At 45.2% G+C, this 144,179-nt stretch overlaps 2 protein-coding genes across 2 annotated transcripts; one reads left to right on the top strand and one right to left on the bottom strand.

Annotated features, from left to right (window-relative positions):
- The first annotated feature begins 48,716 nt into the window (after positions 1-48,716).
- ATP7A (ATPase copper transporting alpha) lies at positions 48,717-116,410 on the top strand. Its single transcript, XM_077285030.1, has 23 exons — positions 48,717-48,854; positions 64,744-64,870; positions 80,809-81,280; positions 82,185-82,916; positions 87,062-87,262; positions 88,755-88,918; positions 91,066-91,227; positions 91,338-91,414; positions 93,436-93,655; positions 94,021-94,254; positions 98,602-98,693; positions 98,982-99,109; positions 100,560-100,714; positions 101,744-101,878; positions 106,171-106,365; positions 106,867-107,049; positions 108,565-108,775; positions 109,221-109,361; positions 109,463-109,605; positions 110,502-110,705; positions 111,014-111,131; positions 111,418-111,520; positions 112,331-116,410. The coding sequence occupies exons 2-23, from the start codon at positions 64,751-64,753 to the stop codon at positions 112,605-112,607; spliced, it is 4,467 nt and encodes a 1,488-aa protein (XP_077141145.1). The 5' UTR covers positions 48,717-48,854; positions 64,744-64,750; the 3' UTR covers positions 112,608-116,410.
- A 6,149-nt stretch (positions 116,411-122,559) lies between these two features.
- Positions 122,560-128,024, bottom strand: LOC143805545 (cis-aconitate decarboxylase-like). The gene is made up of 6 exons (XM_077285029.1): positions 127,906-128,024; positions 126,230-126,284; positions 125,839-126,026; positions 125,284-125,388; positions 124,207-124,412; positions 122,560-124,116 (listed from the first exon to the last, which is right to left on the bottom strand). The coding sequence occupies exons 1-6, from the start codon at positions 127,924-127,926 to the stop codon at positions 123,195-123,197; spliced, it is 1,497 nt and encodes a 498-aa protein (XP_077141144.1). The 5' UTR covers positions 127,927-128,024; the 3' UTR covers positions 122,560-123,194.
- Positions 128,025-144,179: the final 16,155 nt, after the last annotated feature.

Here is a 144,179-nt window from a genome sequence, read left to right as displayed (position 1 = left end):
ATAAGGTGGCTGAAATCAGGAACTTCAACCCAGGAGACAGAGTCTTGGTCTTAGTGCTTGGTGCATATGAGGTTGTAGAGAAGGTTGGAGAAGTAAGATTATAAGGTACATCAAATGGGAAGACGTAAAACGTATCAGCTGTAACATGTGGAACTACTTAAAGGGGCTGTCCACTACTAGGACAGCCCCTTCTTGATCTAAATGTTTGGCTCTGATAAAATAAAAAAGGTTTATACTCGCCTCCCATGCCGGCGCCATTCCAGCAGTGTCAGCACTCGTGGTCCGGAGCTCTCGTGCGGGTGTTATGACACTTGAGCCCAGCGCCCCATCAGCACTGGCGTCACTGTCCCCACTTTCAAAAGAATTGAACATGAAGAGGAAGTGAGAGCAGCCGCAGAAAAACTTAAAAAAGACCCTCCTACTATTTACAACAACTTTAATACATTTTAAAAAGGGGGGGACTTTACCGAGCAGGGGTAGGTCACATATATGAGGGATAGGGATTCTGTCATGATTAAGGGAGCTTAGTCTCCAGAAACGCGTTGAGATTCTTACCCATATGGTTTGTGCTGAAGTCTGTATCCTCCATGTTTAAAGTTTGTGAATAAAGAAAACTCTTTTTTACGGATTCGGTGAAGCTGGACATTCTCTTATTTTTTGGACTTTACACGCTTGGACACAGCGGGTCCGTGCTCCCGTAGATTGGTTTATGCATCATGGGTGAGCTGGTTTATATTCCTTCTTTATAGGGATTCTGGCCCTAGTTTGGCCTAATGGTTTCCCACCTTGCCGTGGAGGATGGCACCCTAAAAAGCAATATGGCGCCACCACTCATTGACTTGCCCTCAGTGATCTTGTTATACCCTGCAAAGAGGTAACACCACTGTGAACAGTCAAATACCAGAGAACCGGTATATGTGACCTAAATGGTAACATTAAAAAATACATACAGGGAGATAATCCTATGCAAGATTGTGAGTATATCACCTATGTCTTAACTGGTCAAACAATTGTAAGTATATCACATACACCTTATTAACCTAAGTTAGTATTGTGAGCACTGTTCAATATACACAGACTAGAAAATGTCTGGGTTTTGATCGTGTGTTATCCTTAGGCAACATAAAAAGGTATATTGCACATGCCCAATGGCATAAAACAGTTATTGATCAAGCCCTAGAACATAGACTGATCTCTAAAAGTGAGTTTGATTTCCTATTGCCGAAAAGACCAACAATAGCAACATTCTATGCCCTGCCCAAGGTCCATAAGGGACTAAACCCCCTTAAGGGACTACTCCCACTAGTGTTGCGTGTAGAAGCACTCGGTCAGAACGCAAGTATATATCTTGATCATATACGATACCCGCTTGTCACGGCTCTACCCTCCTATTTGAGGGACATGACAGACCTTCTGATTAAACTTGAAGGTATAACAGTGGATGAGAATACTATATTGGTATCAATAGATGTGGAGTGATTGTACTCCAGCCTCCTATAACCTTGCACCAAAATCAGAAGCCATGGGTTCTTCTAAGCAGATGCCTATCACTCTGAAAATGGTGGAGGCCTACAAAGCAGGAGAAGGCCATAAGAAGATAGAAAAGCATTTTCAAGTTGCTTTTTCCTCATTTTGAATTGTAACTAAGAAATGGCAGGAACAGTTGTAGTGAAGATAAGGTCTGGAAGACCAAGCAAAATTTCAGTGAGCTGCTCGTGGGATTGCTAGAGAGGCAAATCAGAGCCCCCGCTTGACTGCAAAACAACTTCAGAAAGATTTAGCAGACTCTGGAATTGTGATACATTGTTCTACTGTTCAGAGACCCATGCACAAATATAGCCTTCATGGAAGATTCATCAAGAAAACCTCTCCTGCATCCTCACCATAAAATTCAGCGTCAGAAGTATGCAAAAGGACATCTAAACATGCCTGATGCATTTTGGAAACAAGTCAATTGGACAGATGAGGTTAAAATAGAACTCTTTGGCCACAATGAACAACAGGTTTGTTTGGAAAAAAATGGGCCCAGAATTTCAGGAAAAGAACATCTCGCCAACCATTAAACATGGGGGTTGATCAATCATGCTTTTGGGTTGTGTTGCAGTCTATGGCCCGGGCAACATTTCACGGGTAGAGGGAAGAATGGATTCAATTAAATTGTAACAAATTGTAGATGCAAACATAACACCACCTGTAAAAAAGGATGGCTTCTACAAATGGATAATGATCCTAAACAAATGTCAAAATCCACAATAGACTAAGTCAAAAGACACAAGCTGAAGGTTTTACAACAGCCTTCACAGTCCTCTGATCTGAACATCATTGAAAATCTGTGGCTAGACCTCAAAATTGCAGTGCATGCAAGACGACCCAGGAATCTCACAGAACTGGAAGAATGCTCCAAGGAAGAATTGATGAAAATCTTATACAAGAATTGAAAGACTCATGGCTGGCCAGAAAAAGCGTTTACAAGCTGTGATACTTTCAAAAGGAGGTGCTACTAGGTACTAACCATGCAGGGTGACCAAAACATTTGCATCAGACCATTTTCCTTTTTGTTGTTTTTAAAATGTATGAAAATATATATATTTTTGGTCTAAAATACAAAGGAAATGTGTGATCTTTCACTTTAGGCCTTTTAGAGATCATTTCATCTTCAACTTGCTTAACTGTTCACAATAACAGTAATTTTGACCAGGGGTGCCCAAACTTGTAAATGCAGCTATAAATGGTTGGGGGATGGGTCAAACGTACTGACAAATTTACTTTACCGTTTTGTTTATCCATTTTGTCAGTTTATCAATGCATTTGTATTTGGTTATGCAAACTCTACATAAGGAAAATCGGTATCTCACAGTGTGTTACACTTTTTAAATTATGTTCACATGGATTAAACACAAAGTATAATTAAAATAATATGAAATGCATTTCCTCCTCAATAATGGGAAGAAATTTGAGGCAGAATCTTTGGCTGATCAGCTGCTTTATAGCTCATCTATTAGGGTAAAGTTAAGACATGCCTTTACAATTTAACTAAAATGCCCACAAGGAATTTAAGGTGGTCTGAGACACGCCTCTTGTCTCATCATTGGTACAGGTAGCTCTTCTCTCCCTCTTCTCTGTAATGTTATGCCTGGCGCCTCTGCATAGTGTCCCATTCTGCCTCCATGCAGGGACGCTGGCTAGCTCACCGCCCTAGCACATGGCGTGAGTCCTGGCATGCTCCTGCCTCCCTTGTGCACTCTGCATTGTGTTTCGACCGCGTACCCCTGTTCTCAAAGGTCCAGCATGCGCACATGATAAATGTTACCACTGCAGCCTTGCATTTATGGAGTCCTGGGTTCAAATCCCACCAAAGACAACATCTGCAAGGAGTTTGTATGTTCGCCCCGTGTTTGTGTGGGTTTCCTCCGGGTACTCCGGTTTCCTCCCACATTCCAAAGACTTACTGATAGGGAATTTAGATTGTGAGCCCCATCGGGGACAGGGATGATAATGTGTACAAAACTGTAAGTGCTGCGGAATATGTTAGCGCTATATAAAAATAAAGATGATTATTATTATTAACCGCTGGGAGGCATTTAGCTTAATGTGCATACACCTGTAAGGTGTTTCCCAGCCAATAGCTCGGAGACATCTTGAATAAAAAAGACACCCTCCCCTACTGGGAGGTGCCTGAGCAACCCCTACTGTTCTGTTAGGAGGTTTGGTGTGTAACTGTATATTACCAGATCCCCCTTCCCTAGTCTGTTATGTTCCCATATCCCGTGTTCCGTTAGTCTGCCATAGTTAGTCATTGTTTCATGCGACCGCTTTGGTGGTGGTGGTGTGCAAATCCCTGAAACCGCGTCTGTGGTACCTATACCCTGTGGTCACATCGGAGGTACCTGTGTCACCCTGGAGGTTAACTACCCAAGCCAGAACTGTGAACTTATCCCTGTGGCCGTCCAGTTTGCACCGTGTGAATCTATACCTGTGGCCGTCCTGTCCATAATTGTCATAAGTGGCTGTCCTGCTTTGCCTGTGAATCTGAAGTAACATATCTGCCTTTTTGAGGTGGGCAGCTACTTCCAGACGTTGCCCTGGAGTGGCACCTGGCAGCTACCTGCCGCACAACTCTGACCTCATCACGAGAGGCTCCAGCAAGCTGCAAGGTCACGCCCCTCCCGGGTAAGTCCAGTTTGTGTCACAGTGGGTCCATGAACTACGAGTGACACCTAGGAGCGTAAGGCTGTGTGCACACTTCGCGCTTTTTCCGCGGTTTTTCGCTATAAAAACTGCAAAAAAAACCGCTCACATTAAGCATTCTATTAATTAGAATGCAATCCGCAAATCTTGTGCACATACTGAGTATTTTTCAGCAGTGGAAACGATTTGCGGTAAAATACGCAGCATGTTCATTATATTTGCGGAATCGCGGCGATTCTGCGTCCATAGACTTCTATTGGAGCGCTTGAATTCCTCAAATCTAAAAAATGTAAGCTTTAAGATGATGGCTGCCAACAGGGACTGGTATGACCGGATGGAGCTGGATGTGTCTTTAATGATTAGTGTGGTAAATGTCTATGTGTGTGTCCGTGTGTGTTTCTGTGTGTGGTGTATATTGTGTATGTGTGTTGTCAGACATAGGCCGATGAGACTACTACAACTCCCATCGGCCTATGTCTGTTCCCTATAGTCGCAGCAGGCTCAGCTCGATGGGAGCAGTATTTCCCATCGAACTGTTCCTGCTTCCAGAAAAAAAAAAAAAACGCTGTTTTTTTATTTATTTTTTTAAATCGTCCCTGCCCCGATATATTTTCACCCCCACTCATTCCCATATTAATTTTGTTTAGGTCAATTTCATTGGTGGCCAGTGGATAGGGTCCCGTATTTCCCCCCCCAAAATAAAGTTTAATTGGACAGTGGATAGTGTCCCTTATTTTTCACTTCCCCCAAAAAAATGTATCATTGGTGGCCAGTGGTTACCTGTGAAATTAATTATACATACCTGTCCCCGACGATCACCACCTAAAATAAAAGTAAAAAAAAAAATCCGTACTCACCTACACACCCAATTCCACGAAGCCCTCGTCCAAAAAAAAGTAAAATAACAAACCACAATGTATACCTACCCTCCGCAGCATCCAATTAAACGAGTGTCCCACGATGATCTACAGTTTAGAGCAGCCACATAACATGTGGCTGCTCTAAACCGTGGCCGCCGATACAATGAACGGGATCATAAAGCGATCCCGTTCACTGTATACCGTGTTCTCCCGAAGGCAGCTCGCGCTGCTCGGGTGAACTCGTTCGGTAGTCACTGCGGCTGCGCGGACTCCCCAGCTGACCGGAGGTGAACTCGGTAGCGTGGGAAAATTTCCCATGCTTATCAGTTCATCTCCGGTCAGCCATGGGAGTGGTTTACAGCGGGGCTGGTTGCACTAGCACCGGTCCCGTTGTAAACTTGTTAACCCTTGCTGTGCAATAAAAAATGTGGTCAAAAACCTGTTGTCATTATTTAATTAAAATACTTTTTCCAGAATGTGTGTGGTTTATTAACCCTTTATTACTATAGGATTAATAATGGATAGGTGTCTTATTGACGCTTCTCCATTATTAAACCGGCTTAATGTCACCTTTCAATAGCAAGGTGACATTAACCCTTTATTACCCCATATCCCACCGCTACACGGGAGTGGGAAGAGAGAGGCTAAGTGCTAGAATAGGCGCATCTTACAGATGTGCCTATTCTGGGGTGGCTGGGGCAGATGTTTTTAGCCGGGAGGGGGCCAATAACCATGGTCCCTCTCTAGACTATTAATATCTGCCCTCAGTCACTGGCTTTCCCACTATGGCGGAGAAAATTGCGTGGGAGCCCGCGCCAATTTTTTCAGCGATGTAACCCTTTATTTTCACACCTAGAGCTCCCAAGCTTTAGGGTTAGGATTAGGGTTGTGGCTAGGGGTAGGGTTAGGATTAGGGTTGTGGCTAGGAGTAGGGTTAGGGGTTGGCATAGGGTTAGGGCTAGGGTTAGGCTTAGGGGTAGGTCCTCGTCTGTTCACTCCTCACTCCACCGCACTCCCCCGTGCCGTGAAGATTTATGTCTACATGAGCTTTAATAAAGACAAGCTTTGCATCACAGGACCGGTGAGTGTTGCCGTGTTTTGCTCTTATCTCTCGGATGTTTTCACTGTTGGTTTACACGCGAGCACCTCCCGTGAGTGCCAGATTCCTGACACACTGATTGATGTGGTCTTCTATAGGCTGTGCTGCTTGCTTTTTTTCTTTTTTTGAAGATAAAATATTTAGATTTCATCCAAATAATAATTTGAAAAAATGTATTGACTGGTTCTCTTGTAGATAGAAAAACACCCGGAGGTATAGGACCGTGCAAGTGAAGAGTATAAAGCATCCTCTTCAAAACGTGATGCCTGGCGAGCCATTGTCACGGAAATTTATCCTCAGTGGCCTCAACTGTAAAAAAAAGGTGGAGATCTGTGACCGACAGGCTGGTGCACAGAGGACAGAAAGCGGCAGATCGCCATCAAAGAAGAGGCTGCCATTCGCAGAACAGCTGCAGTTTATTTTAACAAGCAGAAATTTGCGGCGGTAAGTTATATATATATATTGGTTTATCTTCAATGTTTCACAATACTCTTTTATTAAACATGTTTTTTTTATTCCTTGTACAGAACTGAAGGCAATGTAAGGGCCCAATCACCACCGGTCCATGAAGGCAACAGCCCGGAGCATGGTGTTGGAGAGGAGGTGGAGGACTTTCCAATGTGCTCCTCACCAAGTTCGTCCTCTGCGGTGGATGCGGCGTTGGTGTCTTCTGCTGTTGCTCCTGCCTCTGGCGCTGCGTCAAGCTCGGCTGTTGGCGGTTCAAGGACCACTGGGATGGGGGATGGTTCTGCCCGTCCCATGCCATTGGTTAGGGCAGCACCCAAGAAGGGCAAAAAAAAGGAGACTTCGACTAGTGTCATTGAAGCTATCACTAGTCGAACCCTCAATATCATGGACAATTCTCCGACACAAGATGAGATGGACAAATATGGATCAGTGATAGCCAGCCGCCTAAGGTCCATGCCATGGGACAGGCAGAGCCTCTGTATGACAGCAGTCAATGCTGTTCTAATGGCTGCTGCTGTCCCATCACCGATACCCCCATCACAAGACATAGTTGTGGTGATTATGAAGGCATTTAATTACCCAAGTGGTCCTCCACCATCACCAGCAGCTGCTTCGCAGCGTTTTTTCCATGCAGCAGCACACAGGCCCGACGTTGCAGAAGCCTACACTTCCAGCCACTGTACAGTAACTCGTCCAAGTACTGGGCATAATGTCTTCCAAAATACTAGCATTTCATCACAAGAAATGTCTCCGGGATATGGGTACGAGCCGGAGTACCAGCAGTTTTGAGGATTTCTGTCCCAAACCCCCCTGTCCTGTTGACAGGTTGTGATAAGGTCCACTGTTGATGCACTTTTTTGTCCTGTTGACAGGTTGTGATAACGTCCATTGTTGAAGGACTTTTTTGGACAATGTTTGTCCTTGTGTTGTTATATGTACGTCAGTTAACGACGTTTGGTTTTTATGTGTAGTACAAATTTTTATTTTTCAATAAAAACTACATTTGCATTTGAAAAAATGTGTGGCCGGAGTACCAGCAGTTTTGATGATTTCTGTCCCATACCCCCCGGTCCTGTTGACAGGTTGTGATAACGTCCATTGTTGATGGACTTTTTTGGACAATGTTTGTCCTTGTGTTGTTATATGTACGTCACTTTACGACGTTTGGTTTTTATGTGTAGTACATATTTAATTTTGAATAAAACCTAAATTTGTATTTGAAAAAATGTGTGGTCATTTTTTATTTTAAAAAACGATATGCTTATTTACAGTATGCGAACTGTGGGTAATGGGTTCAGTAAAAGTGTCAGTCACTAATAAAGAGTAAGTCGTGGACACAAGGTTTGAAATTTCAAACAAAGTTCTTTTTTATTAATTTCTTTTTTTTTTGTGGTTAAATGCTGAAGAACACAAGGTCCTTGATTGCATGGGGTTAGCCATCCGATCTGCTCTGCTGTACTGCTGAAGAACACAACGGCCTTGATTGCTTTGGGGTTAGCCATCCAATCTGCTCTGCTGTACTGCTGAAGAACACAAGGGCCTTGATTGCTTTGGGGTTAGCCATCCAATCTGCTCTGCTGTACAAGCTGGCAACTTGATTGGGGTTAGGTGTCCGATCTTCTCTGCAGTTCAGGCTGCTCAACACCGGCACAGGAGTATTGCCAGTGCACGGCACCTTCAGGACTCATGAAGTAGTCAGTGAAGGTTTCTTGCACACGCACCTCCGAGCTGGATTGCCTTCCTTGGCCCAAGTTGTCCACTGCAATTAGTTCAGACAGCTGTGACTCCTCAACTACCTCTGTGCGGTAGTCACGAACGTAGTTGTGGAGAACACAGCATGTCGTTATGACAGTGTCAACGGTCTCCGTTTCTAACTGGATGGCAGTGTGAAAGATCCTCCACTGACTACACATGATCCCAAAGGTGGATTCCACATATTTTCGTGCACGGCTCAGCCTATAGTTGAAAATCCTCCGCCGGTCATCCAGTACCCTTCGTGGGTATGGGCGCAGCAGGTTGGTTTTTAAGGGAAATGCCTCATCCGATACCATCACAAAGGGTACTGGATGTGTGGAACCGGGCAAAGGTCTTGGGGCTGGGAGCGTTCCGCCATCTCGAAGAATTTGAAGTCCAATCTGTGATTGCAGCACCCGAGAGTCCCCAGAACTGCCATAAGCACTGACGTCGATGGCAACAAACTTGTAATGTGCGTCAGCCACCGCCATCAGGACCACAGAAAAATACTTCTTATAATTAAAGAAGTGTGATCCTGATCGTGGTGGCTTCAGCACTCTCACATGTTTGCCATCGACAGCACCTACGCAGTTGGGGAAATTGGCCACAGTTTGAAAGCCTGCTGCAACCTGCAGCCAAGTCTCCTCGGTTGGGCAAGGCATCACGATGGGCTGCAACTTCTGCCAGATGACGGTACATGTGCACCACGCAGAGCCGTGAAAATAAAAAATCCTTTTTTTTCCACAAAAATTATTTTTTAGCCCCCAGTTTTGTATTTTTCCAAGGGTAACAGGAGAAATTGGACGCTAAAAGTTGTTGTCCAATGTGTCCTGAGTACGCTGATACCCCATATGTTGGGGTAAACCCCTGTTTGGGCGCATGGGAGAGCTCGGAAGGAAAGGAGCACTGTTTTACTTTTTCAACGCAGAATTGGCTGGAATTGAGATCGGACGCCATGTCGTGTTTGGAGAGCCCCTGATGTGCCTAAACAGTAGAAACCCCCCAATTATAACTGAAACCCTAATCCAAACACATCCCTAACCCTAATCCCAACGGTAACCCTAACCACACCCCTAACACATCCCTAACCCTAATCCCAACCCTATTCCCAACCGTAAATGTAATCCAAACCCTAACCCTAACTTTAGCCCCAACCCTTACTGCAGCCTTAACCCTAGCCCCAACCCTAACCCTAGCCCTAACCCTTGCCCTAACCTTAACCCTAGCCCTAACACTATCCCTAACCCGAACCCTAATGGGAAAATGGAAATGAATACATTTTTTTAATTTTTCCCTAAGGGGGTGATGAAGGGGGGTTTGATTTACTTTTATAGCGGGTTTTTTAGCGGATTTTTATGACTGGCAGCCGTCACACGCTGAGACGCTTTTTATTGCAAAAAATATTTTTTGCGTTACCACATTTTGAGAGCTATCATTTTTCCATATTTTGGTCCACAGAGTCATGTGAGGTCTCATTTTTTGCGGGACGAGTTGACTTTTTTATTGGTAACATCTCTGGGCATATGACATTTTTTGATCGCTTTTTATTCCGATTTTTGTGAGGCAGAATGACCAAAAACCAGCTATTCATGAATTTCTTTTGGGGTAGGCGTTTATACCGTTCCGCGTTTGGTAAAATGGGTAAAGCAGTTTTATTCTTCGGGTCAGTACGATTACAGCGATACCTCATTTATATCATTTTTTTATGGTGCTTTTATACGATAAAAACTATTTTATAGAAAAAATAATTATTTTTGCATCGCTTTATTCTGAGGACTCTGAGGACTAAAACTTTTTTCTTTTTTCTTTGATGATGCTGTATGGCGGCTCATTTTTTGCGGGACAAGATGACCTTTTCAGCGGTACAATGGTTATTTATATCCGTCTTTTTGATCGCGTGTTATTCCACTTTTTGTTTGGCGGTATGATAATAAAGCGTTGTTTTTTGCCTCTTTTTTTTTTTTTACAGTGTTCACTGAAGGGGTTAACTAGTGGGACAGTTTTATAGGTCGGGTCGTTACGGATGCAGTGATACTAAATATGTGTACTTTTATTGTTTTTTTATTTAAAGAAATGTATTTAGGCGCTGTGAAGTCACCTCCCTGCAGGACCCGGATGCAGTGGCCATTTTGGATCCGGGCCTGCTGCAGGGAGGAGGAGGTAAGAGACCCTCGGAGCAACGCGATCACATCGCGTTGCTGCGGGGGTCTCAGGGAAGCCCGCAGGGAGCCCCCTCACTGCGCGATGCTTCCCTATACCGCCGGAACACTGCGATCATGTTTGATCGCAGTGTGCCGGGGGTTAATGTGCCGGGGGCGGTCCGAGACCGCTCCTGGCACATAGTGCTGGATGTCAGCTGCGATAGTCAACTGACACCCGGCCGCGATCGGCCGCGCTCCCCCTGTGAGCGCGGCTGATCGCATATGACGTACTATCCCGTCGGTGGTCATACGGGCCCACCCCACCTCGACAGGATAGTACGTCTAATGTCAGAAAGGGATTAACTTGAGTTGGTACACATGCTGAAATTAAATGCATGTTCACATTGGCCACAAAATATTAAAACCTCCAAGAGAAGAAGTAAGCAAAAACCCTGATGTAACTAAGTAAAAAAGCAATAGTGCATTTAAATACCTGTCAGGACTCTGAACATTTTTTTATTACCTTTTTGTGCATTACTGCCCTTTTCCAAGATGGCGTCCTTGGTCTCATGTGCACTGTGTCTTCCTGCTATAAAACTCCACCCCAGCCTTCAGTCTGTGCTAGAGTATTCTGCCTTGCATCCAGCTCCTGACCTCTGGTGACTCCCTGGCTATATACCTGCTCCTGTGAACCTGTGGGGGGTTATCCTGCTACTCTGCTCTGAGTTCCTGCTGCATACACCAGTTCCAGTAATCCTCCTTCATCTGCTGCTCGTGTTTACTTCCATCTGCATTTGCTGGTCATGTAAGCTGTAGCTGCTCTGCAAGAACCTGAGACTATTACCCAGACCTCCCTGGTTGAGCTAAGATATTATTTGAACTGCCATATAAGCATATCTGTCTGTGTTTTGGACTAAGCAAGGACTTATTCGTGTCAAGTATCCTCAAGAATAACTGTGCTTCATAGACTTTCTGCGTGATTGCATTTTTCTCTGAAGTTTCCTATAGACTGCTGAGCTGCATTTGATATTTGCACCAAGTGTTGTGGACTTGAGTTTCTCTCTGCATCTGTTTGAATCACCGTGTGATAATATAGACTTTACCACTTATAAAACTGTGTCCTGTAGTTGTCTTGTTCCACGCAAACAGTCTCCCGAGTTATCCCCTATAATTATTACAATACCACATAGTTTTTAGTAATACTGTTTTTTGATAAAAAAAAAAAATAGCACAAAAGCCATCCCACCGCGTCAAGGTAACTCTGATCGGGACAGCCCTACACTGTCTAATATTAAAACCTTACCATGTGTCAATGTGACCTCAGTGTGAATAAGGGCAGACAAAATGACTGGGCCCAACCAGTGAAACACCAGACTGGGGAAGCCTTATATATAGTCTCTAGCCAGGGGCGGATTACAAGAGGGTCAATCTGGGCGGTAGCCCAGGGCCCAGTCGTGTGGGGGGGCCCTGGGCTACCGCACAGATTGCCCGCCGGCCGCCGCCATCAAGGCATTACTGCACGGACGTGCCTCTATCATTTATGTGCCCCCGGACCCTGTGGGCAGAGAGAGGGGGCCCGCATCGGGCCCCGTCTCATCTGCTCACCGGGCCCCTACCGGCGCTGCGGCGGTTTCCTATTGACGTGCGGGCGCGCGCCCGCACGTCAATAGTTAACAACAGCCGCCAGCCAATTGGAGGCTGGCAGCTGAAGTCGGCCAGGCGCAGCGCACACGTCGCCGGCGTCTGACGTCATTGTCAGTCGCCGGCGAGTCCACGCTGCTGGAGGGAGCTCGCCGCTGGAGCGCCGGTCAGGTGAGGAGAACTCCGTTTTTTTTTGTTTGTTTGGTTTTTTTTAGATAACTTAACGGTGGAGACACTGGGGGCAATGCTGGAGGACACACTGAGTGGGGCAATGCTGGAAACACTGAGTGGGGCAATGCTGGACACACTGGGGCAATGCTGGACACACTGGGGGCAATGCTGGACACACTGAGTGGGGCAATGCTGGAAACACTGAGTGGGGCAATGCTGGACACACTGGGGGCAATGCTGGACAATTGGACATACTGGGGCATATTGCTGGACAGGAGACACTGGGGGCAATGCTGGACATACTGGGGCAGATTGCTGGACACACTGGGGGTAATATGCTGGACACACTGGGGCAGATTGCTGGACACACTGGGGGCAGGACTGGAGGCATGGGCAGAATGAAAGACATGGGGCAGGATTGGATCATGGGGTAGAATGGATACTCATGAGGGCAGGATGCAAGAGCATATGGCTGGAGCCAGGAATGAGATAAACGGGGCCAGGATGGGGAATATTATTACCATAGGGGCTAAAGGGATATTATTACTGCAGTGACGTATTTATTTTATTTTTTGAGGACACTGTTTTAAATGGGGGTCGGTCCTGTTACTGTGTAGAGTGACACTATATGGCCTTTTTTTCTTCATGTGGTGTAATGTAGAATTTGTGAAAAATTAAGTAATGTGTTCTGCGAGCGGAGCTCGAGATAACTGTGTTATTTCCTGCAGAAACGAGTCCTGGCTGGAAGAAATGATGGCGGTCTGTGCTGGATGAAAGATGAAGGACTTCACCTAGAGACGTCACTGGTGAGTCAGTGTGTTACCTATACACTGACACTATACACTGTATACTATATACAGAGCTCCTGTGTATAATGTTACCAGTGATCTCTGTATTACCTCTACACAGACACTGCATACTAAGTACAGATCTCCTGTGTGTAATGGCACTTATGGTGATAGTATTGTGTTTTTTGGGGTTTTTTTTTTTTTTATTACTGATCAGTATTGTAGTATTCAGTCACTATGTTGTGGTAATATGTGGTCTGGAAACGGTGTTGTGGTATTTGTCCCTTCTATGTGCTATTTGGTCACCAAGTGGTGGTAATATGTGGTCTTGACATGGTGCAGTGGTATTTGTTCCTTGTATGTGATATTATTCGATCACTGTGGTTGTAATTTGTGGTCTGGTCATGGTGCGGTGGTATTTGTTCCTTGTATGTGATATTGGTCAAAATATACCTTAATTGTATTGCATATTTTAACAAATATTTAATAGGTTACAGTAGAGTAGGGCCCGGCCAATTTTCTGGAATAATCTGGTTCAGGTATCACATGACCCCCCCCCCGTCACATGACCCCCCCCCTCCCGTCACATGACCCCGTCACATGACCGGGGGGGCCCACAGTGCCTGAACAGCCCAGGGCCCTGGCTACCCTTAATCCACCCTTGTCTCTAGCTCAGAAACAGGGAGGCCACACCCCGACTGGCACAGAATGCAACAATACAAGTTGCTGATATACTGAGAGGAGAGTGCCTTAGTAAGAAGATGACAGGAGAGTGGCTTTAAAGGAGGGTTCTCTAGTTTTATGGAAATAAAGGTCAGTCTTTATAAAGTGAAATGTTATGCAACTATGTTTTTTGTTTCAGTTCCTCAACATTTTCAAGATTTCTCCTTGCTTATCCTGTATCTACACTACACAGTAAGAAAGGCCCAAACATATGATTTGCGAGATGGCTCTGTGTACACAGATACAGGAATCAAAAGAGAGTACACAGACAGGACTGCACGGGACCACAGATTATTCTTTCTGTGAGGTAAAACATTTCGCTGCCTGTTAAAAAACAGACAGTGAAATGTTTTATCTCACAAAAATCAGCATCTGCAATCCCCTGCTGTCCTGTCTGTATACTCTCTTTTTCCCACTCCCCTGCCCAGGAGCTGTGGCATGATCAGACCATGTCCCTGTACGGTCAGACACAGCCATTACACAGTACACAGCAGGGGCACATATATAAGATTATCTCAGCACGGGAACATTTTTAAAAAGCATCCAATTGAGGATTTCATCTTTATTCCAAGATCTATTTATTAAAATGTACTTTGTTCGTGGGATAACCACTTTAATTTCACCAACAATCAGGTGTCTGGGGTCCCTACACACATTAGACAGTTGACCAAACCTGACGATATTGGTAGGTTCAGCCGACATTACTCGATTGAGTACGAAGGGCTTTAGGCTGGATTTACACCTGCGCAGTGATCTACTTATATATGCATGTCCAACTTACAAAGCTACATCACAGAAAAAGTTACATTAAAAAGAGTTACAATAAAAATATTAAGAAAAGAGCATGTGGCACGCCAGTCTTTGCTTGATCATGGGTTTTGCGTTACAGTACTTTCAAGGGGGAACTGAGTTTGCCCCAGGAAAAGACCGCACGGCAAAACCCAGGGTCGGGTAAGACTAAAAACACAAACCTGTGCTTTTAGTTTTCTTAATGCTTTATCATAACACAATTATGGGAGTATAAAAAAACTTCTCTTGTATAAATATACTTGGCTGCCAAATATACAGCTTAAGTTTTTTTTTTTTTAAACAACAAAGAGAAATGTTATTAATAACAAGTGAAATATAAAAAGCAATAAAGAAATATAGACCATAAACTACAATAACTATTGTATATGAAGTAATTACTCCAGGCAATGCCGAAGTTGGCAACCGGAACGCGACACACGTTCAGGCACAAGAAACTGCAGGAGACTACAATTGGGCGTACAAATGATCCAAAATAAAAGAAAAAGACTGAGAGGGACTAACTAAAAGCCATAAAAAAAAGCAAAATAACCAGGTAAAATTGAGTAAGAACAAAAAATAGTTCTTACCGATAACGGTATTTCTCTGAGCCCATGACGGCACCACGGAGAGAGGGGATCCGCCCACCAAGGACAGGAAACCTACAGATAAAAAGGCGGTACCACTCTCCCGCATCAGTTGTTTACTAGAGAATGATGGGAGACTATGGATAGCGTATTAGTTTTAACATTACTTAACTTAATTGAGATATCGCGTGACTTAATCAGATAATTAGCATATGGCACAATCTCAGTGTGCACACCCATAAGTGAAGGGAGGGAAATGTACGGGTGCCGTCATGGGCTCAGAGAAATACCGTTATCGGTAAGAACTATATTTTTCTCTGACGCCCATGACGGCACCACGGAGAGATTTGCAGAGATTGTACATTCAGGGAGGGACCACCACTTCCAGAACCATTTTACCGAAGGTAAGGTCTGAAGAGGAGATAAGGTCCAATCTATAGTGCCTATAGAATGTGGATGGTGAGGATCAGGTAGCAGCTCTACATATCTGGTCAATTGAAGCTCCGGCCTTCTCCGCCCAAGAAGTTGCTACTGCTCTCATTGAGTGAGCCTTGACATCCCCCGGTATGGACATTCCACTTGAAGAGTATGACAGGCTGATGGCATCCGTGATCCATCTTGCCAAAGTGGCTTTGGAGGCTTTTTTCCCCTTCCGGGGACCCTGAAAACACACAAAAAGGGAGGCATCCTCCCTACTCTCTCTGGTGGCTTCTATGTACTGCATGAGACATCTCCTGACATCTAGTGTATGTAATGATTCTTCCTCCTTATTTTTAGGGTTGGGACAAAAGAGGGAAGAGATATCTCTTGAGTTCTGTGGAACCGGGATGCCACCTTCGGGAGGTATGCTGGGTCTATTTTGAGAACGACCCTATCCTCTAAAAACTGTGTGTAAGGAGGGTTAGCTGATAGAGCCTGTATGTCGCTAACTCTACGAGCAGAGGTGAGGGCGACAAGCAGGGATGTCTTAAGGGACAGGAATTTCAATGTGATATCCCCTAAGGGCTCGAAGGGAGGTTTAGTCAGGGCTTTAAGGACCAAGTTTAAATCCCATTGAGAGGTAACTTTTACTGGAAGCGGTCTCGATCTACCCGCTGCCCTGATGAACCTGGAAACCCATCGGTTCCCTGCCAAGTCATAGTTAAATAGAGCTCCCAATGCTGCCACATGGACTTTCAGGGTACTCGTGGCTAGACCGATCTCCAAGCCGTTTTGTAGGAATTATAATATGGATTTAAGAGGGACTTCTTCACCTATTTTAGCGCCTGATGATGAAAGGAATTTTTTCCATATCTTTCCATACTGTTTTATTGTAGTTGATTTTCTACTTTGCAATAGAGTAGATACCAGACCTGGAGAGAACCCTCTGCTTTCTAGTAGCTTCCTCTCAAATGCCAGGCTGTCAAGTGTAAGCTTGCAACTTGCGGATGATGAACTGGGCCCTGGGAGGAGGTTTGGAAGGTCTGGAAGTACCCACGGGTCGGAGATTGACATTCTCATCATCCAAGAGAACCAAGGCCTCTTCGGCCAGAACGGGGCTATTAAGATCACATGAGCCCCGTCCTCCCGAATCTTCCTCAGCACTGCCAGAATCAGAGCAATTGGGGGACATGCATAAGCTAGCTGATGGAGCCACGGAATCAGGAACGCATCCAACGCTACTGGGTTCCCCAATGGAGTTATGGAGCAAAAAGAGCCTTTTTTGTTCAGGTTGTTAGCAAATAGGTCTATGCTTGGTACCCCCCATTTTTCTGTAATCTGGGTGAATACTGCTTCATTTAGCTCCCATTCTCCCTGCATTAGTTGGGAACGACTCAGAAAGTCCGCTCTGTAATTGTCCACCCCTTTTACGTGCAGGCCCGGCAGGGATAGAAGGTTGCTTTCGGCTATGTGGAATATTGACTTGGCTACCTCCATCAGTTTTTGAGAGCGAGTACCCCCTTGATGATTCAGGTACGCTACTACTACCCTGTTGTCTGACATAACCCTGATATGGTGAGAGTGAAAGGGCCCCAACCAAGAATTCCAGTAGAGCGAACTTGACCGCCAGTAGTTCCTTCATGTTGGAGGATTCTTTTGCGAGAGACGGTGTCCAAGTGCCTTGGGCTAATAGGTCGTTCAAATGAGCCCCCCACCCGCTGGGGCTTGCGTCTGTGGTTACTATTTTTGAAATTGGAGTTACCCACGGGACCCCTTGGGAAAGATTGTTTTGCGATGTCCACCAGGTTAGTGACCGAGTTGTGCGTGAGCGGAGATAAACTGTACCGACCTTCTAAATGCCCTCTTAGAGAGACTTCCTCTGACAAAATTTGCCATTGAAGGTCTCTCGAGTGAAGCTGAGCCCATTGGACCGCAGGGATGCATGAAGTCATGGATCCCAAGAGGGACATAGCCTGAAAGTGGTGTAACACCCCCCCCCCCATGTGAACTGCTGTCCTGAGAAACTTCTGGTGATCTTTGTGGATAGGGACATGATAGTAGGCATCCCTCAAGTCCAGGACTACCATGAAACACAGAGTAAACAGCATTTTTATAGATGTCTTTATTGTTTCCATCTTGAACGGTTGTACCTCTAGGTATTTGTTTAGGTTTTTCAAGTTTATGATAGTCCTGTATGACCCTTCCGGTTTTTTTCTCAGGAACAGAGGGGAATAGTATCCTTGCCCTCTTTCTTGTGGGGGAACTTCCAGAAGAACCCCCTTGTCTATTAGACCAATGATCTCGTTTTCCAATGCCAATTGCTCTTCTACTGAAGACCTTGGTGATGTTATCATATTGGAGAGGCAAGGGGTTTTGAGAAATGTCAGTTTCAGTCCCGATTTTATTATGCCCAGAATCCATGGACTGTGGGTAATTTTCTCCCAGGCCGAGAGAAAGAGAGACAATCTCCCCCCCCACCCGGGGCAAACCTTCATTGGGACGGTTTCTTGTTGTCACTGGGGCTCTTATTAAACAAGAATCCTTTATTTTTGTTTCTCTTATCCTCCCATTTTTCCTGTTTTTTTCCCGGCTTCCTTCGGAAAAACCTCTTGCTCCAAAAGGGCCTTCTGTAGGAGGGGAAACTCAGGGAGGGAAAAGATTTCTTTTTGTCCCCCGCCTTCTCTAGGATGTCATCTAAGGTGGGACCAAACAGGAATTCCCCCTCGCAGGGGATGGTAAATAATTTTGATTTTGTCTGTAGGTCCCCTGGCCAGCACTTAAGCCAGAGGGCGCGCCTAGCCGCGTTAGAAAAAACTGCCGACCTGGCGGCTAACCTAATTGAATCAGCAGAAGCATCTGCCGAAAATGCGGCTGCCCCCCTCATTACCGGCAAGGTGTTTAGTATGGAGTCTCGGGATGTTTTCCCTTTTAGCTGGCCTTCCAGTTGGTTTAACCAAACCATTAATGAACGGGATGTGCATGCGGCGGCGAATGCCGGCTTTAGACCTCCGCAGCTGCTTCCCAGGAACTTTTGAGAAAGGCGTCCGCCTTTTTGTCCATGGGGTCCTTCAAGACCCCCATGTCCTCAAATGGGAGGGCGAATTTCTTTGATGCCTTAGCTATGGTGACATCTAGTTTGGGGGCTTTTTCCCAGAAGAAGCAAGATTCATCCTCAAAAGGGTACTTTCTCTTTGGTGTTAATAACGCCTTCCTTATGGGTTTTTTCCACTCTTTTTTGATTAGTGCGGATATTGTTTCGTTAAGGGGAAAAGCTCTCTCTTTTTGCTCAAGACCCCCGAACATGATGTCCTGTACTGATCTTTTGGGGTGAGAATCCACTAACCCCATAGTGCTTCTAACTGCTTTAATGAGGCCATCTGTGTCTTCTAAGGGAAAACAACTGTGACCCCCAGAGGAAGAGGATGATGAAGAAGAAGAGTAGGAGTTAGACGTATCTGAGTCCACGTCCTCACTATCCGTAGTATTAGACCCAGGGGATGGGGACCTGTGTTTAGTCTTCCTTCGTTTTTTACCGCCTTTTAGGGACCTGAAGGTGTCTTCCACCTGATTTTTTTATCAGGGTTTTGAGGTCGGCTGCGAACCCAGGAAGCCCTTCGGATGTTTGCTGTATACACATGCTACACAGTCTTTTCTCCCAGGGAGTCGGAAGGTCTTCTTTACAAAGGGCACAAATCCTGTGCTTAGACTTGCCTAAACTTTTCTTCCCCTAAAGCAGAAAAAAAAATAAAATAAAATGTCAATGTGAAGGAAACTCAGTTCCTCCCACGTCACCAATCCGTGACGTCACTACACAGGCACAGCTTTCCGGTGCCCCCTTTGTCTCTCAGGTCAGTAAGGGAACTGCACCCGGAGTAAATGACCGCCGGTGAGACTGCCCTGCTACTCACGCTGGGTATTCTAAGATTCGCAATCAGAGTAAAAGGATCAGCCCAAAATTTATTTATGATTTAATTGCCTTAAGGGTGCACTAAGTAATACAAGAAATATACAGTCAAAATATATCAAGAGTTACAGTCAGAGTAAAATATAACAATAATAATACAAGGCTTAAAGGTATAAAGCTGGAGGTCAATTTACCAGGTTGAAGGTCGCTTGTGGAAGCCGGGGGGCTCTGCAATCCACAGGTAGACAGCTTAGTCGCCAGGCAGCCCCCAGAAAGCGTGTGCTTGCCCCCTTCATCTTCTGTGTTCTCTGAGTCACTCTCCAAGCGTCCTCAGCTCTTAAACCTTCCGTGTCCCTCCCCCCTGTAACTGGGTGGGCTAGCAATCTCCACCCCTCAGCTTCCCTGCAAGATTTATTCCAATATCTAATAAATGGAATATCTGCTCTCAGGGTGATCAGATCAATACACGGGCGGTATCAGCGCATGAGGTATGTTCAGCCTGCCGTATAGGGATCAAACCTGGACCCATTCGGTGGCTGTGGGAGGCTGATCTCTATATCTCAGGTTCCAGAACTCCCACGGACCCGGGAGTTGCACTGTCAGATGCGCAATTTCTTTAGGGCGAGGGGGATATTTTTTATGAGCCTGTACCTCGGACGATGCGACCATAATTCATGATTCCATGTTGGAGACGGTTCGACTGGAAGGCGACAATAGATGTGTATCCTGTGGCCACTTGACATGCGTGCTTTAATTGAGCCCCCCAGGCACCTCTATGTCCCCTGCTGGCGTGGCTTCCTCACTCAGGCTTTGAAATGCCATCTGCCTGCTACACTGCGCTCAGCCCATTACCATACTAAAGGAACTTTATTTAGGTAAGGGGAAAGGTGGGGGCCAGGAGCATCCCTGCAGATGTGTGACCAGGTGAATTGATAGGAGACAAAATGGAGTCACGCCAATCTCTGTTAGTATGCCCCGTATCCAAGATGGCAGCTCATCACAGTCCTCACTAAACTGACTTTTACGGAGGTCACTTACCAGTTGCGGACCCATAAATACCGGTTGGGAATGCTCTGCATCTGTTCTTTTCCCGGACACCGTACTGGACTCCTTGCTGTGCAGGGACCTCTGGCATTCTTTACCGGTAACATCTTGGTGTCCTTTTTGCTGTTGTCACTTTTGCTGCTGCTGCGGCGCGATGCTGGTGGTGGTGGTGATTTTGATAGGGGTGATGCCTCTAAGTCGCTCATGATGCCTGGTACGGCTCAACAGAAGCGCCTGACCTGGCAACCTTCCCCCTTTTTATGTGGCGGTGATTCCCTCCATCATTTCAAGCCCGCGCCTGCGCAGTAGCGCTTTTCCTGCCGGCGCATGCGCAATGGCCCGCATCGCGAAAATCGCAAGAATTGTGGCTAAATCCCGCGCACGCACAGTTCGATCAAGATGGCGCCACGCATGACGCGCGGGACTCTGCGTGCCTGTACCCCCGGCTTTTGCAGCGTGCAGGCTAACCGCATGACGCACGGGACTCTGCGTGCCGGAACCCCCGGATTTTGCAGTGTGCAGGCTAATGCTCCGAAGGGAGAGCGGCGCTGCTCCCCCCACAACCACAGAGGGACCCCCTGGATGTTGTCGCTGCTGCTTCTTACCTGGGGAGGTGGCCGCGAACTCCATGCCACCTCCCCCGCACACCCTAGAGGCCCACTAGCCCCAGCGGTGGCGCCTCGGGTCACCACACCAGCCAAGGAAGGGGGACCCCCGCTGCCTTAGTCGGACTGATTGGCCCCGGAATCCCACGAAGATCTTCCTGTTGGTAAGTCTGTAGGTCTCCCATCAAGGACAGGAAACCAACTGATGCAGGAGAGTGGTACCGCCTTTTTATGTGTAGGTTTCCTGTCCTTGTTGGACAGATCCCCGCTCTCCGTGGTGCCTGTCATGGGCGTCAGAGAAAATAGCTTACTAATGTAAAGCTCCTGTGCAAAGAAAGAAAAACACGAACATAAGAGATGCTTTGTGGAAAAAGAAAAAAAAGAGCATGAACCGCACATCCCAAAATCATACGTTGATCTAAAGCCGCTAGGCAAAAATTTAAATACTGAACATGAGGTTTTCAGTTTAACATTCTGATCAGACTGTATGAAGCCCACTGCCCCTTCACGGCAAACCTCGTAGTGGGTCCTAACGCCCTAACGGAGCGGAGCCGTGCGGCGACCACCGCCGCAGCGGCCATGCACCAGCAGGGCGGACGGCCTGTTGCCCCACAGCACCCATGCTGCGAGACTGAGCCCCCATGACTCCAGACCGCGCCGCCCCACCAGCACAAAGCCACAGCAACAATGGCCGCCACACAGCACCAGCACCAAAATGAAGGGAGCATTTAAACTCACCTTCCTCCAGCTCTTCAGTGAGAGCCAAAATGGGCTAGACCCCTTACTTTGCAGTCTCCTGCTAATTAAAATCACCTGTGCCAAATGGGAGGAGTGCTGGTCCAAAAAAAGAGACAAGTACATGCTTTGTGGAAAAAGAAAAAAAAGAGCATGAACCGCACATCCCAAAATCATACGTTGATCTAAAGCCGCTAGGCAAAAATTTAAATACTGAACATGAGGTTTTGGGATGTGCGGTTCATGCTCTTTTTTTTTCTTTTTGCACATAGCACGAACATAAGAGAGCTCAGCAAAAAGAACAAGACCATAAAGAAAAATCTGAACAACTAAAAATCAGGCAGCAAAAGAAAAATAGTTAATTGAGATAATGCTCCCATAGACTAACATGACAACTCAGCGGTTATAGGGGGAATTGCTTCTGTTGATAGACGGCAGAATTTCTTTCCCAATACTTCTGAGATGCTTATGTTTTGAGATAATCCATTTCGAAAACTTGAAAGGATGAAGTTCTAATTCCAACAATGCCGGTATTGTTTTTTCCATCCATATACAAAGACGGCACATGTGATGAAGGAGGAAAATCAGGAAAATATTCTGATGTGCCCAAAAGACTGCACATATGATAATGTACATTATTATTGTGTTTTAGTCATTGTGAAAAAAATGGACTGCTGCTATCAACTTTTCCTACCGCGATTCAGATGAAAACAGTGAGGAAGTCCTTCATTTCAGATCAATGACTCTTTGGCTAGCACTGTAGCATTGCAGTATTAGGCCCCTTTCACACATCACGTTTTTGCCATCAGTCACAATCCGTCGAATTTAAAAAAAAAAAAAAAAAAAGAATCTGGCGACTGATGCCACCGGATCAGTTTTTTTCTCATAGACTTGTATTAGCGACGGATTGCAACGGATGGCCTCACGTTTCATCCGTCGTTCGCCGGATCCGTTGAAAATGGTTTGTCCGGCGGCCGGAGACGAAGGACAAAGTAACATTTTTTGTGTACGTCCAAAAATTGGACAGTGACGAATTTGTCGCCGTCCGTCGTTTGCTCGCATGAAAGCCTATGGCGCCAGATCCGACAAATGACGGAATCCGGCTACGGATTCTGTTTTTTTTTTAAACTGAGCATGCTCCGATTTATTTAGGATCCAATTAGCCAGATCCGCTAGTCGGATCCGTAAAAAAAAACTAGTCCGTCCCATCAGTTTTTCACAATCTGCGACATATCTGTCGAGCCAACGGATTGTGACTGACGGCAAAATACTGATGTGTGAGAGGGTTCAAATGCCACCAAAGACAATATCTGCGTAATTATGTATGTCCTCCACGTTTCTGCATTGGTTTCCCCCGCGTTCTACAGCTGCCTCCTAAAGTCATACGATAATGTCTATAAAGCGCTGTGGAATAAATGCCGTTATATGAGTAATATAAATGAATAATTCATATATAGAACATATACAGAGGCAGTGTCACGACATAGATGTCGGGTAACCCCGGGACCAGGGGCTCCTTCCCTGTCCCTAAAACTAGGGGGTGCCCTATATCGCCCTATTACCCGGGATACTTCTGAAGGTGAAGATGGCTGGGCCTCCACCCTTGCCTTATCTCCTGAGTTAGCCCTCCATCTGTTCTCTTCCCCCACCCAGGGAAGAGGGGCGCTACTGTGCATCGTAGTACACCAACCAGACAAACAAGACAACACAAAGAAGGGTTTAACAGAAAATTCAAAGCATAAAAAATATTCACTCACATATAACAGAGGAATGCACCAGGCTGTGCAGGTAGAGGAATAAACCAAAATAGAGAAGGATAGGGAATTACCACACATACAAACCAAGCAACAGTCATTGATAACTCCTCCAACTCTCCTTCTCATATGAACTCCTCTCCCTCCGTTAGCCATGCAGCAAATGCTAGCTCTGATGAGGATTAGTAACAGAGCCCAGAATATAAAGGGGAAAGGAGTGGCTAAACAAGCACAGCTGTGAGCACAGGGATTTCCACCATGGCCAATTACCGTATATACTCAAGTATAAGCCGACCCAAGTATCAGCCGAGGCACCTAATTTTGCCATGGAAATCCGGGTAAGCTTATTGACTCGAGTATAAGCCAGGTATGCATTGTCCCCTCTTCCCTGTCCTGGTATGCATGGCTCCCTCGTCCCTGTCCTGGTATGCATGGCTCCCCCATTGCTGTCCTGGTATGCATGGCTCCCCCGTCCCTGTCCTGGTATGCATGGCTCCCCCACTGCAGTCCTGGTATGCATGGCTCCCTGGTCCCTGTCATTGTATGCATAGCTCCCTGGTCCCTATCCTGCTATGCATGGTTCCCCCATCCCATCCTGGCATGCATGGCTCCTTATCCCCTATCCTACTCCCTTGCAGCATCTCAGTGGTCCTGGCGCCTTCGCAGCATCTCGATTGTTCCAGCTTCCTGCAGCTCTTCCTGTGCTGAGAGATCATGTGGCGCAGTTCATTAAGGTAATGAATATGCGCGCCACGCTACGGGAGTGGAGACGTGTGCATATTCATTACCTTAATGAGCGGCGCCAAGTGATCGCGCCGGAAGAGCAGCTGGAAGCTGGAACCATCGAGATGCTGCGAAAGCGACGGGACCATCGAGATGCTGCGAAGGCAACGGGACCATCGAGATGCTGCGAAGGTGCCGGGACCACCAAGATGCTGCGAAGGCACACTGATGGGTGAGTAGGATGTCTTCTGGAAGTCGCCGGCTGTCACTGTGCGCTGCAATAAGAGAAATCAATATTCATTTCTCTTTAGCAATGGGCACAGTAACAGCTGCAGCCGCAGGCTTCTGCCTCCTGTGACCTGCTGTTCCGCGCGCTCCCCCGCCGGCTTTCTGAACAATTGAATCGTGTATAAGCCGAGGGGGGCATTTTCAGCACAAAAAAATGTGCTGAAAAACTCGGCTTATACACGAGTACATACGGTAACCCCTGTTCTGTCAGAAGGAATAAACACATTTAAAATGAAGGCGAAGTGCTTCTTCTCAGCGCTGGAGTAGGAGAAATCAGACGCTGCGGTCTTCTGGCTCCACACTGTCGCAGTAACCCCAGCAGAGTCACTTTGGACTCTAGTATTTTTATCTGGACTTCATTGTGCTCAACATATGGAATGTCATGCTGAAACTGGGCACTCCAACACGAGGTATCCGTAGAAGGTCTCAATTTGCACAAAAAAAAACAACATTATAGACCTGCGAATTATATAGCACAATATCAGATAAATCTGAAGCTGATATTTTAATATTGCTACTATTATTATTAGTTTTAATTTTACATATTAAATTATTTTTTTTTTTACAAAACATACACACTTGGATTTCTTGAACAGCATCTGGTGAATGAACATTCTTGTCCACCACTAGATGACAACTTTCCCTGCCATGACAATGGAGTAGAACGGTCATGACATATAATAACTGAGCAGCACCACCGTGAAGTTAGTAATTATCCAGATGTCGCTGCCCACTTCACACTTTCCAACAAGCTTTATTATGAGCAAACATAAGAACATAATTATAGCACTCAGTAGGGTGTGAAAGTGTAGACAAAAGCCAGCAGATCATGGTATCTTTCCTGAGTCATGCCACTAGATAAGTAGGCATATCAGAGCAGAGTTTGTGCTTTCTGAGCCATAGATTAGAACAACTGCTTCAAGGGTTCCAGCAACTGGCAAAAAGCAAATTGTATTCAGTAAAGCATAGAAAGCAATTTGCTGATGGTGCAACCGACAGACAGTGGGAACAGAAATATAAGGCAAAGTTCATCAGCTCACCCATGAATTGTCCACAGCAGGTGCATGGAATAGCGTTCAAGCCCGCATGCAAAATTAATCCATGATAATCCAGCACACCTTCTTGTTTATAAAAAACTTTATCTTTATTCAAATCCTCTTAAAAACATTGTTAGAGATGAAGACAGAAAGGGATAGCTAGTCCCACATGAGAATAACATTTACGCGTTTCGACCCATGTGTGGGTCTTAATCATAATGAGTAAAAAACAAAGTTCCTGACTTGATATCCTGCTCAAGAGAGGAAATGACATTTGTGAAGCAGCTGATGAGTAGTCAATGTTAGAACACATACCATCAATAAGGTACATTCTACACATAAGAAACCACATATCACATGTAAATCAAAAGCTATGGAGCAACATCCCAAAGATTATTTCTGTATAAAAAATATATACATATATTTTTATTTTTTTTAATACAGAAATAATCTTTGGGATGTTGCTCCATTGCTCCATAGCTTTAATAGTAATAAAAAATAAAAAATCTATGAAAATGAACAAATAAAAGTCAGACATTGCTTTTCAACCATGCTTCCACAGAATTAAAAAAAAACAAAAAACTCATGAAATAGGCCTGGAGAGCAATGATGGTACCCCTGAAAATAATATGACAAAAGGAACATGTTATTTTTTCATGCAGATTTGCAGCAGATTAAAATCTGCATAATGTCAATTCTTGCAGCGTAATTCACCCGTACTAATGGGGGGAAAACACGTAACAAAAGCACGGCAAAAATATGGAAAAAAATTAATGTATTTTACGCCACGTTCTTCTTGTCAACACAATAGGATATGCAGTATTTTCCTGTCCTGTGTCCCCATAATTCACTATAAGTACTTGATAGCATCATAATGAATTTGGGGGTGGGAGAATATGCCATCAGGTACTGAGCATCCTCCGCCACCTTCCAATTCCTTACAAGTACCTGACAGCATATTCCCCCATCTTTCAGTTCATTATAAAGGGTCCTATGCACCTTATCGCCTCCTCTCCCAATACCCAATACATTTTAAGTCCCCAATAGCATCACAATGAATTGTGAGATGGAGGAGGACACTATCAGGGGCTTAGCACCCTCTCTACCACCCAATTCATTCATTTTACATTCATAGCTAACATCCACCTCCCCCTGTTAAAAAGTCCATTATATGTCCCCCTTACTCCCATCCTCCACACCCCTCATTGTCCTGCCCCTCTGAATCCCATCATTGTCAACCCCCCATCCCATCTTGCCCTCTCCACTACCTCCATCACTGTCCTCTCCACCACCAACTTATTGTTCTCCTCCACCACGTCATCATTGCCCTCTCAACCACTTACATCATTGCCCTCTCCACGACCCCAATCATTGCTCTCCTCCACCGTCTCCATCATTGCCCTCTCCACGACCCCAATCATTGTTCTCCTTCACCACCTCCATCATTGCCCTCTCCCCCACCACCTCCATCATTGGCCTCTCCATCTCCATCATTGCCTTCTCCCCATCACCTCCATCATTGCCCTCTCCCCAATCATCTCCATCATTGCCATCTCCACGACCCCAATCATTGTTCTCCTTCACCACCTCCATCATTGCCCTCTCCCCCACCACCTCCATCATTGGCCTCTCCATCTCCATCATTGCCTTCTCCCCCATCACCTCCATCATTGGCCTCTCCATCTCCATGATTGCCTTCTCCCCAACCACCTCCATCATTGCCCTCGCCACCAACCCCCAATGTATTGTTAAAAGAAACAAACAATCCACTCAACCCTCTGCACATTCCCCCACAGCCGCAACATCATCGTCGCCGTGAGCTCTCTCTCTGACATGTAGGTGCACGCTGAATGGTGACATCACCCAGCCGTGCATCAGTGTCAGACAGGAATAGCCGGGCAGGAAGCACTCTGCAGCTACGCTGTCATTTTCACCTGTAGACAGCAGAGCTTCAGGGATCGCTCCCTGCCTGCCGCACAAGGGCAATCTAGCCATGGGGCCCCCAGGGCCTCGGGGCCGGAGAAATAGGCCAGATTGCCCTTATCATAAGCCGCCCTGCAGGGGCCCGCCTGCACCTCCGGGCCCCAATACAACTGCATCAGCTGTATCAGCAATATCTCCACCCCTAATTGTTATATTTCACTGAAGGATGGAGGATATCCTTGCACCTCCGAGTGCTCCTCTGTGTACGGCTATGCTCACAAGTTGCATATTTGCTGCCTTTTTGATGTCTCTTGTGCATGCTGATAAAGTTTAGTGGCCCCCCAAAAAATATCATGATGCAACTTCGTTAAGGTTTTTGCACCAAAATAGTAGCAAAACCTAATACCTGCTATTTGCACTTACTCATTGCTTTCAATGGGTGAAGAAGCGCTGCAAAAATGCTGAAAGAAGTGCCATGCTACAGTTTTCAAAAACACAGCAGTTTGCCAAATCCAAATCAGTCAGGAAAAAAACATACAAATCTGTGTGCAGGAGATTCCTGAAATCTCATAGTCTTTGCAGGTACTGTAAAACGCAGCTTAAAATTTGCACTAAAAAAGCAGCAAAAATGGAATGTGTGAACATAGCTTAACAAGTCTGTGCGACCAGGGACCTCGTCACGCAGCTGGATTAGCGTCTGAGGTCACAATAAGAATATAAGAAATCCTGTGGTGTCCACAACCTACGCGTTTCGAGGAAATGTTGGTTCCCCTTTGTCAGGGTAACCAGTTTGCAGTATATAACAGCACTATACAGTGCACATTCCCCGCATATAACAGCCCTATATACCGCACATTCCCCATATATAACAGCGCTATATACTGCACATTCCCCGCATATAACAGCGCTATATACCGTACATTCTCCATATATAACAGCCCTATATACCGCACATTCCCCGTATCTAACAGCGCAATATACCGCACATTCCCCATATATAACAGCGCTATATACCGCACATTCTCCATATATAACAGCACTATATACCGCACATTCCCCGTGTATAACAGCGCTATATACCGGATATTCCCCGTATATAACAGCGCTATATACCGCACATTCTCCATATATAACAGCACTATATACCGCACATTCCCCATATATAACAGCGCATTATACCGCACATTCCCCGTATATAACAGTGCTATATACCGCACATTCCCCGCATATAACAGTGCTATATACCGCACATTCCCCGCATATAACAGCACTATATACCGCACATTCCCCGCATATAACAGCGCTATATACCGCACATTCCCCATATATAACAGTGCTATATACCGCACATTCCCTGTATATAACAGTGCTATATACCGCACATTCCCCGCATATAACAGCACTATAGACCGCACATTACCCTATATAACAGCCCTATATACCGCACATTCCCCGCATACAATAGCGCTATATACCGCACATTCCCCGTATATAACAGCCCTATATACCGCACATTCCCCGCATATAACAGCGCAATATACAGCACATTCCCCGCATATAACAGCGCTATATACCGCACATTCCCCGCATATAACAGCGCTATATACCGCACATTCCCCATATATAACAGCGCTATATACCGCACATTCCCCGTATATAACAGCACTATATACCGCACATTCCCCGTATATAAGAGCCCTATATACCGCACATTCCCCGTATATAACAGCGCTATATACCGCACATTCCCCGCATATAACAGCCTATATACCGCACATTCCCCGTATATAACAGCGCTATATACCGCACATTCCCCGCATATAACAGCGCTATATACCTCACATTCCCCGTATATAACAGCGCTATATACAGCACATTCCCCGCATATAACAGAGCTATATACCGCACATTCCCCACCTATAACAGAGCTATATACTGCACATTCCCCGTGTATAACAGTGTTATATACCGCACATTCCCCGCATATAACAGTGCTATATACCGCACATTCCCGTATATAACAGCGCTATATACAGCACATTCCCCGCATATAACAGCGCTATATACCGCACATTCCCTGCATATAACAGCGCTATATACCGCACATTCCCAGTATATAACAGAGCTATATACCGCACATTCCCCGCATATAACAGCACTATATACCGCACATTCCCCACATATAACAGCCCTATATACCGCACATTCCCCGCATATAACAGCCCTATATACCGCACATTCCCCGCATATAACAGCCCTATATACCGCACATTTCCCGCATATAACAGCGCTATATACCGCACATTCCCCGTATACAACAGCCCTATAGACCGCACATTCCCCGCATATAACAGCCCTATATACCGCACATTTCCCGCATATAACAGCGCTATATACCGCACATTCCCCGTATATAACAGCCCTATAGACCGCACATTCCCCGCATATAACAGCCCTATATACCGCACATTTCCCGCATATAACAGCGCTATATACCGCACATTCCCCACATACAACAGCCTTATATACCGCACATTTTCCGCATATAACAGCACTATATACCGCACATTCCCCGTATATAACAGCCCTATAGACCGCACATTCCCCGCATATAACAGCCCTATATACCGCACATTCCCCGTATATAACAGCCCTATAGACCGCACATTCCCCGTATATAACAGCCCTACAGACCGCACATTCCCCGTATATAACAGCGCTATATACCACACATTCCCCGAATATAACAGCGCTATAGACCGCACATTCCCCGTATATAACAGCCCTATATACCGCACATTCCCCGTATATAACAGCCCTATATACCGCACATTCCCCGTATATAACAGCCCTATATACCGCACATTCCCCGCATATAACAGCCCTATAGACCGCACATTCCCCGTATATAACAGCCCTATAGACCGCACATTCCCCGTATATAACAGCCCTATAGACCGCACATTCCCCGCATATAACAGCCCTATATACCGCACATTCCCCGTATATAACAGCCCTATAGACCGCACATTCCCCGTATATAACAGCACTATATACCGCACATTCCCCGTATATAACAGCACTATATACCGCACATTCCCCGTATATAACAGCACTATATACCGCACATTCCCCGTATATAACAGCCCTATAGACCGCACATTCCACGCATATAACAGCCCTATATACCGCACATTCCCCGTATATAACAGCGCTATATACCACACATTTCCCGCATATAACAGCGCTATAGACCGCACATTCCCCGTATATAACAGCCCTATAGACCGCACATTCCCCGCATATAACAGCGCTATAGACCGCACATTCCCCGCATATAACAGCGCTATATACCGCACATTCCCCGTATATAACAGCCCTATATACCGCACATTCCCCGCGTATAACAGCCCTATATACCGCACATTCCCCGCATATAACAGCCCTATATACCGCACATTCCCCGCGTATAACAGCCCTATATACCGCACATTCCCCGTATATAACAGCGCTATATACCACACATTCCCCGCATATAACAGCGCTATATACCGCACATTCCCCGCATATAACAGCGCTATAGACCGCACATTCCCCGTATATAACAGCCCTATAGACCGCACATTCCCCGCATATAACAGCGCTATAGACCGCACATTCCCCGCATATAACAGCGCTATATACCGCACATTCCCCGCATATAACAGCCCTATATACCGCACATTCCCCGCATATAACAGCCCTATATACCGCACATTTCCCGCATATAACAGCGCTATAGACCGCACATTCCCCGTATATAACAGCCCTATAGACCGCACATTCCCCGCATATAACAGCCCTATATACCGCACATTCCCCGAATATAACAGCGCTATAGACCGCACATTCCCCGTATATAACAGCCCTATAGACCGCACATTCCCCGCATATAACAGCGCTATAGACCGCACATTCCCCGCATATAACAGCCCTATATACCGCACATTCCCCGTATATAACAGCCCTATAGACCGCACATTCCCCGTATATAACAGCCCTATAGACCGCACATTCCCCGCATATAACAGCCCTATATACCGCACATTCCCCGTATATAACAGCCCTATAGACCGCACATTCCCTGTATATAACAGCACTATATACCGCACATTCCCCGTATATAACAGCACTATATACCGCACATTCCCTGTATATAACAGCACTATATACCGCACATTCCCTGTATATAACAGCACTATATACCGCACATTCCCCATATATAACAGCCCTATATACCGCAAATTCCCCGCATATAACAGCCCTATATACCGCACATTCAACGTATATAACAGCGCTATATACCACACATTTCCCGCATATAACAGCGCTATAGACCGCACATTCCCCGCATATAACACCCCTATATACCGCACATTCCCCGCATATAACAGCCCTATGTACCGCACATTCCCCGTATATAACAGCGCTATATACCACCACACATTCCCCGCATATAACAGCGCTATATTCCGCACATTCCCCGCATATAACAGCCCTATATTCCGCACATTCCCCGTATATAACAGCGCTATATACCACACATTTCCCGCATATAACAGCGCTAAAGACCGCACATTCCCCGTATATAACAGCCCTATAGACCGCACATTCCCCGCATATAACAGCACTATATACCGCACATTCCCCGCATATAACAGCGCTATATACCGCACATTCCCCGCATATAACAGCCCTATATACCGCACATTCCCCGCGTATAACAGCCCTATATACCGCACATTCCCCGCATATAACAGCCCTATATACCGCACATTCCCCGCGTATAACAGCCCTATATACCGCACATTCCCCGTATATAACAGCGCTATATACCACACATTCCCCGCATATAACAGCGCTATATACCGCACATTCCCCGCATATAACAGCGCTATAGACCGCACATTCCCCGTATATAACAGCCCTATATACCGCACATTCCCCGTATATAACAGCGCTATATACCACACATTCCCCGCATATAACAGCGCTATATACCGCACATTCCCCGCATATAACAGCGCTATAGACCGCACATTCCCCGTATATAACAGCCCTATAGACCGCACATTCCCCGCATATAACAGCGCTATAGACCGCACATTCCCCGCATATAACAGCGCTATATACCGCACATTCCCCGCATATAACAGCCCTATATACCGCACATTCCCCGCATATAACAGCCCTATATACCGCACATTCCCCGCATATAACAGCCCTATATACCGCACATTCCCCGCATATAACAGCCCTATATACCGCACATTTCCCGCATATAACAGCGCTATAGACCGCACATTCCCCGTATATAACAGCCCTATAGACCGCACATTCCCCGCATATAACAGCCCTATATACCGCACATTCCCCGAATATAACAGCGCTATAGACCGCACATTCCCCGTATATAACAGCCCTATAGACCGCACATTCCCCGCATATAACAGCGCTATAGACCGCACATTCCCCGCATATAACAGCCCTATATACCGCACATTCCCCGTATATAACAGCCCTATAGACCGCACATTCCCCGTATATAACAGCCCTATAGACCGCACATTCACCGCATATAACAGCCCTATATACCGCACATTCCCCGTATATAACAGCCCTATAGACCGCACATTCCCTGTATATAACAGCACTATATACCGCACATTCCCCGTATATAACAGCACTATATACCGCACATTCCCCGTATATAACAGCCCTATATACCGCAAATTCCCCGCATATAACAGCCCTATATACCGCAAATTCCCCGCATATAACAGCCCTATATACCACACATTTCCCGCATATAACAGCGCTATAGACCGCACATTCCCCGCATATAACACCCCTATATACCGCACATTCCCCGCATATAACAGCCCTATATACCGAACATTCCCCGTATATAACAGCCCTATAGACCGCACATTCCCCGCATATAACAGCCCTATATACCGCACATTCCCCGTATATAACAGCCCTATAGACCGCACATTCCCCGTATATAACAGCACTATATACCGCACATTCCCCGTATATAACAGCACTATATACCGCACATTCCCCGTATATAACAGCCCTATAGACCGCACATTCCCCGTATATAACAGCACTATATACCGCACATTCCCCGTATATAACAGCACTATATACCGCACATTCCCCGTATATAACAGCCCTATATACCGCACATTCCCCGTATATAACAGCCCTATAGACCGCACATTCCCCGTATATAACAGCACTATATACCCCACATTCCCCGTATATAACAGCACTATATACCGCACATTCCCCGCATATAACAGCCCTATATACCGCACATTCCCCGTATATAACAGCGCTATATACCACACATTTCCCGCATATAACAGCGCTATAGACCGCACATTTCCCGTATATAACAGCCCTATAGACCGCACATTCCCCGCATATAACAGCGCTATAGACCGCACATTCCCCGCATATAACAGCGCTATATACCGCACATTCCCCGCATATAACAGCCCTATATACCGCACATTCCCCGCATACAACAGCCCTATATACCGCACATTCCCCGTATATAACAGCGCTATATACCACACATTCCCCGCATATAACAGCGCTATATACCGCACATTCCCCGCATATAACAGCGCTATATACCGCACATTCCCCGCATATAACAGCCCTATAGACCGCACATTCCCCGTATATAACAGCGCTATAGACCGCACATTCCCCGTATATAACAGCACTATATACCGCACATTCCCCGTATATAACAGCACTATATACCGCACATTCCCCGTATATAACAGCACTATATACCGCACATTCCCCGTATATAACAGCCCTATATACCGCACATTCCCCGCATATAACAGCCCTATAGACCGCACATTCCCCGCATATAACAGCCCTATATACCGCACATTCCCCGCATATAACAACGCTATATACCACACATTTCCCGCATATAACAGCCCTATATACCGCACATTCCCCGCATATAACAGCCCTATATACCGCACATTCCCCGCATATAACAGCCCTATATACCGCACATTTCCCGCATATAACAGCGCTATATACCGCACATTCCCCGTATATAACAGCCCTATAGACCGCACATTCCCCGCATATAACAGCCCTATAGACCGCACATTCCCCGTATATAACAGCCCTATAGACCGCACATTCCCCGTATATAACAGCGCTATATACCACACATTCCCCGCATATAACAGCGCTATAGACCGCACATTCCCCGTATATAACAGCCCTATATACCGCACATTCCCCGTAAATAACAGCCCTATATACCGCACATTCCCCGTATATAACAGCGCTATATACCGCACATTCCCCGCATATAACAGCCCTATAGACCGCACATTCCCCGTATATAACAGCCCTATAGACCGCACATTCCCCGTATATAACAGCCCTATAGACAGCACATTCCCCGCATATAACAGCCCTATATACCGCACATTCCCCGTATATAACAGCCCTATAGACCGCACATTCCCCGTATATAACAGCACTATATACCGCACATTCCCCGTATATAACAGCACTATATACCGCACATTCCCCGTATATAACAGCACTATATACCGCACATTCCCCGTATATAACAGCCCTAAAGACCGCACATTCCCCGCATATAACAGCCCTATATACCGCACATTCCCCGTATATAACAGCGCTATATACCACACATTTCCCGCATATAACAGCGCTATAGACCGCACATTCCCCGTATATAACAGCCCTATAGATCGAACATTCCCCGCATATAACAGCGCTATAGACCGCACATTCCCCGCATATAACAGCGCTATAGACCGCACATTCCCCGCATATAACAGCGCTATATACCGCACATTCCCCGCATATAACAGCCCTATATACCGCACATTCCCCGCATATAACAGCCCTATATACCGCACATTGCCCGTATATAACAGCGCTATATACCACACATTCCCCGCATATAACAGCGCTATATACCGCACATTCCCCGCATATAACAGCGCTATAGACCGCACATTCCCCGTATATAACAGCCCTATAGACCGCACATTCCCCGCATATAACAGCGCTATAGACCGCACATTCCCCGCATATAACAGCGCTATATACCGCACATTCCCCGCATATAACAGCCCTATATACCGCACATTCCCCGCATATAACAGCCCTATATACCGCACATTCCCCGCATATAACAGCCCTATATACCGCACATTCCCCGCATATAACAGCCCTATATACCGCACATTCCCCATATATAACAGCGCTATAGACCGCACATTCCCCGCATATAACAGCGCTATAGACCGCACATTCCCCGCATATAACAGCCCTATATACCGCACATTCCCCGCATATAACAGCCCTATATACCGCACATTCCCCGTATATAACAGCGCTATATACCGCACATTCCCCGCATATAACAGCACTATAGACCGCACATTCCCCGCATATAACAGCACTATATACCGCACATTCCCCGCATATAACAGCCCTATATACCGCACATTCCCCGCATATAACAGCACTATAGACCGCACATTCCCCGCATATAACAGCGATATATACCGCACATTCCCCGCATATAACAGCCCTATATACCGCACATTCCCCGCATATAACAGCGCTATATACCGCACATTCCCCGTATATAACAGCACTATAGACCGCACATTCCCCGTACATAACAGCACTATATACCGCACATTCCCCGCATATAACAGCCCTATATACCGCACATTCCCCGCATATAACAGCGCTATATACCGCACATTCCCCGTATATAACAGCACTATATACCGCACATTCCCCGCATATAACAGCCCTATATACCGCACATTCCCCGCATATAACAGCCCTATATACCGCACATTCCCCGCATATAACAGCCCTATAGACCGCACATTCCCCGTATATAACAGCGCTATATACCACACATTTCCCGCATATAACAGCGCTATAGACCGCACATTCCCCGCATATAACAGCGCTATATACCGCACATTCCCCGCATATAACAGCGCTATAGACGGCACATTCCCCGCATATAACAGCGCTATATACCGCACATTCCCCGCATATAACAGCGCTATAGACCGCACATTCCCCGCATATAACAGCGCTATATACCACACATTTCCCGCATATAACAGCGCTATATACCGCACATTCCCCGTATATAACAGCGCTATATACCGCACATTCCTGTATATAACAGCGCTATAGACCGCACATTCCCCGCATATAACAGCGCTATAGACCGCACATTCCCCGTATATAACAGCCCTATATGCCGCACATTCCCCGTATATAACAGCGCTATATACCGCACATTCCCCGCATATAACAGCCCTATATACCGCACATTCCCCGCATATAACAGCGCTATATACCGCACATTCCCCGTATATAACAGCCCTATATACCGCACATTCCCCGCATATAACAGCCCTATATACCGCACATTCCCCGCATATAACAGCGCTATATACCGCACATTCCCCGTATATAACAGCGCTATACACCGCACATTCCCCGCATATAACAGCCCTATAGACCGCACATTCCCCGTATATAACAGCGCTATATACCACACATTTCCCGCATATAACAGCGCTATAGACCGCACATTCCCCGCATATAACAGCGCTATATACCGCACATTCCCCGCATATAACAGCCCTATATACCGCACATTTCCCGCATATAACAGCGCTATATACCGCACATTCCCCGCATATAACAGCGCTATATACCGCACATTCTCCGTATATAACAGCCCTATATACCGCACATTCCCCGCATATAACAGCCCTATATACCGCACATTTCCCGCATATAAGAGCCCTATAGACCGCACATTCCCCGCATATAACAGCCCTATAGACCGCACATTCCCCGCATATAACAGCGCTATAGACCGCACATTCCCCGCATATAACAGCCCTATATACCGCACATTCCCCGCATATAACAGGCCTATATACCGCACATTCCCCGTATATAACAGCCCTATAGACCGCACATTCCCCGTATATAACAGCGCTATATACCACACATTCCCCGCATATAACAGCGCTATAGACCGCACATTCCCCGTATATAACAGGCCTATATACCGCACATTCCCCGTATATAACAGCGCTATATACCGCACATTCCCCGTATATAACAGCACTATAGACCGCACATTCCCCGTATATAACAGCACTATATACCGCACATTCCCCGCATATAACAGCCCTATATACCGCACATTCCCCGCATATAACAGCGCTATATACCACACATTCCCCGCATATAACAGCGCTATATACCACACATTCCCCGCATATAACAGCACTATATACCGCACATTCCCCGCATATAACAGCCCTATATACCGCACATTCCCCGTATATAACAGCGATATATACCGCACATTCCCCGCATATAACAGCCCTATATACCGCACATTCCCCGCATATAATAGCGCTATATACCACACATTCCCCGCATATAACAGCACTATATACCGCACATTCCCCGTATATAACAGCACTATATACTGCACATTCCCCGCATATAACAGCCCTATATACCGCACATTCCCCGCATATAACAGCCCTATATACCGCACATTCCCCGCATATAACAGCCCTATATACCGCACATTCCCCGTATATAACAGCGATATATACCGCACATTCCTCGCATATAACAGCCCTATATACCGCACATTCCCCGCATATAACAGCGCTATATACCGCACATTCCCCGTATATAACAGCACTATAGACCGCACATTCCCCGTATATAACAGCACTATATACCGCACATTCCCCGCATATAACAGCCCTATATACCGCACATTCCCCGCATATAACAGCGCTATATACCACACATTCCCCGCATATAACAGCGCTATATACCACACATTCCCCGCATATAACAGCACTATATACCGCACATTCCCCGCATATAACAGCCCTATATACCGCACATTCCCCGTATATAACAGCCCTATATACCGCACATTCCCCGTATATAACAGCCCTATATACCGCACATTCCCCGTATATAACAGCGCTATATACCGCACATTCCCCGCATATAACAGCACTATAGACCGCACATTCCCCGCATATAACAGCACTATATACCGCACATTCCCCGCATATAACAGCCCTAAATACCGCACATTCCCCGTATATAACAGCGCTATATACCGCACATTCCCCGTATATAACAGCGCTATATACCACACATTTCCCGCATATAACAGCGCTATAGACGGCACATTCCCCGCATATAACAGCGCTATATACCGCACATTCCCCGCATATAACAGCGCTATAGACCGCACATTCCCCGCATATAACAGCGCTATATACCACACATTTCCGCATATAACAGCGCTATATACCGCACATTCCCCGTATATAACAACGCTATATACCGCACATTCCCGTATATAACAGCGCTATAGACCGCACATTCCCCGCATATAACAGCGCTATAGACCGCACATTCCCCGTATATAACAGCCCTATATGCCGCACATTCCCCGTATATAACAGCGCTATATACCGCACATTCCCCGCATATAACAGCCCTATATACCGCACATTCCCCGCATATAACAGCGCTATATACCGCACATTCCCCGTATATAACAGCGCTATATACCGCACATTCCCCGCATATAACAGCCCTATAGACCGCACATTCCCCGTATATAACAGCGCTATATACCACACATTTCCCGCATATAACAGCGCTATAGACCGCACATTCCCCGCATATAACAGCGCTATATACCGCACATTCCCCGCATATAAAAGCGCTATAGACCGCACATTCCCCGTATATAACAGCGCTATATACCGCACATTCCCCGCATATAACAGCCCTATAGACCGCACATTCCCCGTATATAACAGCGCTATATACCGCACATTCCCCGCATATAACAGCGCTATATACCGCACATTCCCCGCATATAACAGCGCTATAGACCGCACATTCCCCGCATATAACAGCGCTATATACCACACATTTCCCGCATATAACAGCGCTATATACCGCACATTCCCCGTATATAACAGCGCTATATACCGCACATTCCCGTATATAACAGCGCTATAGACCGCACATTCCCCGCATATAACAGCGCTATAGACCGCACATTCCCCGTATATAACAGCACTATATACCGCACATTCCCCGCATATAACAGCGCTATATACCGCACATTTCCCGCATATAACAGCGCTATAGACCGCACATTCCCCGCATATAACAGCGCTATAGACCGCACATTCCCCGCATATAACAGCGCTATAGACCGCACATTCCCCGTATATAACAGCCCTATATACCGCACATTTCCCGCATATAACAGCGCTATAGACCGCACATTCCCCGTATATAACAGCCCTATATACCGCACATTCCCCGCATATAACAGCGCTATAGACCGCACATTCCCCGCATATAACAGCGCTATAGACCGCACATTCCCCGTATATAACAGCCCTATAGACCGCACATTCCCTGTATATAACAGCCCTATATACCGCACATTCCCCGCATATAACAGCGCTATAGACCGCACATTCCCCGCATATAACAGCGCTATATACCGCACATTCCCCGCATATAACAGCCCTATATACCGCACATTCCCCGTATATAACAGCCCAATATACCGCACATTCCCCGCATATAACAGCGCTATATACCGCACATTCCCCGCATATAACAGCCCTATATACCGCACATTCCCCGTATATAACAGCCCTATAGACCGCACATTCCCCGTATATAACAGCCCTATATACCGCACATTCCCCGCATATAACAGCGCTATATACCGCACATTCCCCGCATATAACAGCCCTATATACCGCACATTCCCCGTATATAACAGCACTATATACCGCACATTCCCGTATATAACAGCGCTATATACCGCACATTCCCCGTATATAACAGCACTATATACCGCACATTCCCCGCATATAACAGCGCTATATACCGCACATTTCCCGCATATAACAGCGCTATAGACCGCACATTCCCCGCATATAACAGCGCTATAGACCGCACATTCCCCGCATATAACAGCGCTATAGACCGCACATTCCCCGTATATAACAGCCCTATATACCGCACATTTCCCGCATATAACAGCGCTATAGACCGCACATTCCCCGTATATAACAGCCCTATATACCGCACATTCCCCGCATATAACAGCGCTATAGACCGCACATTCCCCGTATATAACAGCCCTATAGACCGCACATTCCCTGTATATAACAGCCCTATATACCGCACATTCCCCGCATATAACAGCGCTATATACCGCACATTCCCCGCATATAACAGCCCTATATACCGCACATTCCCCGTATATAACAGCACTATATACCGCACATTCCCCGTATATAACAGCGCTATAGACCGCACATTCCCCGTATATAACAGTGCTATATACCGCACATTCCCCGCATATAACAGCGCTATATACCGCACATTCCCCGCATATAACAGCGCTATATACCACACATTCCCCGCATATAACAGCGCTATAGACCGCACATTCCCCGCATATAACAGCCTATATACCGCACATTCCCCGCATATAACAGCCCTATAGACCGCACATTCCCCGCATATAACAGCACTATATACCGCACATTCCCCGCATTTAACAGCCCTATAGACCGCACATTCCCCGCATATAACAGCACTATATACCGCACATTCCCCGCATATAACAGCGCTATATACCGCACATTCCCCGTATATAACAGCCCTATATACCGCACATTCCCCGTATATAACAGCGCTATATACCGCACACTCCCCAAATATAACAGCCCTATAGACCGCACATTCCCTGTATATAACAGCACTATATACCGCACATTCCCGTATATAACAGCGCTATATACCGCACATTCTCCGTATATAACAGCACTATATACCGCACATTCCCGTATATAACAGCGCTATATACCGCACATTCCCCGTATATAACAGCACTATATACCGCACATTCCCCGCATATAACAGCGCTATATACCGCACATTTCCCGCATATAACAGCGCTATAGACCGCACATTCCCCGCATATAACAGCGCTATAGACCGCACATTCCCCGCATATAACAGCGCTATAGACCGCACATTCCCCGTATATAACAGCCCTATATACCGCACATTTCCCGCATATAACAGCGCTATAGACCGCACATTCCCCGTATATAACAGCCCTATATACCGCACATTCCCCGCATATAACAGCGCTATAGACCGCACATTCCCCGTATATAACAGCCCTATAGACCGCACATTCCCCGTATATAACAGCCCTATATGCCGCACATTCCCCGCATATAACAGCGCTATATACCGCACATTCCCCGCATATAACAGCCCTATATACCGCACATTCCCCGTATATAACAGCACTATATACCGCACATTCCCCGTATATAACAGCGCTATAGACCGCACATTCCCCGTATATAACAGCGCTATATACCGCACATTCCCCGCATATAACAGCGCTATATACCGCACATTCCCCGCATATAACAGCGCTATATACCGCACATTCCCCGCATATAACAGCGCTATATACCGCACATTCCCCGCATATAACAGCGCTATATACCGCACATTCCCCGTATATAACAGCCCTATATACCGCACATTCCCCGTATATAACAGCGCTATATACCGCACATTCCCCGTATATAACAGCCCTATATACCGCACATTCCCCGCATATAACAGCGCTATATACCGCACATTCCCCGCATATAACAGCCCTATATACCGCACATTCCCCGTATATAACAGCACTATATACCGCACATTCCCGTATATAACAGCGCTATATACCGCACATTCCCCGTATATAACAGCACTATATACCGCACATTCCCCGCATATAACAGCGCTATATACCGCACATTTCCCGCATATAACAGCGCTATAGACCGCACATTCCCCGCATATAACAGCGCTATAGACCGCACATTCCCCGCATATAACAGCGCTATAGACCGCACATTCCCCGTATATAACAGCCCTATATACCGCACATTTCCCGCATATAACAGCGCTATAGACCGCACATTCCCCGTATATAACAGCCCTATATACCGCACATTCCCCGCATATAACAGCGCTATAGACCGCACATTCCCCGTATATAACAGCCCTATAGACCGCACATTCCCTGTATATAACAGCCCTATATACCGCACATTCCCCGCATATAACAGCGCTATATACCGCACATTCCCCGCATATAACAGCCCTATATACCGCACATTCCCCGCATATAACAGCCCTATATACCGCACATTCCCCGCATATAACAGCGCTATATACCGCACATTCCCCGCATATAACAGCGCTATATACCGCACATTCCCCGCATATAACAGCCCTATATACCGCACATTCCCCGTATATAACAGCACTATATACCGCACATTCCCCGTATATAACAGCGCTATAGACCGCACATTCCCCGTATATAACAGTGCTATATACCGCACATTCCCCGTATATAACAGCCCTATATACCGCACATTCCCCGCATATAACAGCACTATATACCGCACATTCCCCGCATATAACAGCCCTATATACCGCACATTCCCCGTATATAACAGCCCTATATACCGCACATTCCCCGCATATAACAGCCCTATATACCGCACATTCCCCGTATATAACAGCGCTATATACCACACATTCCCCGCATATAACAGCGCTATATACCGCACATTCCCCGCATATAACAGCGCTATATACCGCACATTCCCTGCATATAACAGCGCTATATACCACACATTCCCCGCATATAACAGCGCTATAGACCGCACATTCCCCGCATATAACAGCGCTATATACCGCACATTCCCCGCATATAACAGCCCTATAGACCGCACATTCCCCGCATATAACAGCGCTATAGACCGCACATTCCCCGCATATAACAGCGCTATAGACCGCACATTCCCCGTATATAACAGCCCTATATACCGCACATTCCCCGCATATAACAGCACTATATACCGCACATTCCCCGCATATAACAGCGCTATATACCACACATTCCCCGCATATAACAGCGCTATAGACCGCACATTCCCCGCATATAACAGCGCTATAGACCGCACATTCCCCGCATATAACAGCGCTATATACCGCACATTCCCCGTATATAACAGCCCTATATACCGCACATTCCCCGCATATAACAGCACTATATACCGCACATTCCCCGCATATAACAGCGCTATAGACCGCACATTTCCCGCATATAACAGCGCTATAGACCGCACATTCCCCGCATATAACAGCGCTATATACCGCACATTCCCCGCATATAACAGCGCTATATACCGCACATTCCCCGCATATAACAGCCCTATATACAGCACATTCCCCGCATATAACAGCACTATATACCGCACATTCCCCGCATATAACAGCGCTATATACCACACATTTCCCGCATATAACAGCCCTATAGACCGCACATTCCCCGCATATAACAGCACTATATACCGCACATTCCCCGCATATAACAGCGCTATATACCGCACATTCCCCGTATATAACAGCCCTATATACCGCACATTCCCCGCATATAACAGCCCTATATACCGCACATTCCCCGTATATAACAGCACTATATACCGCACATTCCCCGTATATAACAGCGCTATAGACCGCACATTCCCCGTATATAACAGAGCTATATACCGCACATTCCCCGTATATAACAGCCCTATATACCGCACATTCCCCGCATATAACAGCGCTATATACCACACATTCCCCGCATATAACAGCGCTATATACCACACATTCCCCGCATATAACAGCGCTATAGACCGCACATTCCCCGTATATAACAGCCCTATATACCGCACATTCCCCGCATATAACAGCCCTATATACCGCACATTCCCCGTATATAACAGCCCTATAGACCGCACATTCCCCGTATATAACAGCCCTATATACCGCACATTCCCCGCATATAACAGCGCTATATACCGCACATTCCCCGCATATAACAGCACTATATACCGCACATTCCCCGTATATAACAGCCCTATATACCGCACATTCCCCGCATATAACAGCCCTATATACCGCACATTCCCCGTATATAACAGCCCTATAGACCGCACATTCCCAGTATATAACAGCCCTATATACCGCACATTCCCCGCATATAACAGCGCTATATACCGCACATTCCCCGCATATAACAGCACTATATACCGCACATTCCCCGCATATAACAGCCCTATATACCGCACATTCCCCGCATATAACAGCGCTATATACCGCACATTCCCCGCATATAACAGCGCTATATACCACACATTCCCCGCATATAACAGCGCTATATACCACACATTCCCCGCATATAACAGCGCTATAGACCGCACATTCCCCGCATATAACAGCCCTATAGACCGCACATTCCCCGCATATAACAGCCCTATATACCGCACATTCCCCGCATATAACAGCCCTATAGACCGCACATTCCCCGCATATAACAGCCCTATAGACCGCACATTCCCCGCATATAACAGCGCTATATACCGCACATTCCCCGTATATAACAGCCCTATATACCGCACATTCCCCGCATATAACAGCGCTATATACCGCACATTCCCCGCATATAACAGCACTATATACCGCACATTCCCCGCATATAACAGCCCTATATACCGCACATTCCCCGTATATAACAGCCCTATATACCGCACATTCCCCGCATATAACAGCCCTATATACCGCACATTCCCCGTATATAACAGCGCTATATACCACACATTCCCCGCATATAACAGCGCTATATACCGCACATTCCCCGCATATAACAGCGCTATATACCGCACATTCCCTGCATATAACAGCGCTATATACCACACATTCCCCGCATATAACAGCTCTATAGACCGCACATTCCCCGCATATAACAGCGCTATATACCGCACATTCCCCGCATATAACAGCCCTATAGACCGCACATTCCCCGCATATAACAGCGCTATAGACCGCACATTCCCCGCATATAACAGCGCTATAGACCGCACATTCCCCGTATATAACAGCCCTATATACCGCACATTCCCCGCATATAACAGCACTATATACCGCACATTCCCCGCATATAACAGCGCTATAGACCACACATTCCCCGCATATAACAGCGCTATAGACCGCACATTCCCCGCATATAACAGCGCTATAGACCGCACATTCCCCGCATATAACAGCGCTATATACCGCACATTCCCCGTATATAACAGCCCTATATACCGCACATTCCCCGCATATAACAGCCCTATATACCGAACATTCCCCGCATATAACAGCGCTATAGACCGCACATTTCCCGCATATAACAGCACTATATACCGCACATTCCCCGCATATAACAGCCCTATATACCGCACATTCCCCGTATAACAGCCCTATATACCGAACATTCCCCGCATATAACAGAGCTATATACCGCACATTCCCCGTATATAACAGCCCTATATACCGCACATTCCCCGCATATAACAGCCCTATATACCGAACATTCCCCGCATATAACAGCCCTATAGACCGCACATTCCCCGCATATAACAGCACTATATACCGCACATTTCCCGCATATAACAGCCCTATATACCGCACATTCCCCGCATATAACAGCCCTATATACCGAACATTCCCCGCATATAACAGCCCTATAGACCGCACATTCCCCGCATATAACAGCGCTATATACCGCACATTCCCCGCATATAACAGCGCTATATACCGCACATTCCCCGCATATAACAGCGCTATATACAGCACATTCCCCGCATATAACAGCACTATATACCGCACATTCCCCGCATATAACAGCACTATATACCGCACATTCCCCGCATATAACAGCGCTATATACCACACATTCCCCGCATATAACAGCGCTATATACCACACATTCCCCGCATATAACAGCGCTATAGACCGCACATTCCCCGCATATAACAGCCCTATAGACCACACATTCCCCGCATATAACAGCCCTATATACCGCACATTCCCCGCATATAACAGCCCTATAGACCGCACATTCCCCGCATATAACAGCCCTATAGACCGCACATTCCCCGTATATAACAGCCCTATAGACCGCACATTCCCCGCATATAACAGCGCTATATACCGCACATTCCCCGTATATAACAGCCCTATATACCGCACATTCCCCGCATATAACAGCGCTATATACCGCACATTCCCCGCATATAACAGCACTATATACCGCACATTCCCCGCATATAACAGCCCTATATACCGCACATTCCCCGTATATAACAGCCCTATATACCGCACATTCCCCGCATATAACAGCCCTATATACCGCACATTCCCCGTATATAACAGCGCTATATACCACACATTCCCCGCATATAACAGCGCTATATACCGCACATTCCCCGCATATAACAGCGCTATATACCGCACATTCCCTGCATATAACAGCGCTATATACCACACATTCCCCGCATATAACAGCGCTATAGACCGCACATTCCCCGCATATAACAGCGCTATATACCGCACATTCCCCGCATATAACAGCCCTATAGACCGCACATTCCCCGCATATAACAGCGCTATAGACCGCACATTCCCCGCATATAACAGCGCTATAGACCGCACATTCCCCGTATATAACAGCCCTATATACCGCACATTCCCCGCATATAACAGCACTATATACCGCACATTCCCCGCATATAACAGCGCTATAGACCACACATTCCCCGCATATAACAGCGCTATAGACCGCACATTCCCCGCATATAACAGCGCTATAGACCGCACATTCCCCGCATATAACAGCGCTATATACCGCACATTCCCCGTATATAACAGCCCTATATACCGCACATTCCCCGCATATAACAGCCCTATATACCGAACATTCCCCGCATATAACAGCGCTATAGACCGCACATTTCCCGCATATAACAGCACTATATACCGCACATTCCCCGCATATAACAGCCCTATATACCGCACATTCCCCGTATATAACAGCCCTATATACCGAACATTCCCCGCATATAACAGAGCTATATACCGCACATTCCCCGTATATAACAGCCCTATATACCGCACATTCCCCGCATATAACAGCGCTATAGACCGCACATTTCCCGCATATAACAGCACTATATACCGCACATTCCCTGCATATAACAGCCCTATATACCGCACATTCCCCGCATATAACAGCGCTATATACCGAACATTCCCCGCATATAACAGAGCTATATACCGCACATTCCCCGTATATAACAGCCCTATATACCGCACATTCCCCGCATATAACAGCCCTATAGACCGCACATTCCCCGCATATAACAGCGCTATATACCGCACATTCCCCGCATATAACAGCGCTATATACAGCACATTCCCCGCATATAACAGCACTATATACCGCACATTCCCCGCATATAACAGCGCTATATACCACACATTTCCCGCATATAACAGCCCTATAGACCGCACATTCCCCGCATATAACAGCGCTATATACCGCACATTCCCCGCATATAACAGCGCTATATACAGCACATTCCCCGCATATAACAGCACTATATACCGCACATTCCCCGCATATAACAGCGCTATATACCACACATTTCCCGCATATAACAGCCCTATAGACCGCACATTCCCCGCATATAACAGCACTATATACCGCACATTCCCCGCATATAACAGCGCTATATACCGCACATTCCCCGTATATAACAGCCCTATATACCGCACATTCCCCGCATATAACAGCGCTATAGACCGCACATGACCAGCACAGTACCACAAGTCACGAAGATTCCGCTGTCATGTGGTGATGACTTTTGCTCCTCCTTTTTTGGCCTCTGGTTACCAGGGAGACGGGAAGCTCAGTCATGTGATCTCTGATTCTCGCGAGATTACTCAGGTCCCGGATCTCAGTGTGGCACTGGTGACTGCCGGGCACAAAGTGACAGCGCGGCTGGAGGGGAGAATGTGAGGAGCGACCGCGGACACAGGGATGGCGCCCCGGCTCCGGGCTGTGAGACAGGTGGGTGTCGCGGCCGGTCCTCCCGGTGCTATCACGGTGGCGCCGCTCTGACTGCTGGCGGTGCAGGTAGTGAGGGTCCTGGGACCGGGGCCCGGGCTATAGTGATCTCCTCCGACCGACACTGCAGCCTGTGCGCACATGGCCTCCCTGGCATCTATTACCTGTGTGTCATTCATCTCTATCATTACTGCGCCGCCCTAGGAGCTTCCCGTACACAATGCGAGACGTGGGGCAGAATGGTGACTGCTACATACCGGGAGTTCTGTTAGGGTGTATCTATCTATCTATCTGCCTGTATCTATGTATCTGCCTGGCTGCCTATCTGCCTGCCTCTATCTATCTGCTTCTATCTGCCCGCCTGGCTGCCTGTCTATTTGCTTGCCCGACTGTCTGTATCTGCCTGCCTGGCTGTCTCTGTCTTTGCCTGCCTGGCTGTCTCTGTCTTTGCCTGCCTGGCTGTCTCTGTCTTTGCCTGCCTGGCTGTCTTTGCCTGCCTGGCTGTCTCTGCCTGCCTGGCTGTCTCTGCCTGCCTGGCTGTCGCTGTCACTGTCTCTGCCTGCCTGGCTGTCTCTGTCTGTGCCTGGCTGTCGCTGTCTCTGCCTGGCTGTCGCTGTCTCTGCCTGGCTGTCTCTGTCTCTGCCTGGCTGTCTCTGTCTCTGCCTGGCTGTCTCTGTCTCTGCCTGGCTGTCTCTGCCTGGCTGTCTCTGTCTCTGCCTGGCTGTCTCTGTCTCTGCCTGGCTGTCTCTGCCTGGCTGTCTCTGTCTCTGCCTGGCTGTCTCTGTCTCTGCCTGGCTGTCTCTGTCTCTGCCTGGCTGTCTCTGTCTCTGCCTGGCTGTCTCTGTCTCTGCCTGCCTGGCTGTCTCTGCCTGCCTGGCTGTCTCTGCCTGCCTGTCTCTGTATCTGTCTCTGCCTGCCTGGCTGTCTCTGCCTGCCTGGCTGTCTCTGTCTCTGCCTGCCTGGCTGTCTCTGCCTGCCTGGCTGTCTCTGTCTCTGCCTGCCTGGCTGTCTCTGTCTCTGCCTGGCTGTCTGTCTCTGCCTGCCTGTCTCTGTATCTGTCTCTGCCTGCCTGGCTGTCTCTGCCTACCTGGCTGTCTGTCGCTGTCTCTGCCTGGCTGTCTGTATCTGTCTCTGCCTGTCTGTCTCTGTATCTCTCTGCTTGGCTGTCTCTGCCCTGGCTGTCTCTGCCTACCTGGCTGTCTGTCGCTGTCTCTGCCTGGCTGTCTGTATCTGTCTCTGCCTGTCTGTCTCTGTATCTCTCTGCTTGGCTGTCTCTGCCTGGCTGTCTCTGTCTCTGCCCTGGCTGTCTCTGTATCTGCCTGCCTGGCTGTCTATCACACACACTGGCTTCTGTTCCCAGTCCTTGGTGTCAGGCATGGCTAATATTGCGGTTTTCCAGCCTGTTAATATTAGTGGCTTCTTGTTAGTCTGGGCTGTCAGTATTAACTCCTTGGTGTTTTTTCGCCTCCCTCCGATCAGCCGTGTGACCAATCTGCGGCCTCTCCAATCAGCTTATCGGCCTGTTCCTAGTTGCTGTTTTATTTCCTGCGGTGATGCAGCATTCAGGGGCGACACAGACAGACGAGACCCCTGTGCCCGGACAATAGATGGGCAGTAACTCCTCATAATGCACAATTCCACCTGCCTCTGACGTGGTAGTGGCCCCTGGCATCCTGGGCCCCTGTAGCTGCACCAATGATATGTTCATCCCTGCTTGTATTGTCCCTTTCATTTTAATGGAACACTGCTATAATGTCTTGATTAAAAAAAAATAAAAATTGTACTCTGATATTGGTGAGGCCGCAGTGCTCCCAGAAACACCGCAGCTTCTGTGCACCTGATGAGGGGAGAGGGGGTGCTGATAGTTGGTCCCTCAGCTGTCTAATATTGGGGGCCCACCCTAGCGAGACGTTATCAGTATGTGTCTGTGGACAGTACATGTGGGTTGCCTGATCTTGTATCTTCAGGGTCTCACTGCTCCTCTGCCTCCTCATAGCCTCGGGTCCATGCGCTCCTCAGGCCCGCTGCATAGTTGAGCTGCTGGTGTGAATAGCGCGCTCTATGTTGCTATCAGAGGCTTTCTGCAGCAAAGGAGAAGCACAGGTGCACTATAGCTGGCGGGTCCAGCGATCAGGCCGGCTTCAGAACAGTGCTTACAAGCTCCATAGCAAGAGATTGTAAGCGCAGTGCTCATCGCCTAGGATACCGGCCACCTCTGCACTGTATTGCAGCAACAAGCAGTAAGCTTTGGAACAGGTACGGACTGGGGATGAAATTCAGCCCTGGCATTTGAAATCACAGAGGCCCATGGTGTCCCCGTCCTTAATAACCAGATGGGGTATATTACTAATATTACCCTGGATGGAGGAAAGGAAGATTTACTACAAGACCAATATTTCTAATTATACCCACGGCATGCTGAGGTAAGTGATGGAGTGACCGGCTTTGTACTCTGTCACAAATGATAACAGTATGGGTGCATTGAGAACATTGATTCTGTTAACAATGTAGCACACAAGGCAGCCCACAACCAGACCAGCCCTTCTGGCATTTGCCAGAATTGCCAAATGGCCAGTCCGGCCCTGCTTTGGAATTAAGAATCCAAAGATGATTTTTAACAGGCGAATTAAAACAAAATAATAGTTTTTACTTGCACTTTCAAATTTTACCCATTTATCATTTTGAGACACCCCCCCCCCCCCCCCCCCCCTGATCCAGGTAGATACCTATTGAGTGGCCTGAAAATATCTGACGTATGATCACAGGCCAAGACTTCCGGGCGCTAGAGAAATATGTACATGTATGTTAGCTATCCATTGTCCTTCATCTGTAAAGATCATCACTGACCCTATAAAGGGCCCCTTCTTCTGGACGGCCTCTCCAACACTGCTCTGGTCTTTAAATAATTGGCTTGTAGCTGTGGCGTCATAAAAACAGCACCCATGACCGCTGCAAGGCAATCATTGAGCCTTTGTGAAAAAAAAAAAAAAATTGAAAAAAATTGTGATCAATGAAAATATTTACAGTGTAAGATTCCAATCCTTTCTTCCCATGTATTTGTGTGGCCGGCTGTAGCTGCCGTCTGACTGCCACTGTGGACACCATGGCTGACAGCACCTTTCGTGGCACTTTATTGTCTTGCTTGTTTTTGTTACCCGGTTTTCAAATCACTTTGTATCTCGGGCCAATATGGTTCCTGCTCTGTCTGTGCTTCTCTACAGCCTATGTGTTCATCATGTATTTGGCCACAGTCTTGGTGAATGACGTGACGTCTGTCCACCAGATCAGTCCATATGTGATCTATTTCCTGCAGATATGACAGCCGGTCATTATCAGTGTTTGTGGAATACGTCCATATCTGATTTTCCTCTTGCGTGAGCGTCATCCATCCATCTTCCCCTCCACACCCTTTCAGGTTCTGAGCTTCTTCCTTGTTCTCCGCTCTTCAGCTTCACACCCATCATTTATGTCTTCTGAGTTTAGTTGATATTTCCTGTCGGATAGGTTTTGGATGTCACCTCTGTTGTTGTTGTTATTATTATTATTATTTATTTATCTTGGTTGAACTTTTACTATTTTATGTAACTTTTCATCCTTGTCTTCCTTGTATATTTCGAGACTTAATTTATGTAACTACATCTGGTTTGTGTTGTACACTTCTTTCTGCCTCATCTGTTTTTACATGTAATTATTTACTAGCGGTCATGTTAAATTCCCATTGGCACAAGGGAAAACTTGTCTTTATTGGCCACCGTGAACCCTACTTTTTTTGTCGACAACCTTTAAATCAATGGTGCGTGGACACGGCATGGTTTAGTGAGATTGCTCTCATCATTAATATGATGCTTGAATCTTCACAGGCCTGACAACGGTCCATAAGGTGGGTTCACAGTCCGTGCGCGGACCTTGGCTTTTGGACTGGCCGGTGGTCTCCTGATATATGCTTACAGTCTTCTTGAGATCTGGTGGGAGACTTGCGGGCAGTCCAGAACCATGGGAATTGGGATGGTGAATAATAGAGGAGGCACTTTACTTGGTGATCGTAGTGACAGGCATGTACTATTTATCAAAGATTCTGCCTTTTTCTTGAAGGGGTTTTCCCATGAGCAAAGTACATTTTAATCAATGGATCTCGGAATAATAATAATAATAATAATAATTTCCACCGTTGAATGTATTTACCGATACATAAAATGTTCCTGTGCTGAGATAATCTTACAACTGTGCCCCTGCTGTGTACTGTGTAATGGCTGTGTCTGACCTACAGGGACATGGTCTGTATATACCACAGCTCCTGGGCGGGGGATGATGAAAAGTGAGTATACAGACAGGACACAGAATCAGAAATGATTTTTTCTGTGAGACAGAACATTTCACTGCCTGTTTTTAAACATGTTTTACATCACAGAAAGAATCAGCTGTGATCCCCTGTTGTCATGTCTGTATACTCTCTTTTGTGTCCTCCCCTGGCCAGGAGCTGTGGTATGACCCGACCGTGTTCCTGAAATTTTTTTTTAAACACATCCAATTGTGGGAACTATTCCAAGATCTATTAATTAAAATGTGTGTTGTTTGTGGGAAAACCCCTTTAAAGAGAACCTGTCATTCTTCCTGGCATTAGTGAGTATTACACAGGATTAGGTAGGACCTATAAACCCTTTCTTGGTTCCTCACCTTCCAGCACCCTGGAATGCTGTGTAATATATCTTCAGTGCTTATTTAGGCTGCACACTCCAGCTGGCAGGACCTGTGGACCCAGGACTTGTGACCCAGATGACATCATCACAGTTCCTTCTGCACCTCTATGTTGCTGCCTGCTTATGATTGGTCAGCATCATACTGGGAGACAGAAGTACACGCCCCCAGTAAAAACTATCTGGTAACACCCACTTGGACATAACTAATGTTAACTCCTTAGGGGCCAAATATTTGATTGCTAAAATCTTCACACCGAAGAGGCGAAATAAATAAAAAACAAAAGCGTTTTATTCCAGTTTGCAGCCACTATCACATGGTGTGTCTGGGTTTGGCACAGAAGATTTGATGAAATAACATTTTTAGTTTACTCAAATCAATATTTAGGTAAAATACAAAGGAAAGTCCTTTAAGAAATCTGTGAAACTGGTTATTCTGCAGATCACTGCACCATCTCCTCAAATTCACATGTTCTCTCATCACGATTGAGATTTTTTTCAAGCTTCTTTTACTTGTTTTAGATTTTTTTTTATGTACCATCTGCAACAAATTCTGCAAGAAACCAGTCATGTGTGAACTTGGGCAGATGTGTTGGATGCAGAGATAGCTTGTTTTTCTCCAAGATGGTATGCCGTGAGAGGGATTCGAGGTGGTTAGCCATCCGGCCTGGGGGATTAACTTATAACTCAATTTGCTTATAATTTCATTAACATATAAATATTTTATAATGTTATTGACTTGTGGATATATTATAAACACCCTGTGTAATGTGTCCTGAGTCCATTACTTGGCCGTGCTATGGAGAAGGAAGGACGCACAGCTAGAGGCATCATAGTGTTACTGGCATACACTGAGCACCACAAGCCAAAATATATTGTACAGTGCCTTGCAAAAGTATTCGGCCCCCTGGAACTTTTCAACCTTTTCCCAGATATCATGCTTCAAACATACCAAATGTAAATTTTCGGTGAAGAATCAACAACAAGTGGAACACAATTGTGAAATTGAACGAAATTTATTGGTTATTTTAAATTTTTGTGGAAACTCAAAAACTGAATAGTGGGGCGTGCAATATTATTCGGCCCCTTTAACTTAATACTTTGTTGCGCCACCTTTTGCTGCGATTACAGCTGCAATTCCCTTGGGGTTTGTCTCTATCAGCTTTGTACATTGAGAGACTGAAATTCTTGCCCATTCTTCCTTGCCAAACAGCTCGAGCTCAGTGAGGTTTGATGGAGATCGTTTGTGAACAGCAGTTTTCAGCTCTTTCCACAGATTCTCGATTGGATTGAGGTCTGGACTTTGACTTTGCCATTCTAACACCTGGATACATTTATTTGTGAACCTTTCCATTGTAGATTTTGCTTTATGTTTTGGATCATTGTCTTGTTGGAAGACAAATCTCCGTCCCAGTCTCAGGTTTTTTGCAGATTCCAACAGGTTTTCTTCAAGAATGGTCCTGTATTTGGCTCCATCCATCTTCCCATCAATTTTAACCATCTTTCCTGTCTCTACTGAAGAAAAGCAGGCGCAAACCATGATGCTGCCACCACCATGTTTGACAGTGGGGATGATGTGTTCAGGGTGATGAGCTGTGTTGCCTTTACGCCAAACATATTGTTTGGCATTGTTGCCAAAAAGTTCGATTTTGGTTTCATCTGACCAGAGCACCTTCTTCCACATGTTTGGTGTGTCTCCCAGGTGACTTGTTGCAAACCTTAAACAACACTTTTTATGGATACCTTTGAGAAATGGCTTTCTTCTTGCCACTCTTCCATAAAGGCCAGATTAGTGCATTGTACGACTGATTGTTGTCCTATGGATAGACTGTCCCACCTCAGCTGTAGATCTCTGGAGTTCATCCAGAGTGATCATGGGCCTCTTGGCTGCATCTCTGATGAGTGTTCTCCTTGTTTGTGATGAAAGTTTAGAGGGACGGCCGGGTCTTGGTAGATTTGCAGTGGTATGATACTCCTTCCATTTCAATATGATCGCTTGCACAGTACTCCTTGGGATGTTTAAAGTTTTGGAAATCATTTTGTATCCAAATCCGGCTTTAAACTACAACAGAATCACGGACCTGCCTGTTGAGTCCCTTGGTCTTCATGATGCTCTCTGTGCTTCAAACAGAACCCTGAGACTATCACAGAGCAGGTGCATTTATATGGAGACTTGATTACACACAGGTGGATTATATTTATCATCATTAGGCATTTAGGACAACATTGGATCATTCAGAGATCCACAATGAACTTCTGGAGTGAGTTTGCTGCACTGAAAGTAAAGGGGCCGAATAATATTGCACGCCCCACTTTTCAGTTTTTGAATTGCCACAAAAATTTAAAATGACCAATAAATTTTGTTCAGCTTCACAATTGTGTTCCACTTATTGATTCTTCACCAAAAAATTACATTTGGTGTCTTTATGTTTGAAGCATGATATGTGGGAAAAGGTTGAAAAGTTCCAGGGGGGCGAATACTTTTGCAAGGCACTGTACCTGTACGTTACTGTATGAGACCAGGGTCACATCCATGCTTCATGGGTCAGTGCAGAGATTTAGGAAAAGACGCACAAGAATTGTTATTTTGTAGGAAATAACAGTATCCGACATCTCAGGAGAGCAGACTGCTGTTTATCTAGGATGGATTGTTGAAGGGATTTCAGACAGTACCCGTCGTTTTAATTCTTATTTAATAAATCAATATTACACATGACAATAAGCAACGTTCAGTTGTTTTTCTATCAGAGAAATCTGCTTGTTCCTCCTCCTGGACTGATCTTTTACTCCCAAGTCATCGTAGAAATCTGTAATACAGTGCCTACAAGTAGTATTCAACCCCCTGCAGATTTAGCAGGTTTAATAAGATGCAAATAAGTTAGAGCCTTCAAACTTCAAACAAGAGCAGGATTTATTAACAGATGCATAAATCTTACAAACCAAAAAGTTTTGTTGCTCAGTTAAATTTTTATAAATTTTAAACATGAAAGTGTGGGTCAATTATTATTCAACCCCTAGGTTTAATATTTTGTGGAATAACCTTTGTTTGCAATTACAGCTAATAATCGTCTTTTATAAGACCTGATCAGACCGGCACAGGTCTCTGGAGTTATCTTGGCCCACTCCTCCATGCAGATCTTCTCCAAGTTATCTAGGTTCTTTGGGTGTCTCATGTGGACTTTAATCTTGAGCTCCTTCCACAAGTTTTCAATTGGGTTAAGGTCAGGAGACTGACTAGGCCACTGCAACACCTTGATTTTTTGCCTCTTGAACCAGGCCTTGGTTTTCTTGGCTGTGTGCTTTGGGTCGTTGTCTTGTTGGAAGATGAAATGACGATCCATCTTAAGATCCTTGATGGAGGAGCGGAGGTTCTTGGCCAAAATCTCCAGGTAGGCCTTGCTATCCATCTTCCCATGGATGCGGACCAGATGGCCAGGCCCCTTGGCTGAGAAACAGCCCCACAGCATGATGCTGCCACCACCATGCTTGACTGTAGGGATGGTATTCTTGGGGTCGTATGCAGTGCCATCCAGTCTCCAAACGTCACGTGTGTGGTTGGCACCAAAGATCTCGATCTTGGTCTCATCAGACCAGAGAACCTTGAACCAGTCAGTCTCAGAGTCCTCCAAGTGATCATGAGCAAACTGTAGACGAGCCTTGACATGACGCTTTGAAAGTAAAGGTACCTTACGGGCTCGTCTGGAACGGAGACCATTGCGGTGGAGTACGTTACTTATGGTATTGACTGAAACCAATCTCCCCACTGCCATGAGATCTTCCCGGAGCTCCTTCCTTGTTGTCCTTGGGTTAGCCTTGACTCTTCAGACAAGCCTGGCCTCGGCACGGGAGGAAACTTTCAAAGGCTGTCCAGGCCGTGGAAGGCTAACAGTAGTTCCATAAGCCTTCCACTTCCGGATGATGCTCCCAACAGTGGAGACAGGTAGGCCCAACTCCTTGGAAAGGGTTTTGTACCCCTTGCCAGCCTTGTGACCCTCCACGATCTTGTCTCTGATGGCCTTGGAATGCTCCTTTGTCTTTCCCATGTTGACCATGTATGAGTGCTGTTCACAAGTTTGGGGAAGGTCTTAAATAGTCAGAAAAGGCTGGAAAAAGAGATAATTAATCCAGACATGTGAAGCTCATTGTTCTTTGTGCCTGAACTACTTTTTAATACTTTAGGGGAACCAAACAGAATTCTGGTGGGTTGAGGGGTTGAATAATAAATGACCCTCTGAAAAGACTTTTCACAATTTAAAAAGAAAAATAAACAAAGAAATAACATTCTTTTTTGCTGCAGTGCATTTTACACTTCCAGGCTGATCTACAGTCCAAATGTCACAATGCCAAGTTAATTCCAAATGTGTAAACCTGCTAAATCTGCAGGGGGTTGAATACTACTTGTAGGCACTGTATATGAATTCAATGAAGACAGATTTCCACATTACTGAGATAACTGTTGGTGCTTTTAAAATTCTATGGCGGAATGCACTAGAGGCATGCAGACATTCTGCTGTAAGTTCTCCTTGAGCGGGAGTTACAGTTCTCCATAGAACTTCATGGGCACCAACTGTCACCTCCCATCTCAGTAATGGGAAAGTCTGTATTCACTGAAGATATATTGTACACTTGAAAATTTTGAGAATGAAATGTCAGTCCAGGAGGAGAAACTAGTGGATTTCTCGAATATATTACAAAGTTTCTTATTTTCACATTTACTTTTGATGTATGAAATAAAACAACAACTCTGTGGTTACTCTTTAAAGCAGCACCCCAGCATATGTTGTTGTTGTTTTTGTCTGGAGTGTTCCATAAACTAATTACTAAGGATTACTGTAAAAGCTCTTGGATATTCCTTGCAAATACCTGTGGTAGGTACCATTTCTTAATTATTTGACAACTTAATTCCTGTTAAGTCCCGTAATGCACACTAGATTTGCCATGGTGCCTATGGCTTTGTATAGGGGTCTAAATCTCCTGTCTAATGGTTTCCAGTATACATGAGTGAGTAACATTGAACTGCTGTTGACTAATGTTTAATATCAGCATCAGTGTATCTTATGTGATGTATACAGCAGTCTCAGTATCTCTCCTATTGGATGTATGTACAGCACAGTGTCTTTGTATCCTATGTGATCTGCAGACAGCAGTCTTGGTGTATTTTATGATGTGTATACAGCACAGTTTTTTCCTTTTTGTGTGTATACAGCAGTTAGTGTATCCTATGTGATGTACAGTATATACAGTAGTCTCTGCGCCTCCTATGTGATGCGTGCACGGCGCAGTCTGCACCTTCTATGTGATGTTAGCATCCTGGTCTCTCCTGCCTGTGTGAATTCACCTACTATATTACTTTGGTTTGGTTGCCATCAGCAGCCAAGACTTGTTTTCCTTTAGATGGTTTTATGTCTCTCCCAGTATCTTTCACATGGCTTTCATAGGTGATGTCAGTCTGACTCCTTGGCCACAGGAAGCAGCATGTATGGGTCAGACTGGTGATGGCAATCTGAGCTGGGGTGATGCAAGTTATACTGCTGACAGTCTGTGATAAGTGCAAATAAATATTACTGCAGTGCTACTTTACCCTTTTCAGTAGAGACTGTTTACTTCATCTGCAATTTGCCATTCAGCTTTTTTTCCTCCTCTTGTTTAAAGACTGAACGGCCCGGGGCGTCTGTGGTCATTGCCATTCCTGCTCCTGGCCGACTGTGTTCTGATTTCCAGGGCAGAACTATGTACTTTTCCAGCACTATTAATTTTATACATTGTTAAGAAGGAAGGGCGGATTTTTTTTTTTTTTTTCACTTTATTTTGTTTAGTTAAGAAAATCTAAAACTGCTGTGTGTTCCCGGAAGCTCCTGCGGTGATCTGCTTTACATAGGCTCTCTGTATATTGTCTTCCTTCTTTTTCTCGCTTCCTGTTATAAAATCTGCACAAGTATTTTGATTTAGCACAGTTTATTTTTCAGGCCGTTCTTGCTCACCAGTATTCTCATCAGTATTTGTGCACTAAAACCTAGAGCAGAACCTACAGAGAACCATGATTGAGAGGGTCACACTTCAGTGTTTTGGAGCCACTTGGTTTTGGCTTACAAATACTGCTGAAACGTTAGCCAAAAACAGACACGTGAATAAGGCCCCAGGCATCGTGTCGGATGATTAACATTGGATTTGTGGTCCATTTCATTATTTCAGGATTTATTCAGAATAGGTTAAATGTGTTGCATTCGCACAAGTACATATCTGGTTCTGTGAAATGAATACACTTACAGAATGTAACATACTTCCTAAAAAAAAAAAAAAAAAAAAAAAAATGTTTTCTGTTCTCTTCATTTCAGACAAATCTCCTGTGACTGATAGGACATAAAGTATCAGCTTCTTGATACTTCTTAATGTTTAAGTAATTACTGTATTAAATATATATTGCTGTTAAAGCAAATAAATTATATTCTTTGCATAACTTTACAGTACGGTCCTAATGTTTGTTTTTTAACCCCTTAGTGACAGAGCCAATTTGGTACTTTATGACCGAGCCAATTTTTACAATTCTGACCACTGTCACTTTAGGAGGTTATAGCTCTGGAGCGCTTCAACATGTCCCACCGATTCTGAGACTGTTTTTTCGTGACACATTGTACTTCCTGATAGTGGTAACATTTCTTCGATATGACTTGCGTTTATTTATTTTAAAAAAAAAACGGAAATTTGGCAAAAATGTTGAAAATTTTGCAATTTTCTAACTTTTAATTTTTATGCCCTTAAATCAGAGAGATATGTCACACAAAATAGTTAATAAATAACATTTCCCACATGTCAACTTTGCATCAGCACAGATTTGGAAACACAATTTATTTTTTTTTGTTAGGATGTTATAAGGGTTAAAAGTTGACCGGTGATTTCCCATTTTTCCAACAAAATGTACAAAACCATTTTTTTCAGGGACCACCTCACATTTGAAGTGAATTTAGGGGGTCTATATAACAGAAAATACCTAAAAGTTACACCATTCTAAAAACTGCACCCCTCAAGGTGCCCAAAACCACATTCAAGAAGTTTATTAACCCTTCAGGTGCTTCACAAGAACTAAAGCAATGTGGAAGGAAAAAATGAACATTTTACTTTTTTCACAAAAAATTAACTTTGGAACCAAATCTCCTGCATTCTAAAGCCAGCAGCACTTTGGATGCCGTGGACATGTGCTGCCTTGCCAATTACTGACAGTGTGCACCCGGCCTAATAGGGATTTTATTTCACATAGACATCATATGGCTGTTTGTGAACAGTATGTTTATTGCCAAGTACAGGACAGAAAATGCAAAAATGAAAAAAATTACTGCTAAAGTAAGTGACTCACTCATATAACACCTGTTTCAAATTTTTTATAGAACCCCTTATATTGTTTTAGAATTGGGGCCATATAGACCAAATGTTATCACCTACCATCTGCTTTGATGTTATGGCCCATTTAGAAGAGCCTATAATCTAGAAACGTTCGTAGGAACACTCTCTTTTCTGACTATCGGCCAATCAAATCAGGCCGACAATCACTCTGCAATCGGCAAGCTGAAAAATCCTTGTTATTGGCACGTCGCCCCTGTGTCAACAAGTGATTTAAGGCCCCGTCACACACAGCGACGCTGCAGCGATACAGACAACGATGCTGATCGCTGCAGCGTCGCTGTTTTGTCGCTGTTTGATCGCTGGGGAGCTGTCACACAGACCGCTCTCCAGCGACCAACGATGCCGAGGTCCCCGGGTAACCAGGGTAAACATCGGGTTACTAAGCGCAGGGCCGCGCTTAGTAACCCGATGTTTACCGTGGTTACCAGCGTAAAAGTAAAAAAAAACAAACCGTACATACTCACATTCCGGTGTCCTTCAGGTCCCTTGCCGTCTGCTTCCCGCTCTGACTGAGTGCCGCCGTAAAGTGAAAGCAGATCACAGCGGTGATGTCACCGCTGTAATCTGCTCTTACTTTACGGCCGGCAGTCAGTCAGAGCGGGAAGCAGACGGCAAGGGACCTGAAGGACACCAGAATGTGAGTATGTACGGTTTGTTTGTTTTTTACTTTTACGCTGGTAACCACGGTAAACATCGGGTTACTAAGCGCGGCCCTGCGCTTAGTAACCCGATGTTTACCCTGGTTACCAGTGAAGACATCGCTGAATCCGTGTCACACACACCGATTCAGCGATGTCAGCGGGACCTCAACGACCAAAAAAAGGTCCAGGCCATTCCGACACGACCAGCGATCTCACAGCAGGGGCCGGGTCGCTGGTACGTGTCAAACATAGCGAGATCGCTACTGAGGTCGCTGTTGCGTCACAAAACTTGTGACTCAGCAGCGATCTCGCTAGCGATCTCGCTATGTGAGACGGGGCCTTTACTTCTTGTTGTTGGACACAAAACTGTTGTTTGCTCAATAACCAGAAATACGATCTGTAGTTGTTCACGCTCCTGTGATAAAACAAACAGTTCATTACTTGTTTCTATTTTATCAAAAATGGGGAGATTAGGTAAAAGGTTTCAAAGGTAATAAAATGTCAGTTTTCCAATTCGTGGGCTCTTTATTCAGAAGAAAAATAGCATAAAATACATAGTGGCACGCAAAAGAATATGTAAACACTGAATCTTTGTATATTTTGTAGTTACGTTATATCTACATTAACCATAACGCTGAGGTTTTTTAGACGTTTTGTTATATTAGGAATGGAAATGAATATTTTATTCCTATTTATTAAGTGAAGACTGTGTTGGATATTAGAAATATGAGTCCTGTGTCCTCTGATTGCACTTTTTATAACAATGGGACGCATTCATAGCTCTGGGGTTTGAGGCTTCCTGATCATTTGATGGGACTGTTCCTCTTATGTCATGTGTCGGACCCCGTCGTACAGGGATGAATAGGGAAGTTGTGCTGCCACTTCTCTGCTGATGGAGTAGTTTTGCCGATTACTGGTAATTTATCCTACTGTAAATGTGTTTATTCTAGATAAAGGATAAGCCGCTTTACATCAAATGCTTCTAATGAGCCACCACAACCAGTCATTCCCACCGCCTCCCTGGCCGGCGGCCATAGTCCTGATAACTGATGAGGCCGCGGGCACAGGTGACATTTCCACAGTCAGGTCACTTCAGTCTCCGGAGAGAAATGTTGACTTCTTATCCGGGGAAACATGGGATATTTATGTAGCAAATTGTTTTACCCTTTCAGGGTTCATTTACTTTTCAGCAATGTGTTGTTTGTGCTGGGATCGCCTGGCAGACCATCGGCTACTGGCACAACCATCGGCTACTGGCACAACCATTGCAATTCCTGAAAAGGCTATAATACTTTACAAACACAGATCAGTTTCATGTGCCACCATCAGCAGTCCTCCCAACCTGTCTTGTAGCCAAGTGACTACGTATCTTGTACTCAGCCGTTATGCAGACCTATGCGTCTCCATGGTAGCAGACAGCAACAATCCTGCGTGGTCTGATCTGCAAATTCCCTTCCATCTACCCCCCTATTTCTTACCAGTATGGCAGAGAACTGCGGGATTAAACAATCATACTCTGGGGTTCGCGTTCTGTTGCCATGGAGATGCAATGGTCTGCATAGGAGCTCTAGAAACCAGGCTATGATTAGGGCTTGTTCATACGTAGCATTTTGGTGAGATTGTTTTCTCGCACTAAAAAAATAAAAACAATCAGTTTTAGTACAACAGCAAAATAAAATACTTTTGCGAGACCTGATTCACACGGTGCATTTTTTTGACTTGCTTTGGATTTTTTTTAAACATGACTAATTTTTTTTCAGCATTTTTTCTTTGTTTATTCTCACCCTTTCAATTGAATGGATGAAAAACACATCAAAATCCATGCAGAGTGTACTCCGCGCTTTTCCTGCTAACCATGTGTTTTTCATGCAAGGCTAAAAAATGCATAAAAAAGCACTGTGTGAACATAGCCTAAGGCTCTTTTTGCACTTTGCTGCTTTTTTTTCTGCTGGGAAAATCCTGCTCTCTGCTGCGACTCTACATGGGCCACGGGAAGGAAGGTCACCCTGATGTGCCGGTTTATAAGGTGCCTCATAAATCTAAATAAAAAACTAACAGGTCTGTGAGAGCCAGAATTCTTGCTGGTTGGTAGGTGATCAAATACTTATTTCATGCAATAAAATGCAAATTTATTATGTAAAAATCCTACAATGTGAGTTTCAGGTTTTCATTTTTAGATTCTGTCTGACAGGTGAACTGTACCTACAATAAAAATTACAGATCTCTCCATTCATTGTAGGTGGGAAACTTGCTAAATAAGCAGTGTATCAAATACTTATACATACACTACACAGTGGGGAAAATGTTAGTACACCGAAAGTCACTTTTACAGTGTACGTCTATGGAGCCTGGTTTTGACGCTACATAGACTTACATTGTAAAAGTCACGTGTGGGTCACACAGAGAGCAGCGTGATCCGGAGAGTGTGCAGAGCATCGCAGGATACTGGAGAGGATGGCCATAGGCGAGTATAATAACACATACACACTACATTACATACACAGATTTATTTCCGGTTTCCTCCCACACTCCAAAGACATACTGATGGGGAATTTTAGACTGTGAGCCCCAATGGGGACAGTGATGATGATGTCTGTACAGCACTGTGGAATATGATGGCGCTATATATGCAAAGCATAATAAATAATAATAATAAAAAATCTTAATTGGAATCCTTGCTTAAAGGGAATCTGTCACCGGACTTTTGCCATTTAATTTGAGGACAAACCTTCTTGTCCCTGCTTGAGAAGAGCCCATGTGCAGTTGGACATTGTCTCGCCATACAGTGCACTACTGGGGGCTACAAGTTATTTTTTTGTAACAGATGAGTAAAGAATGACTCTGCTTATGGATGAGAAGTTGCAGATTGGAGAGAACTGATGCACGCAGAAGCTTCCATGAAATCGAATTAGCCATCTACTGCACAGATGCTGCAGGGTATTGGTGACATCAGTAGCCCGGGCGGCTCATATGGCATCTCTGCGGCAGGGGATCAGTACTTGGTGCGGTTGTGTCTCCGCTAGCAGACTCTGACCCTGGTTTCCAGGATCTATTAGTGGTTTTAGACATTCAGCAACTTGTGCCCAGAATAGTGCTGCGACCACGTCTGAAGTCCTAGTGTTTCCACCGCTAAACGTTCCTCCTCTCCTTTTATTTTAGGAATAAAATGGCATTGGAGTCAATGGCACTGCTGGCTGTCATCCCTGTGGAGGGGATGACCTGTAACTCTTGTGTCCAGACCATCGAGCAGAAGATTGGCGCTCTGAGTGGAGTTCACAGTATTCAGGTCAGTAGATAAGTTTATACCGGTGACCTACTTTGTTTTCAATTTTTCTTGTAAAACTTGGTTTTGTGAATGTTTGAGACCTTTTCAGTGCAGTTATTTTAGCCTATGCTTATAACTGTACATATACAGTGTGTATGTGTGTGTGTGTATATATATCTATAATATAACGCTGGGAGCGTCACTCTGTCCGAAGCCTCTATAGACTGCGCAAGCGCCGGCGCAGTCTGGACCGCACAGAGCGACGCTCCCAGGAGATCGCGGTATGCGTAAGCGCTGAACGCACACCGCGATCTCCACCGGACAAGCAGGGACGAGCCAGGAGGCGGAGGGTGAGTATACTTACCTGACCCGTTCCACCGACGCGCTTCCGGGCCGTGACTGTCCCCCTGCTCCCGGAATCGGCGCCTGCGCAGTCCGCGCTTTCCGGCGCCATTTTCTTGAAGACACATTGCAGTGTCTTCAAGAAAATGGCGCCGGAAAGCGCGGACTGCGCAGGCGCCGACTCCGGGAGCAGGACCAAGAAAATGGCCGCACCCAGCACAGCCGCCGCGCCCAGCACAGCCACGCACAGCCACGCACAGCCACGCACAGCCGCCGCACCCAGCACAGCCGACCATAGCCGCCCACAGCCGCCGCACCCAGCACAGCTGCCCACAGCCACGCACAGCCGCCGCACCCAGCACAGCCGACCACAGCCACGCACAGCCGCCGCACCCAGCACAGCCGCCCACAGCCACGCACAGCCACGCACAGCCGCCGCACCCAGCACAGCCGACCACAGCCGCCGCACCCTGCACAGCCGCCCACAGCTACGCACAGCCGCACCCAGCACAGCCGACCACAGCCACGCACAGCCGCCGCACCCAGCACAGCCGACCACAGCCGCCGCACCCTGCACAGCCGCCCACAGCCACGCACAGCCGCCGCACCCAGCACAGCCGACCACAGCCACGCACAGCCGCCGCACCCAGCACAGCCGCCCACAGCCACGCACAGCCACGCACAGCCGCCGCACCCAGCACAGCCGACCACAGCCGCCGCACCCTGCACAGCCGCCCACAGCTACGCACAGCCGCACCCAGCACAGCCGACCACAGCCACGCACAGCCGCCGCACCCAGCACAGCCGACCACAGCCGCCGCACCCTGCACAGCCGCCCACAGCTACGCACAGCCGCACCCAGCACAGCCGACCACAGCCACGCACAGCCGCCGCACCCAGCACAGCCGACCACAGCCGCCGCACCCTGCACAGCCGCCCACAGCTACGCACAGCCGCACCCAGCACAGCCGACCACAGCCACGCACAGCCGCCCACAGCCACGTACAGCCACCCATAGCCACGCACAGCCGCCGCACCCAGCACAGCCGACCACAGCCGCCGCACCCAGCACAGCCGCCCACAGCCACGCACAGCCGCCGCACCCAGCACAGCCGCCGCACCCAGCACAGCCGCCCACAGCCATGCACAGCCGCCGCACCCAGCACAGCCGACCACAGCCGCCGCACCCTGCACAGCCGCCCACAGCTACGCACAGCCGCACCCTGCACAGCCGACCACAGCCACGCACAGCCGCCGCACCCAGCACAGCCGACCACAGCCGCCGCACCCTGCACAGCCGCCCACAGCCACGCACAGCCGCCGCACCCAGCACAGCCGACCACAGCCACGCACAGCCGCCGCACCCAGCACAGCCGCCCACAGCCACGCACAGCCACGCACAGCCGCCGCACCCAGCACAGCCGACCACAGCCGCCGCACCCTGCACAGCCGCCCACAGCTACGCACAGCCGCACCCAGCACAGCCGACCACAGCCACGCACAGCCGCCGCACCCAGCACAGCCGACCACAGCCGCCGCACCCTGCACAGCCGCCCACAGCTACGCACAGCCGCACCCAGCACAGCCGACCACAGCCACGCACAGCCGCCGCACCCAGCACAGCCGACCACAGCCGCCGCACCCTGCACAGCCGCCCACAGCTACGCACAGCCGCACCCAGCACAGCCGACCACAGCCACGCACAGCCGCCCACAGCCACGTACAGCCACCCATAGCCACGCACAGCCGCCGCACCCAGCACAGCCGACCACAGCCGCCGCACCCAGCACAGCCACGCACAGCCGCCGCACCCAGCACAGCCGCCCACAGCCACGCACAGCCGCCGCACCCAGCACAGCCGCCGCACCCAGCACATCCGCCGCACCCAGCACAGCCATGCACAGCCGCCACAGCCACGCACAGCCGCCGCACCCAGCACAGCCTCCCACAGCCGCCCACAGCCACGGACAGCCGCCGCACCCAGCACAGCCGCCCACAGCCACGCACAGCCGCCGCACCCAGCACAGCCACCGCACCCAGCACAGCCACGCACAGCCGCCGCACCCAGCACAGCCGCCCACAGCCACGCACAGCCGCCGCACCCAGCACAGCCGACCACAGCCGCCGCACCCTGCACAGCCGCCCACAGCTACGCACAGCCGCACCCAGCACAGCCGACCACAGCCGCCGCACCCAGCACAGCCGACCACAGCCGCCGCACCCTGCACAGCCGCCCACAGCTACGCACAGCCGCACCCAGCACAGCCGACCACAGCCACGCACAGCCGCCCACAGCCACGTACAGCCACCCATAGCCACGCACAGCCGCCGCACCCAGCACAGCCGACCACAGCCGCCGCACCCAGCACAGCCGCCCACAGCCACGCACAGCCGCCGCACCCAGCACAGCCGCCGCACCCAGCACAGCCGCCGCACCCAGCACATCCGCCGCACCCAGCACAGCCATGCACAGCCGCCACAGCCACGCACAGCCGCCGCACCCAGCACAGCCTCCCACAGCCGCCCACAGCCACGGACAGCCGCCGCACCCAGCACAGCCGCCGCACCCAGCACAGCCACGCACAGCCGCCGCACCCAGCACAGCCGCCCACAGCCACGCACAACCGCCGCACCCAGCACAGCCACCCACAGCCGCCGCACCCAGCACATCCGCCGCACCCATCACAGCCGCCGCACCCAGCACAGCCGCCACAGCCACGCACAGCCTCCGCACCCAGCACAGCCACGCACAGCCGCCCACAGCCACGCACAGCCGCCTACAGCCAGACAGCCGCCGCACCCAGCACAGCCACCGCACCCAGCACAGCCGCCGCACCCAGCACAGCCGCCCACAGCCGCCGCACCCAGCACAGCCTCCCACAGCCACGCACAGCCGCCGCACCCAGCACAGCCGCTGCACCCAGCACAGCCACCGCACCCAGCACAGCTGTCCACAGCTGCCGCACCCAGCACAGCCGCCCGCACCCAGCACAGCCACGTCACATACAGCCGCCCGCACTCAGCACAGCCACATACAGCCGCCCGCACTCAGCACAGCCGCCCGCACTCAGCACAGCCGCCCGCACCCAGCACAGCCGCCACAGCCACGCACAGCCTCCACACCCAGCACAGCCACGCACAGCCGCCTACAGCCACGGACAGCCGCCGCACCCAGCACAGCCACCGCACCTAGCACAGCCGCCGCACCCAGCACAGCCGCCCACAGCACAGCCTCCCACAGCCACGCACAGCCGCCTACAGCCACGCACAGCCGCCGCACCCAGCACAGCCGCTGCACCCAGCACAGCCGTCCACAGCTGCCGCACCCAGCACAGCCGCCCGCACCCAGCACAGCCACGTCACATACAGCCGCCCGCACTCAGCACAGCCGCCCGCACTCAGCACAGCCGCCCGCACTCAGCACAGCCGCCCGCACTCAGCACAGCCGCCCGCACTCAGCACAGCCGCCCGCACTCAGCACAGCCGCCCGCACTCAGCACAGCCGCCCGCACTCAGCACAGCCGCCCGCACTCAGCACAGCCGCCCGCACTGATGGGGGCGCAGGATGGAGCAGCACGTGATAGGATGGGGGCGCAGGATGGGAGCACATGACAGGATGGGGATGAGGATGGAGCAGCACATGACACGGTGGAGTGGCACATGACAGGATGGGGGCGCAGGATGGAGCAGCACATGACACGGTGGAGCAGCACATGACAGGATGGGGGCGCAGGATGGAGCAGCACATGACACGGTGGAGCAGCACATGACAGGATGGGGATGCAGGATGGAGCAGCACATGACACGGTGGAGCAGCACATGACAGGATGGGGGCGCAGGATGGAGCAGCACATGACACGGTGGAGCAGCACATGACAGGATGGGGGCGCAGGATGGAGCAGCATATGACAGGATGGGAGCAGCACATACCAGGATGGAGACCATATTCCAATATAAATGCTCGCCACCCGGGCGTAGAACGGGTTCAATAGCTAGTATATATATATTATTGTAAGGTTTCTCTTACTAAGAGTGTTGGGGGACACTCACTTGGCCGCGATATTCAAGCACACGGGCACGGGTTTATAAAACAAAGCAGTCCATGCGGTTTATTAAGCCTCATAAACCGGGTTACGCACAGTTCATAACATGAAACACAACAGGCACCAACTGGTGATATTTACTTGCAGCTTCTAACACTTCAGAGTACGGCTTTGCCTCACGGGCACTAACGTGCTGGGCCTCTCACTTCGCCCAGTTACCAGGGTGTCCGTACGCCGTACACTACACCAAAGTCCCAAGTCACAGACAGCACATGTGACTCCGGGTTGTCGTCTCTAAACACGCGGGTCCTCCCTTAACCAGTTCCCAAGGGAGACCACACCGTTCATAGAACTTCACAAGCACTACCGGCCTGTACGATACCTGACGGGAGCTCCGGCTCCACCTGCTGACTACTTGCCAGTCCACATCTCCGGGTAAGCTGCCTTACAGGGATCACCAACTTGCCTGGCCGGCACACACTAGTTAGTCCGGACCTCACTGAAGGACTCCAGCTTCCCCAGACTCCGTTAACACTCTTCTGGGTAAGCTGCCTAACAGGGATCCCCAACTTGCCTGTCCGGCATACAGTAGTCAGTCCAGACCTCACCGAAGGACTCCAGCTTTCCCAGTTCCACTGTGCACTGCTCCGGGATCCGGTCCTCCTACTAGGACCTCCCACGCCAGCAGGTGCTTTCCAGGAAGCCTCCTCTCAGGCTTCCAACACAGGAACACACCGAGCCCTCAGTAACTCCCTCAGGGATTTTGCACTTGGACCCTTCAGGTCCAAACACTGGAACCACACAGGAACTTGTGACCCACACTCTGGTCACGTTATGTACCTGTAACCACACCCACAGTAATGGATCACATGGACTGGTCACGTGATCCTGACTTCACTGCAGGTCAATTCTCACGGCCTCAATACAACTCCGTGCAGATCCCGGGGAGACCACGCAGCACCCCCTACCTGTTACAGGGGTCACTGCATCACATATATCACATATCCTCCCCCTCTGTTCACACCTGTAGGGTTGAACACCTGTCATACACGTGGGATCACGGGATATGTCATGCACGTTGTCTTGCCCTACCTGTCGAGAGAACCGTCTGTCGGTTTTGAGCATCACACAGACCCATCCAGTTGTTGAGTTTACCCCGCCCCCAGCGGTCAACATGTATTCCTTGAGGTTTGGCCCTTAAGTTACAGTCTGTCCGTGACACCAAACCTTTAGTCAAGTTTGTCTTTTTACTCGACCTTTCTCTCCAGGGTCGCCCCCCACGGTTGGTACGGACATTAGTCCCACTTACAGTCGAGACTAGCAACTGATCAGAGACTGACCCTCCATCACTACGTCTACTACTGTACATGTCCTTTTTGTTTCCTTTTCGTTGGGAAGAAGGCGGCTGCCACCTTGTGTTCTGCAGCTGTTTATTGACCTGCCGTCTGTACAGTCTCAGCTGCTTTATTTCTCTCAGGTAGGCCACGCGATACTTCAGCAGCATCCGGATATTTGCTAGACTCTCCTTGGACCCGACAACCAGGAATGACACCATTCCATCTTCACCCACCTGGGCCTTGTCTTCAGCCGGAATCCTCAGTCTCTTCACACCGGACACATCCACCATCTCCTGCATCGCTTTTCCAAATCGGCCAGTGAGCTTCGCTACCAGAGCTCTGGGCACTTGGACTGTGTCCTCCACCTAACCCAGACGACTTTGAGCTTTCCTGGCTTGCTCCAAACAACGAGTGGCCTCACCATTCCCCAACAGGACCCTCTGTTTCGTGCAGAGGCACCGTAGGTGCATGTCCCTCAGGACAGCCACCCTCTTCACTGTGACTTCCTTAGTAGACAGTACCACCAACTGTTTCGTCTCCAGTGCCCAGTGCACACTACACGCTTCCACTGCCTTTTTAAAGGCCTCATGCACACCCTCGCGGGTACATGCATCTTGCGCCTCTACGGGTACATCTATCACGCTCTTGAAGAGCGAAGTCTCACTTCCTTCCAGAACAGATGGCTCCTGCCTTGCCATGGACCTTTCCATCAAGACACCTGTCACAACCGGGTGACCATCTTGTTCTGCTTTTAGCGCCAACTCCTCTTCAGCTTTACTCTCATTACCACTCTGGTACTGGCACGAGAAGTCTGCGACCACCACCTCTTTTCCTTGTAGAGGGCCTTTTAGTGCTTCTCTAAGCACTACAATGTCTTCCTTTAGGGTCTGATACACACTTTGCCACCTGAACAGGTGGCCTCTGAGCTCCGAGACTTCCTTCTCCAGCTCATCCACTCTGCGCTCAGCCGCTTGTTTCAGGACCCTTTCTTGTTCGACATGGTCGTTCACCGTCTCTATAACCAATTCCATCTCGCTTCTCCCATCCTCCGGACTGGTGAAACATCCATCACTTGAGGAGGTATTCACTTCCGGCACCATCTCCTTGGTGGCCTCTGTTTTGCCACCGATCGTCACCACAGGTCCTGGACCCTGTCCTCCACCCGTCAGCACAGGTCCTGGACCCCGTCCTCCACCTATCACCATAGGTCCTGGACCCCGTCCTCCACCCGTCACCACAGGTCCTGGACCCCGTCCTCCACCCTTTACCACAGGTCCTGGACACCGTCCTCCACCCGTTACCACAGGTCCTGGACCCCGTCCTCCACCTGTCACCAGGGCATACGCGTTTGTTACTGGCCATGACTTGTCACAGTCACCCCCAGAATCTGTGTCACACCCCACAGTCTGATGACCCTGCAAGTCACTCTCTGTCTGGGTGTCAGCTCCACATGTTTTATCCAGCAGACCACTATCAGTCGTATTGTGGCACACTTCAGGTGACGTCAGGTCAGTTAGTTGGACAGTCGCACCTTTCCCTCTGGTCAGGCCTGCCTTCTCAACATTACTAACTGACATCCACATTATATCCACAAACACTTCAGCCTTTTCCCACAGTGCTACCAAATCTTGTCCTATTACCATAGGATACGGCAAGATCGGGTCTACAACCACCTCATGGTATGTGGAAACCTCCGCTGCGACAATGTAGATAGTGGCTACCTGGAGATATTCAGTGTCGCCCGGTGACACAGAATCTCCTGGACGGGTTCTCAGCACAGACGCTTCTCTCCCCGGGTCTATCAACCCTTGCACACACTTTCCATTCAGCTAAAAAGGACACAGTCGTGACACCTCACTGATTGCCGCCCCTTTTTTGGCTCCGCCCCCTTTCTGGGCAAGTGCTACCACCCCGGTTCGAGATTCAGCCCCCCTTCGGGATTCCACCCCTTTTTGGGCCATTACCCCTATTCGGGTTACCGCCCCTTTTTGGGTCTCCGCCCCCTTTTTGGCAACCATCCCCGTTTGAGCCACCGCTCACTATTAGGGATAATCCCCTCCCTGGGATACACCCTGTGAACTTCCCCACGGCACTCAGGCCCCAGTTCACACAGTACACCCCTTTGTCTCTGGGGTTGTACTGGCCCTTTAAGAGTCTGCACAAAAAGAGAAAAATTATTATTTTTTTTTTTTCTCTATGTCACTTCACCAGCTCCTGCTGGTACCGCCACAGCTCCCGCTGCAGTCAGACACAACCGGCACCTCCAGGTGCTGCCAACCACAAGTCACTGTAGCTCCGCCTGCTGTGGAACCTCTCGCTGCAACCGCGGCTACTCTCCACACGGCTCTGCACGGCTCCACCGCTGCCGCTTGTCACCTTCGTGACCCCGCCGAGTCACAGCAGACGCTTGTCACCTTCGTAACCCCGCCGAGTTACCGCTAGACGCTTGTCACCTAAGTGGCTCTGCCACAGCAATTAACTCCACGTGTGCTAGCGGGATTGTTGCCAAAATTCTCCACCAATTGTAAGGTTTCTCTTACTAAGAGTGTTGGGGGACACTCACTTGGCCGCGATATTCAAGCACATGGGCACGGGTTTCTTAAACAAAGCAGTCCATGCGGTTTATTAAGCCTCATAAACCGGGTTACGCACAGTTCATAACATGAAACACAACAGGCACCAACTGGTGATATTTACTTGCAGCTTCTAACACTTCAGAGTACGGCTTTGCCTCACGGGCACTAACGTGCTGGGCCTCTCACTTCGCCCAGTTACCAGGGTGTCCGTACGCCGTACACTACACCAAAGTCCCAAGTCACAGACAGCACATGTGACTCCGGGTTGTCGTCTCTAAACACGCGGGTCCTCCCTTAACCAGTTCCCAAGGGAGACCACACCGTTCATAGAACTTCACAAGCACTACCGGCCTGTACGATACCTGACGGGAGCTCCGGCTCCACCTGCTGACTCCTTGCCAGTCCACATCTCCGGGTAAGCTGCCTTACAGGGATCACCAACTTGCCTGGCCGGCACACACTAGTTAGTCCGGACCTCACTGAAGGACTCCAGCTTCCCCAGACTCCGTTAACACTCTTCTGGGTAAGCTGCCTAACAGGGATCCCCAACTTGCCTGTCCGGCATACAGTAGTCAGTCCAGACCTCACCGAAGGACTCCAGCTTTCCCAGTTCCACTGTGCACTGCTCCGGGATCCGGTCCTCCTACTAGGACCTCCCACGCCAGCAGGTGCTTTCCAGGAAGCCTCCTCTCAGGCTTCCAACACAGGAACACACCGAGCCCTCAGGAACTCCCTCAGGGATTTTGCACTTGGACCCTTCAGGGGTCACTGCATCACATATATCACAATAAATTATATATATATATATATATATATATATATATATATATATATATATATAATATATCAGCCAATCCACCATGGATATATTCATGGTGGATTCCAGGTGTTCTGCCAATGATCTACTCTGGATTTCCAGAGGATCCGACCCTGTCAACTGATCAGTGGAAGGAAAAAAAAGATAATGGAGATAAAAATGCAGTTTGCCTGGACCTTGGTTGTTGCAAGAAGGGTATGCATGTATGTTTCCCCGAATTCAAGCCTAAACATTCAGGTTTTCAGTATATAAAAGCCATATACATTACTATATCAATGGAGGTAATGATACAATAGCAATTATTGTGATTATTGCAAAAAACATACTTTACTGTGTGCGTGTCCTTGGCTGCCTGTCTCCCGATGCTGTTGGACGTGGCGGCCTGCCTCCAGGTGAGCGTGGGGCATGGTGGCCATCAGCCTAAGGTGGTTTTAATTAGCTGGATCCTTCCTGCCCTATATATTGTAGGCTTTTCAGCCCAGGAGAGGTGTCATAATCAGGTTAGGTCCCCAACAATGAGGTACACCTTGTCGATGGCTGTGGGACTCCCATAAATTGGCCACTTTTATATGCGAAGTGCCTTCTCTTATTTTTGTATTTCTGTAGCAATATTGAAGTTCAATTTTTCCAATTTTCCATTTACATAATGTAGCATTTGCCTATTTTCTATGAGAGTAATGCAGTTCCTATTTTCCAAATTAGCTATTTTCCACATTTCAGAATGCAGCTTTATTTTCTCTGTTCTAAGGGACGTGTGGCATGGCTGCCTGTCTGCGGGGGCCGTACAGCGTGGCTGCCTGTCTGCGGGGGCCGTACAGCGTGGCTGCCTGTCTGCGGGGGCCGTACAGCGTGGCTGCCTGTCTGCGGAGCCGTACAGCATGGCTGCCTGTCTGCGGGGGCCGTACAGTGTGGCTGCCTGTGTTGTCATGTTGCTAGTAAGGTCAGATGGGTTGTGTATTCAGTGAAAATCCTTTCCAAAATACATCCCCCCCATGCTCCGGCTCTGTGTTACATGACTGACACCATCTAAGAGCTTTACTGGGTTTCTTTCCATCATGAGTACATAGATGTCAAATTCATAAATGTCATCATTACAGGGTTACACCCATCTTTTTAAGTGAGTAAAATCACAAAGTGCTTGTAAAAACAAGGAACTTTCCCATCTGCTTCTTGATGATGGGAAAGTTTGTTTCGAAGCCACTTTTTATTGCATTGTTGATGGCTCATTGACTAGTGACTCCTAGTCCCAAGCCATCAGGAAGCTGAGGGGGGTGCGCTCTGAAAAGATTATGTCTGTCAGCCCCTGAAGAATGTGTTAATAATCCTGTAAGGGTATGTGTCCACGTTCAGGATTGCATCAGGATTTGGTCAGGATTTTTCATCAGTATTTGTAAGCCAAAACCAGGAGTGGAACAATTAGAGGAAAAGTATAACAGAAACATATGCACCACTTCTGTATTTATCACCCACTCCTGGTTTTGGCTTACAAATACTGATGAAAAATCCTGACCAAATCCTGATGCAATCCTGAACGTGGACACATACCCTTAGGGCCTTTGCACACATTGCGTTCTGTCATATTTTTTGGGGGTCTGGTTTTGTCACAACCTGAAGGGTTTCCTGATTCCAGCAAAGTGAATCCGATCCCTGATCGTTGCTGATTTTTCAGCAATCATGCTTTGCTGATTTTTTTCCTTGCAGATTTAATTCTGCCACATGTCAATTCTTTCTGCATTTTTCCTGCCGATTTCACCAATAGTAATGAGTGGGGAAAACACAAAAAGCAGCTTTTATGTTCTGTTTTTCCTGCCAACACATCAGTAGTTGCAGCACCTGTCAAGACCAGTCAGCCATCACTGGGACCCGGAAGCGGTGTGTGTATTTTGCCTGGGGACAGACACTAGCTGTGCACCTAGTCCTGGCTTTGTGCAGTCATGTGGAGGCAGCGCTTCTACACATAGGGGACATAGGGACATGTTCTTCCAACCACTTCTGATCCATTTCTGTGTTGTGTGAGAGGGAGCACAACCCGCCATGGCCATATACTGTACCTTCATAGGTAGCAGACACACCGCCTCACAGCAGCTGCCGCCGTCATTTATTATCTTATTTGCTTTATAATTGAATCCCCATTGCTCAAACAGCAGCAGCTCCCTGGTAATTGCAGCAGGACGTTCCCCGCAGGGCATGTTGGAGACGAGTGTCACGGCCAATAGTGTGCAGCTACCAAGAAGATTAGATTTTACCCACATTTCTACAAGGAATTGAATGTTCTCATTACTCCAATTATGTTTCTTGGTATAGCACATGGAGCTTGCGTATGTAATTTCGTCTGGTTTTTTTCCTCCTTCTTTTAGGCTAAGGACATGCTGCGTCTGTGCCCACTGCTGGGTGTATATGACTGACAGTGGCCACAGGCAGGATGGATGCCCAGGCATCTGTCTACCTTAAGGACCCGCTGTTAATAAAACAGTATACCGCATGGTGTGCGCTTTTATTGCAGTGTGTTTCTGTATAGGTAAGGGATTGTTCTTCTACTAAAGGAAATGTTTGATTTTTCTAATTTAAATGACGACCGATCTACTGTGTGTAATAATATTCAGCAGCTCTGATATGTAGGGAGGACAGGCGGGCCAGAGGGAGGGCAGGTGGGGCCAGCGGGACGATCAGTGGGCGGGAAGGTGGGCGGGGCCGGCGGGAGGGGAGACAGGGCTCGTGGGAAAGCAGATGGGGCTGGCGGAAGGGCAGGTGCGGCCGGCGGGAGGGTAGGGGGGGCCGGCGGGAGGGTAGGGGGGGACGGTAGATTGCAAACAATGCAGTCTACACTCGTAAGTGTGTAAAAGGAAAATCACAGCTGAAACACTGACTTGAAAAAGTGTTCATACCCTGTGAACTTTTCCATATTTTTTTTCACGTTACACCCACAAATTTTAAATGTATTTTATTGGGATTTTATGTGACTTACCAGCACAAAGTAGCAAGTAGTTGTGAAGTGTAAAGGGGAATGATACCTGGTTTTCTAAATATTTAAAAAATATAAATCTGAAAATTGTGTAGTGCATTTGTATTCAGCTTCCCCCTGATTCAATACTTTGTAGGACCACCTTTCGCTGCAATTACGGCTGCAAAGCTTTTGGGGTCTGTCTTTACCAGCTTTGCACATCTAAAGGCTGAAATGTTTGCCCATTCATCCTCATAAGCTAGCCCTAGCTCAGTGACATTGTTTGGAGAGCGTCTGTGAACAGCAATTTCCAGGTCTTGCCACAGATTCTCAATGACATTTCGGTCTGGACTGTGACTGGGTCATTCACATACATGAATGTGCTTTGCTCTAAAGCATTCTACTGTAGCTCTGGCAGTATATTTAGGGTCGTTGTCCTGCTGGCAGGGTAACCTATGCACCAGTCTCCAGTATTTTACGGCTTCTAACAGGTTTTCCACCAGGATTGCCCTGCTGAAGAAAAGTATCCTCCTAGCATGATGCTGCCACCACCATGTTTGGCGCTGGGGATGGTGTTTTCAGGGTAATATGCACTGATAGTTTTGCATTTAGCTCAAAAAGTTCTACTTTGGTGTAATCTGACCAGAGCATGTTCTTCCACATGCTAGCTGTGTCTCCTGCATGGCTTTTTGCAAACTGCAACTAAAACTTCTTATGGCTTGCTTTCTAAGATGCTTCCTTTTTGCCACTCTTCCATTAAGGCCAGATTTGTGGACAGATTCTCCCACCTGAGCCGTGGATCTCTGCAGCTCCACCAGAGTGACTGTGGGCCTTTTGGTTACTTCTCTAGTTAGTGCTCTTCTTACTTTAGTTTAGGTGGACATCCATGTCTTGGTAGGTATGCAGTTGTTCCATACTCCTTCCATTTTTGGATGATGGATTGAACAGTGCTCCGTGAGATATTCAGAGCTTGGCTATTTTTCATAACCTAATTCTGCTTTACTCTTCTCCACAACTTTATCCTTGACCTGTCTGGTGTGTTCCTTGGTTTTCGTTATGCTGTTTGATCCCTAATGTTCTGAAACAAACCTCTGAGGTCTTCACAGAGCAGCTGTGGTTATACTGAGAAATAATTACAGGAGGACTCAGTTTACTAATTATTGGACTTCTGGAGGCAATTGGTTACTCAGGATTTTATTTAGGGCTATCCGACTACAGGTGGCTGAATCCAAATGCACATCACAATTTTCAGATTTATATTTTTAAAATATTTACAAAACCAGGTATAATTTCCTTTACACTTCACAAATACTTTATACTTTGTGTTGGTATATCGCATAAAATACCCCAAAAATACATTTAAGTTGGTGGATGTAATGTGGAAAAATATGGAAAAGTTCATGGGATATGAATACATTGTCCGTGAACTGTACATGCCACCAAATCCATGGACAGCATGTATAAGGCACTGGCTGTATGACCTCTGAAACGCTGAGGCATTTCAGAGAAAAACATACTATGAAAGTCACCGGAGACTGAGACCGCGCTGTAGATGAGTCAGACAGATGGGTCCCTGGCGCCTTCTCCCCTCCTGTTGCGCTGGATTAACATATCTGCGCCTACATGCTATCCATAAAATATTATATGGTAGTTTTCATTAAGACTGTTTGTAAATTTCTTCATCCTAGATGCAATTAATGTAGTTGTAGTGATGTACGTAGCCTTTAAAGGTAATCTGTCAGCAGATTTTGCTCTGTCATCGGAGAGCAGCATGAGGTAGGGGCAGATACACTGATTATAGTGGTGTATGACTTAGTTTACTGAGTGCAGCAACTGTGATAGTTTACTCTGCTGCAGAGCTCAGTTGTTGCATAGTGACAGAGAGCTGCTAATCCGTGCTGGGTGTGTGGTTGGACTAGGAGGCTCTAGGTCAGTTGTCCTGTAGTCATAATCTCCTACTGATAAAGCATTCATTATATTGAAAGAGCAAAACACAGCCCAGTAAGTGACACATCCACATAATTGGGCTCACTTCCCCTACCTCATGCTGCTCTCGGATTACATAGCTAACACCTGGTGAGAGATTCCATTTAAATTATAGAAATTAAAACTCTTATGCAGGTTAATATTTGTCATGGGTTTACCGTGACAAAGAGGGGGCCAGAAGACCGCAGCATCTGATTTCACATACTCCTGCACTAATTAGAAGCACTTCACCATCATATTAAACAGTGCATGTTTCTGCTAGGAGTGGGAGGAGGGGTTAATCTCAGTTGAGAGCTCTTGGAGCTTTCCTGCTTTGATGGTCTCAACTGTTCAGTGTTGGCCGCTCCCCTCTGCTATATATACTCACCTCTGGCAAGCAGGAATTGCCAGTGTTAGTATCCTACTGCATGGTTCTGGAGTTGGAGGTATTGGTTGTTTGAGGAGGCATTTGGAGAGTTGTTCAGAAGACTGTTGCTTGGTGTTTTGTCTTTGTGCACATCCTCATCGTCTCCTATTTGTTTTTTCCTGCTTTTACTTTCCAGTGTTCCACTCTGTTCTTTGTGAGTGCATATTTGTGTGATTGGTATTTTTATTTATCCCTGTGCGTCTTCCATTGTTACTCTGGTTTGTGTATTCCTATACACTACAACTCCCCACTTCCCTTGGTGGGGGAGGGGACAGATAACGGCTGATTTAGGAGCTCAGCAAGGCACGTGGCCCTGATTTCTTAATCATCAAAAGTATTCCGAAGAGCAGGGATAGCTATTGCTCATACTTTTAGGGATACGGAATGAGCCCCTAACCCTGGTATATCCTGCAACAGTTCCGTGACAATATCCCTTTTACACCTGACAAAGTTGAGCCATCACATGGACCTTTACAGTTGTACTTGCCACTGGAATCCACCAGTCCTTTTGAAGTGATGATCTCCCAGCCACCAGTGACTGGTGGTCAAGACTTTATCAGATTTGGTCTGGTGGATATTTTGGTGGTTTCTTTCTTGCTGTTACAAGCATTTCTACAGTATGGTAACTTTTAAGGGACTCTCTACTCCTTTTTAAAGTGTGGCTATAGTTTTTGTAATAGTACATGGTGCTTCCCTGCAGATTTTTCATGTCAGATTTTATTATTGACATCAATGGGAGCTAGTTAAAAGGAACCTGTCAGAAAAAGTGCTGTGGAATATGTTGGCACTATATAAATTTATTATTAACTTCTACACCCACAAACCATTTATATGACTATGTAGACTATTAAATGATAAGCAAGTTGATTCCTTTATAACTCCAAAACACTGCTGCAGCAGTGAGTGGTCACATTTTGAAGTTCTGTATATATGTGTCTGGAAGTATATTGGGGCGTGACAGTGCTCCTCAACCTCATGTTGTATTCCCTGCCATGTATCTGAGCCAATGACCGGTTAATCAACCAGAGTAGAGTGGCGCTAGGCAGGGAATACAGCTAAGGAGCTGTAAGTGCATTGTCACGCCCCAATGCACTTCCAGACACCTATACAGAAACATTTCTCGCTACTCAAGCAGCACTTCAAAGTCATGAAAAGATCAGCTTGCTTATCTTTTAATGGGCTACACAGTCACATAAATGGTTCATGGGGGTGTATAAGTTACTGACAAGTCCTCTAAAAATCCAAATGCATTAAGCTCACTCTGTGCGAACGGTACGTTGGATTTGGCACTTTTTGTCATTGCTATGGAGACCTATTATTTCACAGTGAGATTAAGCTGAAGATTCCAAACCCATTAAGAAAAATGAACACTCAGATAAACTTTGAATGCAAATGTGACAAAACCAGTTCCACTCACTCTTTATTATCCGTATCACTTCCAGACTTTTGGCTGGTGTAGATGTTCCTCTATTTTCTTTGGCTGCCATTTGTCATCTCTGTTTACATTTCAGGTGTCGCTTGAGGGGAAAAATGCTGAAGTTCTTTACGACCCTTTGCTTCAGACGTCAGATGCTCTGCAGGAAGCTATTGAGGACATGGGATTTGAGAGTGCACCTGTCATCACAAACCCTCAGCACGTACCTACAGAGAACACCTTTCTCTACACGTCTTTGGAGCAATCTGTGGAGAACATCTGCAGTGGACTCCTGAAGCTCAAAGGAGTCCTGGAAGCTAAGAGCTCTCCAGACGGAGCAATCGGTGTAACGTTCATACCCTCAGTCATGAATATTGACATTATCATTCAGAAATTTCCCGGACTCCATCTAGAAACGATGGGCACAAATAAGAAATCTTCACCTTCTCGAGACAATGAAACTTCAGATGTCTTGGTGAAAATGAAGGTGGAAGGCATGACGTGCCATTCTTGTACCAGTACTATAGAAGGCAAAATCGGGAAACTGAACGGAGTCAAACGCATCAAAGGTAACATGTTCTGTCTGTTAAGTCTACCATATGGAGTTGGACCGTGGTTAATTGAATAAATGCCATTTGCCTACCACAGTATAGTAGATGACTTATTTTTGTTCCCTCGTCCTGTATATTAACGTTTAGATAGAACTTGATCTGGCTCAGCAAATGGGTATAACTTTCAGGTGTTGGTTTCACAAGCATTACCAAAAACAAAAATGGTGCTCATGGTAGAGTACATTCATAGAAATTTCAATGAAGACAAAAGTAAGGATCTCACCCTTAAGGGTTGTGTTAGTAGGGGCATAACTCCAATGTAGGCATGTAAATGGGTGTCACCGATGCCAATGTCCAAAATCCCTGGTGCCGGCATGCCACCCTGTGAGGAGAGGTGAGTTTCGAAGAAAGGAGGACTGTGGTTAGATATTCAACACTGTAGTGTAGGAACTGCGGACCAAAACTGATGTCCCAATAGCCGTAATGGTGAATACTAGATCACTTTATTGGAAAAGGCTCATGTGAACACAACACCTTTCAGGGTACTGAGACTCCTTTATCAAGTAACCGAGACCCAATCTTTCAGGTATTGGGGTGTTCCTGACTATTTCGTAAATGTGGTATTGTAAGATCACTTAATGTAATGTCAGAAAAATGAACCAATTGGGATAATGTTTTACTTAAAATACAGACACAAACATTATAGGAAAGGGACAATTACAGAAGTCCTCTAATACTTTACATTATCATGCATTCGGTTTAGTAGGTCTCTCTAATAGAGTGGTGGTCTTGATGGGAATGCACTTTAAAAGGTAAGGTAACTTCATTGTTTGGGAACACTGGACATTGATCACCACTATCATGATTGGTTCAGGTATGTAGGATTTCTTCTCATTAATGTGTAAGTTTTCCATTTTGGCAGTGTCCCTGGACAGTCAAGAAGCTCACATAATCTACCAACCTCACCTTATCACCGCTGACGAAATCAGGAGCCAAATAGAAGAAGCTGGCTTTACAGCTTCCATTAAGAACAAACCCCTTCCGAAACTGGGAACCATTGATATTGGACCCTTGACTAATGGCATCAAAGATGTAGCACTGGCCAGACCAAAGTCTCTGAGTGACCTATGCAGAGCGGTATTCCAGGTGGAGGGCATGCACTGTAAATCATGTGTTGTGAACATCGAAAGCAAAATTTCTTCCCATCCGGGGGTGCACAGCATTGAAGTGTCATTAGAAAAGAAATCTGCAGTGATCCATTATAATCCCAATGTCCTAAATTCAGATGTACTGTGTCGGGCTATAGAGTCTTTATCACCGGGCATTTTTAAAGTCCGACTTTCTAATGGTCTGGATTGTGGTACTCCTTCCATCGTCCAGTGTTCGGCAGAGACCAGCAATGCAGAGCAAATATCCTCTAACCGAGCACATCAGGAGACATCATCTAAGGTCACCGTGGTGAGCATTGAAGGGATGACTTGCAATTCTTGTGTGCAATCTATTGAGGGTTTCATCTCTCAGAAGCCAGGGGTAAAAGCCATCAGTGTGTCTTTGGCAAACAAAAATGGGACAGTGGAATATGACCCGGCTGTTACCAACCCTGAGACTATCTGTGCAGCCATCGACGATATGGGATTTGATGCCTCACTAGCTGGTAAGTGAATTTCATATACTGCTTTTGGCCAACTTAATACTGTCACAGGACGATTACCAACAGAAATGTTATATGTAGTGCACTGTGCAAAAGTTTTTATCCATTAGCAAAATGGAAAGAGAAATCTAAAGTACATGAATATTTGGTGTGACCACCCTTTGCCTTCAAAACAGCATCAAAGTATCGGTTCTTCTGGGTACACTTGTACAAAGTCAGGGATTTTGTAGGATTACTCAGATTTGAGTAACCAATGATAATAGTCATCATTTTCATATGTACAGTGAAGGAAATAAGTATTTGATCCCTTGCTGATTTTGTAAGTTTGACCACTGCTAAAGACCTGAACAGTCTATAATTTTAAGGGTAGGTTAATTTGAACATTGAGAGATAGAATATCAAAAATAAAATCCAGAAAATCACATTGTATAAATTATATACATTTATTAGCATTTTGCAGTGAGAAATAAGTATTTGATCCCCTAAAATCAGCAAGGGATCAAATACTTATTTCCTTCACTGTATATTGAACTGAAGCAGCTGTGTAGGAGGCTTAAAGAGAATCTAATTCATGCTACCCAAACCGTGCTTGGGCAGCAGGAATTGCAGCCTGGCTGAGCGATCTGGGCAAAGTATGTTTTTTCTTTGCAACACTTCAAGTTTTCAGAGAATTTGCTTTAATGATTCAGCTGTGGACCATGTCCAGAGGTGAGACTAGTGCTGCTCTAACCCTAGTTGGTCCTTTCCAGCGCTGCTCTAGGTTATCCAATATTGATGAGCGAATGTACTTGGATATTGTGTTATCGGAGCATGCTCGGGTGCTAACCGTGTGACTTCAGCGTGCTCGAAAAGTACAGTGGGTACGGAAAGTATTCAGACCCTTTGCTCAGACACTCATATTTAAGTCACATGCTGTCCATTTCCTTGTGATCCTCCTTGAGATGGTTCTACTCCTTCATTGGAGTCCAGCTGTGTTTAATTAAACTGATAGGGCTTGATTTGTAAAGGCGCACACCTGTCTATATAAGACCTCACAGCTCACAGTGCATGTCAGACCAAATGAGAATCATGAGGTCAAAGAAACTGGCCAAGGAGCTCAGACAGAATTGTGGCAAGGCACAGATCTGGCCAAGGTTACAACAGAGTTTCTGAAGCACTCAAGGTTCCTAAGGGTACTGTCACACAGTGCAATTTTGATCGCTACGACGGTACGATTCGTGACGTTCTAGCGATATCGTTACGATATCGCAGTGTCTGACACGCAGCAGCGATCAGGGACCCTGCTGAGAATCGTACGTCGTAGCACATCGTTTGGAACTTTCTTTCGTCGCTTGATCACCCGCTGACATCGCTGGATCGTTGTGTGTGACAGCGATCCAGCGATGTGTTCGCTTGTAACCAGGGTAAACATCGGGTAACTAAGCGCAGGGCCGCGCTTAGTAACCCGATGTTTACCCTGGTTACCAGCGTAAACGTAAAAAAAACAAACAGTACATACTTACATTCCGGTGTCTGTCCTCCGGCGTCTCAGCTTCTCTGCACTGTGAGCGCCGGCCGGCCAGAAAGCGAGCACAGCGGTGACGTCTGACGTCACCGCTCTGCTTTCCGGCTATGGTGCTTACACAGTGGAGAGAAGCAGAACGCCGGGGGACAGACACCGGAATGTAAGTATGTACTGTTTGTTTTTTTTACGTTTACGCTGGTAACCAGGGTAAACATCGGGTTACTAAGCGCGGCCCTGCGCTTAGTAACCCGATGTTTACCCTGGTTACCCGGGGACTTCGGCATCGCTCCAGCGCCGTGATTGCAACGTGTGACCGCAGTCTACGACGCTGGAGCGATAATCATACGATCGCTGCGACGTCACGGATCGTGCCGTCGTAGCGATCAAAATTGCACTGTGTGACAGTACCCTAAGATCACAGTGGCCTCCATAATCCTTATATGGAAGACGTTTGGGACCACCAAAAGTCTTTCTAGATCTGGCCGTCCAGAAAAACCTGTTGCATCGTTTCCAAGAAGACTCATGGCTGTAGTATCTCAAAAGGGTCAATACTGAGCAAAGGGTCTGAATACTTATGACCATGTGATATTTCAGTTTCTTTTTAATAAATTTGCAAAGATTACTACATTTCTGCTTTTTTTTCAGTCAAGATGGGGTGCAGAGTGTACATTAATGAGAAAAAATGAACTTTTTTGAATTTACCAAATGGCTGCGATGAAACAAAGAGGGAAAAATTTAAAGTGGCCTGAATACTTTCTGTACCACTGTATGTTCGAGTCCCTGCAGCTTCATATCTCACGGCTGTTAGACAGCCACAACACATGCCTAACAAACAGGAAATCCCTGCATGTGTTGTCGCTGTCGAAAAGCCGCTAGACATGCCCGTGCAGAGACTCAAACATGTTATTCGAGCACGCCGAAGACACTCAGCACCCGAACATGCTCGGATAACACCTTATCCCAGCACGCCCGCTCATCACTATTAGTCAAATGTCTATCTATATGTACACATGAGAGAGACACCTGTCAATTGCCTGCAGCAGCGCTGAGAAGTTCTAGATGTATCCTTAAAGTATATTTTCTCTGAAACACCGGAGCATTTCAGAAAAAAATATACCTCGCTGCAATTCATGCTGCCTGCAGTTTGTGCAGTATGAATCAGATGAGAGGTTCCCTTTAAGACACTGAAGATGAGACAAGCTTTGCTGCAAAGGTGAGGTTGTGGAAGATGGTTTCATATCACTGGTTATATATATATATTAAAATGCACGATTCTTTTTATTCACTAGAACACTAGATGAAATCTTTAGCTAAATGCGCAATATATACGTACGGTGTGCAGTGAAGTTTCTCTGTCTATATATATTCTTATGGGTGAGGTTACTGCTAGCGGCATTTTTCCAACCAGATCAGAAGAAATGGTTTGTTTGGCCAAAAGTTCTACCGTTTATTCGGTCATTAACCCCTTTGTTGTGTCTGTTGTCCAAAACAGAGACTAGACATGAGTACATGGTGTGATTTTCTGTTTCACCTGCTGCTAAGAATTATTATCAGAGGTCTGTGGCGGCACAGGATCAGTGGGGTAAATAACGCTGTGAGAATGGCGCCTCGCTATCTGAGGTTATATGTCATTTTTCTAAAGAGGCTTCCAATATAAAGCCACAAGGTACATCACCCAACATGAGACTGAATCCACCCATTGATTGGATGATGTCCATGTTCTTTTCGTTTTTCATAGACTGTTTGAAAGAAAAAGTAGGAGAAACCTCCATTGTTTTATTTTGGGGTTTTTTTTCATTTGTTTTTTCCCATCTGAGAAAAATTCTGATCAAAAACACTCATAAAACTCAGCTTTTTCCCATACTAGAAAATCTCTGACATCTGAATGAGGCCTTATACTATTCAACACAGGTAGAGAAAAAATAATAATGTCATATTAGCACAGGAAAAGTAATTGCATTTGGTTGTAATTACTTCCGGGCAGGTAAAGTATGAGAAGGACATCTGAATTGTGTTTTATTTTACTGGAGAAGGAGACATCAGACGTATAGTTCAAAGACAGCCGACATGGAAGAAGCAGCCGAGGCGTCTGGGTGTGGGGGATTATTCCCTGCCCCAGACATGTTCGCCTTTCAGTGTTGCTTGTATTACAATCCTCATGTAACTACAGACATTTACTATTAACTTTAATAATGTTTAAAGGAAAGAAAGTGATTCATGTTGTGTCTGAGGCCAATTTAGGGATGTTCTTCAGCGTCCGTACACATGTCACATGGCCATTAATGAAGTATGCAGAAGGCACAAGATTATATATATATATATGTATATGTATGTATATATATATATATATATATATATATATATATATATATATATATATATATATATATATATATATATATATATATATATATATCAATTGTATAATTACATAAAAATTCTGCTCCATGAGGGGTTACAGAGCTAGGCTTTTAATATGTGTTTTGGGGTTTGGTGAGGGTCCCTACTCGTTCCCCTCAGGTAAGCAGAATATGATGCTCATTGGTATGTTACACAATTTTATTATCAATATATATATATTTTGTTAAAGTCGCTTTTATATTTTTTTTTTTTTTACATCTTTTGTTTTCTACCTGCACATTAGCTGTGTTATCTGATATTTCTCTGGAACCTGCTCAGAAACCTCAGCGAAATTCCTTCCACCCAAAAGAAGGCTTCAGCAAAGAATCTCCAGAGCCCAGCAATCAGGAAACCAGAACAACCAACAAGTGTTTCATTCAGGTCTCCGGCATGACGTGCGCTTCCTGCGTGGCCAATATAGAAAGGAATCTCCGCAGGGAGGATGGTCAGTTCCCCTGATATCTTACATGTCTTGTATCCTCAGTGCTGGCTGCTTGGGCCAACTAAGTAGCAATGACTGATATAGTATTTTCTGTAGACTCAGTTGGCACAGTATTAATGGGCTTTATAGTGTATATGTGGTAAAGTACAGCTCGGTACAATTGGTGGATGCACAATAATGATTATTCTTTAATAAACTATATCTGTTATGTATGTTTGATTCCTCCTCTGTGTTCCTTGCTATAAATTCCAGAGCTCGTATTCTCACATTTTCCACGCTTTTATGTCCACACAAGACACTAAATCACTTTTCTGTGTATTACCGACTCTAACAAATGAGCGTGCGTAATACCAGAGAGAGTTTCCTTTAATGCGCAAATTAGCTTTCCTTCAGGAGGTGAGCCAAGTTGTATGCCTTTCCCAAGGAGCAGACCTGTAAAACCACCTACACCAGTTGGATGTCCACAAGAACAGCCAGTGTCTTCCAGGAGTCTCTAGTTACAGATATAGAGGGCTAGATCCTTCCTTCCTGGCTGCATTTTTCTTCTGATTGTACGCCGCGTGGCTTAGAGAACCATCTGGTCAGATGACCCCAACTCCCAGGTTCACAGCCATGGTCCCAGTAGTTTGCGAGCCCAAGGAGCAGACCAGTAAGACCCCCTACACCAGTTGGATGTCCACAAGAACAGCCAGTGTCTTCCAGGAGTCTCTAGTTACAGATATAGAGCGCTAGATCCTTCCTTCCTGGCTGCATTTTTCTTCTGCTTGTACGCCGCATGGCTTAGAGAACCATCTGGTCAGATGACCCCAACTCCCAGGTTCACAGCCATGGTCCCAGTAGTTTGAGAGCCCAAGGTGTAGACGTGCCCTAGTAGTGGTGAACCAGGGGTGACTGAACTCACTGGGTGTGGGACTCCACTTCAGTGCCGACAAATTTGTATGCAGTTCTCTCACTCTTTTAAGCGCGTGCCTCTACTCATGGCCCTTTTGGCTCCGATGGGTATGTTCTACATTTCCCTGCAGGAAGTCCGATATGGGTTACACTGAAAAAAGTCCCTATTTTGTGTTTCCCTGAGTCATGGTCAGAAGGACTTTTTGGGGTGTGGTTCCCTTCTGAACCATCTATGGGGGAGTGTATGGCCATCAGGAGCTGATGAAGGGAGCCAAAATAGACCGAATTCTCATTTCCACTGGTGTGGCAGCCAAGGTGGATGCTTGGGGCAAGATGATCTCTCCTAACGTCCTACGATCCCTGACCCTCACTGTGGCCTTCTGGTTAGAGACGAATAGAGAGAGAGATAATGGAGATCCCTCTCATTTTGGAGTGGGCTACAGTAGATCACATCTTTGTGTGGCACTACTCATGTTTTTCTTCACATTTAGCTAGAGAACACTATCTTGGGCCCTTAGTAAAAAAAAAAAATGTGGAGGTTTTGTGCTGTTTGATAATGTAATTAGTCAACCACAAACTTCATTATGTTTTTGTCCTATTTTAGGTATAAATTCTGTTTTAGTAGCTTTAATGGCCGGCAAAGCTGAAGTGAGGTACAACCCAATGATCATACAGCCATCGGGCATTGCCGAGCTCATCGAAGAATTGGGCTTTGGGGCAACTGTACTAGATGACTCTGATGAAGGAGATGGTGTCCTGGAGCTGGTGGTAAGCTCACTGTGCAGATCTGTTGTGCCATGGCTGGTGCCTGCAGAATGTTTTTTTTTGGCAGTATGTACATATATTCATTATGCAAACTAGGGGGCAGGTCAGGGAGGGATCGGTGACTTGTCAGCAGGCTGCATTATGAGTATATAAGCAGAGCACCACATGAAGACCCCCCCACAGTCCACCACGGGGGAACGAGCATGTCATTAGCTAAAACTGAAAATAAAGGTTATACAAAAGCCACAAGACGGATTTCATTTACCAAAGAACCATTGTAATCAGTATAACGGCGCCGACCTGACACTGCCTGTAGGTTACTGTGCACAATCCTGCTGACCGGTTCCCTTTAAAGGGAATCTGTCATGTAAAAAGAAAACCCCGCTATTAATGGCTTCTCACTGAGAGCCCCATTACCGGGAGGAAATGCACTTTATTCCTCTTGGCAGTCTCTGGCTTTCAGTCATAGAGGCGCAGCCTCAGTTATCACCTTGTACGTAGTGAGTGATATCTGTAATGACGCCCCGGCACTGATTGACAGTCGCTATGAACTGCTGAGCTGGCTGCCTGTCAGTGCTAGGGAGTGGTTACTGCCATTGCTCAACATGTACTGGGCGGTAACTGAAGCTATGCCAGCTGTACCTCTATGACTGAAAGTCCGAGGCTGCTGAGAGGAAGAAAGTTAATTTCTTCCCGGCACCAGGGCTTTCAGTGCAGCAGCCGTATGGCTTCAGAGTGCTATTATCATGCAGATTAACCACCCATTTGCAGGTTATTACTTTTTTTTAACATGACAGGTCCCCTTTAAATGTTAGTTGATTTAACAAGGTTTAGAAATCCACAAATAATTAAAATCCTATATGTTTTTATCTCAAAAGAGATAGGAGTGCTAAGAGGCCTTTATAAAGGTGCCCCTGCTATGTACTGTTATATTTGTATGACCAACCATTCGGATAAGTGTGTATACAGATGACATAGCAGGAGCTCGCAGTTGCTTCTTTATGAGGTAAGTAGTGATGAGCGAATATACTCGTTACTCGAGATTTCCCGAGCACGCTCGGGTGTCCTCCGAGTATTTTTTAGTGCTCGGAGATTTAGTTTTTCTTGCCGCAGCTGAATGATTTACATCTGTTAGCCAGCATAAGTACATGTGGGGATTCCCTAGCAATCAGGCAACCCCCACATGTACTTATGCTGGCTAACAGATGTAAATCATTCAGCTGCGGCAAGAAAAACTAAATCTCCGAGAACTAAAAAATACTTGGAGGACACCCGAGTATGCTCGAAACTCTCGAGTAGCGAGTATACTCGCTCATCACTAGAGGTAACACATTTTTCTACCTGTTTTATCACAGTAGTGAGTGTTTCTGCCGCATATCCAGCACTCTGAGTATATTATAAGTCAAGTCGATGACATAGGAGCTCCAGCAGCCACTGAATTCCTACGTCACTAATATGATTTAAGATGTCCTCAGAGACTTGGCGACGCAGTAGCAACACTCGCTCCTGTGATAAAGTAGGCAGGGAATTGTGTTTCCTCAGAAAGCATCAGCTGTGAGCACCTGCTCTTTCTTCTGTTTACTCACTTATCATAAGTGATTTTATGCTTCCACCTCTGGCCAGAAGCTTTGACAAGTTGCAACCTTGAACTAGACCAGGCCTGCATGGTAGGACCCAGCAAATATAACTGTACGTAGCAGGAGCACATTTATGAGACTAGCTCGGCACAGGAACATATATTCTAGCACATCCAATTGTGGAATTTATTATTATTCAAAGATCTATTTATTAAAACATACTTTTATTCTTGAGACAACCCCTTTAATTTTTGTTGCCTTTGTTAAGTCACAGATAACCTGTTTTTTCGGGGCTTTCTTCTTCCATGATCACCCATTGCCTGCACAGAGACATAACCAGGGGAGAGCATCCACTGAAACTGTACATGGTTTTCTGTGGATCTGACACCCTTCACTGCATGGATGGGGTACATTTCAGGGTGTTGTGGAATGGAGAAGTCCCCTTCATTAATTATACATGTTCTAATATAGCTCATATCTGAGGTCCAGATAGAGAGGGATTTGGGATACTACTGGTTCAGTGTAGTTTGTTGTTGTGTTTTCTGCATTTTTTAGTTTTTTATCGTCTTACAGGTTAGAGGGATGACGTGTGCCTCCTGTGTTCATAAGATCGAATCCTGCTTGATGAAAACTAAAGGGGTACAATACAGCTCCGTTGCCCTTTCAACAAATAAAGCTCATATTAAATATGATCCCGAGATTATTGGACCTAGAGACCTCATGAAGATTATTGATGTAAGTGATGATTCTTACGCTATACATCTTCTGTTGGGTGTAGAGATGTACATCACTATCTTTTATTAGTTTATACATATTTAGCTTGTAATTAATCATTTTTTTTCCAGGATTTAGGATTCAGTACATTTTTAGTTAAAAAAGACAGATCTGCAAGTCATCTGGATCACAGGACTGAAATCCGGAGGTATGAATAATTTCAAGCATTATGTTTATTAATAGGCGTATTCCCGTCTAATAGCGATTGCATCCACTTTATAAGAAAACGGCATGTCAATTTATTTTTTCATTCTTTTCTTTATCCATGTAGATTTCATATTGTTTTTCAGCATCGTGAACATTTCATAATATGGTTGATATTTATTTGATGTGGTATTTGATTATGAAATATTCAAAATGTTGAATGTATGGCTATGTAATACACATGGAAAATTAATAATAGAAAAATAACGTTTTCTGACACAGTTGATTCATGGCAGTATAAAGAGACAGCTGCATTACAGCAATTCAAAGGTGGGAGCCAATTAACTTTTATTAGGTCAGTTTGTTTATTATTAGTGATGAGCAATCGTGCTAGGATAAGGTGTTATCTGAGCATGCTCGTGTGCTAACCGAGTGACTTCTGTGTGCTTTAATAATATGTTTGAGTCCCCGCGGCTGCATGTCTCACGGCTGTTCAACAGCCACAACACATGTAGGGATTACCTAACAGCCACTGGGAGTGGAACATATTTTTCGTGCACGCCAAAGACACTCGGTTAGCCCCCGAGCATGCTCAGATTAACACCTTATACCAGCATGCTCGCTCATCTCTATATATTATATATTAATAGTGATTGCATGCCTTTTAAGTTGTGCAGAGCAGCCCCCTAAATGGCTTGAGATCTTTGCCAGCAAATATTCCATCACTTTGAAAGTTGAGTAAAGTAAAAATAACTGGAAAAGAATAATAAAAGCTCTTGATGCCCTCCCTTAGATTCAGTGTAGTCCTGTCCTCCATTTATGCAGTAATCGGTGTTCCTTTCAGATAGGAGATCTGAAAGCATCTCAGAAAAAAAGTCCTACCTACCAATACCTGGTCCCAATACTAATGCAGTACAGGATGCTAATCCAAGGATCTCCGAAGCACTATAGAGATCCTAATAAATATCCAATCTTTGTTCCAAAATATATAAAACAGAGCGGTGAGGTAACTGTATTTTAGGTTGAGAAAGGCCATTTGCCTGTAATGTTTTGTATATTTTGGAATAAAGATTGGATTTTATGAGGATCTCTATAGTGCTTCGGATATCTTTGGATTTGCTGCTGTTTTTGGACCTAGTGGGGTCATGCTGAATAGCACATACTCCTCAATGGTCCATCAGAATTCTATACCTGTGTGAGTAAGCACTAGAGTGTCTCCGGACTTGTCTCTGATTAAGCACATCTGGGGCATCATTGGTCAGCAATTACAAAGGCAGCTGCCAGCAGAGGATCTTGATGATTTGCCCAAGTGCATTCGGTGTGGTAGAACATTCCTCAGACAACCATTTAATAATCTCACTGATGACAGCCAAGTGTTGTAAGTGTGGGGATGTCTGCACGTGTTTCTCATAATCGATACTGAATAAATCGAAACCTTTTGAAAATATTGTTTCCATTTTTTTTCATAATTGCCTATCAATAATGTCTCTCCATCCTGTGATTCCCGTAACTCCACAACTTTTCCTTCTTGGTGTTACAATTTCAATGCTGAGGAGTGAATTAGAAAATGTCAAGCCTCCTAGTGTTCCTAAGACCATGGACAGGGATTTCTCGGAAGACAACAGTGCGAAGAGCCGTCTCTTTCACAGTGGGGATGGTGGAATGCAGCCGCCTCAAAAAATGGTTTCCACAGGGTCAAGCCAAGTGCAACAAGGAAGACTTACTCGCCCATATCCACCATTCACCGCTCAGCTTTTAATTTTTTTAAAGCTCTGATAAAGTAAAATCTGCATTGTGCAGAGCCGGGTGTTGGTCTGCAGGGTGACCGGCCTTCACATCTGATACCATGATGTTTGCTCCTTGTATAAAGGTTATGTCTTCAGTATTTTTTTATATATAAAGATTGCACATTCTGAATTATTGTCTTGGCTAGTACTTTATATACAACCTAAAAAGTTTCCTTCCCTTTGTATCGACGATTCTATTGCTATAACCCGGGATGTGATCTGACGTTTCCCTTCACAGGTGGAGGCAATCGTTTCTGATCAGTTTGATCTTTTGCATTCCTGTAATGGGGTTAATGATCTATATGATGTTCATGGACGACCATCACACGATGCTTCACCACAACGTCACAATGGACGATATAACAACGTATCACCCCACCATGGTCCTGGAGTATCAGATCATGCCGGGGTTGTCCATCATGAACCTGCTGTCCTTCCTGCTGTGTGTCCCCGTCCAGGTAAATCACCTTAGAGGGACCACATGTGATGAACACAAATGTCATTTCCAAGTTGTCCGTAGTTGTCAGTCCTACGTAAGTGCACACATGGCATAGACACTGACCATTCTGCTGTTGGAAAGAAGGGGCCAGCCACGTTCTGTTCGGTCTCTTATACTACTATGTAGGAACTATAATATTAGTCAAAAATTGGCCCAAAGATAACAATAAGGTTGTGTAGGGAGAATCATCCATCAGACCCTTTTTGGTTGGGTGGAAAACCCATGTCCTACATTTTTTTTCGTTGACGCCTCTTATGATTGTACGTTGCATCATTCATTCTACGTATTTGAGCTACTTTTAGTAACCTGTTGTCCATGTTTCAGTTTTTAGGCGGATGGTACTTCTACATTCAAGCATACAAAGCCTTGAAGCATAAGACTGCTAACATGGATGTACTTATAGTTTTAGCCACCTCCATTGCCTTTATTTATTCACTGGTTATCCTTCTGGTTGCAATGTTTGAAAAAGCCAAAGTAAACCCCATTACCTTTTTTGACACCCCACCGATGCTGTTCGTCTTCATTGCATTGGGCCGGTGGCTGGAACATGTTGCAAAGGTAAGCGGTAATTTACTTTATGACAGTAGTGGGAGCACTAAAGGAAGGATATAGAAGTCATCAAAGGATCTACGGGGCATTTAGAAGGAACTCGTACACCCAGGATCTGGCTTGGGAGCTTTTTTTCTGAGTTGTCTACATTCCTTTATGCAAAATACAGGGGGTCCAACAAATGATCGTACATCACGTATTGTCATTATTGTATATTCCTTTTTTCATGGAATTGATGACGGAGAATATATTTTTTCAATGTCCGATTCCCGTTGTTTGTATTGATGCAGGGCCATGTGTCTACACATCATGTGACTGTGACAGTAGTTGGAGGCGGCAGTGACATTTTTTCAGTAGTGACGTCTACCGCTGATCTCCAGGATTATTTTAGGGTGGACTGGTAGGCATAAAAGGATTTTTGGTTGCTGTTTCTCAGAGCCTTTATTGGGGGACACAGGAACCATGGGGGTGTATGCTGCTGCTACTTGGAGGCTGACACTATGCAAATAAAAAAAGTTAGCTCCTCCTCTGCAGTGTACACCCCACCGACAGGAAGTAGGATATTCAGTTAGTGAGAAAGCAGTAGGAGAAGCAACATGTAAAAGAGAAGGAAAACTCAAACTTTAACAATATAATACAATAAACAGGGCTGTTCAACTTGGGAGGGTGCTGGAAAGTGGACTGGCCACTTAAGCTGCCGCTGAGGTCCACCCTGTGGTACTTGGTAGATTTTCTTTTTAGCTGTTAATAGACCACAGATGGGTTGACTAGAGGGGAGCCTAGGCAGATGCTGCAAAAGACCCTGAAGTACGTCATAGAGGGCGCTTCTGACTCACCTGACTCTGGGACAGAAAAGCAGAACCAATGCTGCAATCGACCTCGGGCACGTCTAAACCACTAGAAAGACAGTAGAAAGACTAAATGTGTCTGGAAGATGACGCAACTAAAACCTGGATAGCGGACAGAGTACTGCTGCAATCGAACGCGAGGAACGTGAAGGAAAGTGCGTCTGACTTACCTGAATACAGTACAGAACGCCAGTACCACTGCAGCAGTCAATCCAAGACACGTCTGATCTGCTGAAAATACGACAGTTTCAACATGCCCTACTGTACCTGGAAGGTGGTGCGTTTGAAACCTGGATGGCAGATAGAGTGCTGCTGTGATCGACTCTCGGTATGCTGTGACTATGGCAGATAGAGTGCTGCTACGATTGGCTCTTGGTATGCTGCGACTGAATCAGCATGGAGAGAACCCTGGAGAAGGGTATAGGAGAGAGCTAATTATGTGTTGCGGTCTAGGTCTGGGTACCTGACGGCATTAGGCAGAATAACAATCTCATGTGTAGTAAGCCGCATCACGAAGGCTGTCCTGAAGTATATTCTGTACATTCAGTATTCAAGAAGACCGAGCTGTAGGCTTGGAATCGGAGGGAGACTAAACTCTCTCTCTGTTATGCACCTGGGTTGAAACCCTTGGGCCTGCGATTTGTGGTCAGCTTCTTTGTCCACTGTTCCACGGCTGACATGCTGGAGAATACCGACCTTTACACAGCTGGAAGTTGGTTCCCCAACACTGCAATCGTGAAGGGGCAGAAGCAGCTCATCTCTCTGCTTGCAGAGTAACGCTAGCATCACGAGAGGGCTGCGAGGGAGATGCAGGAAGGGGGCCTGTTGCCATGCTCTGCTGAATTCATGTAATAGCAGAATTCACAACAGCAGTGTGACTTAAGAGTCTCTGAGAGAAGACTGCAAGAGAAAATTCTACAGAGCAAACGGCATACGGCAGAACTTATAAAGGCGCCCCTCACTGTGGAGGGTGCAGAGCGTGGAGAGTACTGCAATACCCATTGCTGTTGACTGTCCGGCTCTAGAGCACTCATATGAGTGACTGCACTGCTCCAGAGCATATAATACACCGCTCACTGTATGGCTCCATTGCACTAATTACCCCAGTGACTGCCCGGCTCCAGAGCACTTATTACACTAGTGACTGTTATTATACCAGCCCCAATAGGAATGAAGGTGACTCTCAGTAATCACTGAGCCTGCAGATATTGTTGCCAGTCCAAACTGTATCTAGCTGGCTTATACTTCGTATCCTGCCTGTTACCTGGATCAAGCGCTGCTTTCTGGGTCCAGGTGCCAGGAGATGTTCTGCTACTAGGCTGTAGTACTAGTGCTGAAGATGTAGGTCCCGCAGGGAGAAGGCCACCGTCCGGATCCTCAAGCCAGAAAAAAAGGGCAACCGCAAGAAGACTGACAGGACGGAGAGGGCAAAAGCGTGCACTGCAGAGATGTACGCTGAAAGAGCCCGCTCTGAGGCCGGAGCCAAGCGCCGGATCCAAGCAGAGAGATGAAGCCGAGGGTGGGTGGGGGAGTTGCGGGTCCGAAAAGAAGGAACAAGCAACGGGCGGGAGAAAAACCCGCCTGAAGTGCAGGGAAGGGGGGCGGAGCCAAGCGCCGGGTCCAGGTAGGAGAAACATGGCTCCGGCTCCAAGTAGAGAAATGAAAATGAGGGGGTGGTCCGGGTCCGGAAGGAAGTAACAAGCGACAAGCGGGAGAAAAACCCGCCCGAAGTGTAGGGAAGAAGGGCCTCAACTAGGCCCAAGTGAAGCCGGAACCTAGATTACGACTGGTAACCGCCAGAGCATGGGGGAGCAGCGCGGAGGGCCGTAAAAAGCGCCAGAAAAGAAGTTTAGTGCCCTTAATACCCCCGGTTATACGGAAAAGACCCCTTAATGCCCCACGCTGCTGCTAGGCCCAAGAGAAGCCGGGACCTAGAGTACAGATGGTGACCGCCGGAATATGGGGAGCGGAGTGGAGGGCCCTAAAAACGCTGCAAAGGAACACGTGAATTAAAGGCGATAGACCCCTAAAGCCCTCTATTAAAACAAGGAATTTTTTTTTCTTTTAAAGATCTTCTTATCTTCTTGGTTTCTCTTCTTTCTGTACTGGGGAGAGAGAGAGAAAAGGTACCTCCTTTCCGGGATAGATCAGATGTCCGAAAATCCTGTGGAACATCCGCGTCTCCTCAGACCGGCAGGCTTTGGTGGGCGAGTGGGTGGGAGACAGAGGCAGGACCGACGATCGAATCACCTCAACACGCTTCTGTGTTAGGGGCTGAGGTCCTGCCGAGTAGACGTATGAGGATACGGGGTGGCAGTATACACCGTACTCATATTCCCTTTGTGGGAGTACAGTATTGACAGTTCACACTGTATCATACCTCCAGGTACCTGAAAAGGAACGACACACGCTGAGGTAGAAATGGGTCTAATGAAAGACCCATGTCCACCTCCTACTGACTCTAAGCTACACTGAATATCCTACTTCCTGTCTGTGGGGTGTACATTGCAGAGGAGGAGCTAACACTTTTTATTTGCATACATACACCCCCATGGTTCCTGTGTCCCCCAGTGAAGCGATAGAGAAAGTCCTTTTTGTCTATTACAGAATTTGGTAGTTTTCCACAATTTTATTTTTCTTTTGCCATTTTTTCATGATGGTTTTTCATGGTCCTGGGTTAGAACCAATAGGGCTAAAGTTAGATACATGGGAGACTTTATTAAACATTTGACATAGTGTCCTATTCACTATAATTTACACCATAAAATGGCGTCAATAGTGGTTCGCATCTAAGCCTGCTTATTACGGGTGTAGATTTCAAGTTTTGGCGCCAGGGCCGGACTGGCCATCTGGCAATTCTGGCAAATGCCAGAAGGGCCTGTCTGGTCATGGGCCACCTTGTCTGCTATGTTGTTAACAGAATCGGTGTCCTGAAGACACCCATACTGTTAAGAGTTGTGATGGAGGTATCATTAGAAATATTGGTCTTGTAGTAAATCTTGCTTTCCTCCACACAGGGTAATATTAGTAATATATTCCATCTAGTGCTTGGGGACAACATGTGCCTTTGTGGTTTCAAATGCCAGGGCTGAAGTTCAGCCCCAGTCCGTACCTGTTTGGCGCACAAACAGTCTGAGATGCGTCCGCTTTGGTCTAAGGTTTCTGATGTCTGAATTCCCAATCTTGTAAATGTTCCCACATTATTGTGTCGCTTTGGAATTTTTACATCAAAGATGCAATTAGCTAAAATAGGTTTGAGGCTTCGGTCAGATGATTTATTGATTTAGTGCCTGTTTATTGGACAATCCCTGCATGTGTTGCTACAGTTGATCATCCGCGAGACATGGAGCCGCGGGGACTCAAACACCTTTTTCGAGCACGCTTAAAGTCACTCAGTTGGCACCCGAGCATGCTCCGATAAACACCTTGTCCCAGCACGTTCACTCATCACTGATGATTATTCATCAATTCTGGTGTTGGGGAAAAATTATTATAATCTTTTTTTCAGAGTAAAACATCGGAAGCCCTGGCACGCCTCATCTCACTGCAAGCAACTGAGGCCACCATTGTGACGCTGAGGCCTGACCGCTCTGTCTTAGGGTAACATTATTCTTACAGATGTATTTATTGTTTTACAATGATGACGCGGGATTCCCACATCCACACGTCCGGTCAGAGGACGGACCACCATACACAGACTTATCCTGAAATTCACAGCCTTGTATATGTCTGAGGCTGCTGAGTTCAGATCCGGAGACCCCCAGACGGTCACCAGGCTGGGAACCTCGGACCTTGACACACGGATGTGTGAACGCGGCAGAACTTCCATGTTTTCTAATAGTAATGTAGAGTCTTCAAACTCCTGGAAATAGTTTTTCTGTGTCACAGTGAGGAGCAGGTGGATGTGGAATTGGTGCAGAGAGGGGATATTGTAAAAGTGGTGCCCGGCGGAAAGTTTCCTGTGGACGGACGAGTAATTGAAGGCCACTCGATGGTGGATGAGTCTCTCATTACAGGTACTTGTAGAGCGGACTGCTTCGGCTTTGTTGTGTAGATTTTTGTGATTGGTGTTTGTGTTATGTTCTAATAACTTTCCAGCGTTACCCATAAAGCTGCTGATCTACACTGATGTTAATGAGGTTGCGTAGCCCCTTTTAATTTTTTTAATGTAAATTTATAATTACAAACTAATATTCAACTTACCGGTCCACCGCCGTTCCCATACTGCTGCTGCCGGTGTCCCCCATCGGTCTCTGCATTGTAGCAAGGTGTACGATCCTCTGAATTCTGGGCACATTGTGCCTGTACCCTTTCCTGGTCAGCCTGCCTTTGGTCTTCTTACCATCTAATGCAAACGCTAACGACCTGGTTTTGACATGGGCATATCTGGAAAGCTGAACCTTACCTGTACAATGACATGCTGATGGCTTACTGACCCCAATCCTAGGCACAGGATCCTTTTAACGGGAATCTGTCACCAAGTTCTTGCTACCGAGTCCAAGAGTAGTATAATGTAGGGGCAAAGACCCTGAATCCACGGATGTATCCCTTACAGAGGTGACTGCTCTCATTTTGCTCTTTTCTTTACTGCAGATCTAGCAGCTCTCTGAATACTGAGCACTATATATCTCCACCCACACCACTGAATGGCTGCTTTCTGCGTACACTGTGCATAGGCAGAAAGCAGCTAATCAGTGGTGGAGGTGGGGTTATACAAAGCTCCTGAATATGGAGGACTATGTGGCATTAGCTTTACTAGTCCTCTAGTGATTATCCTGCTGATAAAAGATTTTATCAAAACTACAGCAAGCAGCCCAGTAAGTGACACATCACTGGAATCGGGGTCTTAGCCCCTATATTACGCTATTCTCAGATTAGGTGGCAAACACCTGGTGACAGATTCCCTTTAATGATATTTACAGTTGCATTTTTAATTTATTTATCTTGATTTTATAGCACCATCATATTCTGCAGCACTTTAGCCATTTTCTTCACTGTCCTCATTGGGGCTCACAATCGAAGTTCCCTATCAGTATGTCTTTGGAGTGTGGGAGGAAACCAGAGTACCCGCAGGAAACCCACGCAAACACGGGGAGAACATAAAAACTCCTTGCAGATGTTGTCCTTGGTGGGATTTGAACCCAGGACTTCAGTGCTGCATTCTGCAGTGCTAACCACTGAGCCACCCTTTGTTTATAACCTGGCTTATTATCAGTACCTGTTGACATAGCAGCCTTGTGTTTTGTTATGATGGCTCTAGTCTTGGTTAATTACATTTGTAAAATGATTGGTACATTTATTAATCGTTCTATTATGTATAAGTAGTTGTTTCATACCATCCTATTAATAGCAGATGTAACCATGTGCGGGTGGTTTTATATAAAGTGCACCTGCAGGATGCCATGTACATAACCTGAATTTCTCCATTTACTCTGTGACCTGAATCTACCCCATGTGCTTTCTCAGGTGAGGCCATGCCTGTGACTAAGAAGCCGGGAAGCAGCGTCATCGCTGGCTCAATCAACCAGAATGGCTCCTTGCTCATCTCCGCCACTCATGTTGGTTCAGACACTACCTTATCTCAAATAGTAAAACTTGTGGAAGAAGCGCAGACCTCCAAGGTAACCGCTACCTCCGTGAAGTCACACGTGATCATGAATTTTCTTTTTTGGATTCAGATTAGAATTGGTGGCCCATTCTGTATCCTCACTGGTTTCCAGGGCACTTTTTGGCACCACTGGATGGTTTTATATCAGACAGTATATAATTAGTGATCAGCAGATCTAACAAGATTTGAATTCGCACGCACTTTTCCAGGAAATTTGACTTGTAGCAAATTTGTTTTCCACTAATTGAATGTCCCTTATTATCCTCTGAGATCTGTAAAGAACATAATAAATGTAAGATAAAGGAAAAAAACATCTTACTGCTCACTGATCCCCGTACAATCCTTGGTGCTTCTTCTTACTGTTCCTGCCCTGAAATCCTGGCCATCTTCATGCTGGGCAGGGACATTCCAAGCTTAGTCACGGCAAGAAGTCCTGGCCTCGAGGGCTCATCGTAAAGTTGTGGCACATGTCCTAATTTCATGACATGTGTGCAAAGAGACATCGTGGCCCGAAATCCTAGCCAAGGGTGAAAAGATCTGAGGTCTTAGCGAGCGGCGGTGATATGAAGAGGTCCCAAGGATTGTCGGGGAAGAGCGATCATTGGAGGTAGCCGGAGACATAACGAGTATTAATGAGCTGTGAGGTGACTGACTTTTTTTTTTTTTTTTTTTCACCCTTTTTGCCGGCCCTTTATGTTTTGGCAAAATGGCCATCAGCCGCTAGCTGAGCGAATTACAAATAATCTGCATTTTGAAGGATACAGATTTTTTTTAAAATTTAAGTAGGATTCCATTCCACCCAACTCTATTCGCCCTAATCGACATTACAGATCCTGTTATACAGCAGGGGGATCAGTAATGTTGCTTTATGCACAGGGTGTTCTCTGGTTTTTGGAGATGTGAAATACAACTATACCAGACAAATACATGATCACGTGTGCCATGTGGATTTGTTATGCTGTTACTGCAGTTTTTACTTGATTTGTATACTGATATCCGCTCCTATTTCTTATCTATGGAGATCATCTGTTTTCTCTTCCAGGCTCCAATCCAGCAGTTTGCTGATAAGCTCAGTGGTTACTTTGTTCCTTTCATTGTCATAGTTTCTGTTCTCACCCTGTTTGTCTGGATTTTTATTGGCTACCGAGACTTTGAAATAGTAGAAAAGTATTTCCCGGTAAGTACTAATGATCTAAAATCTCACTGGCTCCTGGTTGCTGTCAGACTGTCTAATTCTATCTCTGATCTCCCATCTGTCCTCTGTGTTACAAATGCTAGCAGTGAGCAAGTGGGAGAGGGTTGTATCCAGTAAACTATGAGAAGGAGAGAGACTGCAGGGAGAGAGGTGACATAGGTAGCATCAATGTGCGGAACAGCAAACAGCCCACAGTAGAATCTGCAGAGAGGAGGAGGGATCACACAGGCTGCATCATCATGGACTGAGCCCTCAGCAGAGCCTGCAGGAGAGGAGGAGGAATCACACAGGCTGCATCACCATGGACAGAGACCTCAGCAGAGCCTGCAGGAGAGGAGGAGGAATCACACAGGCTGCATCACCATGGACAGAGACCTCAGCAGAGCCTGCAGGAGAGGAGGAGGAATCACACAGGCTGCATCACCATGGACAGAGCCCTCAGCAGAACCTGCAGGAGAGGAGGAGGGATCACATAGGCTGCATCACCATGGACAGAGACCTGAGCAGAGCCTGCAGGAGAGGAGGAGGGATCACACAGGCTGCATCACCATGGACTGAGATCTGAGCAGAGCCTGCAGGAGAGGAGGAGGAATCACACAGGCTGCATCACCATGGACAGAGACCTCAGCAGAACCTGCAGGAGAGGAGGAGGGATCACACAGGCTGCATCACCATGGACAGAGACTTGAGCAGAGCCTGCAGGAGAGGAGGAGGATTCACACAGGCTGCATCACCATGGACAGAGCCCTCAGCAGAACCTGCAGGAGAGGAGGAGGGATCACACAGGCTGCATCACCATGGACAGAGACTTGAGCAGAGCCTGCAGGAGAGGAGGAGGGATCACACAGGCTGCATCACCATGGACAGAGACCTCAGCAGAGCCCTCAGGAGAGGAGGAGGGATCACACAGGCTGCATCATCATGGACTGAGCCCTCAGCAGAGCCTGCAGGAGAGAAGGAGGGATCACATAGGCTGCATCACCATGGACAGAGACCTGAGCAGAGCCTGCAGGAGAGAAGGAGGGATCACACAGGCTGCATCACCATGGACTGAGACCTGAGCAGAGCCTGCAGGAGAGGAGGAGGAATCACACAGGCTGCATCACCATGGACAGAGACCTCAGCAGAACCTGCAGGAGAGGAGGGATCACACAGGCTGCATCACCATGGACAGAGACTTGAGCAGAGCCTGCAGGAGAGGAGGAGGAATCACACAGGCTGCATCACCATGGACAGAGCCCTCAGCAGAACCTGCAGGAGAGGAGGAGGGATCACATAGGCTGCATCACCATGGACAGAGACCTGAGCAGAGCCTGCAGGAGAGGAGGAGGGGTCACACAGGCTGCATCACTATGGACTGAGACCTGAGCAGAGCCTGCAGGAGAGGAGGAGGAATCACACAGGCTGCATCACCATGGACAGAGTCCTCAGCAGAACCTGCAGGAGAGGAGGAGGGATCACACAGGCTGCATCACCATGGACAGAGACTTCAGCAAAGCCTGCAGGAGAGGAGGAGGGGTCACACAGGCTGCATCACCATGGACAGAGCCCTCAGCAGAACCTGCAGGAGAGGAGGAGGGATCACACAGGCTGCATCACCATGGACAGAGACCTCAGCAGAGCCCTCAGGAGAGGAGGAGGGATCACACAGGCTGCATCACCATGGACAGAGCCCTTATCAGAACCTGCAGGACAGGGCATAAATGGCACAGAAAGCACCAGGAGGAAGCCCCACAACACAGATCACATCAGGTTAATCACAGGGCAGAGAAGATTCTACAGGAACAGTGTTAGAAGGGGAAATCCGTGCATGAATGGAGCAGCTACATAAGGTCTAGTATAGTCCGCAGCCCCCCAGGACTCAGACCTCCCATCCAGCAAGTATTGAATCTGAATACACTGTGGTATAGGTTGTAAACTGTATATTAAGGATTTTGAAAAATGTTTGAAAGAAGGTGTCTGCATGTGTTCAAGGGGGTTTCCTATGAAGAATATGTGGTAAATGTTCAATTACCATGAATCTCACTGCTTGATTAAATGATGTGGCATAATTGAGCATGATTGCTTAAAAGGAATCTGTCAGCAGGATTGTGCACAGTAACCTACACACACTGTCAGGTCAGAGCCATGATACTGATTACAGTGATACCTTGGTTGATGAAATCCGTCTTGTGGTTGTTGTGTAATCTTGATTTGCAGTTTTGAGTTAATGATGTGCTCGTGGGGGTCTTCATGTGGTGGTCTGCTTACATATGCATCCTTATGACAGGTCACTGATCCCTCACTGACCTTCCCCTTATTTTACATACTACATATAGTAGTGTTGGCTTTGAAAGAAAAAAATGAATAACTTCAGCAAAATGGTGCTGGTGGAGCATGCTCTGTAGCATCTATCGCTTGCCAATAGATATTACTACGTAAGCAACATTTTGTTGGAGGAAAAATTTTTTTTACTGTGATAGATAGATGCTACTGTGCATGTACCGCCAGCGCCATTTTGCTGCAGTTATTAATTTTATTTTATTTTTCAAAGCCAGCACTATTATATGTAGTATGTAAGATAGGGGGCAGGTCAGTGCACAATCCTGCTGTCCGGTTCCCTTTTAAATGTGTCACTTATTGAGCTATTTTTTAGAATTGCTACAAAATCCCTGTTTTACCTGTAGGAGATTATCATTACAGGACTAGTAAACCTGCTGCCATATAGTCCTCCATATTCATGAGCTCTGTATAACCCTGCCTTTACCACCGATGGGCAGCTTTCTGCCTATGCACAGCGTACACTGACAGCTGCCAATAAGTGGTGTCTGCGGAGTTATGCACAGCTCAGCATTCAGAGAACTGCTATATCTGCAGCAGATAAACCTGTGTTTCTATCAAAACTACTGAAAGCAGCCCAGTAAGTGACACATCGCTGGAATCCGGGACTCTTCCTCTACATCATGCTGCTCTCAGATGGTTAGCAAAAACCTGGTGACAGATTCCCTTTTAAAGGGAACCTGTCACCCCCAAAATCGAAGATGAGCTAAGCCCACCAGCATCAGGGGCATTCTGTAATGCTGTAGATAAGCCCCCAATGTATTCTGAAAGATGAGAAAACGAGGTTAGATTATACTCACCCAGGGGCGATCCCGGTACAATGGGCATCGTGGTCCGGTCCGGTGCCTCCCATCTTCATACGATGACGTCCTCTTCTTGTCATCACGCTCTGGCGTACATTGTCCTGTTGAGGGCAGAGCGAAGTACTGCAGTGCGCTGGGCCTCTCTGACCTTTCCCGGCACCTGCGCACTGCAGTACTTTGCTCTGCCCTCAACAGGACAGACAAAGTACACCTGCACAAGAGCCGCAGCGTGAAGACAAGAAGAAGACGTCATCCTATGAAGATGGGAGGCACCGGACCGGGACCGCCCCTGGGTGAGTATAATCTAACCTCTTTTTCTCATCTTTCAGGTAACATCGGGGGCTTATCTACAGCATTACAGAATGCTGTAGATAAGCCCCTGATGCTGGTGGGCTTAGCTCAATGTCGATTTTGGGGGTGACAGGTTCCCTTTAATTTGTGGTCTGTGGAGCCAGCCAACATATTAGAGTACCGCGCTCAGCCGTGTGTCTCTCTTGGAGGGATGTAATAGAGCAGCAATAGTCTTGCCCTGCCATACCGCTCTGTTCAATCAATATAGTGATTGGGAAGAGTCACAGCAATCAGACATATACCATCCTATGGGTAAGTGATAAATGTTTTTTTAGGAATAGAATCCCACAAAAAAAAACCCTGTATCTTTAGTTGTAATATAGCTATGTATTGATCATACCATAATGTGTTATTCTGGTTCTATGGCTATGTTCAGACACACGTTTCCATTCACTTGCCATGAATATCCACTAATTGCAGCCAGGACGGAGTGCCTGAGCAGCCCCATGTGCTTGTGCACAGCTCAGATGAGTGTAAGCGCTTTTGACATTCAAACCAGCTCAGTCATGTCCATGAAGCAGGGGAGACTAGCGCCTGCTGCCATCTTGCGGGAAATTGCTCATTGGCCTGTGTGCAGAGGCCAAGACCATGCTCATCTGCGGAAGGTCTATTGCATTCTGAAGCACTTCAGCGCCCTCTTGTGTTCATTTGTAGAATGAATATTTCCGGAGATAACCTGTGTTGGGGAAAGCATGTTTGGGCTTGGTGATGTAGTAAATGAGGGTGTTCTCCACAACATTTGATTTTAGTGTTTCTCTTACTTGCAGTTATGTTCTAAAGCAGCAATTGTTCTTTCCACAGGGTTACAACAAGAGTATTTCAAAAGGAGAAGTCATTGTCCGCTTTGCTTTTCAAGCCGCAATCACTGTGCTGTGCATAGCTTGCCCTTGTTCGCTTGGTTTGGCGACACCAACTGCAGTTATGGTTGGTACCGGAGTTGGTGCTCAGAATGGCATACTGATTAAAGGAGGAGAACCTCTGGAAATGGCACACAAGGTAATGCACGATTTGTCTTCAACATGCTTAAATAAATGGGCCTTCATTATGTGCAGCTTTCTGTTAGCAGTTGACTGTGTCCGGCGGCCAATATTCTGTACCTGGCTCCTTGTAGCGGTGATTGGAGTGTGCACACTGCAGATTCAGACAGGGCCGCATTCAGAGAGAGCTGTCATCAGAGTCAAAGGGAATACTTTGAGGTTTCTAAGGGTTAACACATATTTAAGTGTTTCACACATGTTCCTTAGCTCCTTATTGCAATGTTTGTGGTTTTGCTGCCTTCTGTCTGAATATAATGTGCACATTCCAATAAAAACAAGGGCAAACATTCCATAAACAGGTGTCCAAGCGTATCCCTGTACTGTATGACATTGGAGCAGTGTGAATTCTGCATACATCGCCCTGGTCACCCCATACAGTGAGGCTGCACACGTGGAGGCCTAGTTTGCAGGATGTAGAGAATATTGTTCTTCTAAAGTGAAAGTTTTCCCTTTTTCTCAGATCCGAACTGTTGTGTTTGATAAGACGGGGACCATCACACACGGCTCTCCTATTGTTATGCAGGTGAAGATTTTGGTTGAAAGTAACAGGATGCCTTCAAACAAGCTGCTGGCCATTGTGGGTACTGCCGAAAGCAGCAGTGAACATCCCCTTGGAGCAGCAGTGACGAAGCATTGTAAAGAGGTAAGTACGGTCTCTGCCGCAGAATAATGGCTAATTACCAAAAGATGCTCCATACCTCTAGTATCTGCTGCAGCAGTGATACATGGGACAACTACAAAATCATATTAAGTATTACAATTAAAGGGGTTGTCCAGGACTTAGATATTAATGACCTATCTGTGAGAGATCATCCCTATCAGATCGCTGTGCTCAGACACCCATCGTCCCACGGAGCAGCTGTTAAATCCAGCAGAGACGGAGCTTATTACTATTGTATGGATAGAAATTTTAAAGCTAAACCCCTGGCACATTGTGAAAGTGACATCCAGACTTTAGGAGTAGGTTTCACCTGTCTGAGGCTGCCCTTTGGTGGGCAGCCTCAGATAAAGGACTTTATTAAATCCCACAACCCGCCACTGCTACCCTCACTGGCACAGTGGGCGACTTCCCACATTAAAGAAGCACTCCTCCTCCTCCTCCCATCACAGTTTTTATCCTCTTAATATATTGCACATATATATATATATATATCTCACTGTGTACTTACAATTGCTCATTTTGCCTTTCTACCCAGATAATTCTTCTTTTTCTACTTTATGTAGAAACAGGAAGTCTCTTGTCCCTGCATTTATCACTCCCCTCTTCACCTCCTGTCCCAGCTGCTCCCTTCTCCCTCGCCAGGGTCTTTGACCTCCTGTTTCTACATAGAGCTTAGAAGGATTCAGCTTGTCAGTTTTTAATTGAGTGATATCATAGACCTAATGGAAAAGAGAAGAATTATCCGGGTAGAACGGCAAAACGAGCAATTGTATTTACAGTGTGCTATATAACATGATGACTGCAATATATTAATAGGATACAAACTTTGATAGGAGAAGGAGTGCTTCTTTAACCTAAACCAGTGCTGCCATATCATTTACTAAGCGCGAGATCTCGTGAGAACACCAGACACGAGTCTCACACTTTGACAGTGATGAGGCTTGTGGCATCTCACTCTAAATATCAGGATTGCATAAAACCCAGGAGTTTGGACCGGACTTTTCCTAGAATGTCGGGTCCTGTAGCCTGGCATGAGGGAGTGTTCTGGGCATTCTTGAATTATTTTGTAAAATCATCTATCTGCGACTTTACGAATGTTTTCTTAGATATAAAGCGCAGCCTCAGATGGACGATCAGGAACATCCTGCAATTTTGCATCAAACCATCTTTTTGTACAAAATGCATGAAAACCTTATATTTGGGAATATAGTCTGCCAGCAGTCATTGATCCCCTAAACTTCAGCATGTGCTACTTGTGCCTATTAATCCATTCACCTACATCATAAAATCAGCAGAAATTACAATAAATAATCTGTACCCTCCAGATGCACATTGCAGTCATGGGGTCCATACATTTCTTGATGAGGAATATATAAAGAATACATTTTTTTTGTACGGTAACATTTCATCAGTTTTGGGTCTTGCCGTCTCTGATCTAGTGTACGGCCTGCCTTATTTTTGCATGATCACAATGAGTTGATTAATCCTTTTTAATAGGTACTGAATAAAGAGGTTCTGGGCACTTGCTCTGATTTTCAAGCCGTCCCTGGTTGTGGCATCAGCTGTAAAGTCAGTAACGTCGAACATCTATTAAGCAGCAGCACCCAAACAACGAGCGCTAACAACAGCAGGAACGCCCTGCTTGTGCACATTGACGGAGGACACGAGGACTCTGATATTCATTATCTGGCTGATTCCCAGAAAGCAGGTAAGCAGCAGTTAAACTATTTAACAGAGTGATCTATCCGCTTACAAAATGTATGAAATGGGCACAGAGAGCGCCCAAGCCCAAGAGCTACAGCTCAGACTCTGAAGGCCTTAGCAATGTTCAAGTGCATGACAATACATCTAGAAAAAGACTGAACTAGTCTGAACTGAACTGATTATTTGGAGGGGTTGTCGGGAGAAAGCCTATTCTTTTTAAACAGATTAGGGCACACTTGTAATATTTGCAAAGTTGCATTGAAACCCCAAGGCTCCTGGAACAATGTCTGCGGGGTAATGTTTCTCCTTGTGAAGAGTGCCAAGCCTGACTTTTAGGATCGCGGCTTCCAATAGGTGGCGCTAGAGTTCTAGTCCTCTTCCTCCTCTGAAGAGACAATTTGCATAACAAATAATGAAGGATTGTGTTTTCTGTGCTTTACATCTTCCAGCGTCACATCAGACCTATTCTGTGCTTATTGGGAACCGGGAGTGGATGAATCGCAATTTCCTTAGTTTGCAGAACGACACGGATGCTCTTATGACTGAACATGAGAATAAAGGGCACACCGCAGTCCTGGTTGCAGTGGATGGTAAGCAGTATGATCTGCAGTGATTGAGCGTGTTCACACTGGCCAATAAACGTGTGCATGGAGAGGCGTCAGACAGTCATGCACTGTGCGCTTCCTTTCAGGTGTCCTTTGTGGATTAATAGCCATAGCCGATACTGTGAAGCCAGAAGCCGCATTAGCAGTTAATACATTGCGCTCAATGGGGCTAGATGTGGTACTAATGACTGGGGACAACAGCAAAACTGCAAGGACCATTGCCTCACAGGTAACTTCAATAATTCTGAGAACAGGTGCAGTCTGTCCAGTCACCATATTAATATATTGGAAAACCTCATTGAAAATATATCAAATCTAGAGTATGATGACTAGTACTGCCCGCCCATAAGGCCTTGTCTGCACCCTTATCTTTGGAAGTAATGCAAGGAATACAGTGACTGTTGAGCCCATTCTCTGGGTCACTGGAGGTCCCAGAGTTTATTAAATTGTGCCTTATCCTATTAATAGGGGATGAATTAAAGGGAATCTGTCAGTAGGATCACCCTCCTAAGCCGTCTATATGGACATGTAGGTCATAGGAAGCTGAATACAATGATACCTTGATATCTAGGATCCGATGTCTTATTACAGAGAAATCCATGGTTTTCTTAATGTGTAAATGAGCTGTTAGGATCTATGGGCTGGAAATAGATCTCAATGAGAATCTGCCTCCAGGGATTAATATAACTGACAGGTGATATTACTGGCGTGAGACATGTAATGACTGACAGCCTGCTCTCCTGGTCTACATTTCTCACACTGGTAATGCCTCATTTAATTTATAATAATCTCTGGAGGCAGATTATCAGGGAGATCTATGCCCGGCCCATAGATCTTAACAGCTCATTTACATTTTAAGAAAACCATGGATTTCTCTGGAATAAGACATCGGATCTCTGATATCAAGGTATCATATTATTCAGCATCCTATGACCTGCATGGCCATTTAGACTGTTTAGAAGGGTTGATCCTACTGACAGATTCCCTTTAAAGAGGTTTTACCGTTGTTTTTAATGTTTTCATGTAACCTTGAAAAATAACAATTTGCTTTTTGTAATTTGCTACTTGTGTTTTGAATAAAATCCATATAATTTATGCACTATAACCTATTCCCCCCCCCCCTAGGTTGGTATAACAACAGTGTTCGCGGAGGTTCTCCCATCTCATAAAGTAGCCAAGGTGAAGCAGCTGCAGGACCAAGGTACCCGAGTGGCCATGGTGGGAGATGGAATTAATGACTCTCCTGCTCTGGCAATGGCCAATGTGGGAATTGCCATAGGGACAGGCACAGATGTTGCCATTGAAGCTGCTGATGTGGTGCTGATACGGGTAAGTCTTAAAGCCTTACATAATCTACTACTACTACTTTCCTAGGCAATGTTCTCACAGTGCAGTAGCCAGTGTGACCTACTTTTGTTGGAAGTTTCCATTGCTTTTATTGAATTAATATTTTTTAGCCTAAATATATTCCTGTACATGCATATCCATATCTAGCCGTTAGGTAGCCATACACAAGAGCTTGTTCTCCTCCTGATCACCCTTGGTGGATACACAGTGTATTGGAAGTCTGATAGACACGAGAACGTTGCCTGCTAACAGACATTGACAAGTGATTAAATGTTTTTTTCCTTCTACAGAATAATCTCCTTGATGTAGTCGCCAGCATTGACTTATCACGCAAGACTGTGAAAAGAATAAGAATAAATTTTGTCTTTGCTTTAATTTACAATCTGATTGGCATCCCTATAGCTGCAGGTATGTAACGCGGACCCAGAGATGCTATCCTGGAGACATACCACTATAGCTCACAAACCAAACATTTTATTGCTGATTCTAGCTTTCCATAATTTTCACAAAATTTCACATAGATTTTAAAGAAATCCAAGTATTGGTGGCTGATCTTAAAACTCCATGGGTACTATAAAATGAAGACTGTACTTTTACCAAGCACAATTGGGGTTGGGAGTAATCGTAGGTGTTTATATATTCATGAACAATCACTATTTATTTGTCACATACCTAAACCTGTCCACTGTTTCAGGTGTGTTCATGCCGGTTGGTTTGATTTTGCAGCCCTGGATGGGATCTGCCGCTATGGCTGCCTCCTCAGTCTCTGTTGTTTTCTCCTCTTTGCTGCTTAAACTGTAAGTGGTGCTTAATTTCTCTGCTTCTATCTGTGATTTTTTTTTATAATACATACTTTTACCACCATAAGTAACTTTAGGTAGCTACCCTGTAGGCCAATGTACTACTGATTATTAGAGATTCACAGATCCCAGTCCATCGGCCTCATCGGTAATTTGTAATCACTGGATGGGATCCTTGTGAACCTCCTCTTACCTGCCATTAATCTGTAGTCACTTAACGGGAGCCCTGTAAAAAAAACTTTTACATGACGGCATCGACGGTTCCTCATTTGATTAACCAGCCTGCCACAACTTCATCTTTGGAGAGTGATGCACATTTAACGTCTTGGCAGGCCGGCTAATCAAATGAGGAACCGTCGATGCCGTCATGTAAAAGTTTTTTTTACAGGGCTCCCGTTAAGTGACTACAGATTAATGGCATGATCGGTGAACTAGATCCTGCCGATAAATTTGCACCATCTATTCTCATTCTACAGCTGTTTACATCACAAGGGTTATTAGCCAAACCAGAGACCTTATTTGCAGACAGCACTGTTTCTGACTTTTTGCTCCTCATCAGCACAGAATAGTGTTTAACTGTATAGCTGAGATGCCTATATAGCAGGGTATATTCTCCTTGTAGAGATCTGGTTGTGTAGGGAGACTTATGATCAATGTTTGCTGGGAAAAATTTTTAGAATTTCTGTCATTCAGTTTGAACATAAACTTGTCTTTCTAGTGCCCCGTTTAGGTAGCCACGCCGCAAGCCAGTGACACAGGGCATTCACTGTGCTACTTACAATACCAATTAAATACTTCTCTCTGCAGTTACCGCAAGCCGAGTCCGGAGAAACTGGAACTGAAGTCTCAAGGTCAGCTAAAACAAAAGACCCCATCAGAAATTAGCGTTCATATCGGTATCTCTGAAAATCGGAGAAGTTCCCCGAAGCTCAGCATGTTGGACCGCTTTATTACCTACAGCCATGCTTCCCTCAATTCCTTCCTCTCTGATAAACATTCTCAGCACAGCGTCCCACTGCATGACCCCGACAAACATACACTACTTCTAGAAGACCCAAGGGGGGAGGAAGACACCTTCCTGTGATCAGAAGCACCAAAATATTCTAGTGAAACTTGTACTGACTGTCCATTGTGTCTGCGGAACGCAGATGGATGGAAGAACATACCTAAGAGCCAGTGTGGCCAGACAAAGGACACTTGTCACAAAAGTGACGTACCAATGAGCCTTTTGTAGCGTCCTATCAATACAATGCAGCCAGCCTTGTGGTAGCGCGGTTCGGAGAGCCATTGACTTGCAAATATATGTGCCTTATTTTTACCTTGAGACTATTATCATTTATTAATCAGGACACTGCGGAATGATGTCAGGACATTAACACCCTCTCTGTTTTTTTGTTTTTTTTGTTCTAGTGGTGATCGATCTGCTTACTTCTTACGTTCCCTTATTGAATGGGGAAATTGTATGTCCCGATTTTTATTTTTTTTAACGAATTATTGCTTTTCACATATGCAATGGCAGATATGTTAGGTCACCGGGATGACTTCTCGCTATCTACCAAACATTAATAGAAAATTTACATACAGAATCAGTGTTGACATTTCGTGAAAGCAGTGGAGACTTTTACTTTAATTTTGCTAAGTACACCATCAAAGTGATAACAACCTGATCGAACTTCTGCACTTTGCAACCTGATATATATTTGGGTATTATTTTACTCTCACTCAGAGTGGAAGATCCACTAAAAATGTTTGTTTGCCGATTCCCTCATCTGATCCTAAAAGCTGCAAAGGTCTTCTAAAGAAGCAAGGGCCAGATAAAATGTTCACGTCATGGAAGATTATTTTGGCTTAATTTATTACCACTGTGTTTATGAAGAGGCCATCATCTAATATATTGTGTACTCCGATATAGGTTTAATTTATTATTTTTGCTCCATTCCTGCAGCCTGCTGCTATGTATGCCTCTTTTAAATCAAAACTTCTGAAAGTTCTATATAAAATTCCCTGCTGTGTTTTTAAAAAGGTGAAGTTTATTTCCAAAATGTCCAATTTCTATGCAGCATGAATAGTAAAACGATCTAATGTTAAAAATAATAAAAAAAATAAAAAATCGTTCTATACTCACCGTCCGTCGGCCCCCGGATCGACAACAAGCCTTTCCCGCTCGCGACGCTCTGGTAACCGGTCCATGCTGCGATCTCGCGAGATGATGACGTAGCGGTCTCGCGAGACCGCAACGTCGTCATCTCGCGAGACCGCAATGCACTCTTGGGACCGGAGCGAACGAGCAGCATCGGTAACCGCTTCGCTTGGATCCGGGGGCTCCGGAAGGTGAGTATATAACTATTTTTTATTTTATTTCTTTTTTTTAACAGGGATATGATGCCCACATTGCTATATACTACGTGGGTTGGGCAATATACTACATGGGCTGGGCAATATACTACGTGGCTGGGCAATATACTACATGGGCTGTGCTATATACTATGTGGCTGGGCAATATACTACATGGGCTGTGCTATATACTACGTGGCTGGGCAACATACTACGTGACTATACAACGTGGGCTGCGCAATATACTACGTGGGCTGCGCAATGTACAACGTGGACTGCACAATGTACAACGTGGACTGCACAATGTACAACGTGGACTGCGCAATGTACAGCGTGGGCTGCGCAATGTACAGCGTGGGCTGCGCAATGTACAGCGTGGGCTGCGCAATGTACAGCGTGGGCGGCGCAATGTACAGCGTGGGCGGCGCAATGTACAGCGTGGGCGGCGCAATGTACAGCATGGGCGGCGCAATGTACTACGTGGGCTGTGCTATACACTACGCATACATATTCTAGAATACCCGATGTGTTAGAATCGGACCACCATCTAGTGTATCTATAAAAGCTGACCCAATTCTGATGTCGGAGAAATGAGGGAGGTTTCAGCAGACGTCATCTCAAAGCTGAAATTTCTGGTTTATACCTTGGACCAGTGGTCCCCAGTCTTTGGCTCGTGGTCCCATGAATTGTGGCTCGCGGCTTTCTGCCAGCTTGATACATTAGCTTCTAGCAAACAGGTATGAAGAGCACATCTCAAAAAATTTGTGAGTAGGCCTGAACAGAAGAGCAGATCAGGATGCATATATACTGTTCTTGGGTTTAGAGATAATTTAAGTATGGTAGGCTGGAGGCAGGATGATACTACCTGTGAGAGGAAGTGCTTGAAGCTGGATGTAACAGTGTGGTGAGAGTTCCGAGCATTGGTTATCATTATATCCGTAATGGGGGCTTTGGTTGCCACTACTGTGAGGTGGTGGGAGCTGGATGTGGCTCGCGACCCTCTGTCAGAGCTAAATATGGCTCGCGACCCTCTGTCAGAGCTGAATATGGCTCGCTACGCTCTGTCAGAGCTGAATATGGCTCGCTATGCTCTGTCAGAGCTGAATATGGCACACTACCCTCTGTCAGAGCTGAATGTGGCACACTACCCTCTGTCAGAGCTGAATGTGGATCGCTACCCTCTGTCAGAGCTGAATGTGGCTCGCGACCCTCTGTCAGAGCTGAATGTGGCACACTACCCTCTGTCAGAGCTGAATGTGGCTCGCGACCCTCTGTCAGAGCTGAATGTGGCACACTACCGTCTGTCAGAGCTGAATATGGCTCGCTACGCTCTGTCAGAGCTGAATGTGGCACACTACCCTCTGTCAGAGCTGAATGTGGCACACTACCCTCTGTCAGAGCTGAATGTGGCTCGCGACCCTCTGTCAGAGCTGAATGTGGCTCTCAAGGTCAGAAAGGTTGGGGACCACTGGCTTGGACTACACTTGAAAGTATAATCAAACCCTTTATGGTATAGCCACAGGATAGATACAGTAAAGGTGGTGTGAAAGGAAATCTATAAGACTTACCCCTATATTTGTGCAAATAAGACTCTCTCATCCCTTGTGTAGATCAGCATTGAAGCTCGTCCTAGTTTTAGACTGTACGGACCCGTGAATGTTCGGGTTCGCTCATCTCTAATTTAGTGTCCAGAGGATCAGTGAAGATTATCCTCAGCTTCCATTAGAAGGATATGTACGACTGTCTCCATTCCTTGGAAGTTCCAGAAACTGCTAACAACTTCCATGAATGGAAAGGTGGGACCCCCATTCTAGAGGTAGATGTAGAATCAGAGGTGGTAGCCTTATGTGTCAGACATTTATGGCATACCTTAGTAGGTTGGTCACATACATGCTATAACAGTCAACTCCACTCTTGTTGGCCTACCGCTATCTCTCTATACTCGTGAATACTAAGCCCAGGTAAACATTCATGTGCTTTAATGGCGGTTCGCGCTAAGAGAAACCTCCGTCAGCGGCTTTTCTTCCCTATAAAGAAATTGTTGAATTTCCACTATTATTGACATCCTCTGTCAGGGATGGGTCAGGAGACCCCCATACACATCAGGTAGTCAGGTTGTCCCAGTGAAATCTGCCAGTTTGGATGACTTTTATCCAATTTGTATAGGATTTGTGGGTTTGGATGACTTATATCTAATATTTATATGAATATTTAAAGCCTCACATTTCTAAAAACCTGGTGAAGGGATTTTATGCAGAACTTAGTGAAGAATATAGGCAACATAATACAATACACGAGACTCTCTAAGTTATCAGTAATTACATTCTCCCACTTCTGGTATTTTGCAATTATGTGGAATACTGGCAGTAATGGCCATCTGTATGTAACATATTTAATGATTTTATGTTGGATTTATTTTTTTTTAGACAAATGTACTGTATTTATTTCTTATACATTATATAAGTTACTATGCTTTACTTGTCGGATATAAGAAAACCAAAATATCTCCACTTGTTTTACTCTGCAAAAATATAAACTGACATTACAATTGCATTTCTTGTGATTGTCCTTGCCTTTATTTAGTGACAGAAGTATACTCATTTATTTGGTTTTCTGTAGCTAAAGCTTTGTTTCCAATCATGATATTTTATAACACAGGTAGTCTCCCTGCAGCTAAACTAACCTGTATAAGTAACTGTTCACCCACAGTGTGGGATGATGTAAGATGCATCATCCACATCAATGAAAGCAGAATGGAGGCGATATCAAGCAAGACCAGTGATGTTTATCGGACCTCTTTGCGCGTTATGATGGAGCTATATAGTTTATGTTGGGATCACCTGGTGATAAGACCCTTTTAAGCAACTGTGCCACTTTAAAGATATGGCAAATCATCTAAAAAGAACCTAACCTGGTGATATATTCCCCTGAAATGAGAAAAACACACCAGATTAAATGTGGTTGTCACATTCAGTTTTAGTCTTTGCATGTGATACCATGTAATAAGGCTCTAAAAACACCAGAGATAAATAAATGTTATAAAATTTTAAGTTTGTTAGCTTTGCTGAATTTCTTAAAAAAATGTAATTTGCTGCAAAATCTAATCATCACAAATTGCGGGTAATGATAAAACTCCAATTTGCCTGACAAAGTATTACACTCTAAGGCAGTGGTGGTGAACCTATGGCATGAGTTCCAGAGGGGGCATGCAGAGCCCTCCCGGTGGGCACATGCACCATCTCCTCAGCACTTCCTCCACCACTCTCCTCTGCATGTGCACCCTCTCCTCAGCCTGCCCGCCATCCCCCTGATCAATCACTAGCACCCCCGTCACTCTCCTCTGCATGTGCATTGTCCCATCAGGACGTGCGCGTGCTGTGGGGGGGGGAGGGTGCGTGAGTGTGGTGGCGGTAGTGCTGAGATGACACACGTGCTCACAGGTAGGACTGCAATATATGAAGAGTTTGGAGCAGCGGGAAAACGGGCAGAGGTGAGTAGTTATGTAGTTATTTATCTTTTAATATGGGGCCATTCTGTATGAAGCACTATGTGGAACCATTATACTGTATGGAGGACTCTGTGGGCCAATTATACTGTGCGGAAGGCAATGCAGGGCCCCTTATTCTGTATGGAGGACTATGTGGGGCCCACTACACTGTATAGAGCATCATGCGGGGCCCATTATACTGTATGGAGCATCATACCAGCATAGAAAGAAAATCTGCAGTAACAACTTATAGGTAATTAACCTCTCCATGCATACTCTATCCGATGCACAATGTGAAATTCTGAAACTGGGTCTGTCTTTTTCACCAATTAACTTTAGCTCTAATTACTTTACAGCCGTGAAGGACCTCCACCTTTTCTTTCGCAAGCTTACCCTCAAAATACTTCACTATTGTTGAGGGGACAGCGTGGCCTTCTGCAGCGAATCTGAGCAGGAGGCACTAAAGGTACTTGAGGAGTTGCTGAGTGAACAAGAATCTGAAATGATGGATACCTTTCTGGCTTCTGTCACACGCAGATCTACAACCTTTACTCCGTTCTCAGTCTACCTGCAAGTCGATATTTTTGCACGAATGATAACAGAAGATTTCAAACAAATATCATCCAAGATTACAAGAGACAATATCAGTCCAATAAAGAGACGAGTTCTTAAAGAATTGAAATCCCTTGACAATGTGGTTATCAAAGCAGCTGACAAGGGAGGCAACATTGTTGTCTGGCCTGTTGACATATACGAAAAAGAGGACAATTACACCATTCTCCCTCAGAACCCAACACCCGCTTTCTCTCAGCAACTATATCAAATACTAAATCAGGTATTTGAAAAAGAAAATCATTCTAAGAAAATCTTAGATGGCTTAATAGTCAAATTCCAACTTTGTACCTTCTCCCCAAAATGCATAAGGATCCGATGGACCCCCCCCAGCCATCCTATAGTCTCTGACATGGGAGGGCTACGGGACCCAGTATGCACATTCAACATGATGATGGAGTGCGTGCACCACGTTTCTTCTTGGAGACGAGCAGTCTGGACAGACCCCTTGTCAACTTAATACTTGAACCGTTACAATTTTGTTTTGAATCATAAATTTTTTACTTTTTAGGATCAGTTCCACTTGCAGAGGCGCGGCACCACCATGGGTGCGGCATGTGCCCCCACATACGCAAATCTTTCTCAGTTTTTGGGAGAGGGAGATCTTCCGTGGCAATGGGGCATGTGCCACCGACCATGTGCAGTGCTGGCTTTGATACATAGACGATCTACTTATCATTTGGCAGGGATTTGAGCTTGAGTTGGATGTCTTCATCTCTAACCTCAATAACAATACCTACAATATCAAGCTGACCTACAAGTGGGACAAGAAACATATTGAATATTTGGACATTGCATTGTCAGATGATGGTCGGGGATCTGTCCAGACTGATATTTTTTGCGAGGAGACGTCTGTCAACTTGGTGCTGCATTCTTCCTCTGCACACGTACTCCACCATCAGGGCTATCCCCCATAGGCCAATTTTTGAATGCGAAGCGCACTTGCTCGATGGAGGATAAATTTGAATTACAAGCCAAAGATCTTAGGGACTGATTCCTCGCCAGAGAGTACAGGCACAGGACCATTAAAAATGGATAACACAGAGCTAAACATACTCCACGTGACAAACTTCTCATTCCATTTAATAGCAATAAAAAGATCACAAAACAAGATTCATCACCACCTTCAATTGTGAGTGGCATACAATTCGATAATTTTAAATTAAGCACTTGCCAGTGTTGAAGACAGATTCCATGTTTACCAGAGAGATCTCAGAGACTCCCCTCACGACAGCTAGAAGGGGTAAAAATCTGAAGGGCCACTTGGTGATAAATCACTACGTGGCTTCCCAAAAAATCCCATTTGGAGCCAAAAAACAGAGATGGGGATGTTTCCTCTGTGGAAATTGGTTGGCCTGCAATCAGGATAACATCAAACTAGTTAAGTCATTTTTTTTCAGCTGATGGCACCATCACCCACTCACTACATCTCGTGTACTACATCTTTTGTAGTCAATTCTGCCCAATGCCCCTTCCTCTGAAATATATGGCCTAAAATCCAGAGAGCTACGTGTCAGAACGAGAACATGTGAGGGATATTCTTGTGACAGGAGAGGTGGATGATCCTTCGCTACTTAAGACAGTACAGTACCAAAGCATTTGAAATTGTACCATAACTCCGATCCCCGGGGCTTCCATGTCAGAGGCATCAACAGAATATATGGTGGCATCAGAGGAGGGAATGTTAAACAAACCCTGGCGCAACTCAAAGCCAGGTGGATTGTGGATTTGGGTACTATGTCCCCGTGGGACTTAACGAGAAATTTCCGTAAGTTTTGCTTCATTCTTGTAATCTCTGCTTTTCGTGTTGTTTTTTTTATTTTTTATTAATTGTTTCTTCTCCAACCCTAGTAGTTAACTCATACTCTTCCTTCTCCTTAAGGTGCCATGCGTCAGTGCTTGGGAAGCAGGACCCTTTAATTTGATGTGGCTAATCAGGTGCCAGTGCTTGGGAAGCGGGACCCTCCTAGTGTGATGTGGCTAATCACATACTACCCACATGGCCGAAGAAATGAAGGCCGAGCTTGACACGCTCAAGAGTTTTCTTATCACTCTTAGGACTTTATAATTATGGGACTTTGTGCAATAACAGACTCTTTTGTCCATGTTTCTGTGACACAGTAGCGTATTAATTAACTAATTATTTTTTCATTAATCTTGTCACTCTTCTTTATTAATTTATTCTTTATCTATGGTTATCAGTCTTCATTCCCCTCACTATTTGCTTGTTGCAAACTTTAAACAACGCTTTTTATGGATATCTTTGAGAAATGGCTTTCTTCTTGCCACTCTTCCATAAAGGCCAGATTTGTGCAGTGTACGACTGATTGTTGTCCTATGGACAGACTGTCCCACCTCAGCTGTAGATTTCTACAGTTCATCCAGAGTGATCATGGGCCTCTTGGCTGCATCTCTGATGAGTGTTCTCCTTGTTTGTGATGAAAGTTACAGTCACGGCCGGGTCTTGGTAGATTTGCAGTAATATGATACTCCTTCCATTTCAATATGATCGCTTGCACAGTGCTCCTTGGGATGTTTAAAGTTTTGGAAATCGTTTTGTATCCAAATCCGGCTTTAAACTTCTCCACAACATTATCACGGACCTGCCTGTTGTGTTCCTTGGTCTTCAGGATGCGCTCTGTGCTTCAAACAGAACACTGAGACTATCACAGAGCAGGTGCATTTATACGGAGACTTGATTACACACAGGTGGATTATATTTATCATCATTACGCATTTAGGACAACATTGGATCATTCAGAGATCCACAATGAACTTCTGGAGTGAGTTTGCTGCACTGAAAGTAAAGGGGCCGAATAATATTGCACGCCCCACATTTCAGTTTTTGAATTTCCACAAAAACATAAAATAACCAATAAATTTCGTTTAACTTGACAATCGTGTTCCACTTGTTGTTGATTGTTCACCAAAAATTTACATTTAGTATCTTTGTTTGATGCATGACATCTGGGAAAAGGTTGAAAAGTTCCGGGGGGCCGAATAGTTTCGCAAAGAGATAGATATAGAAAAAATATATATAAATAAATAAATAAATATATATATATATATATATATATATATATATATATACTGTACAGACCAAAAGTTTGAATTAACACATGTGGAGTTATATACTTAACATAAAGTGTGAAACAACTGAAATTATGTCTTATATTCTAGGTTCTTCAAAATGGCCACCTTTTGCTTTGATGACTGCTTTGCACACTCTTGGCATTCTCTTGATGAGCTTCAAGAGGTAGTCATCGGGAATGGTTTTCACTTCACAGAAGTCTAGTGGATACACAGTAGAGTAGTCCTACTGAATAGAGTGTTAGCTGCTTTTTTTCTTGCCATAATACAAATTCTCAGTAAAGAAAAACGAGTGGCCGTCGTTACTTTAAGAAATGAAGGTCAGTCAGTCTGAAAAATTTGGCCAACTTTGAAAGTGTCCCTAAGTTAGGTGGCAAAAAACCATCAGGCGCTACAAAGAAACTGGCTCACATGAGGACCGCCCCAGGAAAGGAAGACCAAGAGTCACCTCTGCTTCTGAGGATAAGTTTATCCGAGTCACCAGCCTCAGAAATCGCAGATTAACAGCTCAGATTAGAGACCAGGTCAATGCCACACAGAGTTCTAGCAGCAGACACATCTCTACAACAACTGTTAAGAGGAAACTTTGTGCAGCAGGCCTTCGTGGTGAAATAGCTGCTAGGAAACCACTGCTAAGGACAGGCACCAAGCAGAAGAAACTTGTTTGGGCTAAATAACACAAGGAATGGGCATTAGACCAGTGGAAATCTGTGCTTTGGTCTGATGAGTGCAAATTTGAGATCTTTGGTTCCAACCATCATGTCTTTGTGTGACTCCGAAAAGGTGAACGGATGGACTCTACATGCGTGGTTCCCACCGTGAAGCCTGGAGGAGGATGTGTGATGGGGTGGGGGTACTTTGCTGGGGACACTGTTGGGGATTTATTCAAAATTGAAGGCATACTGAACCAGCATGGCTATCACAGCATCTTGCAGCGGCATGTTATTCCATCCGGTTTGCGTTTAGTTGGACCATCATTTATTTTTCAACATGATAATGACCACAAGCACACCTCCAGGCTATTTGACCAAGAAGGAGAGTGATGCGGTGCTACGCAAGATGACCTGGCCTCCACAGTCACCAGACCTGAACCCAATCGAGATGGTTTGGGGTGAGCTGGACCGCAGAGTGAAGGCAAAAGGGCCAACAAGTGCTAAGCATCTCTGGGAACTCCTTCAAGATTGTTGGAAGACCATTTCCGGTGACTACCTCTTGAAGCTCATCAAGAGTGTGCAAAGCAGTCAATATACATATGTATATATATATATATATATATCTATGTATATCTCCGCACATAGACGGGTGTATTGTTCCTATTGCTGTATGTGTCTAAAGATGGATCTGTAGGTTGATTACCTTTTTATGATGCTTCGGCATCTCACATTTTTCATATCCCACCATATTTTTCATTACATTATACTGTATGGAGCACTATGTTGGGCCCATTGCACATAATTAAACTTTTATGATGCTAAAAATAACTTTTCTAAAGGATTGCCATAAAGAATGCAAGTTGTATTTTATGAAGAAAAGTTTATTTAACAATTTACAAGTAATGTACATAATTAAAAAAATAATCATCATTGTATATTTGCTAAAGGAGAACCTTGTGATTGGGCACATAAATCAGCAGAGATCATCAACTTTTCCAGGCTGAACATAAACTGATGAATCATTTATCGAATTCTGTTAACCAGAAAATACCTGTATGCTTAGTAACTGCACAAATAAGGCCCAACCGTGATCTTTTTTTCTTACAGAAGCCACATCATTGTGCTTGATCCAACATGTGAAAGATCCAAGTGGTGTTCAGCAGTCTCCATTGACTCAGGATATGTGCACCCAGCGCTCATGATTCACTTGCATATCTTTCATTGACAGACGTTGCCTTGTAATCCCAGTCTGATGGCTATCCCCACAATGATGAATACGCTTAGACAATAACCTTACACAAGATAAATATACATAAATATTCACACCCAAACTAAGACCTATTGAGCATACACTATACACTCTCATTTGTTGAGGCTTTCAACCACCATTTTGTATTGGGTGGATTATAAGACTCTTCGTAAACATCTGAATTCACATTTTTTACATTTCTCTTCTCAGCTACAAAATATTGCAAATAATAAGAATGTTTTGCCTTTATTGGAGCAGAAGTGGAAGCTGTGAGCTATCTGTGACACTTTCTAGATTTTCTACCATCTGTATTACAGCCTGAGTTTGGTCTTTCTGTAGGATGTCTCCTGCATTGGACAAGAATTTCTTCAGCAGAGATTCTCGGCTCAAAGGTTTCCTCCAGTGCCCATAAAAAGTGTCACATTTTCCAATAATCACATCTCCATTTTTCAGCAGGAGGGCCACTTCTCCATACATCTTATCAAAGTTGGCTTCATTGTCCTGCGGGTGCTCCACTACCACTTTGCTCAGGAGATTATGGATTTCCTTACGAAACATTTTGTCGTCATGGAAAGACTTAATGTTGACTTCTCCATCTAGTAGTGCCGTACAGGCGTTGTACTGGAAGGAGTGACGCGCCTGATGTTCAGAGTCAGGGTAGGGTCTATTGATGTATTTGGAGACTGGAATTTTAAGAACAATAGTCTGAATGGCAGATGGGTCGAATGATCCATACTGCTCTTCAAACCTGCTCCTCACCGAGACGGCAGCATCCGCTATCCAGTGCATTCCGAGATGTGCTGGGAAAGACTTGAAAGCAATGTCTTGCTTCTCAAGAAGAAACTCGTACTGCTTTCCAGGTGAAGCAAGAGCTTTAGGCTGGTAATCACCATAAAAAGCACTAAAGCCAGAGCATCCAGGCACATCATCAAGTATGAGAGAGTTGGCCTCCATACCATTAGCAGCCAGAATGGCGGCTTCCAGACCTAATCTAGTAGCATTGCCGATGTGTAATGGCTTAGCTAGAGTGGCAGCATTTGCCATCGGAGCACCAGCAAGGGAGGCTGCGATCGCCAGGGCATGGGTACATTGATCTTTGTCTAGTGCAAGAAGTTTGGCCGAAGCTGCTGCACTTCCCATGGTGCCAACGACAGAAGGTGGATGAAACCTGTAGTAAGAAAACAGCAGTTCATGAATTACTTCCAATATATTAAGCAACGTAACATAATGTTGTTAACCAGTAGGGCTAACTACTCACTTTTTAGGAATATTCTTTGCTTCACTGGAGAAACTCATCAGTCTTCCTTGAATTTCAATCCCCACATTGAAAGCTGTCAGGAGATCTTCACCACTGACTCTTCTGTCATTTGAAAGCATCTGAGACAGCGCCAGGATGGCAGGAAGCACAGCGCCCGATGGGTGGGTGGCAGGGTGCCATGTATCATCAAAGTCCATAGAGTGTACCTGGGAGAATGGGCAGATTAGTTATATAAGTTTTATGTTGTGCTGTGATTAAAAGGGTTCTCCGGTATTGTGATAAAAATCTACAGTCACTGACTTCTGAATCCTTAGGCTAGGTTCCCATTGCGTTAGGGCAATCCGTTTAGCGCTAAGCGCTAGTGGATTGCGCTAACGCAATGTCTTTTAAGGGGTCACGTTAAACGTCCCCGCTAGCGCAGATCCCCGATCTGCGAGAGCGGGGAACGGACCTCGGGCGTGCCGCGGACGCTGCAAGCAGCGTCCGAGGCGCGCTGCATAGGAACGGCACATCGCTAGCACGTGCCAAAAATGGCACGCGCTAGCAATGCGCTTTAACATTGCCGGCAATGGGAGCGCTAAAGGACGCGTTGCACAGCGTTAATTTCGCCGTGCAACGCTGTCCGTTAGCGCTCACACTAAAACGCAATGGGAACCTAGCCGTACAGCGCTCACACTGCATGCTGACAGGGTTCTCCGCTGTTGCCAGTAAAAGCAGGCGGTCAATGATTGCAGATATGCAATTTTTATACTTCCAGCCACATTCGAACTAGACGTGCTTGACTTCATTCAATAAAAGTGAACTGCGCAAGGCCAAGTATGTCGAGTTGTCATGTGACCACATTTATGCAAATCGCATACTCGTGGTCACATGCCTGCCTGCTTTTACTCACAAGATCGGAGAATCCTGACAGTGTGAAGTGTGAATGCTGTTAGGATTCAGATGTCTGAAGTCACATAGAACGACTGCAGACTTTTATTACAAGATCAGACAACCACTTTAATAGTTGATTATTAGTTAATACTGATTATTATCTTAGATTTCCGATTACTTTGTCGCATTTTAATATATACTTACAGCAACACCATTAGCATAGGCGGCCAGGGTCGGTGAAAGCTTTAAACCTTTTTGGCCGTAGACAGAACAAAAGGCAGAATTTCCAAAGGATGAGAAGTGCAGGTCCTAAAATAAGGAATAATACACAGAAACATGTAACCATTACAATATTGCTATGATAAATATACAGTTATAAATACAACCTCTATCACACAAAAAAAACGAGTCCCAGATCACTTGTGTAATGAAGAATGACAGACCTGATACATGTTCTTCAATACTTCCAACATTTACAATATAATAATAATAATAATAATAATTTTATTTATATAGCGCCAACATATTCCGCAGCGCTTTACAACTTATAGAGGGGACTTATACAGACAACAGACTTTACACCTGTGTCTGGGGAGCATCTGTTTCAGTATAATTTGGACTCACAAAAAGTATATTACAAGAATATATCGTTCTTGTAGAAAGATCTAGGTCTATTGCGGTCACAATCTGCTGTATTTGTGTTTAGCATTTGCTCCTAGTGTTCCTCTACAATCCCATAGGACGTGGTTGTTGCTTTACCTGGCAGTATTTCACCACAATCTTGAAGACGTGCGTGTTGCTTCCAACCAGTCCCACACCAATGTTGTCCAGTATCATGCGCTTACTTCTGTGACGGACAACATCCGACAGATGCTCCGGGCGGATCCCGTCGATAAATGATGCAAAACTGCCGGTTACTGAGTCTTCCAACTGGTTTCCAATAATCACTGGAAGTAAACGTATCACATTATTAGCAGTGTGCCAATCCTCTGCTGGTCAGTGGGATTCTTACTTTCTTCTTACATTTGTTTAATCTGTGTGTGTTACATCTCAGAAAGTCGTTGTCTGCATTACTTTCATTCTGGCCGCATGATACAAGGTCACATGAAGGCAAAGATACAACTTTGGGGGTAACATGAGAACTATTTACCTTTCACAGCAGACTTGTGAATACGTCTTGATAGTTTATGAAGTTTCTCAGTGTTCTAGAAGAAAGAGAAAACATTGTAACTAGAATATTTGTGGAGAGCACGCGACATTCATATATTTACCCCATGGATATGCTTTCTTAGTGTGCTGGCTTCTATGCTTTTTTTTACCAACATGTACTTGTACTGTCACCATTTACTTATTTCCGTGCTTCATGCCGCTCGTGGTTCGGGAAGCATGCATCTTCTAAGATTGGTGTTTGTACACTTGTCTTAATGAAGGGAGCCCTGGAGTACGATGCGCTGAATTCATTAGCAGGTGTGCGCCTCTTTAACGAATTAGTGATATTTTTCAGCCGCCATGTGCCACCGCCGAAAGCGTTCTCGTGTCACATTTCTATTGTAATGTACACTACCTCTAGAGCATAAAAAATGATGAATGTCAGGCTGCTTGGCCACACCCATTCATACTAAGCTCCACCTACTTACAAAAAAGTTTGCAGATTTTTTGGGGACTGACTTAAAAATACCAAAAATTGCAACTTTTTTTTTAGCAAATTTAAGTTCTGCAAAAATGTTGTGATATTATAAGCAGTTTTATGCCAGAATTATAGCAAAAACAAAAAAGCTTTTTGAATAGTTTTGAGTTTCTTCCTACATTTACATCAAGAATAATAACTATATATATTATATATATATATATATCAGAAGAACTGTACAAATCGGAATTCTAAGGAATAAATAAATCATGAGAAATACAAGTATTTACTAAAACTGATCAGGAAAGCTGACAGATCCTCTTAAACTACAGGACGGAAATAAAAATAATCCTTAGATATTATTCTGAATGTGCTATGTAAACAATGTTATAAAGAAATAACAGGGTGAGCTGCATCTGCAAGAGAGAATACCTAGCTTATATAATCAGTATGAAGTTTTATTGGTATCATATATTTTTACATTTTAATTTAAAGGTGGAAATGTATAAAATATGTGTAATATAACAATTGTCATTATATATTTTTTCATTATTATTATATTAACTTATAGATAATTCTTTAGTATTAAATTAATTATAGTTAATATATAAAAATGTATGTAAAAATTAATGGAGATTATTCAGTAAAGTGACAGTGATGATATAGGAAAAGCAAGAGACTTGATAATTTGTTCTAAAACTTAATTTGAGTGTAATACTAGATCCAACCAATAGAGGGTGCTCCATCTTCGCACCACTTGTAAAATGCAGGTGATGGAAAAAAAAAATGCAATGTATTTGTATACAATCAGATGAAATTGTTTTAACAAAATAAACATTGAATAGTTTGGATAAAATGTTTAAAATACTAGCCAAAATAAATGCAGAAGAAATAATTGTAGCGAATAAATAAATGTGGGGAAATGTGATCTCTTGCTGAAATGCAATTGTGGCATGCATAAAATAATATAATACGAAACAATGATAATTATACCATGCTGTTTTTGCAAGTTTGAAATATAATCTATTCATAGCATATCTGCAGGTGCATTTCAATGTTGGAGAACAAAAAATTGAATAATAAAGAAGTATATCTATCTAAATATATATGCATGTCCTTCCTTATGGACAGAAATCTGGGAGAAGGAAAAAAGGAAATTTTAAGAAAATAAATTGAATACTCTCATGTGTCTCACTTACATTGACGAGTGCGGAAAGCATTGTGAGGACTCTTGAGTCGTCTGCGCTGTGATTTTTGAGGTCCTGTTTTGCTGTCTAGTGTCTCTAGTTCTGTCCAGAGATATTTATTTGGTCCATATATATCACCTGTATCCTTACATCATTGTCATACCAAAGGAAATAGGTGGAGTTCTCGTAAGAATTTACACCCAGGAAACACAGGGAATAATTCTCTGTAGTAGAGTAGCTGACACCATAACAGGTTTTTACTCTTCAGTATGTCACTATAATCATTATCTTGTAAGTCTCTGATTTTCCAGATCCAGTTCCTGCTCAAGAGTCACAGTCTGATGTAACCGTCACCATAATGGAGTTGTGTGATTAGCCTCAGGGGAGCTTTCCAATTAGAAGGCATTAACACTTTACAGTAACCTCATGAAAATGTTCTTGCAAACTTGCTTAGCAGGTTATTTTGAATTTTAACTGTGACGTGTTATCTTAGGTTCTTTGTCATATAAAGATCAATTAGTAAAAATGACTGCTGATTTATGATCTAGTGAGCTGGCGATGTTCTAACAACCAACATTATAATGTAACAATGATTGTACTTTTTTGTAATTTTGTTTTAGAAATCACTTGTCTTTCCGCTTGTTCCCTCTGCTAATGACTGGCACATGGTGGTTTACAGGAGGGGATAAAATGCAGCCAAACTATAGTTCTTACCACATCGTAAAACAAGGTGACCAATATTTTATCCCTTCAGATGCCATCTTGTTTCCTAGCTATCATCCCACATTTTATTCCCATTTAATCTTCTATCAAGTCCATAATACATCAGGACAGCATCACATGGGCAGCTAGAGATTTGCCTGCTAAGAGTATATTATGATTATTGTTTAAATTCTTCTAAATAAGGTAGATTATAAGTAAACTGTCCATGAGGCTGATCTGTCATTAAAACTATATGACAGGAGCTGTAGAATCATCATCATTAACTGTGATAGAAGTTTCTACAAAATATTAAATTCTGCCAATATAGGATCATTGTACAGACAGTCATGGTTACTGAAATAGTAACCCCATTGAGAAAAGATAAATGCGGGGGTAGTGGTCACCATGTGATCACATGACCTGCATGAAGATTCTGCAAATACTAATGCGATGGCAGGAAAAATGCAGTATAAATTACATGGGTTTTTGACATTTTTTGCATGTTTTTTGTGTATTTCCTCCATTTCTTAAAATAGGTGAAAAACGCTGCAGAAGCTCTGAAAGAATTAACCTGCTGCAGGTTTGAAACAATAAGCAACGTGTGCATGAGGCTTCAGAATATTCACTTTAGCATTAGGAAATCCTTTAGCTTTTGTGTCAAAATCCATGCAGACAAAACGCAACAAAAATGGAGCAAATACTTAATGTGTGCACATACAGTTACATAGTTACATAGTTATTAAGGTTGAAGGAAGACTTTAAGTCCATCTAGTTCAACCCATAGCGTAACCCAGGGGTCAGGAACCTTGGCCCTCCAGCTGTGGGAGAACTACAATTCCCAGCATGCCTCAACTGCTGCAAGTTGCTAGGGCATGCTGGGAGTTGTAGTTTTATAACAGCTGGAGAGCCGAGGTTCCCCACCCCTGCCGTAACCTAACATGCCCTAACATGTTGATCCAGGCAAAAAAAACCCATGTGGCAAAGAGTAAGCTCCACATTGGGGAAAAAAATTCCTTCCCGACTCCACATACGGCAATCAGACTAGTTCCCTGGATCAACACCCTATCAAGGAATCTAGTATATATACCCTGTAACATTATACTTTTCCAGAAAGGTATCCAGTCCCCTCTTAAATTTAAGTAATGAATCACTCATTACAACATCATACGGCAGAGAGTTCCATAGTCTCACTGCTCTTACAGTAAAGAATCCGTGTCTGTTATTATGCTTAAACCTTCTTTCCTCCAGACGTAGAGGATGCCCCCTTGTCCCTGTCACCGGTCTATGATTAAAAAGATCATCAGAAAGGTCTTTGTACTGTCCCCTCATATATTTATACATTAACATAAGATCACCCCTTAGTCTTCGTTTTTCCAAACTAAACAGCCCCAAGTGTAATAACCTATCTTGGTATTGGAGACCCCCCAGTCCTCTAATAACCTTGGTCGCTCTTCTCTGCACCCGCTCTAGTTCAGCTATGTCTTTCTTATACACCGGAGACCAGAACTGTGCACAGTATTCTAAGTGTGGTCGAACTAGTGACTTGTATAGAGGTAAAATTATGTTCTCCTCATGAGCATCTATGCCTCTTTTAATGCATCCCATTATTTTATTTGCCTTTGTAGCAGCTGCCTGACACTGGCCACTGAATATGAGTTTGTCATCCACCCATACACCCAGGTCTTTTTCATTGACGGTTTTGCCCAGAGTTTTAGAATTAAGCACATAGTTATATATCTTATTACTTCTACCCAAGTGCATGACCTTACATTTATCCCCATTAAAGCTCATTTGCCATTTATCAGCCTAAGCTTCTAGTTTACATAAATCATCCTGTAATATAAAATTGTCCTCCCCTGTATTGATTACCCTGCAGAGTTTAGTGTCATCTGCAAATATTTAAATTCTACTCTGAATGCCCTCTACAAGGTCATTAATAAATATGTTAAAAAGAAGAGGGCCCAATACTGACCCCTGTGGTATCCCACTGCTAACCGCGACTCAGTCCGAGTGTGCTCCATTAATAACCACCCTTTGTTTCCTATCCCTGAGCCAGCTCTCAACCCACTTGCACATATTTTCCCCTATCCCCATTATTCTCATTTTATGTATCAACCTTTTGTGTGGTACTGTAAGTCTGTAAGTTAAGGTTCTTACAGACTTCATTGCAAATCGGTCTGAGATCGGATCGCAATGCACTGACTTGGCTGAGGATCTTCTGACCCAAGCATAGAAATACCTGAAGCTGTGACGCTCAGATTGCGAGATCCGTGGTCAGCCCGTGCATTAGCGGTCCGTGCCCAGACCGGTTTGCACAGACGTCTGCATGAGCCCTTAGTGTCTCATTGCGGAGCTCAGCTGGAAGGATTATACTCAATATCACTGTTCAGTAAAAGTGGGAAAATCACATGAAAATAACCAACAATCAACCAAAATTTGTAGAAAAGGTCATTATGATTGGTCCTTATTGATTTCTTTACTATCACACATATGATGTATCGACTGCAGATCAGCAGCTTCCCACACGTTCTGTAGCTGCTTATTTCTGGAGATGACCACATATAAATGTATATAAAATGCCGTCCTGTCAAAGCTTTTAATCCACACAAACTCCTATTGAGTATCCCATAATAAACACCTTACAGCATAAAATATCATGGTTTGGGCAAAATGTTATGGCGAATATCACATCTAGTGAATATTGTCAGAAAATGGTGTCAGATACTTTGCAATCTATAAAATGCCCAAAATAGAAAATATCCTATAACATCCAGCAATATATTCTTATCTTATCGGTCTGAGCCAGACTCCTATTCTTAGTCATTTTATATGTTATTACCAATATTATGACCATAAAACTGATTGATTCTACAAGGAAATGCTGGTTTATTATCTGCTCCTGGGAGTTTCTGGGTGTAGGTGGGAAATTCAGTTTCAGGAGTTAATCTTGACTTACATTCCTGTCTCTTCTTTGTTTTGTTAATTTTCTGTCTATTAGAGACCCATGATGGCAGTTTCAATGACCTGTGCACAAAATTGACATGACCTCTTGTAAATCCAAGTATTGTGACAGCAATGCATTCTTTAAATGAGTCACATAGACACTAATACTGCACACGATGGGTAAAAGGGCTCATTCAGACGTCCATGTTAATCTTTCCGATCTTGTTCTGCAATGTACGGAATGACCGCGGTTTTACCGACCCGAGCATGACAGCCTCATAGAAATACATGCCGCATTGCTCCGGTCAGGAGACTCGCGGCCTGTTCATGCAATGCGGTCCAAGATGGGACCGTTTCGCATGGACTTCAGAATGAGCCCTAAGAGTATATTTACACAAGGGAGGTTCATTGCAGAAATTCCTGCTAGTAGGGCCACAACTCATTACACCCGATTCTGAACCCAGCATGTGACATGTATGCAGGTATATCAGGACACACCGTCCGCTCCTCTCAAAAGATTCACATAGCACAGCACAAATGTTTTTAGAAAGTTTTGTGGATCTTTTCACATGGAAACCAGTAGTCACCAAAAGTTAGGACTTGACCCTGTGGGGACATAATGCCAATATAGACATATTAGTCTTGTCTATGGGAAGGGTCTCTAGAGAACTGTAAAATGTCTCCATCCAGAAGATAGAGCTGCCCCGTGATGTACCCCATACATATAAGATAAATGTCGGCCAAAGCCACCAAGTTCAGCAGAACATATAATGTGTATGGGAGCCTCCCAACTCTCCTGTAACAGATGATGATGGAGAGAGAAAGTTTCAGTCATTGGAATTTGATCAGCCGATCCTTTTATTAGGTGAGTAGGTAAGCCGCATCAAGGGGGTCTGGTGGCAACCTTCTCATAGAGAACACAGGACCACTCAACTGAGATAAGCATTTCTGTGTACGGCAGAGGTGTATCTAGGTTTTCCAGCACCCGGGGCAAAATAGAGCTGCCAGGGAGACCCCACAGACTACCACGTCAGGCGGCCCAATGTCAACCACCTGCCGGCTGCGTCCAAGGCAGATGCCCCGCCTGCCACCGCCAAATCCGCCTCTGTTGTATGAGGGAGTCAGGAGAGATTGCGGTCTGTCAATAGTTCTCTAATGTGTACGGTGGCCTTTAGACTGGTTCCTGATCTAGACCTGCCAGTGCTGAAAATGCTGGACCACAAGCTGTAACTAAGCCACACTTTTAGCAATCAACTGATTGTCCCAGATGTAACCTTCCTTTTTTGGTTGGTTACCTGCACATTAAATATAGACCAAGAATGATGTAAAAAAAAAAAAAAAAAACTCGTGTATTTGGAGTCTAGTTACGCAAATTTTATCCATATATTTTCTGCTTAATATATTGTCTTATTGTAGACCGGCATCTTTGAATTCCATTGTGTAATCATAAAAAGTCTTTGTCTGCGATGGATCCAAGATCCAGTGAGTGCCCTTATCTTTCAATAGATTAATAAATGGGACCAATTACTGCAGTTTGCTGAACGGCTAATAACTTCTAATTCTTTCAATCTTTACAGTATTGAAGCTATAAGATCTGTGTAGCCCGAGCCTGCGGTCATCATCCCTACATGGCTTAGATTTGTCAGTTCTGAGTCATTTTCATTCTGAAAGGTGATAAAATGTGGAGACAATTGATGTTTAGGTATAAACTATTACTACTACTTATTGCATTGATATGTTAGAAAGTTACATTTACACTTTGTGCCATTTTCCTATGCAGTTGCTGTTTTTAAAAAAAAAACCTTCCAAGTCCTTCTCATGTTTATTATGTGGGTTATATGCGGTTTTATCACACACACAAATGGAGAAAACAGCAACCACTTAAAAACCACACAGAAACCACAGGTAGAATTTCATAAATGCATTTGGCTTTACAATGCATTTGTAATTGGACAGCGCGGTGGCTCAGTGGTTAGCACTGTGTTTGTATGTTCTCCCAGTGTTTGTGTGGGTTTCCTCCAGGTACTCCGGTTTCCTCCCACACTCCAAGGATATACTGATAGGGAATGTAGATTGTGAGCCCCAATAGGGACAGTGATGATAATGTCTGTACAGCGCTGTGGAATAAGATAGCGCTATATAAGCAACGCATAATAAATACAAATAAGCAATGCCTTTCTACTGCAGAATGCTGCTACCATGTGTGAATGTGGCCTTATACATTATTAATTCCTGCCTAGAAGATAAAATAGGACAATTAAATCCCATCTACCGGGGAAACTACCCTCAATGTAATGACTCGCATTGTTTCTTCATAGCTTTTTAACTTGTAAGCGACTTTCTATAAATTTCTGCTCTTGCAACACTAAAGGCATGGTATTCAACAGCAAGTCCCAGAGCTGTCCCCCATCACTGATGTGTCGCTGACAGCTCCCTAGGTAAGGTCTATGGCGTATACTCCTTTGTATTACGTCTCACAATCTTGTTAAACAGGAAGAACAAAGCCAAACATTGGTACAGCAATGACCAACTCAAGATTTTGGACTATGCTCTGCATTCTTTTGAAAGGAGCAGGAAGAGGAAAAATATTTTTTATTTGCTTTTAGATACAATGCGTAAAAAGGAGCAGAGTGCATATAATTACATACTGATTTTACAAATATTAATTTCCTGCTCAGAAACCATTAATAATCACACTCAGATTATACGGTTGTTGGTTCAAGTGTTTTTTATGTGTTTCTCAGGAGTTTTGGCATCTTATTCCTCCGATTGTAATAATACATTGAGGAGTAATAAAGAGGTTGTCCACTACTTTTACACTGATGGCCTATCTTTAGGATAGGTCATCATTGTCTGATCTGCCGGGGTCTGACACCTGGCACTCCCGCCAATCAGCAATTATCAGTGTCGTCAACAGCCGGCCGGAAGTAACTACTTGCAGAGTTGCCCATCTACGTGTAGTGGCTGCCGTGGGGTACTACACAATCACCTTCTATTGAGTTGAATAGGAGGCTGATGTGCAGTAACACGCCCCGGCCACTACATGTAGACGGCCAGCTCCGCAAATAAGTAGTTCCAGCCGGTGATGGCTGCCAACACCAGTAACAGCTGATCGGCAGGAGTGCCGGGTGTCGGACCCTGGCCAATCAGACATTGATGACCTGTCCTAAAGATAGGCCATCAATGTAAATGTAGTGGACAACCTATTTCAGTAGGGTCTTCCAGATTTGGTATCTTATCACTATACTCCATATTTATTGTGGATATTATTCTGGTTTAGTCATTGGGGTGGGGATTAGGCAGTGAGTGGCTACGACGTAGACATTGTATCTATAACAATCTAATTAGCAGAAAACTTCAAATAGTGATTAAAGAAGAAACACAAAACCGCTTCCTTCACCAAAGGTATCAATGTAATCAGTATTACAGCAACGTCTTTACAAAATCGTGCGGACAGGTTCTCTTTAACACACACATGTGTCACCTTTACATCCAAACACATCTGTACTCTATTCACACTATCCACAGATCTTCTCTGGATGCCATTGTGCAAATCCTTGTCGCTTTCATGTAATTCAAGCCAGACTGCATGATGATCAGGGCGCTGGGGGCCATATAATCACTTCCAGGAAACTTTGCTGTTCTTTATGCTGAACAGTGGACAGTTCGGCCACTATGGTGCCCGTGAGTTGGCAGGGCCCGATGCTAGCATTGGCATCGGGTCTCCCCACGCTCTGCTTTCAACTGGATGCGGATACAGTTGAAGACAATGATGGAGGAGGGAGCATCAGGTGACACTCCCTCTTCCATCATTCTCTCTCTCTCTGTCTGATGTCTCAGGCCAGCGGGCACGATGATGTCATTACAGCGCACCCACTGTGCAGAGCAGTGCACAGCTGCAGAAGAAGTGTTGAAGAGAGCAGAGCAGTGGGAAGAGTATTTTTTAAAATCAATCAGTACATTGTGTGGTCCTCCCATACTATGTGGAGGGCAATGTGGGGCCCATTATATTAAATGGAAAGCTGTGTGGGGCTCATTATGTTATATGGAAGACTGTGGGAGCCCATTATACTATATGGACAGCTATGTTGGGGCCATTATACTGTTTGGAGGGCTATGTGAGGACAATTATACTGTTTGGAGGGCTAGTGTTGGCCATTATAAAGTGTAGAGGCTTGTGAGGGGTCCATCATACTGTGTGAGGGGGCAATATAATGTATGGAGGGCTGTGCGGGCACATGTGTTTGGGGGCACTTTTTTTACATCATACTTTATAGCAGTGTTCCCCAACTCCAGTCCTCAAGGCCCACCAACAGATCATGTTTTCAGGATTTCCTTTGTATTGCACAGGTGATGCAATTATCACCTGGGCAAGACTAAGGAAATCCTGAAAACATGACCTGTTGGTGGGCCTTGAGGACTGGAGTTGGGGACCCCTGCTTTATGGGGTAATGAAAGGGAAATCTAGGGCTTCAATAGAAGGAAAAATGCTCTGCAAGTGCTGCCAAGTTGTGAGATATGCTCTTCTGTGCCCCACCAAATATTATTTTTTTCTTTTTGTGTGCTTGTGAGTGTGTGTCTTGATGCTGAATATAGCTTTTAAACACATTGGCTGTACATATCAGGTTCGTCCCCTACTACATAGTAAATTTGGAGCTTATCAGATGTCTCGCTAATTATCTGCCTGCATTTCTTAGAATTGAGGGCACCAGTAAAGGGGTTGTCCACTACTCAAACAGCCCTTTCTTAAAGAGAACCTGTTATCAGACTTTTATACCCCCAAATAATGGCATTTAACCCCTTACCGACCTCCGCCGTACTATTACTGCGGAGGTCGGTACCCCCGCTTTGATGCGGGCTGCAGCGGTGAGCCCGCATCAAAGCCGGGACATGTCAGCTGTTTTGAACAGCTGACATGTGCCCGCAATAGCGACAGGTGGAATCGCAAGTCACCCGCTGCTATTAACTAGTTAAATGCCGCAGCGGCATTTAACCGGCGCTTCCGGCCATCGGGCCGGAAAGGAGCGCATCGACGACCCCGTCACATGATCGGGGGTCAGCGATGTGTCGGCATAGCAACCAGAGATCTCCTTGGGACTCCTATGGTTGCTGATGCCGGCTTGCTGTGAGTGCCACCCTGTGGTTGGCGCTCATAGCAAGCCTGTAATTCTGATCTGATTTGATGATCGCTGCTATGTAGCAGAGCTGATCCAGTTGTGCCAGCTTCTAGCCTCCCATGGAGGCTATTGAAGCATGGCAAAAGTAAAAAAAAGTTTAAAATAATATAAAAATATATAAAAATTTAAATCACCCCCCTTTCGCCCCATTCAAAATAAAACAATAAAAAAATCAAACCTACACATATTTGGTATCGCTGTGTTCAGAATCGCCCGATCTATCAATAAAAAAAGCATTAACCTGATCACTAAACGGTGTGGCGAGAAACAAATTTGAAACGCAAGAATTACGTTTTTTTGGTCACCGCGACATTGCATTAAAATGCAATAATGGGCGATCAAAAGAACGTATCTGCTCCAAAATGGTATCATTAAAAACATCAGCACGGCATGCAAAAACTAAGCCTTCAACAGACCCGAGATCCCGAAAAATGGAGACGCTATGACTATCGGAAAATGGCGCAATTTTTTTTGTTACCACTTAGATAAAACGGAACCTAGACATGTTTGGTGTCTATGAACTCGTAATGACCTGGAGAATCAAAGTGGCAGGTCAGTTTTAATAATAATCTTTATTTTTATATAGCGCTAACATCTTCTGCAGTGCTTTACAGTTTGCACACATTATCATTGCTGTCCCCAATGGGGCTCACAATCTAGATTCCCTATCAGTATGTCTTTGGAATGTGGGAGGAAACCCACGCAAATATGGGGAGAACATACAAACTCCTGGCATATGTTGTCCTTGGTGGGGTTTGAACACAGGACCCCAGCGATGCAAGGCTGCAGTGCTATCCACTGAGCCACCATGCTGCCCAGTTTTAGCATTGTGAACCTAATGAACCGCATCGAGAATTTGGGGCTAGGAGAGTAGTTTTTTTCTGTAAGTACTTGTTTTAACAGCACCTTTTATTTTTTCAGTCAGTACTTTGTAGGTACATCATACTGCGTGGCAGTCTGTGGGGGCCATCATACTGTATAGGGGGCTAAGGAGCAGGAGTCACTGTGGGGGCATTATAATTATAATTTGTGTGTGTGAACTCTAAGAACTGTGGGGACATCAAAGTAAGTGATGGACAACGTGCAGGCATTGTACTGTTTTGGAGACATTGTGGTAACATCATACTGTGTCATCATACTGTGCGTATGGGGAATATATTGTGGAAAAATTCACTGTGGTGGTCTCATGCAGTGTACTGGATGCATTTTGAGGGTATCATACTCTATAGAGGTCATGAAAGGTGTATCATAGGGGATGGGACCACTATGGGGCTTCAATAAGGGCAAAATTATTAGGTAAATGGGTAATACTTGTCCCTCACTATAACACTTGGGAGGCCTGCCCTTCTGTGACTGTCTATGCATCATATGTAGAAAAGCCGCGGAGACAGCCAGGTCTTTCACCGGGAAGGAACAACCACGGGAAGGGCAGCATCCAATAAAGGAAAACCACCTATGCCAAAACATGGTATCCATCCACAGACAGCTGTTTCGGGGTATTTGCCCCTCATCAGTGTGGAGTAGGAAACTGGCTATTAGGAGCAGTGCCTAGTAGTGTTGAGCGATACCTTCCGATACTTGAAAGTATCAGTATCGGATAGTATCGGCCGATACCCGATACCAATACAAGTCAATGGGACTCAAGTATCGGAAGGTATCCTGGATAGCCTGTTTGCTGGACTCTCCATGCATGTGTCGTAACTGTGACACAGCTGTGACACATGCAGCTGATCGGGCAGTGCGATCCTGGAAGCCGGGTTCCCTCTGCCGCTTGCTGAATAAGAGGGAACCCGAAGATATTCGATCAACGCTAGTCAAGAGGTCCAAGGTCAAAATCAGGAAGGTACATCATAAACATAAAGAAGAGACAAAGGCGTTGTAACATTCCAAGGTCAGAATATCAGGAGCATAACGGATCAGAGCAGAAGGGGTTAAACAGATGGATAGTCAGAGCGAGAGCCAAGATCGGGCAACAAAAGATCTTCCAACAGAATGCAAGGCACAGAGAGACAAACCACACAATAGCTGAATGTGCATCTGGCAGAGGTCTGGGAGTAGCAGCTTAGTTAAGTAGCATGGCAATTACCTGGGATAATGAACGCCTGGAGAAAGCCAGCACCTCCCAGTCTCAGATTGGATGGCCGAGCTGTCAATCAACACACTGACAGCTCAGCACGTCCCTGTAGCAGATTGGACAGCTGAGCTGTCAGTAACTGCATCACAGACACACTGAGGGGCAGAACTGTGACATTATTACAAAATGTGTCTATTTTTAGGTAGCAATAGAAAAAAGCAGGGTGCACTCACCAATCTTCAAAGTAGCAAATATTTTATTGAGTCTTCACAATTAAAAACTTCATAGCCGGGGGAAAGAAAAAGGAGCTCGTGCGAGCAGGGGAGACGACGGCCGTTTCGCGCGGTCCTTGCGCTTCAACGGGTCTGTATGAGTAAGGGGAAAGTGGGGGATGGGATATGGTGGCCAGTGAACCCACCCTCAACATAAACCCGCCCACACCTGTCTACGCCCTCACTCATATCAAGAAATACAAGCTAAAACATTGCACTCGAATGACATCCGAGTGCAGCCAAACTAAAAACAAGAACAAGATAAGTTATATACTACCATTACACATAAATTATATAGAAGGAAAGAAGAATAAATATTATACAAAAAACAGCAGCAGTATAAACAACTATAAAATATCCTACGGTCGATATTTTAAGCTATTATGCAAAAAAGATTTTTCTAATGTAAAAAAGATTTTTTCATGCAAAACAGATTTTTTTATATATGAAGATATATGCAACACAATAATTCATTCTTAAATAATAAAGAGCCTTTACAGGAAAATGGACATGTCTATTTTATCATTAAATCCTAATGGTCCCACAGCGTTGGTTCGCATAATCCACTTGGCTTCTTGCCTCAGAAGGAGATTGTCCCAATTCCCTCCCCTGGCCGGAGCATTCACTCGTTCAATCCCTGCAAATGTCAGTACAGCGGCATTACCTTCATGTACATCTTTGATATGTGAAATCAGCCTAGGGACACCTTTCCCGGTAATTATTGACCTACAATGTTCACGAAATCTAATATATAGGGAACAAATAGTTTTCCCTATATAAAACAACCTGCAGGGACAAAAAATAACATAGACCACGTGATCAGTTTTGCAGGTTATAAAATCTTTCACACAATGATCTATGCCACCCATATGCAATAACCTCTCCGTATTATGCTGACTACAAAATGAACAATGTCCACATTTAAAATTTCCTTTGGGAATACTAGAATTTAGCCAGTTCTTATTACTCTTAGGAACAATTCTGTTTCTGACTAATTTATCTCTCAGACGTATACTGCGTTTATTAGCGATTAAGGGACCTTTTGTGGCAATATCAGCTATGTCTTTATCACGCTCCAACAAATGCCAATTCTTCCTGATAGAGGAACGAATATGACTATCCATTGTGCTGAAACGGAAACAAAAAGTAAATTTCTTCTCTTTCTTTTTCCCCGTATCATTAGCATTATTACTGCGTATTAACCCTGTACTTCCACCCTCCATAACTCTATTTCGGGCTGATTGAATCAACTTCACCGGATACCCCCTTTCTTTAAATCTCTTTTCCATCTCTAAAGATTGTCTAGAAAAACCTTCATCAGTGTTATTCGCTCTTCTGACTCTGAGGAATTGACTATAGGGTAATGCATTTTTTACATGTCTAGGGTGGTAGCTATTGAAGTGTAACATAGCATTTGTAGCTACAGGTTTCTGATACAAAGAGGTACAGATAACTCCTTCCTTGATTTCAACAAATATGTCTAAAAAAACCAATGACTGTCCACCAAAAACAGATGTGAATGTCATATTCATGTCGTTATTTCTGTTCAAAAAAACCACAAAATCATTGAACAGTGCTTCTGTACCGTCCCATATAATCACTATATCATCGATATATCTAGCAAATAGTTTGATATGTTTTAAAAAAACAATTTTTTTCAGAATAGATATATCTTTCTTCAAAAAAAGCCAAGTATAAGTTAGCGAATGTGCATGCAGCTGGCGTGCCCATCGCTGTACCGACTTATTAAAGCACATTGGTATTGTGACCCAAAGGTTCATAAATCTATAGACCACCCCCCAGGGCGACCAATTGTTTCTGGGACAGGCTCATTGACTGAGCCTCTGTCCCAGTATATAGATTGGTTATTGTGCCCATTGCTTAAAGACGTACCGTCTTATTTAAAAGACACACCGTCTTATTTAAAAGACACAAAAGCCTTTTTGAGTAAGGCTGGTTTCACACTTGCGTTTTTATCTGCATGCGTTTTAAAAAAAAACGCATGTGTGAAAAACGCATGTAAACGCGGTAAAACGCATGCGTTTTTAGACGCATGCGTTTTTATAGAAAAACACAAGAAAACACAAGAAAAAACAAGAAAACCCTAACCCTACCCCTACCCCTAACCCTAACCCTAAACGTGACTGAAATACGTGGCACTGAAATACGTGCAACTGAAATACGTGGTACTTAAACACGTGGCACTTAAATACGTGGCACGTGGCACTTAAATACGTGGCACGTGGCACTTTAATACGTGGCACGTGGCACTTAAATACGTGGCACGTGGCACTTAAATATGTGGTACTTAAATACGTGGCACTTAAATACGTGGCACGTGGCACTTTAATACGTGGCACGTGGCACTTAAATACGTGGCATACGTGGCACTGAAATACGTGATACGTGGCACTTAAATACGTGGCAATATGACTGTCAGAAAATGTTCATTAAACGGTTAGGGGTGAGGTTAGGGGTAGAGTTAGGGTTAGGGTTTGGATCCCTTTATCACCTTGATGGTGGTGGGTGGCTTTTCAGTGTGTTTTCTGGTTTTTTTCTATAAAAACGCATGCGTTTTTAGCGCAAACAAACGCATGTGCTTAAAAACGCATGCGTTTACATAGACAGCAATGCATTTTTTTGCCGCGAAAAAACGCATGCGTTTTTTCGCGGCAAAAAAACGCGCAAGAAAATACTGCAGGTAGCATTTTTGAAAATGAACGCATGCAGACAAAAAACGCATGCATTTGAAAACGCGACCAAACGCATGTGCAAAAAAAGCATGCGTTTTCAATGTTAAATATAGGAGAAAAAAACGCATGCGTTTTTTGTGCAAAAAAACGCTGCAGACAAAAAGTGTGAAACCAGCCTAACATACGCAATTTTCAGTGGCAACAAGGTTTTTCTTTGGCGTCAATAGACGTAGAAAGTCTTTACACAAATATCCCTCATGATAAGGGGGTTGACGCCATTAGACAAATATTGGGCTCTACAGGTAATAGTGCAAATTTCATTGATTTTGTATGTGATGGATTAAATTTTATCTTATCTCACAATGCCTTCACTTTCTTGGACAAATGGTTTAGAAAAATAGTCGGTACAGCGATGGGCACGCCAGCTGCATGCACATTCGCTAACTTATACTTGGCTTTTTTTGAAGAAAGATATATCTATTCTGAAAATAATTGTTTTATAAAACATATCAAACTATTTGCTAGATATATCGATGATATAGTGATTATATGGGACGGTACAGAAGCACTGTTCAATGATTTTGTGGTTTTTTTGAACAGAAATAACGACATGAATATGACATTCACATCTGTTTTTGGTGGACAGTCATTGGTTTTTTTAGACATATTTGTTGAAATCAAGGAAGGAGTTATCTGTACCTCTTTGTATCAGAAACCTGTAGCTACAAATGCTATGTTACACTTCAATAGCTACCACCCTAGACATGTAAAAAATGCATTACCCTATAGTCAATTCCTCAGAGTCAGAAGAGCGAATAACACTGATGAAGGTTTTTCTAGACAATCTTTAGAGATGGAAAAGAGATTTAAAGAAAGGGGGTATCCGGTGAAGTTGATTCAATCAGCCCGAAATAGAGTTATGGAGGGTGGAAGTACAGGGTTAATACGCAGTAATAATGCTAATGATACGGGGAAAAAGAAAGAGAAGAAATTTACTTTTTGTTTCCGTTTCAGCACAATGGATAGTCATATTCGTTCCTCTATCAGGAAGAATTGGCATTTGTTGGAGCGTGATAAAGACATAGCTGATATTGCCACAAAAGGTCCCTTAATCGCTAATAAACGCAGTATACGTCTGAGAGATAAATTAGTCAGAAACAGAATTGTTCCTAAGAGTAATAAGAACTGGCTAAATTCTAGTATTCCCAAAGGAAATTTTAAATGTGGACATTGTTCATTTTGTAGTCAGCATAATACGGAGAGGTTATTGCATATGGGTGGCATAGATCATTGTGTGAAAGATTTTATAACCTGCAAAACTGATCACGTGGTCTATGTTATTTTTTGTCCCTGCAGGTTGTTTTATATAGGGAAAACTATTTGTTCCCTATATATTAGATTTCGTGAACATTGTAGGTCAATAATTACCGGGAAAGGTGTCCCTAGGCTGATTTCACATATCAAAGATGTACATGAAGGTAATGCCGCTGTACTGACATTTGCAGGGATTGAACGAGTGAATGCTCCGGCCAGGGGAGGGAATTGGGACAATCTCCTTCTGAGGCAAGAAGCCAAGTGGATTATGCGAACCAACGCTGTGGGACCATTAGGATTTAATGATAAAATAGACATGTCCATTTTCCTGTAAAGGCTCTTTATTATTTAAGAATGAATTATTGTGTTGCATATATCTTCATATATAAAAAAATCTGTTTTGCATGAAAAAATCTTTTTTACATTAGAAAAATCTTTTTTGCATAATAGCTTAAAATATCGACCGTAGGATATTTTATAGTTGTTTATACTGCTGCTGTTTTTTGTATAATATTTATTCTTCTTTCCTTCTATATAATTTATGTGTAATGGTAGTATATAACTTATCTTGTTCTTGTTTTTAGTTTGGCTGCACTCGGATGTCATTCGAGTGCAATGTTTTAGCTTGTATTTCTGTTATGACCCCAATGGCAGAGGGTCTCAGAAATAATTACTAAGTCTGCAAACACAAAAAACCAGCTCATAGGGCAGTGGTAACTGAGCTAACCATATATCTAATCCTAGCACCACAAATAGCAGCAGCCGGGGAACGTGCCTACGTTGGTTCTAGACGTCTCGCGCCAGCCGGAGAACTAACTAACCCTAGAAGGGAAAAGAAAGACCTTTCTTGCCTCCAGAGAAAAGACCCCAAAAGTTGGATACAAGCCCCCAACAAATAATAACGGTGAGGTAAGAGGAAAAGACAAACGTAAGAATGAGCTAGGTATTTAGCAAAGAGAGGCCCACTAGCTAATAGCAGAATATAGTAAGATGACTTATATGGTCAGCAAAAACCCTATCAAAATATCCACGCTGGATATTCAAGAACCCCCGAACCGTCTAACGGCCCGGGGGGAGAACACCAGCCCCCTAGAGCTTCCAGCAAAGTCAG

Source organism: Ranitomeya variabilis, chromosome 2 (genome assembly GCF_051348905.1).
Source record: "Ranitomeya variabilis isolate aRanVar5 chromosome 2, aRanVar5.hap1, whole genome shotgun sequence".
Lineage (NCBI taxonomy): Eukaryota > Metazoa > Chordata > Amphibia > Anura > Dendrobatidae > Ranitomeya > Ranitomeya variabilis.
The sequence above is the reverse complement of the archived record's forward strand: the minus strand, read 5'-3'. Positions and strand labels throughout refer to the sequence as shown.

Bases quoted from the DNA above. Each gene is read 5' to 3' on its own strand.
- ATP7A (XM_077285030.1), top strand. From the start codon at position 64,751: ATGGCATTGGAGTCAATGGCACTGCTGGCTGTCATCCCTGTGGAGGGG. The intron at 64,871-80,808 runs GTCAGTAGATAA...TTTACATTTCAG, and splicing joins GTGGAGTTCACAGTATTCAG to GTGTCGCTTGAGGGGAAAAA. The intron at 91,415-93,435 runs GTATGAATAATT...TTCCCTTCACAG, and splicing joins CACAGGACTGAAATCCGGAG to GTGGAGGCAATCGTTTCTGA.
- LOC143805545 (XM_077285029.1), bottom strand. From the start codon at position 127,926: ATGCTTTCCGCACTCGTCAAT. The intron at 126,027-126,229 runs GTAAATAGTTCT...GTTTACTTCCAG, and splicing joins TCACAAGTCTGCTGTGAAAG to TGATTATTGGAAACCAGTTG. The intron at 125,389-125,838 runs GTAAAGCAACAA...TCCTTATTTTAG, and splicing joins TTGTGGTGAAATACTGCCAG to GACCTGCACTTCTCATCCTT.